Genomic DNA, 111,623 nt, shown 5'->3' on the forward strand with positions numbered 1-111,623 from the left:
GGGGGAAACCAGCTGACAAGGGAGCCTGGGCAATGCAGCCAGCAGGGGTGGACAGCCAGAGAGAGCAGAAGAGAGACAAGCACGTAATAGTGCTGAGAGCAAGCACCACGAGGACAAGCACAGTGTGTCTGCCCTGGCTTTTAAAAATGTATTTTAAAAATCGGGGTGGGGATGACCGGTGACTTCAATGCACAACTTAAAAAACTGTTTTGCTACAGAAACAGACTCAGACATAGAAAACAAACTTCCGTTTATCACAGGGGAAGGAGGTGGGGATAATTTAGGAGTATGGGATCTACAGATCCACACTACTGTATATAAAATAGATAAACAACAAGGCTTTACTGTACAGCACAGGGAACTATATTCAATATCTTGTAATAACATAATGGAAAAAAATCTCAAAAGTTGTACGTATATGTATATATATGAAACTGAACCACCGTACTGTATGCCTGAAACTGACAAATATTGTAAGTCAAGTATACTTCACTCTTTAAAACTATATATTTTTTTAAAAAATACTGTTTTAGGGACTTCCCTGGGGGCCCAGTGGTTAAAAATCCGCATTCCAATGCAGGGGACTCAGGTTTAATCCCTGGTTGGGGAACTAAGATCCCACATGCCAAGGGGGCAACTCAGCCCATGTCACAGCTAGAGAGAAGCCAGAGTGTCGTGATGAAGATCCTGTGTGTCACAACCAAGCCCTGATACAGCCAAATAAATAAATACTTTTTTTAAAAAAAGAAAAACTGTTTTGCTAGATGCAACAGTGTATAGTGAAGTGGCTCCTGGATCACAAGAAGGACATTAGTAGGAAAACCTATGATAGCCAAATAAACTTAATACTTTAGTTCCTAGCATTGTATAATTTTAATTTCTTAGTTTTGACAAACCATGGTTATGTAAGATATTAACATCTGGGGGAGCTGAATGAAGGTTACAGGGGAATTCTCTGTATTATCTTTGCTATTTTTCTGTAAATCTATAATTACTACAAAATTAAAAGTTTAAAAGACTTTCAGGAAAAAAAAAAACCCTATGATGGCATTCAGAAATCGGTCATCAGTGTTGCCTATATGGCCGGATGGCTAAGAGTACTAAGCTTTGCAGCAACCCCATATGAGTTTCAGATCCTCGCTGCAGGACCCTGGGCTGGCTATTTAATCCCACTAAGCCAGGAAGGAATGATGCTAAAGCTGAAACTCCAGTACTTTGGCCACCTCATGTGAAGAGTTGACTCATTGGAAAAGACTCTGATGCTGGGAGGGATTGGGGGCAGGAGGAGAAGGGGACGACAGAGGATGAGATGGCTGGATGGCATTACCGAGTCGATGGACGTGAGTTTGAGTGAACTCTGGGAGTTGGTGATGGACAGGGAGGCCTGGCGTGCTGCGATTCATGGGGTCCCAAAGAGTCGGACACGACTGAGTGACTGAACTGAACTGAACTGAAGCCTGGGCTACCTCAGTCATTAGACAGGGATCATCACAGGGGAAGTTTCTGGCACAGATCCTGGACATTGTGAGTGCTCGATAAATAACGAGTATTATTATCTGGGGGAAAACGAAGTCCCAAGTTCAGGACTTCACTGGTTTCCCAGTCTTCATCTCCCACCAGCCCGCCCCTCCCCGGAGATCCAGATGGCCGGGATCGGCTGGACCTCCCAACATACCGTGTCGAAGATGGACCCCACCAGGTCTCCACTCCTCGCCCTGTCCATCTAGTACCCCTTGTCTGGATGGTCAACAACTCTGCCATCCGAATTGCTCAAGCCAGACACTGAGTGCCACCCGAACTCTGCCTCCTCTCCCATATCCAACGCACCACCCAGTTATCTGTGTTCCCCCTTGAGAGCTCCCAGTCTGTTTCCTCCTCAGCAGCCTCTCTGCCACTGAGCAGAGCCCTTGATGGTGCTCGCTTCGTGATTAAAGAGTTCTTTAACTGGTCTGCTTACATCTGCTGCTGCTCCCGGTAAGAAAGAGCGTCCGAGTAGTCACCCATTTGGGTATTTATTGAGCCCCCAGGGATATTAAAAAAGATGCAAGGTATTTCTTGTCCTCCCAGAGTTTATCACCTAGTTTGGGATGTGGAACAGGCACACGTGAAAGTTCAGCAACTATGGACGGAGGGGATGAAGTTGTGTTGGCAGTTGCTTAGCACCTGATCTGGCTGCCTTTCTTCCTATTCTCTGGCCCTTTAGGTGTTTCTTGTTTCTTGGATTCCCTCCGCTTCTTTCTGTTTACTCTGCTTTGCTGAAAAGGAGGTATCTAGATGTTCAATCCTCTCTCTCTCACACTGGTTTTTTTTTTTTTTTCTTTTTTTTTCGGCTGCATGCCATGCAGCATGTGGGATCCAACCCGATTTTGAACCCATGTCCCCTGCACTGGGAGTCGGAGTCTTAACCACTAGACCGAGAGGGAGGTGCTCTGTCTTGCCTGTCTTTGATTCCCACCTGCTTCCTGCACCTTAATAAATCTTGTGAGTTGCTTCAGGCTTCTCCTGAAAATAACATTTTAGGGATGGCCGTGGAGGGTCCTCAGCCTCTCTGGGGATGAAGGAAATCTGCGCCGCCCGCTCCAGCCACAGGATGGATGTGAACAAAGTGTTTCATGAAGGCACGTCTCCCCATTGTCCACCCAAGCTCTCAAGCATAAATCAGAATGCCCGAAGTTTTTAGGGCATTGAATGCAGTGTTGAAGAAAATGTTCCCATTTTCAGCCAAATTACCTCTTTTGCTTTAAAGGGCAAGCTTGTTTTCTTTGATTATGATGATGCCCGTCAGTTCCTGACAGCTCATTTGGGTGAACAAGAAAAAGCCAGTGGCACTGGGACTGGGGGAAATGTGTCTGACTCCTGATGACAAAAATCACTGGAGAATCTCTTTTCCTTGAATTCTAATGTGATCACTTCATGTCCTTTTTAATGCCACCAACCTTAATATTTAAATCGCTTCCAACGCAAGCCTCTCCTTGTAAGATTCCTGCCCTGAGAGTGAAGCACTGGTGTTAATGGAGGGGGCACGTTAATTGGATCATCCCTTTATTTGTCATTAATTCTGCTGCTGAACTTTATAAATGGAAATATATCTTTATCATGCAAATTATATACCTCGTTTTCATTCAAATGGGCTTGTTGGATGTTGTATTACATTCCCTTTCAGAACATTTTTGAGTTTGAAAAAAAAAAAAGATTTGAGGTAAATTATGTATGTTTCCCCCTGGGGAGAAAAAGGAGAAGAAAACCCAGCACCTACAAGTACCCTCAAATCCAGCGCTAGTCCATAGAGAAGTCAAAGGATGTGAAAAAACAAGCTTGAGAGAGAGAGACAGAGTGTTTGTGTGTGTCTGGGTGTGGGTGTGGGTGTGGGTGGGTATGAGGGGCATCTCACTTTAAGGAATGCCATTTAAATACTAAGTAACTCTTAGGAACTCCTTGGCAGTCCAGTGTTGAGGACTCAGTGCTCACACAGCCAGGGCACTGGGTTTGATAAGTGGTCAGGGAACTAAGATCCCACAAGCTGAGTGCCGAAAAAAAAAACAAACAAGCAGGTGAGGGAGACAGACTAAATCATCTCAGGGTAAGCTTTGAATCACCTCTCATTGGGTTTTATATTTTGGAGTCAAGCAATCACATACTTTGGAAATTTTTGTTGTTGCTGCTGTTATTCAGTTGCCAAGTCATGTTCGACTGTTCGAGACCCCCATGGGCTGCACTATGCCAGGCTTCCCTGTCCCTCACCATCTCCGGGAGGTTGCCAAAGTTCATGTCCATTGAATCAGTGAAGCCATCCAACTATCTCATCCTCTGTCATCCCCTTCTCCTGCCCTCAGTCATACTCAGCATCAGGGTCTTTTCCAGTGAGTCAACTCTTCACATCAGGTGGTCAAAGTATTGGAGCTTCAGTTTCAGCATCAGTCCTTTCAATGAATATTCAGAGTTGATTTCCTTTAGGATTGACTGGTTTGATCTCCATGTAGTTCAAGGGACTCTCAAGGGTTTTCTCCAGCACTACAATTCAAAAACATCAGTTCTTTTTTTTTTTTTTTTACTTTATTTTACTTTACAATACTGTATTGGTTTTGCCATACATTGACATGAATCCACCACGGGTGTACATGTGTTCCCAAACTTGAACCCCCCTCCCACCTCCCTCCCCATTAACATCTCTCTGGGTCATCACTGTGCACCAGCCCCAAGCATGCTGTATCCTGCGTCGGACATAGACTGGCGATTCGATTCTTACATGATAGTATACCTGTTACAATGCCATTCTCCCAAATCATCCCACCCTCTCCCTCTCCCTCTGAGTCCAAAAGTCCGTTATACACATCTGTGTCTCCTTTGCTGTCCTGCATACAGGGTCGTCATTGCCATCTTTCTAAATTCCATATATATGTGTTAGTATACTGTATTGGTGTTTTTCTTTCTGGCTTACTTCACTCTGTATAATCGGCTCCAGTTTCATCCATCTCATCAGAACTGATTCAAATGAATTCTTTTTAACGGCTGAGTAATAGTCCATTGTGTATATGTACCACAGCTTTCTTATCCAAAAACCATCAGTTCTTTGGTGCTCTGCCTTCTTTATTGTCTAGCTCTCATATCCATACATGACTGCTGGAAAAACCATAGCCTTGACTATACAGACTTCTGTTGGCAAAGTGACATCTTTGCTTTTTAACACATTATCTAGATTTGTCAAAGCTTTCCTGCCAAGAAGCAATGGTCTTCTAATTTCATGGATGGAGTACCATCTGCAGTGGTTTTAGAGCCCAAGAAGAGGAAACCTGTCACTGCTTCCACCTTTTCCCCTTCTATCTGCTGTGAAGTGATGGGCCCAGATGCCATGATCTTAGTTTTTTTAATATTGAGTTTTAAGCTGGTTTTTTCACTCTCCTCCTTCGCCTGCATCAAGAGGCACTTTAGTTCCTCTTCATTTTATTTTTTTTAAGTTTTTAAAAATTAATTTATTTTTTAATTGAAGGATAAATGCTTTACAGAATTTTGTTGTTTTCTGCCAGATATCAACACTTTCTGCCATTAGAATGGTATCATCTGTATATCTGAGGTTATTGATATTTTTCCTGGCAGTCTTGATTGTAGCTTGTGATTCATCCAGCCTTGCATTTTGCATGATGTGCTCTGCGTATAAGTTAAATAAACAGGGTGACAACAGCTTTGTGGTACTCCTTTCTCAATTCTGAACCAGTCAGTTGTTCCCTAGAGGGTTCTGACTGTTGCTTCCTGACCCGCATATAGGTTTCTCAGGAGACAGGCATTATGGGCAAATTACAAAGACACACCATGTAACTGATGATGACATGGGGCCCACAGGTCAGCATGATGCCACAGTGATGGGTAACAAGAGATATCCTCATGACCGCTGGTTCCAACTCAGTGTCGCCCAAATCCCTCTCACTGGAATGTCAGCTTTGTGATTTCTACCAGATCTCTAGACCAGGTTGTGCTATTATCCACTCAGTTATTTTCTTTAAGTACACTTTCATTCTTAAGTACTTCTCATTAAAAAAGGAAACTTTATATCTCTGCTGTAACTGGAAAATCTGTTTCAACTCATTAAACAGAAGATGACAATGCCTACCTCCTGATGTTATTTCATTCCAGCTAGTTACTGGGACCCAGGCAAGATGAGTCTGAGACTGGAATGCTATCCTTAAAATGCAAGATTAGCAAGCAGTTGTTGTTGTTGAGTCACTCAGTCGTGGCCGACTCTTTTGGAAGGGAAGATCCCCTTATGGCCACTTTTGAAGGATTACTCAGTCCTCTCTTGTCCTTTTTGAGCACCTGTGTTCCCTGGATGGCTTCTGGCTTGCGGAAGATTCCTGGGCTGGAGGTGGAGCCGTGAACACTGGCGGTAGTAACAGACTGAATCTCATCGGCGGAGATGGCTCTGTGACCGCAGGCTCCAGTGTTACCCTGGGCCTTGGAGACAGAGGGCTCTGAATAGTGTCTGAGGTTGGGACGGAATGCGCTCCACGGGACAGATTTCCAAGCTGCTGGTTAGGCTTATAATGAATAACTCTCTATGGCTGCTGGCCACAGCTATAGCCCTGGGCAAATTCACTTAACCTTCTGGGCCCTTATCTCTGAATCTGGATAGGAAAACATGAGCCCACTGCATGGTGATTAAGTTTGGGGGTTCCCATGATAGACGAATTTGAAGTTCAGTCCTAGGGGATCACCACTTCCTTGCTCTGTGGCTTTAGGTAAGTCTATTAATGTCTCTGAGCATCTTCAGCTTCCTCAGCTGTGACATTCCCTGGTGGCTCAGATGGTAAAGAGTCCACCTGCAATGTAGGAGATCTGGGTTCAATTCCTGGGTTGGGAAGATCCCCTGGAGAAGGAAATGGCAACCTACTCCAGTATTCTTGCCTGGAGAATTCCATGGACAGAGGAGCCTGGCAGGTTTATGGTCCATGGGGTCACAAAGAGTCAAACATGACTGAGCTAGAGTTTCACTTTCACCTGTGACATGGGGATAATAACAGACGCCATGCTTGATAAAACTGTTGTGAGCATGACATGAAGTCCGGACTCAATCATGTTGGGCTTTTAGGTGGACTTCCAAAATGATATGATTTAATATTGACATTTGAATACTTCTTAAAACAGAATGTGTGTTTTTCCTCAAAATAATATATATTTGTTTTTGCGCAGAAAGGTTTATAAACAGCCAACATGGATTCATTTTTCTACTCCTTTTTACTATTTCTGTTTTTAATTATGCAGGCTTCTGCATTATTCACGACTTTCTGTAAGTAATGGAGGAAGACAGAGACCGCTTAAACCACTCATCATTTTCCAGGCTCTTCCCTCTTACAAATTAATTCATCACAATTTTTAATTCCTCTTTTGGCAATGTAGCTGTCAAAGTGTTTATTTCTGGTTCTCTGCAACTGTGGGTAGTATCACTTTGGTGGTTTCAGACAGAAGGAAGAATTTCTTAGCAGTGAATTTGGATTTTTCTAAAATAGACTTCCCCACTTAAATATATGTATACATTTAAATCATAACCTTATCAGATGCAAAACACTGGCTTTTCCTGACTGACAGATGTTGCAGAAGAGTCTTTTAAAAACTGTGACCCTTTAGTGAATGGTGGAATCCGTTTGGCTGTTGAGACTAGCATCAAAAATAAATGAAATAAAAAATATCAGAGCACACTGCATGTAGTAAGTATCCTTTTGTATTTAAACAGGCTTGTGCTGTGTGCCAGGTTGAGGAGGAAAATGTATTTCTTTGCCTGGCTTGTGGTTAAAAAAAAAGACCCGCATCCAAAAGATTTTATGTTAAAGGCATTTGATTGGCCATAGGATATAACCTGCTGCTAGGGTCTTCCCAGGTGGCTCAGTGGTAAAGAATCTGCCTGCAAATGCAGGAGACGCCAGAGATGCAGGTTCAGTTCCTGGGTTGGAAATATTTCTTGGAAGAAATGGCAACCTACTCCAGTATTCTTGCCTGGAAAGTTCCATAGACAGATGAGCCTGGTGGGCTACAGTCCAGGGGATCAAAAAAGAGTCAGACGGAACAAATAATGTGTGCCATTGTTTGGAAGCTAAGGTCAAAGAGATAATTTCCTCTCATGTTCTGTATTTCAAATGATCTTGATTTTTAATCCCTTTTGCTTTCAGTTCCACTAACTAGGGCTTGAAGGGGAAAGGTTGGGGGGGGGCTGTATATGTGTGTAGCACTTGTGTGAAAATACCAGTATAGAACAGAGTTGTTCAGTCTCCACACTATTGTCATTTGGGGTCAGATAATTGTTGTGGAGGCTGTCCTGTGTGTTGTAGGATGTTTAGCATCATTCCTGGCCTCTACCCACTTGATGCCAGTAGCATCCTTCTCTTGCCATTAGCTCCAATCAGTTGGAAATGCAATATCTCCAGACATTGCCCAATGGTCCTGTGGGGTGGGTGTGCGGTGCTCCTCATTGAGAACCACTGGTTTGGACCACAGTGGCCTGGCTCCCAAAAAAAACTCTTGCCCGCCCATATGCTAAGTCCAGTGCTCTATCCAGATTCAAAGGAAGGCTTGCTCATGCCTTGCCCACTCTGTCTGATGAGCGCCATCTCAAACCACCATCAGTTACAAAATCAAGATCAGATTCACCAGCTGGGTCTTAGGAGCCCTGGGTGCAGGATCCTCCCCTGCCAGGGGCTCTTGGAATAAGTCTGGGCAAGTCCCTTATCTCTTTTGCACATGGGAACACACACCTGTCATAGCCATCAAATGGGAACTGGGTTGAGGAAGGATGGTTTAACAGATGGGAAGGCCCTTTGGAGGGTTAAAAGCTCTGTCTCAAGTGGAGTGATTATGATTATGATTATATGTTGAGGGATAAATCAGGTTATACATTGGCCTCACTGCCCAGAGCTGTTTTCTCTCAGGGAGAAAGGGAAGTATGTAGAGGCAGGGAATTTAGCAATTGAGTAGGGAGAAAAGGTTCAGTTCTTAATTCTTTTTTTTTGTGGCTGCACCGTCTAGCTGGTGGGATCTTAGTTCCCCAACCAAGGATCAAACCTGAGCCCACAGCAGTGAAAGTGCCAAGTCTTAACCACTGGACTGCCAGGTAATTCTGGAAGACTATTTATAATTCAATCTGTTTACTCGTTATAGGTTTATTCAAATTTTCTCTTTCTTCTTGGGTCGATTTTAATAATTTGTCTTTCTAGCCCTGAGTGTACATTGGAAGGACTGATGTTGAAGTTGAAACTCCAATACTTTGGCCAACTGATTCGAAGAGCTGACTCATTTGAAAAGACCCTGATGCTGGGAAAGATTGAAGGTGGGAGGAGAAGGGGACGACAGAGGATGAGATGGTTGGATGGCATCACCAACCCAATGGAGATGAGTTTGGGTAAACTCTGGGAGTTGGTGATGGACAGGGAGGCCTGGCGTGCTGCAGTCCATGGGGTTGAAAAGAGTCAGACACAGCTGAGCGACTGAAGTGAACTGAGGAATTCATTCATTTTATCTAAGTTGTCTTATTTTTTTGGCATGAAGTTTTTCATCATATTCCTTATAATTCTCTAAGTTTCTGTAGTTCTGATTTTGGCAATTTGTGCCTTTTATTTTCTTGGTCAGTCCAGCTATATCTTCCTGGTATATTAGCCTTCCTATCAATATCAAATGGTCCCTCTTTGTTCTAGTAATATTTTCTTTTTGTCTTAAAGTCAATTTTGTCTGATAGCAGTTTAGCCTTTCCAGCTTTATTATGGTTACTGTTTGCATGGAGTCCAATTTTTTTTTTATTATCTGTGTCTTTTAATCTAAGATGAATTTCTTGTAGGCAGAATATATTTCAGTCTCACTTATGTATTTATTTATTTTGAAGCATTTCTTTCTTTCTTTTTTTTTTTTTGACTGTGCCGCACAGCTTAGCTCCCTGACCGGGGATTGAAGCTGCACCTTTGGCAGTGAAAGCACTGAGTCTTAACCACAGGACTGCCAAGGAATTCCTCAGTCTCATTTTTTAAATTTAGTCTGGCAACCTCTGTTTTGATTGGAGTGTTTTTTTCCATTTAATAATTTACATTAAATTATTCATATAGTTGGATTTACATCTGCTGATTTACTAATTTTTATTTATTTCATTGTCAGGGTCCAGCCCCGGTGGATCCAGGGAATTGGAAGCGTGGACAGCGTTGGCATGAGAAAAACTTATTTATTGATTGATATAAGATTAGATTAGGAAGAAATATTGTAGTAGGAAAATTAAGTGGAGAAAGAGGGCTGAATAACTTGGGTTACGTGGAAGACCAATAAAATTCCAGACAAGGAACTTGCACCATCTACGTTGGGCCACTGGCGCTCGCTTGAATATCTAAGGGTGCCTCGCCTTAGGCTCCCTTTCACACGGGTCTTAACAGCCAGGGCAAGTAAGTAGACCTGGCGAGCCTCTGCGACCCAGATGGGAATTCAGCCTGAAATTAAAGTAAAGAGGAAAAGGAAAAAGAGAGAGAGAGAGACACGGGGGAAACCAGTCCAGCGACTGGCTCCGGCCCCTATTGTCTAGAAAGGCCTTTTATACCTTTTTTGATTGTGCATAGAGATCAATGGGTAATACAAAATTATGCAGTGTTAGCAGTCCAGACTCTTATCAAAACCAGGCTTTTCTCTTTGCATACCTAATTGTATACACAAGTCTTAGGTGATTTACATCATCTTCTGGCCAAAAAGGGCCAATTAACATTTTACAGCCTTTTTTCTGATAAGGGTTTGTCAACCAGAAGACTTATTTGTGTTGATCTTCCCAAGGTTTGGTGCCACTCTCAGAAAGCACTAAATAAAGTTACATTCTTACATAGCAAGGACACAAGAGGAGTGCAGTGATATATAACAAAGAGAAGTAATTAACTCAAAAGTCTAGTGTTGCTAACATCAGAACTACTATATATCTTTACATCCCGTTTACATTGATTAATATCCTCCCAGGTGCCTAAAAGATAAAGATAAAGAATATGGAGGCCTGGCAGCAGTCATTGAGTCAACAGTGAAAACCCTCTACCAATATAATTTTTAACTCTTTAGAAAAGGCTCTGTATCTTTAAGATGCTTTTAAGCTTTGTGCCTCTCACGGTTGGGGGGCTGTAAGCAATTCACAAGCTGTAAGAGGTCCAGGGAACCTGTTAGGCAAGCTAGAGAGAAATCAGAGGGGGTTTAACTGAAATATTCCTTTCAAATGCAGAAGACTAAAGCCCTGAATTGACTTTTTTCCAGAGAATATCAGAAAAGTAGAAAAGCAGAGTACAAAGGCCGGCAGATTTTTGGTTTTTGGGGGTACATGCTCAGGAAATGCCAGGGGGAACTCTGAAGTCTGATCACGACCTTGCGTATGTCAGCTTCCTTCCTCATGACCTTGTCATGGGCAGGATTCCTCACACTGGCTTCCGGCATTTCACCTCATGCCTTTTCTTTTTGTCCCCATGCTATTTACCGAATGCTTTTTATTGTGTTAAATGTTTTTAGTCCATTCTTTTAATTATTCCATTGATTTTTAAAATATTTTTTGAGTGGTTTTTTTTTTTTAGTGGTCGATTTAGGGATTATAATGTACACCTTAATTTATCATAATCTATTCTGGGATACTAAATATTTTCTATTTGATGAGTCATTGTTATCTTGTCTTCTTTCAGTTATTTAAACATGGTTTCCTTTAGTTCTTTGATCGTATTTATAATAGCTTTTTCGAAGTCTTTGTCTGCTGAAACCAACATCTGGGGACACATAGAGACTGTTTCTGTTGACTGCGTTTTTCCCCTGAGTATGTTTACACACATCTCACAATTTTTATTGAACACTGGAAATCTTAGAGGGAAAATTTTTTTTGGTAGCAACACAGTATTTTTTTTTCCTAATGATTGGTGTTTTTGTTTTGCTTGGGCATTTGGTAATTTACTTCCTGGACTAAATCTGTCAAGTCAGTCTCCTCCATGGTGTGCAGCTACTGATATCTCTGCTTAATTTTTTTTGCATATTTTTATTTTAAAACTTGGCTTCCTAAGGGTCACCTATGTATCCACATAGTTTAATATTCAGCCAAAAATCAGTCAGGGGTTGTGCTCAAACTTTGAACCAGTAAGTCTCCTATTCTTGGATGGCAGGTACCCTATGCACTCAGTACACCTGTCTACAACAGGCTCCAAAAGCCAAGCATTTCTAAGTCGCTTGGGCCCGAGCAGGTCTCTGCTGCACATGCGCATAACCTCTAGTCAATCAAGGTAAGACAGAGCTCATCAGGTTCCGCATGGATGCCCCATTCCCCAGAACTCCAAGTTTTCAGTGCACTGTTGGCGCCGAATAGAACTACAACCTTGGACTGCCACACCCGCTGGCGTTCCCTGTTCTCGTCCCACCAAGATTGCTACTTTAGCCAAGAGTCCTCCAAATCAAGTGAGCCCCATCAGACAGCGACAGTGAAGCTCTTGGTTTTCAGGGGGCTACCCGCCCTGGTTGAACTATTATGCCAGATAGAACTGAGTATGGGGAAATCAGAGAAGTCCCAGGTAAGTACAGAGCAAACTTGAAGTTCGGTGGTTTTATGAATAAAAGCTCTCAGTTTGTTGTATGACTTTGGCTGATTTTCAGAGTGCTAATTTAGCAATAGATGGTTTTGTCTAGCTTTATAGTTGCTTTGAAAAATTATTACTGTGTTAAAATATACATAAGTTCAGGGGTAAAGAATCCACCTTCAGTGCAGAAGACCGGGTTGGAGTCCTGGGTTGGGAAGATTCCCTAGAGGAGGGAATGCCAGTCCACTCAGGTATTCTTGCCCGGAAAATCTTACGGACAGAGGAGCCTTGGCGGGCTACCGTCCAAGGGTTTGCAGAGTCAAGACACAACTGAAGCGACCGACTTCGATTGAAGCAACTGAGCACTCATGCAGGCAACATAAAGTTTACCACTGTAACCATTTAAAATTCAGTGGCATTAAATTGTTACATTCATATCTATATGCAACCATCACCACCATCTGCCTTCCAGAACTTTTTCATCATCCCAAATTGAAACTCTGTACCTATTAAGTAATAACTGCCCGTTTCCCACTCCCCCAGCCCCTGGCGACAACTATTTTACTTTGTTTTAGTTAATCCTTGCAACAAACCCTTTCTCTTGAGTATGTAAATGAAATTATATTTTAAGGACAGTGATGGAAGTTAAGGTCTAAAGTTATTATAGCACAAAAGGCCAACATTGGTACAAAGGTACATAATTTAAACACTCACTCTCATTGCATGCTCACCTTGGGATTTATAAGCTGTTGACAGAATGGTAGGGGACTTATAAAACTACTCTCTCACCCCCAACACCTATGTGTAACTTGAAAGTAGTTTAACTTTGGTGTGAGTCCACTTGACTAGTATCATCCACGTTTTATGGATGAGGAAGTGGAACCATGAAGTGGACAAGAGGAGGGGCAGAGTAGAGGCAGAGACACCAAAGAGGACGCCCAGTCGTCTTTGCAGAAGGTCGAGAGGGAGGTCCAGACTGACCCAGGGGCTGGAGATCAGGGTCCTGAGCTGGGGACGGGCTAGCGGTGGTGGGAGGGGGGACGGGATGCTGATTCCTCAGAGTGTCAAAAAGATAAGAGGACTAGATCCCATTCAACATCTCCCCATCATCTCCAGCCCTTCCCCACATGATCACTCACCTGCTCGGTGGTCTTTAAGTTTTTCTGTCCTTGGTTACCACAGCTGTTCCTGCGTTGCTAGGTTACCCATCAATCTCAGAAGGCGGGACTCGGTGTCTGATTAACTTTCCTTTTCGCCATTCGATTCCTTATTCCCCTCGGTTTGGTCCACCTCCTGAGGACTGACCAATCAGAAACAAGGTGTGTCTAACTCTCCACCAATTGGAAGAGCCGGGCGTCCCTCAGGGTTAAGCTGAACGAGTAAGGCGGGGAGAATGGGCGTGAAAGGGGCGGAGCTTCTTTGTCCCGCCTCTCTTCCCCAAGGAGGCGGGCAAGGAGGCTTGTATTAACTGGGGAAGGACGTAAGGGCTGGCCAATCAGAGATCATCATGACGCCCGAGTTAGCCAGTAGGGCGCGGCGAAGGGGGGACTGGGGCGGTGCCGGCCAGGCGAAGGGGACAGTAGGCGGCGGATGGGAGAGCTGGCGCAGCTGCCGTGGTGGCAGCGGCTGAGGTGGCGGTTTCTGCGGCGGCTGCTGCAGCTGCAACAGCTCCGGGCTCGGGGCTTTGGCGGCTGCGCCGGCGGGCTGTGCTGTGCTGTGCGGACCCCGGCGGTCGGTCCGGGTTGCTGGGGCGGCGCGTGTAAGAATTCAAGGCATGTGAGGGATGGTCAGAGGAGAGGGCAGAGGTCAGGGGCAGGGGGCTCGGAGTGAAAGGTTGCGGCTGGGTATTTGGGTGTGGGAGGCGGGCAGGCCGGGCCAAGAGGGGTTGCGGGGAAGTTCATTGCGGCGCTTCTCTCCCTCCAGTCCTGATCTGGGGAGGGGGCCCAGCGTGGGGACCGCCCGAGGAAGCCCGGGGCGGGAGAGGGGGCTCAAAGTCGAACACGTGGAGTAGGATCCCGCACGCCTCTTCGCTCCCCTTTCTCTCTCAAATGCTCATCTCCCTGGAGCCCTCAGTCCACCCACCCTGCAAGAGACTCTTGCCCGGTCCGTCTGCCCGAGTGGAGCGCGGGACGGCCTGCCGGCTTTCCCTGGGACCTTTCCCTAAGGGGTGACCCTTCCATTCTGGGTCCTCTCTAGAGGGAGAAGCACTGTGACTTTAAGTACGTCCCTTCTCTTCCCTGAGCCTCAGTTTTCCCTCTCTAAAATTATGGGTTTGAATTCAGATGAGGGGACTGGTCTGGGAAGAGAGGAAGGGTAATGGTTAAGCAGGGAGGGTCAGACTGCCTGGGTTGAAATCTGGGCTCTATTACTTCCCTGTGGTCTACTTACAAGAGGTCGGTTAATTTAACCCCTCTAAACCTCACTTTCCTCATTGTGAAGTGGGGACATCAGCTCAGTAAAATTTCCTAACAGAAACACTATTCACATTTTGAGGCACATATGTCTCTGTTGTGATAACCCCCTCTGAGAGCCACAAAACTAATGCATTCATTACAAGCAAACAGTCATATATTATACAGTTAAAATAAAAGCCAGTAGCTACTATAATAACAACGATACAATTAGGAAAGCTCTTCTTGATGAGTTGAAAAGGTTAATAGCCTCTCCAGCCTTCAAAATAAATACTGGCCAGGACAAGATGTTAATAATTGTCAGAGCTGAGTGATCAATACAGGAAGTTCATTTACATATTCTCTCTACATTTGAGTATATTTGAAAGTATATGTGGTGAAAAGTTTAAGCCAAAAAGAAAAAAAGACATAAAATGCTTTAAGACAGCCAAATGGTAGCATCTCATTTGGAATTTCCTTTTCTGTTTTCCCACTACTGAGATTTAAAAGTAAAATGAATCCCCAGATCTGGAGGAAACTTAAAAAAAAAATCTCACAGGAAGTTTGCTGGGTAGAGCGCTACAGTCTTAGCAGCAAAGAATAGTGCTCATTTTTAAACTGCCTACTTTTTAAGAAGCCATTGATGCACAGGGGCCTGCCTCAAATGGTCGTGGAGGTTTCTGAAGGAGGTAAATTGCTGGGTTGCCATTCAGTGGGTTGATTTGGAGGCAAACTTGATTGAGACCAGAACACTGCAGTTTGAGGAAGGAACCTGCTGCTGTTTTCAAGTTCAAAGGTCTGCTGTTAGATCTGCTGAGTGCTTGCATTTCTTTGCTTGCATTTCTTTTGGTCCTCAATGGAAACAGGAATGTGTATAAATAGGAACTGTAAAAGGCTAGTTCTGACTGTTTTGAATTGAAAGTTCCAAATAAGCATTTCATCTAAAAAAATATTCTAGTCTCTTCCCTTTTCTTCCCAAATACCTAAATCTAGGAGAATAGTGCCTTTGTAAGAATGATATGGGTAAGTTTAGATGACCTGGCACACTATTTATAGGTCATTGGAGCTAGTGCTGCCTAAATACCAGGACTGGACTTGGAAGGATTGTAGCATGGTGGCTGGGAGCACAGGTCTGGAGTCAGATTGTGCTTTCCCACTTTCCTGCTGTGGGATCTTGGACAAGTCACTTAACCTCTCTGAGCCTTAAGTCTCCCCTTCTGTAAAGTGGGACAATAATCCTACTTACTATTATTGACTTTCAGTCAACTTTACTTAAAACTTGCTAGAAGAGCCCCAGTACATAGTAAACCCTCACTGAGTACTAATTACTATTATATGAACGGTCATATATATATATATATATAAAGTATATACATTTATATACATTTATATGGCTCAGAGGTTAAAGTGTCTGCCTGGAATGCAGGAGACCCGGGTTTGATCCCTGGGTTGGGAAAATCCCCTGGAGAAGGAAATGGCAACCCACCCCAGTACTCTTGCCTGGAGAATCTCATGGAGAGAGGAGCCTGGTAGGCTACAGTCCATGAGGTCGCAAAGAGTTGGGCACAACTGAGCGACTTCACACACTTCACAAAGTATTTTAAATCTTTACGAAACACACAAACAAGGGTTAAGAGGGGTGGAGATGGAACATACTAGCCATAATATCAATCTCCAGACATAATTACGCTTAGCTTTTTAGTATTTATTCTTGTAGAGTTCCTGTCCCATCCCCCATATTTCAGTGATATTATTGGCTCAGACAGTAAAGAACCTGCCTGCAGTGAGAGAGACCTGGGTTTGATTCCTGGGTTGGGACAATCCCCTGGAGGAGGGCATGGCAACCCACTCCAATATTCTTGCCTAGAGAATCCCCATGAACAGAGGAGCCTGGCAGACTACAGTCTACGGGGTCGCAAAGAGTTGGACATGACTGAGCGACTAAGCACAGCACAGTGGCACATCCTGTGATGTGCACATCTTTTTTTTTTTTTTAATTAAGATACAATTCACATTACTGTAAGATCCACCATCTTAAAGGGTACCATTTTTAGTATACTTGTGAAGTTATACAACCATCACCACTGTCTGATTCCAGAACATTTTCATCAATGGTTGTATTATGATCAATTGTCTTTTTCTTTTTTTTTTTAATCCCCCAAACTCTAGAAGATGCCACTGATGGAGGAGTTTCTGAGAAGCACCTCGGGGCCAGTGGCTTTGACTGGGAGCTCAAAGCAGAGACTATTTAAAGCCTTGGATATCACCTCCTGAGGGCTGCAGGAGTGAAGAACATGGCTGTGAGTTTAGATGATGACGTTCCCCTCATCCTGACCTTGGATGAGAGTGGCAGCGCCCCACTGGCTCCCTCCAACGGCCTGGGCCCAGATGATCTGCCCAGCAGAAGTAAGATGGTAGGGTGTGCTGGGGGCGGGGGAGAGTGCAGCTTTTGTTTTGTTGTGGGCTTGGTGGTCTGATGGTAGATTCATGTACCCGAATGCCTGACTCCACGTTTGACCCCCAAGTTCTGACACATATGCTAGTAGGAGACTAATTCTGTGGAGTCCTAATCCTGCAGCCCCAATTTAGGGATGTTCCCTGGGACTAGCCTGCCCGGCTTCCCACAGCCCCACCCCTCCCTTGCACCTGCAGTACCCTGGTTCTGTTCGTGGATGCTTCGTGGAGACCTCAGGCAAACCTGCTCCTTGGCTAGCATCCCTGTCCCATTCCTTGTTAAAATAAGAAACAGATTTCAACATCAGCCTCCGTCTGCCCGATCTTTGGCAGGAAAGTGGCGTTGACTGCTTCTCCCCGCTGGCGTTCAGTCCCTGCACCGCCCAGAACAGGATGGAGTGGAAGAGGGCAAGCATTTGTCATAATCCATTGATCAGAGGGTTTGGGGTTTGTTTCACTTTGTCTTCCTCTAAACCAAAGCCCAGAAGCACAAAGTGAACCCAAGAGAGGTGATGAGCTTTAAATTTTTTAGATTTTAAGTGTGTTTCTGGCAGAATGAAAGGTCTTAAAAAAACCTTTTTTGTTCCAAAGCCATTTGTTCCATTTGCTCAGGCCTCGGGTCCAGGAGAGCTTAAAATAACTTGCCTTCTGGAAGGTCCTAAGATGTCAGGGGCTAGTGCTTTAGGGTCTCCTTAGCAGATGGGAGTTCTACCCACCAGGCATGCTCCTGAGCTAGGAAAGAGGGGTACTGCTTGGGTCCAGGGAAAGGCAGGCCTGGCTCTCTCATCTCCTTTGTCCAGAGAGAATACAGTTGGCTCACAGGGAGCTTAACAGCCTGCATTTGAAAGTGGTAAAGGACAGCATTGTTCCCACGGATGGGAGTGCAGTGGGAGGCCTGGCTCCTCTAAACTGGCCTCTCTCCGCTTTAGCCAGTTCACCCATCTAGAGTGGCAGAGCTGGGTGATCCAGGAAGCATAGAATAGAGACCAGATTTTTCCCTAAGTGCCATTCAGGACCAAAAATATCAGTGGCTGTGATTTCAGGCCCACTTCTTAAATACCCCAGAGTCAGCAAGCTAAGTGTTAGGCTCCTTCTTACCTGTTATCTTAACTAAGATCCTTTTGGCAAAGTAGGCAGTATTATCCCTAGTTTACAGAGGAGAAAACTGTGAGTCAGAGAGGTTAAGGAACTTACCTAACATTGCATAGCCAAGTAGCAGTTTTGCAGAGATTTGAACATAAGACTGTTTGACCCCAAAGTTCTTCCCTTCCTCTTTTCCCTTTTTTCCTTCTCCTCCCCTCTTCCCTCTTCTTTTCCTCCTCCTTTTTTCTTCACAAGGCCGTAATAAATGTAAGTGCTGGCCCTCAACATTTACATATATTATTTCATCATATAACCTCAGAATGGAGTTATTGTTATCATCCATATTTGCTGGGGAAGAAAAGCTTCAGAGAGGTTAGGTAACTTGTCCAGGGTCACATAGCTAGCAAGCAGCAATGCCTCGCTGATCTTTCCCCATCACCCTGTGTAAGGTGCTTTGGGGAATGGGATGTAAATGAATGTGACATAGTCTCAGCTTCAGAGTAGGCTGCCCACTAGAGAGGGAAGTGGTTCCATCCATGGCCAGTGAGGGACTGGGCTGGAGGGAAGGTGGTTGACATCCGAGAGTATGGATCATTCTGGAAATAGCCAGGCTCAGGGTTCTGAATTGGACTCTTGATCATTGTCGCGGGTGCCACTTTTAAGTCCTCCCAAGTGTCAGAGCTGATGGCAGGGTGTCTGGCTCTCCTGCAGAATCAAAGTGGGCAGAGAGGCATAGCTCTACGTCAAGATCAGGTTTTGAAGCGACGGCGGTGCTTGATGACTAGGAAATAGGCCAAGTAGACAATAAAGCTAACGTTGGATCGGCCGCTAGTGAGGCTGTCCCTTTCTTGGCAAAGTTGATGGCTTGTTTTAGTTTGTTTAAGAAAAACAATATAAACTGACAGGGTCCAGGGAAATTATGTGCTCTGGGAAGTGCGTTGGCGCATCAGTTTACTCTCTCACCCCCTTCCTGAGATATTTGCTAAAACCTCTAAAAACTAATGGGTGTAACCCACCCAGCTTGGCTGAGAAAAATAACAGCACCTGTTGGAGAAAAGGGAAGATTTCAGAGGAGGCCTGCATGCTCCACCTCCTCTGTGTGGGCTTTGCTTTCTCTCTCTCTCTCTTTTTTTTAACCTTGTTAAACATCAATTCCTCTTAATCTTTTAACTTTTTTTTTTCTCCAACTTTAAACTTTTTATTTTGTATTGGGGTATCTTTCTTTTTAAAAAAAAATATTCTATTTTTGGCTGAACTGGGCTGTGGCATGCAGGATCTTTCACTATGACACTAGGCTTCTCTCTAGCTGTGTCACACAGGCTCAGTAATCAAGGTGCATGGGCTTTGTTGCTCCATGGCTTGCGGGATCCCAGCTTCCTGACCGAGGATCGAACCTGTGTCCTCTGCAGCAGAAGGTGAATTCTCAACCACTGGACCACCAGGGAAGTCCCCATCTGGGCCTTTCTTGTTTCATTCTTGGATCTTGGCACTGACTTTCTTCACAAGGTCCGCCTCCCACTTGTCTGAGTGGTCCATCTAAAACACAAATCTTGTTTTACTGTACTTTGTGCATACTTTTTTCCCCCGACAAATTGAAAGTTTTTGGCAACCTTGCATCGAACAAGTCTCTCAGCACTGTTTTCCCAACAGCATTTGCTCACTTCCTGTCTCTGTGTCACATTTTGGTAATTATTGCATTATTTCAAATCCTCCACCAGCAAAAAAAATTGGCGGTTCACTGAAGGCTCAGATGATGGTTACTCACGTGCTTGCTAAATTAATTAAGGTGTGTGCATTGTTTTTTAAGCATAATGCTATATAATGCTTTATAGCATACATATATACACATACACACACATTTTTCAAATTGATTTATTTGGCTGTGTCAGGTCTTAATTGCAGCATGTGAACTCTTAGTTGCGGCATGTGGGATCTAGTTCCCTGACCAGGGATCGAACCTGGCCCCCCTGCCCTGGGAACATGGAGTCTCAGCCACTGGACCACCAGGGAAGTCTGTAGAAATAAGTTTTTTATACACTAGGAAACCAAAAAAGTCACATGACTCGCTTTAATTGCAGTCTTCACTTGATCATAGTGGTCTGGAATTGGCCCCGCAATATTTCTGAGGTCTGCCTATGATTTCCCCAGCTTGCTCAGGTTCTCAAGACCTTCCTGTGCCCGGCAGGATGCAGCTCCTTAGCCAGCATATGCATGTTCTAGCGTCTTCTTGCCTGACCAGTTCCATTTCCTGCCTTACCCCACACTTCTAGTTCTCTGAATCCCCGGTACATTCTCAGACCTCTCTGCCTTGCTGGTAACTGCCTGGCATGTTTTCCCTGGGCGCTTGTTTACTCAGGAGCTTCAGTTCTGTCTTGATAATCCTGCTGATAATCCCATCACTTTGAAGCCTTCACTGAACCACTATTTCCTGATGGGCTGACTACTTACCGCCCTTTTCTGCTGTGGTATCTGATCTAGGCTTCCATTATTATTACACCAGCTTACTGTGCGGAAGCAACCGTTTAACCATCTGATCACCTCCTAGGCCCCAAGTATTCATTCATCCACATATCACATAGCTCAATGCCTACTGTAGGTGAGCATTCAACAAGCATGGTCCATGGAGTAGGAAATGGCAACCCACTCCAGTATTCTTGCCTGGAAAATTCTATGGACAGAGGAGCCTGGCAGGCTACAGTCCATGGAGTTACAGAGTCAGATATGACTAAGCACAAACAAACAAAGGCCCACCATAAATCCAGGGTGATCTCAGCTCAAAATCCGTGATCACATGTGCAAAGATCATTTCTCCAAACAAGGTCACCTTTGCAGGTTCTGGCAGTAACAACTTGGGCATACCTATGGGGGCCACTATTAAGCCTGATGTAATTTGGTAAGAAGAAAAAAAAAGTCATGGTCCAGATAAACCTAGCTGGGTTTCTGGAACCTCAGAGCTCATGGGAGGGGCTTCCCAGGTGACTCAGAGGTAAAGAATCTGCTTGCCAGGGCAGGAGCCACAGGAGATGTGGGTTCAGTCACTGAGTCAGGAAGATCCCCAGGAGGAGGAAATAGCAACCCACTCCAGTATTCTTGCTGGGATAATGCCACAGACAGAGGAGCCTGGTGGGTTACATTCCATGGGGCCACAAAGAATCGGACCTGACTGAGCAACTAAACACAATAGCTGTCTCAGGTCGCAGGAGCGGAGGGGCTGTCTGAGGGTCCCATCAGAGATGAGTGGCATCCCCTCCTGCCTCTGCTCACCAGTGGTTGGGGTCTCATCACTCCCAGCACAGCTGATTGCCCTGGGGAGGCTGCCATCCTTGCTCCCCGAGTCTGTGGCCAATCTAAACCCTTGAGGGGTTAAGGAGTTTTCTGCAGCCTGACGCCTTCAGCAAAGTTGGCAGCTGTGTGGGCACAACAGCCGCTGAGAGCTAAGCCAGCTCTCTGAGGGCAGGAGCCTTGGCTGAGCCTGGGCCTCCACCCCGCCCCTGCAGCCGTGCCGTGTCCCACACCCTCCTGTCTCCGTGTGCTCGGGCTGCCATGACAGAGCTCCAAGCGGCGGAAGTGCATGGTCTCAGAGTTCTGCAGGCTGCAAGCCCAAGAGCACGGTGTCAATAGGATTGGTGTGTTTGAGGCCTCTTTCGGACAGCTGCTGCTCACCGTGTCTGCAGTGTGTGTCCTGATCTCTTCGTATCAGGCTACCCCTCCTGTTGGATTAGGGCCCACCCCTATGACCTCATTTTGCTTCAATTACCACTTTAGAGGCTCTGCTCTTTGAATACCATCACATTCTGAGGCCCTGGGGGTGAGACTTTCAACACAGAAATTTTAGGGAGACAGTAATTCAGTCCGTAGCACTCCTGCCCTTTCCTTAGATGAGGTCCCCAGGAATCTGGCTGTGCTGCTTGTGACCTTTGACTCTATGCTAGGGATGCTGGAAGCTGGGGAATTGTCCCTATAGGAAACCAGAGGGCTTGGATCTTTTTTTTCCCCCTTATTTGGGCAAGGATGGATTGTATCCAAGACTTAAAACATCTCTGGGCTATAAATGTGGCAGCTGAAATGCTAATGAATGACTCACAGGCGGGAGATGTCAGGTTGATAAAGGAGGAAGGTATGAGCAGAGGTATTTAAAGCCTAGAAATTAGGAGTAACCTTGAAAATAGTCAGTGGGTTTGGCGTCCGACAGCGTGGTTTAGAGATAGCCTGCTGTCTGCACTGCGCAGCAGTCAGTGATCTGGACTGTTCCTGGACTGTAGAGTGTGGTGGGCCATACAAAGTATCTTCTTGGGGAATTCTGCTCACTCTCAGCTTTCACCTTCTTATTGCCTTTAAGCCCAGTCGCTGCCTAAGATGGGCCTATGCTATTGGGTGAGGAAGGGATTGTGGCAAGGCCGGGGCTGAGGCTGGAGCAGGGCACTTTTTCTCACGAGATACCTTGGCGCTGGTGGTTCATGGTTCCCTGGTGACAAGTCCTGTGGGGATAAGACCTAAGGTGATAGAGTAACAGGACCCTTTTGCCTCTTTCACCCTGATTCCTAAGACTTCATTGGCACTTACCTGGGACCCAGTACAAGGTGGAGAACCACTGCTCCCTTGCAGGGGCCGATATACAGCGGGCGCCCTGGCTCCTTTTCCAGAGTTTTCATGCAGCCAGAACCAGCTGGCACCCATCTCTGTCATGGTGGGCCATCTCCATCCAGGTGGGCCACTGCTCCCTTGCAGGGGCTGATATACAGCGGGCACCCTGGCTCCCTTTCCAGAGTTTTCATGGCAGCTAGAACTAGCTGGCACCCATCTCCATCATGTTGGCCCCAGGGCAGACATGGCCAACCTGAGCTGGGAGAGAGTGGTGGGGCTAAATACCCGGGGGAGACCTAACCCCGAGGCAGGCTCTCCATCACAGAAATCAGTGTCTGCGCTTTTTTCTCTGACCGAGCTTCCCCAGCACACTCGCCAGAGAGAAAGTAAAGCCCAAGGACCCAGGTAGCTTTTGTCACCCGTGATACATTGGGCAGTGGAGTGGTTAAGCATTCGGGCTCTGGAGTCAAACTGCAGGCTTCCTGACCTAGGCGAGTACGGGACTTAGTGTCTCCAAGCCTCAGCCTCCTCATCTGTAGGGTGGGATCATGATAGCATCTTCCAGGAGAGTTGTTGTGGGGGTTTAGTGAGGTCACACGTGTGGTGCCCGTGGTGGGTGCTCAGCCAGTTGTAGACGTTATTGTCATGCCTAGAGACAGGGCTTCTTGGGGTGCTGAACCCAGGCCAAGAACTGAGGCAAAGGTGCCTCACTGCTGGCCCAGCAGGTGGCCACCACCAAGTGGGGAAGGGGAGGCAGCATGGCAGCTGGAGGCTGAACAGCATTCAGGCTTTCCCAGCCTCCCAGGGAGCTTGGGCATTTGGCTCCACTAGAGTCGGCCCCCGGGCTTTCCCAGGGCCTCGCCAGGGACACGACAGGATGGTCGTGTCGCCAGGCTGGCAGAGACACCAATTAAAACGCACACGCACCCGGCACCCTGGGTTCCAGCCTCATAAGCGACACTTGAAGCTTTTCACTTCCTCCCCACTCCGAGTCTTCGTGGGGGATCCTGTCTGTTTCCTCGGGCCCCCCTGCCATGAAGTGCCACGCAGAGAAGCTGCTGCATCGGAATGGCAGCAATGGCAGCTGGGCGTGAGCTGGAGCCCTGGCTCCATTGCTCTTTCCCGTCCCCTTAGGGGGTCTCTCTACGTTCACATTTGCTCCAAGAGCATTTCGTGAGGCACAACAGCCAACTTCTCAGCTTCTGAGTCAGGGAGGGAGCGGGGGAGGTGGGGCTCTGATGGCTCCTGGCCGCAGTGTCCTGCCCGGGGCTGCCTCGCAGATCACAGCACGGTGGACCTGGAAGGAAACCCAGACGAGGCACCAAGGGATCACCGCCTGCCCCCACCACCCCATATCCCTCAGGCCCCTGGAGAAAAATTGGTCCTCAGACCGCCCCATCCCACCTATGAAGGGAGCCCTCTGGACTCCCTTTCCTGGGTGACTTCTCTGATTGTTTCCTGACTCTCCCTTCTCTCCCTCTCAGTCCAAGCTGTGCAAGGTGATTCACAATAAAAATAACGGCTCATGGGTACTGAGCCCCTATCAACTGCCGGGCAGCGTCTGAAAGCACTTCGTGCTGCCTCTGTAACTGGATCCTCCCAGCAGAGCTGTGCTGTTGGTTCAGCATCTGTCTCTGACAGCAGAGGAAACGGACACCCTGAGAGGGTGAAACTTACCCAGGGCCACGCAGCTCTGGAAACCCCGCGCTCTTCTGATCGGGGAAACTCAGGTTCTGGGTGCCGAGAGATTCAGAACTGGCTGGGGGCACTTGTCCCTGCCTCTTCGGGCTTCACAGAAAGAAAGATCAGATTTCATTCAGCTTTGCAATCAAGCCAGATTGGGCATTTTTTTCTCTTTCTGTGTCTGTCTTCCTGCATTGACAGGCGAATACCTAACCACTGGACTGCCAGGTTATTATTTTTTTAAGGCAAGATTTAGGGGCTTTGTTCTTCCCTGGAAGAATCAGTAATGCCTGGGGAGTCTCCCAGGTGAACGTATGGTGGCTCAGCCTGCATTTGGAGCCACAGATGCAAGTTTCTCCCTTTAGTGCTCCGTGGGCACCACCCCTGCATCCTGGCTCAAAGATGAATCCAGAAGCTGCAAATCAGGGCATCCATTATACCACCTCGAAGTAGAAGTCTTCCCCAGAGCCAGTCTTGTTTCTCTCTTGTTGGAGGCAGCAACACTGTAAACCTATTACAGTTTTTAAAAAACATTTTTATTTATTCATTTGACTGTGCCAGGTCTTAGTTGCCGCATGCCAGCTCGTAGTTGCTGCATGTGGGATCTAGTTCCCTGACCAGGGACCAAACCCAGGCCCCCTGTATTGGGAGCGTGGAGTCTTAGCCGCTGGATCAACAGGGAAGTCCTAAGCCCTATTACAGTTGATTGCAATTGGTGACTGTGTGTGCAGTAATGTTTACATAGGTGGTGGCTCCTAAGAGCCCTTGCGAAGTAAGAGTATCCCTGTTTTTCAGATGTGTAATTGGAGGGGTGGGGCAGGAAGTGACCTGCAGGGGCGGATAGTGGGGCAGTGGGCCTCATTCATCATCAGTGTTGCTGGGCTGCTGCATGCCCAGCGCATGTCCATACAGGCAGGCCTGTGCTGCCCTCTTGGTCTCGGATTACAGACCTGCCGTTTCTGTTTTCAGGCCTTGCCCAGAGGGAATGTGTCTCCCTCCAAGCTCTCAGTTCAGTCGCTCAGTTGTGTCCAACTCTTTGCGACCCCATGGACTGCAGCATGCCAGGCTTCCCTGTCCATCACCAACTCCCAGAGCTTGCTCAAACTCATGTCTGTTGAGTCGGTGATGCCATCCAACCATCTCATCCTCTGTCGTCCCCTTCTCCTCCTGCCTTCAATCTTCCCCAGCATCAGGGTCTTTTCCAATGAGTCAGTTCTTTGCATCAGGTAGCCAAAGTATTGGAGTTTCAGCTTTAGCATCAGTCCTTCCAATGAATATTCAGGACTGATTTCCTTTAGGATTGACTGGTTGGATCTCCTTGCAGTCCATGGGACTCTCAAGAGTCTGCTCCAGCATCACAGTTCTAAAGCATCAATTCTTTGGCGCTCAGCTTTCTTTATAGTCCAACTCTCACATCCATACATGACTACTGGAAAAACCATAGCCTTGACTAGATGGACCTTTGTTGACAAAGTAATGTCTCTGCTTTTTAATATGCTGTCTAGGTTGGTCATAGCTTTTCTTTCAAGGAGCAAGCGTCCTTTAATATGGCTGCAGTCACCATCTGCAGTGATTTTGGAGCCCCCAAAATAGTCTGTCACTGTTTCCATTGTTTCCTCATCTATTTGCCATGAAGTGATGGGACCGGATGCCACGATCTGAGTTTTCTGAATGTTGAGTTTTAAGCCAACCTTTTCACTCTCCTCTTTCACTTTCATCACTTGGTAAGAGTTAGGCCCAATTCTTGGATCAAATGAAAATGAAGCCCTTGAAGGCCAAGCCCTCTGATCCACCTTCCCAGCCTCACCCCACCCACCTGGCAGTGACCCCACCCAGCCGGCAGTGGCCCCAGCACTTTCCAGGCCAGGAGAACATCTCCCTCAGTTACACCCCTGCCTGACTGGCCTCTGTTCCTTCACTCCACCCCCTCAGCAATCAGAACAAACAAGCAAAAGTCTTAACTGTGGGGCTGCTCACGCCATCTCATTTATTTGTCTACTTTTTGGCCAAACCACACATCAGGCAAGATGTTACTTGCCTGACTAGGGATTGAACCCATGCCCCCAGCACTGGCAGCATGGAGTATTAACCCCTGGACTGCCAAGTAAGTTCCACTGTCATCTCATTTGTTTAACAATCACACAATCTCACTTTTTAAAATTTTACTTGAACCACTTTCACTACCAAAACTTCCCATCGGCTGCTGTCTCTTACTCCTGATCCATCCCGCTTCAGCTTTCTTCAGCTGAAGATCAGGTTCTCTGTTTCCATGGTGCCTTCCCGAAGCGACCAGGGTCACGACTGCACTTCTGCACCTTTGAATCCTCTGAATAGATGCGCGGAGGCCCACTCCCTCCCCAGCACCTGCACGTGATAGATTTGATTAATGTCTCATGTACTGAATCAGTTTGCTTTGTGCCATGATGGATTCCTAAAGGTTATGAGAAAATGAAATTTTGGTGAAGTAGACGATTTAAAATATGAGCAGGAGGGTTGAGTTTGGCAAAGCATCCTTTCATAGTATGATTAATACCCCTTGGTTCATCCAGTATCGAGCTGGGTTTTGTAAACCATGTTCCTTTTTTTTTTTTAATGTATTTGGCTACTCCGTGTCTCAGTTGCAACATGTGAGGTCTAGTTCCCTGACCAGGGAGTGAACCCAGCCCCTCTGTATTAGGAGTCTTAGCCACTGGACCACCAGGGAAGTCCCCAACCATGTTCCTTTTAATCAGGGTTTAACCCATTGGTGGATTTCTTTCTCATGTCTCCATGATGCCCATTTGGGGTGGGCTGGTTGGACAAGACAGGAACATTTAAGTAGGTGCTCTTGTTTTGGGTCCTGATGTGTTGTGCCTCTTTCCAGGAGCACATGTTTGGGCAAAAGCACAGACCACATCTTTCCTGCACACACCCCGGACACCTAATAAACAGACACATGTGAAGTAAGGGATCTGGGAGTGAGTCACCAGGTTCTCCCAACACCCAGGAGAGTCTGTTACATCTTAACCAGCCTGTGGAAACCACTGGGTTGACCAGAAGACTCATCCCCACATGATCAGGTCAGAAATAGCCCAGGTGGACCCTGGCCTCTGCTTCCCCTAGGAGCAGCCGGCCTGGGGCACGTCTTTGGTCTCTGCTTTCGAAATTCTCAAGGAGCCTCACATGGCCCATAATTTCTATATCAGCCCAGGTCCCACCTTCACCCACCTCTGAACTCACCCACCACCACTCCGCCACTCGTAGGCTGCCTTTCCCTCCTGCTAATCTCTCCTTTTGTTAGACTGGGTTTTTATTTATTTATTTTTCTTATCCTTTTAGCTCTTGCTGGAAACCAGCTCTGGGAGAGCCATTGTGCTCAGCACTGGCTAATGGCCTGGAGCTGCGCCAAGCTGCCGGATGCGTTGGCTCTCACTCGTTGGGTGGTCGTTGACAAGCGTGATGCCTTCTCTCTGTGACACCCCAGGGTCCCCTCTTGCCAGCTCTGCTGTTTGCTCTTGGCTGGCCTGCCTTGCTGCGAATGGCAGCTTGTACTGAGCACCCTGGAGCCCGTGTGGTTGCCTCCACGGGGCTCAGACTTTCTCAGTCACAGAGCTCGCTCAGCCTTGAGGCCAGTTGACCTGTTTGCTTTTGCTGCCTGTTTCCTTTTGGGAGCTCAGACACTGCCCTGGGGTGGCCAGGAGCTCCCCAGTCTGGAGACGGGAAAAGGGCTTGGGAGAATCCTCAGGTGGTTAGAAATGTGTATGCATTGGTGGAGTGATAATACGGGCTGATAATCTAGTTCATTCTAACGTTTCTTCAGAGTCTCTTGGTCTACAGCAAAGGATGGGGTTGAATTTCCAGTGCCCTGTCTTAGCAAGTGTGCAGCCTTGAATGAGGAGCTAAGCTTCGACTTCCCTCTGAGTTTCAGTTTCTTCGTCAGTAAAATGGGGATAAAAATGTCCCCATTCAGGGTTAACATAGGAAATTTCAGGTAACATTCCAGGTACCAACTCAGTAAGTGGAAAAACTCTTAACTCAACAGTAAGGTGTCCGGGTTTCATTTTCAACAAAGTAGCAAATTTTCAACAAAGTAGCAATGACACCCCTCCTTGAGCCTCAGTTCAGTTCAGTTCAGTGGCTCAGTGGTGTCCGACTCTGCAACGCCATGAATTGCAGCACGCCAGGCCTCCCTGTCCATCACCAACTCCCGGAGTTCACTCAGACTCACGTCCATCGAGTCAGTGATGCCATCCAGCCATCTCATCCTCGGTCGTCCCCTTCTCTTCCTGCCCCCAGTCCCTCCCAGCATCAGAGTCTTTTCCAATGAGTCAATTCTTCGCATGAGGTGGCCAAAGTACTGGAGTTTCAGCTTTAGCATCATTCCTTCCCACTTCAGTGTTCTTGCCTGGAGAATCCCAGGGACAGAGGAGTCTAGTGGGCTGCCGTCTATGGGGTTGCACAGAGTCGGACACAACTGAAGCGACTTAGCAGCAGCTTCCAAAGAAATCCCAGAGCTGATCTCCTTCAGAATGGACTGGTTGGATCTCCTGGCAGTCCAAGGGACTCTCAAGAGTCTTCTCCAACACCACAGTTCAAAAGCATCAATTTTTCGGCGCTCAGCCTTCTTCACAGTCCAACTCTCACATCCATACATGACCACTGGAAAAACCATAGCCTTGACTAGACGGACCTTAGTCGGCAAAGTAATGTCTCTGCTTTTCAATATACTATCTAGGTTGGTCATAACTTTTCTTCCAAGGAGTAAGCGTCTTTTAATTTCATGGCTGCAGTCACCAGCTGCAGTGATTTTGGAGCCCAAAAAAAGTCTGACACTGTTTCCACTGTTTCCCCATGTATTTCCCATGAAGTGATGGGACTGGATGCCATGATCTTCGTTTTCTGAATGTTGAGCTTTAAGCCAACTTTTTCACTCTCCTCTTTCACTTTCATCAAGAGGCTTTTTAGTTCCTCTTCATTTTCTGCCATACGGGTGGTGTCATCTGCATATCTGAGGTTATTGATATTTCTCCTGGCAATCTTGATTCTAGCTTGTGTTTCTTCCAGTCCAAGGTTTCTCCTTGAGCCTATGAGTAGATAATTTCAGGTCTCTCCAAGTGGATGACTTGAGCTCACTTTTATTACATTCCTCTTGGCACCCCACTCCAGTACTCTTGCCTGGAAAATCCCATGGATGGAGGAGCCTGGTAGGCTGTAGTCCATGGGGTCACTGAGTCGGACATGACTGAGCGACTTCACTTTCACTTTTCACTTTCCTGCATTGGAGAAGGAAATGGCAACCCACTCCTGTGTTCTTGCCTGGAGAGTCCCAGGGACAGGGGAGCCTGGTGGGCTACCGTCTATGGGGTTGCACAGAGTCGGACACGACTGAAGCAACTTAGCAAGGATTGGTATTTGTGGTTTGGATTTTCTTAGGGGTTCCATTGTGGCAAATGGGGAACTGTATGTTAATTTCCTCGACCATCCAGGTGCACTGCAGGACAATTTACCTCAAGTAACTCCATCTCCTGCCTGCTCTTTAGGATGGATTTTTGGCCTTTATTGTATTTTTCTTTATTCATGCTGCCACTTAAAAAAAAAATTAGTTATTTATTTACTTGTCTAGCTGGGTCTCAGTTATGGCACACGGCGTCTTCCTTGCATCTTGCAGGATCTTTCTTTGAGGCACACGGACTCTCTAGTTGTGGTTCATGGGTTCAATAGTTGCAGCCACAGGCTTAGTTGCTCCTGCAGGATCCTAGTTCACCAGCCAGGGATCAAACCCACGTCCCCTGCTTTGCAAGGTGGAGTCTTAACCACCAGGGAAGTCCCCACAACGCCTCTTTTGAGCTGTTTCCCCCACTCAGTGGAAAGGGAAACTGAAGAACAGGAAGAGAAGGCTGAGCCCAGGACTTGACCACTGACCACTCAGACTCTGAGGCCCTGCCGGCTTCCCTGGGAGCACGCCAGCCAGCCCAACCCAGGTCCCTGGAGAAGTGGCCATCAAACTCTGCAGGACGTAGACTTCCTCCCAGCTGTCATTCTGCCAAGGAGCTCTGGGTCTCCCGGCTGGCCACTTTGCCCCTTGTTGCTGCTCTTCTGAGCATAGCCTCCTGCTCATAGCAGATCCAGATGCTGGGGTGTGGCCAGTGGTCATGGGATCCAGGTCTAGCCAGTCCCCCAAGTGTTCCCAGGCAGAGGCTAGAGCAGACCTCTGATCAGTACCCCAAGTAGAAAAGGAGTCTCACAGCCAGGCTTGTTCCTCTGAGCATTGCTCATCTGCTGATCCCCTGCAGAGGCCCAGGGAGCCCCAGCTTGCAGTGGACAATGCCTTTGTCTCTATTTTTTAAAAATAATTTTCTGTGGGGCTTCCCAGGTAACTCAGTGGTAAGGAATCCACCTGCCAATGCAGGAGATGCAGGTTTGACCCCTGGGTTGGGAAGATCTCCTGGAGAAGAAAATGGCAACCCAGTCTGGTATTCTTTCCTGGAAAATTGCATGGACAGAGGAGCCTGGCAGGCTACAGTCCATGGGCTCGCAAAAGGTTGTTGAACATGACTGAGCAACTAAACGGCAACCACAGATTATAATTTCATAGCTGTCTGTCAGAGCTTCTTCCAACCTAGTAATTTGAGATCAGTGAAAACAAAAAGTTACCAAAGTAAAAAATTTTTCAGTGGGTAAGCACACACTTTTTAAAAAATAGAAGCCTCATTTTATTTTACTTTTATTTATTGTAAATATTTTTTGGCCACGCCACGCAGCATGTGGGATTTTAGTTCCTTGACCAGGGATCCAACCTGCACCCGCTGCATTGGAAGTGCGGAGTTGAACCTCTGGACTGCCAGGGAAGTATGCCTTGTCCCCTTTGCTCTTGCACTGCTCCTGGCCCCACCCCTGTGCATTTCAAATTAGTGTTTCCAGTGCTTCCAAGTGAATGCAGGACAGATGTTCACACAGGTGCTATACTCTTCCTTGGATAAACACAGTGGAGTTTGCATGTTTTTCTGTGTGTGTATGTGTGTAAGTGAGTGTATGTGTGTGTGAGAGAGAGAGAAGCATAGGTCTTTGAGATGGAGGGAGCCTTTACAGATGTTTTCTCAAAGCATCCCATACACTTTGCACGTGGTAGGTGCTCAATAAATGCTTTGTGATGAGTTTTCAGTGGGAGTCAAAGCCTTCTGTTTCATGATAAACCCAGCGGCGCAGGCGTAGGAAGTACAGTTCCTGTTGAAGTACAGCTGTATTTGGAAATACAGTTTCAAGTCGAGCCTTGAAATGCACAGATTCAAGGAGATGGAAATCATTTCCAGCCCCACCAAGAGACTATCTGCTGGCATCTGGTAAACGCCTCCCTCTGTCTCTGCCTCAGCAGAGGGTGGTGGTGGGTTGTGTAGCAGTGGCCAGAGGAAGTCTTCTCCCCCGGCAGGTGGTGAGGACCATCAGACAATGGAAGCGACCCAGGGGGCTCCTGGCGAGTTAACTGCTCTGTAAATGTGAGCTCACCATGGCTCCCCGGGGGAAAGGACCCTGCCTTTTTTGCCTGTGCAGAATGTAGACGGAGTTACTGTGAAACCAAGACAGCCTGACTATCCTGCATATCTCTGCTCGTCACAACTGGTCCAGCTGCTCTCTGTTAAAACCCAGCGGCTCAAGTCCAGTCTCCTTATCATGGCGTACAGCCTGCCCGCTGCTCCTGATTTACAAAGGCCAGGCCGCCGGGCTCGAACCCAGCCTGGCCGCTTCTTGCTCTGTGACCTTGGGAAAATCACTTAGCCTCTCTGGGCCTTAGTTTCCTCCCTTCTGGAAACTGGAGATAGTAATAGTCTCTGGTTCAGGGGGCTTTTTCATACTTAGGGGAATTAACAAGGGTAAAGCACTGAGTGTGAGCTGTTATTCTTGCCCTCATTTGCACATATCAGCCTTATACCTCTGGTCCTTTAAGCTTCAGAATTACTGAAACCTGTGCAGTTTCCCACGAACGGAAGAGCCTGGTGGGCTACAACCCATGGTGTCGCAAGAGAGGACACAGTTTGGCGACTCAGCCGCCACCACACTGCCCGAGCATGTCCTGCTATTTGCTTTTCTGTGCTTTCTGCATGACCTCCTGTTTCTGGAAGGTAGCCCTCACCCCATTCCCAGCCCCTTTTAGAACACTTTTTCATCCTTCATCCTTTAAAACCAGCACTGATAAGGCCCCTGAATCTCTCTCTCTCTGCCTCTTCCCTCCAGCCCTCATGGACAGTAGTTGCATTCACATCATTTTCTAGGCTGCTGTAACAAATGCCTTTAATGCCCCAGAATCATTCCTTCTTTTGCCTCCTGACTGTGAGCTGCTTGAAGACAAAGCCCACGGTTTTACTTTTTCAAATCCAACACCTAACCTAGGGCCTGGTATACAGTAGGTGAGGAATAAATGTCTCCTCACATGGAACCACATTTATCTCCATTTAGAAGGTCAGCCTTTTAAAAACATTTTCTCCCCTCCCTTTTTCTCTCCCAAATAACTGCATGATTTATTAAGACTAGAGACTTGCTCTCAAGGTTTCGTTTGCAGCTTCAGTCTGCGAGTGCCCTTTGTGGCCAGTTTGGGGGTGGGCCCCTGGGACTGCCATTGCTACCCTGAATTACCAACGGGTGCTTATTTTCCTGGCCCCTGCCAAGAGTCTGCCATTTCTAATCTTCACCCCTCTTGCCTTTTCACCTCCTCTGTTTACAGCCGCTGCTCTCAACTCTCTCACCAGCTCCACGCCCTTCCATGGCAGGTCTTGTGTATCTACAGGGAATCCCCCTGGATTTGGCCACTTAGGTCCCTGTGAGCTGGCTGGAAATAGGTTGGAGGTGGCACAGGGCGTAATCCTGGCTGCTTCCAAACCAGGGCTTCCTCCTTCTAGAACAGTGCCTGACCGAGTACCAGCCTGGGTGAGCCTTTCATCTTTCCTTTCCTCTGGATAAAGCCTTTGGCAGGACAAGGTTTGGGCCGGAGGCCAGCAATTCAACTGGAAGGGCCGTGCGCCAGCTCTTGCCTTTCTGGAGGTCGGTCTATTAGCCCAGGGTTCTGCCAAGGTTCACAGCCTTTCCTAACATGCCTGGATGACACAGGTCTACCTCCCACACCATTGTGCAGTCAGTCACCAGCAGAGAAAGCCTGAGCAGAAGGAAATACATGCTCTGCTGTCTTTTGGCACGGTGTCTTTTGCCCAATTTTTATCCAGGGGTCTTTTAAAGAGCCCACACGGAAGCGGGGTGGCAACGGCGTGCCTGGAAAATTCATCAGTGCCACTCGGGTTGATTTTCCTCTCCTCTTCAAGCTTGCCTCCCACCACCCCATGGAGTGGGGCTCTCAGCGACCACTGGCAGATGGTTGGGCGATGGCTCGTTGTCATTCTGGTGGGCGCCAGTGTTCGGAGGGCTCCGGGCACTTTGTGGGTTTTTGCATTTGTCTCTGAGATGCTGAGAGCACAGTTGGCACCTGTCCCAGTTAATGGATGAAGAAGCTGATCCTCTGGCGATTAAGATCGTGAACCAGGGGAGGGGACGGGCACAGATGGGAGAGAACTTGGGTGTTCAGGGCTACAGAATTTTTTTTTATTTTAATTTGGCTATGCTGGGTCTTAGAGTTGTGCCACGCAGGATATTTAGTCGAGGCATGTGGGATCTAGTTCCCTGACCAGGGGTTGAATCCAGACCCCCTGCTTTGGGAGCAGAGTCTTAACCCCTGAACCACCAAGGAAGTCTCGGGGCTGCGGTCTGTCTGGAAGGGGATGTGCACGGTATATGCGTGCCTATGTGTGTGTGTGTGTGTGTGAGAAGGGTGCGGGGTGGGCGGAAATGCATGAAGTTGTGTACATGTAAGAGAAGGAGAATAAAAGGACAGGATTGAAAGGAGAGAGGGACCTCAGTGTAAACCTGCAAAAGAACTGTCACCGCCTCACATCCTTTCTGCTCAGAGCTGCCTCCCACAAGGAGCTCATATGCCTTTTATCCAAAGCACCCTCTTGCCCAGGCCCCCAAGGAGGGTCCCAGTGACCTACCCAGCCCTAGCGGACCCTGTGCTTGCTGGATGTTGGGTGGGTCACAAAAGCCCTCTGTTCCCGCCCGTCCTTCCCCGTCCTCCCTGGCGCTGCTTTATAGCCGGCATATGGAAACTGCTTCTGTTTACCCAGAGCTACCTCGATGCTGCTGTGCGCTGTGCTCCAGTGAACGGAAACTTTGGATTCCCCGCTGGGTCATTTGCGAGGCTGCATGCAAAGCCGCCAGCTGTTTTGCAGGGAGTATCTGGGCCCTATTACATCAGCGCAGAGGAAGCGTTACCATCTGTGCAAACAGGTCATCCTGGTTTATCTGCCTGTCCTCTGTGTGGGGAACGCCTCTCCTACTTGGAGGCAGCTTTTGTTGTTGTGGTTGTCGTTACGCTGTTTTGTATTCCACCGCCTGCCAGTTCAGCCGTTTTCTTTCTGTTCCTTATTCTCCACATTCAGCTCCCTGGGCTGATTGCCAGGATGTAGGGAGGGGAGTTTAGGAGTAGGTGTTGCATAAATGTTTAGTGGCGAAGGTCAGCAGGGCCTGAAAAGGCTGCAGACCGGCTTTACAGGAGAGCTCTTTGCCCAGGACACCCGGAGTTCGGAACAAAGTGTTTTTCTCTTCGGGGACTGGGCAGGGGGTGACTTTTCCCAGAGGCGCAGAGTGGGAACTTCCAGGTTGCCAAGAGCGTTCAGCTTTCTCTGGCCCTTTTCAAACCTCCCGGGATCGGAGAAGCTGGCTGCTTCTAGGAGCCCAGGAGCTGCCAAGAAGACGGCCGCTCCCACCCTCCTGTGCTGCTGTGTATCTTGTTCCCCCACTTCTTTCCTCCCGTTTCCAGCTGCCTCCCAGGAGAGGCGGAAATGCAGAGGCGAGGGCCAGCCATCATCTTCCTGGAGGAGGCAGCAGAGGGCCAGCTGCCCGACAGCCCCGTGGAGAGGTCATCCTGTCTCCTCCAGCTGGGCCCTTGTGGTATGCCTTGACCTGGCCATGGGTGAGTGTGGCACCAAAGGTGGTACCAGGATCAGAGATCAGACATGTTGATTCTTACAGGGTCTCTAATGTAATCACCGGCGTGAGGGCGGGTCCCTGATTGCAGGCCGGGGTGGACCCGGGGTGCTGTATGAGAGCCCTCCAGATGGCCTTGTCCGGTCTCTCCCTGTGCAGGAGATGCCCTGAAAGTTGCATCACCCACTTTTTACGTGGAGACCTGGCAGGGGTCGGGGGGCAGCGCTGTTTCTCCCAGGAAGTGCAGATTCACCCCAGGTGGTTAGGAATAGGCCAGGGCTGGGCTCCAGGTCGCCAGGGCAGGTGGGTGCTCACAGTCAGCAGAGTCTGAGGCTCCCCAGGTGTGACCTGGAGCAGATTCAGTGGGTGTAATGGAGGGACCTCCACAGCGACACGGGGACAGACCATCCCCTGGGACATCATGCTCAGTAGTGATCAGTCAGAGGACCCTGGAATTCCCATACAGCCTCACCTTCTGCTTCAGTGGAGTTCACTCTGAGGAAGCTCACTGGATACATGCCCCCTGTCTGAACTACAGGCGCACGGTCTGACCTCTGACCTGCCCCCTTGCACCAGCCCCCTCCCCTCTTCTCTCTTTTACCCTAGCCATGTTTCTTTATGGGAGGCCACCGACCCTCTGAGCATTCCTCATCAACCAGAAAGCACTTGGGGGCTGGAGGGTTTCCATTGCTTCTTTGGCCACTTCTCCAGCCTGGGAAGTGGGAGAACGGGGCCGGGAATCTGGAGTTAACCCCCCTTCCCTCCTCCAAAAAAGGTGACTTCCCTGGTGGTCCAGTGGCTCTGGACTCCCATTGCAGGAGCCCCGGCTTCCATCCCTGGTCAGGGAACTAGATCCCACATGCTGCAAACTAAGACCCCATGCAGCCAAATAAATATATTAAAAAAAAAAAAATTAGACCCTGCAGCCCCTAAACCCCTCCTCATGGCAGCGCAGGGAAAACGCTTCCGGTCTTGGCCGCTGGGGTGCCCACCGCCTCTGAATGAAGACTGCGTGTGCAAGGAGCAGGCTGGACCATGGCTCCTGCCTTCCATGTCACCCTTTCCGTGATCCCTAAATGTGGCTCCCCAGCTGCTCCTGCTTGGAACATGGGGTGGGGGGGACGCTCTTGGAAGTCACCTGTGGCCTTCTTGAAACTCCCTGCTGTGGCCCTTGTCACCGAGGGCCTTTCAACCCTGTCCTCGAATCACAGTCACCAACAGGCACTCAGGCTTTGCATTTGGAAAGCCAGCCAAGTTCTGTGTTCTGAGCAAGGGGAAGGTTGACCGATCAGAAGCAATGAACAAAGTCCTCCCCGCTGGAGGGGAGGACTCTCTGTTCTGTGTCCTCAGCTGTTTGAGTCCTGTTTCCCTTTTTCAAGGTTCTGCCTGGATTACTCTTGTGTAAAATTGTCCCTCTTGCACAAATCCTCCTAAGAAGGATCTTTGGAAAAGGCAGAGAGGTCATGTCACACCCCTTCTTACCACCCGAGGGCGCTCCCCACTGTGCTCTGGATGAAGCCTGCCCAGCACGGTGGGTGTGCTTCTGTCATCTGTGGGGCATCTTGCATTTCATTTCTGTTGAGATATGTGTGTGGAGCTTTTGCACATCGTGCCTGGCCCTGTTCTGGGCTCTGGGGACACCACAGTGACCAAGATGAAACCCCTGAGTTCACGGAGCTGATACTCCAGGCAGGGAAGCAGGCACCAGGCAGGCCCACCAGTTAAGTCCATGACCCCCTCCCAGGTGGCGATAGAAGCCCAGGAGGAAGCCGGGGGCTGTGTGAGGAGGCCAGGGCATGGCGGTGTGCCCCGGGAAGCCAGAGGCAGCCTCTGTAAGATGACCTTCGGGTGGACACCTGGGAGACGTGACCAGGCCAGCCATTCAGAGGTCCGGGGGCAGGGCTGAGGGCACAGCAAGTGCAGAGGCCTTCAGCGGAACATCCTAGGCCTGTCCCAGGGGGAAAAGGAGGCTGGCATGGCCAGCGTGAGGGGTGACTGGGATGAGACCCCAGACCGGGTTTCACAGGACCTGCTCCCCCCAGAGGAGGACTTCCGAGTTTTCTCAGGAGCTGGAGGCGGTGGCATGTTTGGGGCAGAGGAGTGCTACCACCTGACTTAGGTTTTTAAAGGATTACTGTTATACTGAGCTAAAAAGTTTACTTAAAGCACATGCATACACACACCGAAGGATTTCTCTGACCAGCGTAGAGAAGAGAAGGGCAGAGAGGGGCAGGATGGGGAGCCAGACCAGCAGCAGGGGCAGTGCCCGGTGGGGTGAGGGGCTGGGAAAGTGCAGACAGTATCTGGGGAGGGTCACTCCACATGATGGATGAGGAGTGATGTGAGGGGATGAGCCTCCTGAATCCCTGGGGCCTCTCCTGCCCTGGGGTTCTCTGCCTGTACTGTGCTCAGTCGGGTCTGACTCTTTGTGACCCCCATGGACTGTAGCCTGCCAGGTTCCTCTGCCCATGGGATTTCCCAGGCAGGCATAATAGACTGGGTTGCCCTTTCCTCCTCCAAGGGATCTTCCTCACCCAGAGACTGAACCTGCATCTCTTGAATTTCCTGCATTGGAAGGTGGGTTCTTTACTAGCACCGCGTGGGAAGCCAAGGTACAGCCTTTCTGTTCAGCACTTGTAGGTCAAGAAAAATATTCCCCAGCTGACCAAGACCTTCCGCCTGTCCACTGATCACTCATGGCCCTCACTGGCACATCCCAAGAGCTCTGGCCAATGGGAATGATGATCTGTGGAGGCCCAGTCACTTGTTCGCTTTGGTTTGTCTCACTCCGGGCTGCACACGGCAGTGGTTACCCTGTGGCAGACCACCATCCACATTACTTGAGTGAGGGGTGAGTGACCAGAGTTTGTGGTGGAGAGGCCTCTAGACAGGCGGCCCAGAGGCCCGGGTGCTAGAGCTGGGTCTCTGACGGATCAGCCCAAGTAACAGGTACGCTCTCTGCCGTGACCTCCGCCTCCCATCTCTAAGAGATGAGCATTCAATTAAATGGTCTCGCCAACCCGTTCCAGACCTAAGCGTCATCCTTTCTAAGACCCTGGACCCGACACTCATCCTTTCTATGATGGACAGCAGAAAGTCCTCCAGAGTCCATGGAGGGAAGCCCCATAGTCCATTTGTTCCATCGCTAAGCCATGTCCGACTCTTTGCGACCTGGTGGACTATAGCATTGCAGGCTTCCCTGTCCTCTACTATGTCCCGGAGTTTGCTCAGATTCACATCCAGTGAGTCTGTGTTGCTCTCTCTCCAACCATCTCATCCTCTGTCATCCCCTCCTCCTCCTGCCTTCAATCTTTCCCAGCATCAGGGTCTTTTTCAATGAGTGTTCTTAACATCAGGTGACCAGAGTATTGGAGCTTCAGCTTCAGCATCTGTCCTTCCAGTGAACACTCAGGGTTGATTTCCTTTAGGATAGACTGGTTTGGTCTCTTTGCAGTTCCTGCACTTTGGTTAAGCATGGGGATTCTCAGCATAGACCCTGCTGACCTTCTAAGTGTGTGAAGCCTGGGTGAGTTCATAGGACTCTCTGGGCTTCCTGTACCTCATCTGTAAAATGGACACAGTAATGGTGCTATTGTGAGGATGAGATTTACAATGATACCTATATCATGCTGAGAGTAGCCTGGCACACAGAGTATGCCCTGGAAGTGTGTTTGTTGTTTCAGCAGAAGCCGAATTGATGAGGTTTGGGCTACATAGATTTGTAGGGCTGAGGTTCGTTAGGGTGGGGGTGAGACACGTGTGCTAAGAAAGACCCTTGTCACCCTCTCCTTGCACCACGGCAGCTGGGTGGAAGGCTTCTGGTAGTCAGCAGGATCCAGGCGGCTGGGGTCTGCACCAGTTGTGGCAGGGCTGGCCCACGGGCAGCTCAATTTGCTTTGATAACCACCGCCACCCCCCCACCCCCCCCCCCCCCCGCACACACACACATGAGAGGAAGGGCTGGGAAGGCTCACACCGGGGGATCTCCAAGGCAGGGGCTCACGCAGATGCTTATGTCTAGCTCTGGCTGGGAAAGTGGCACTAATGTCCCCTGCCATCTGTGCCAGCCATCGCCACCCACCCTGCAACAGCACCACTCTTTACCTAGGACTACTGTGTCCTGGGCACCGGCTCCTGCCGTGTGGAGGGCATGGAGGATTCAGCACAGGCACCCAAGATCCCAGCGCCAGCTGCCTGCGAGCGGGTGGAAGAAGGTGGTTTTGACCTTCCCCTGGCTCCACCTAGGGCTCAGTTCTTTCAGAAATGGGCACGGGGGAAATGGGCACGGGGATCAGAGTTAGGAGATCCTGGCGTTGGGAGAGCAGGACCAGAATGAGAAGGGCTGGCTGCAGTCAGATGTGATGGCATAGCTGCTGTATTTTTAATCCTTTCAGCTATGCCTTGTCCTCCTTTCTGGGCTTCCAATTCTTGAGAGGCATGCTTGCATGCCTGCAAAGGCATTTCAGTCATGTCTGATTCTTGGTGACCCTATGGACCGTAGCCTGCTAGGCTCCTCTGACAGTGGGGTTTCTCCAGGCAAGAACACTGGAGTGGGTTGCTGTGCCCTCCTCCAGGGGATCTTCCCAACCCAGGGATTCAACCCGCATCCTTTACATCTCCTGCATTGGCAGGTGGATTTTTTACTGCTAGCGCCACCTGGGAAGCCCCTTGAGAGGCATGCAACCTACCAATTAGGAGCTAACCAGCCTAATTTGGCATCCAAGCCCTGCTTCTCACCGACTGCATGACCTCAGGAAGGCACTTAATTGAAGTGTCTTGGAGGAGAAAGGCAGGAGAACAAAGGACAGGTGGGATAAATATGCAGCAAATTGCAAGATGATAATATTTAAGCCTAACCATATTAGTAATTACATTAAATGTAAATACTCTAAATACTCCATTTAAAAGGCAGAGTTTTTCAAACTAGAGGAAAGAAGCAAGACCAAACTACATGCTGCCTGTAGGAAACAAAGTTTAAATAAAAAGACACAAAGAGATGAAAAGAATGGAAAAAGCTACAATAATCACTAATCCAAAGAAATAATCAAAACTGGAGTAGATATTATAATCAGAGACAAAGATTTGCATATTTATAGACTACATTATATATATATGCATATATGTGACTCAAAATTTTAAAAGAGAAGAAAATAATGTAATAAACAGGTAAGAGTTGGAGACACTTCAGTTAAGTTGTACAAATGGCAACTAAGCATATGGAAAGATGCTCAACCTTATTAGTCTCTGAGGAAATCCAAATTAAAAGCATCGGATTTAAAACAATGCAGTAACATCACAATATTTTAGGGTAGTTAAGACTTCAAGCAGTGAGCATATCAATTGGTGGTGCAGAAGTGGAAGACCCAGAACTCTCATTTACTGCGAGTGGGAGTGTGGAATGGTACAGTCACTTCGGAAAACAGTTTGGTAGTTTCGTAAAAAGTTAAATGGGTGATCTAGCTATTTCACCCCTTGGTATTTACCCCCAAGAAATGAACACTTACATCCATACCAAGTCCTGTACATGAATGTTCATAACAGCTTCATTTGAAGTAGCCGAACATTGGCAATGGTCTAAATGTCCATCCATGGGACTTCCCCGGTGGTCCAGTGGCTAAGACTCCTCACTCCCAATGCAGGGGGCCCAGGTTCCATCCCTGGGTGGGGAACTAGACCCCACGTGGCACAGCTAAAAATCCCAAGTGCCACAACTAAGACCCATTGCAGCCAAATAAATAAACAGTAAAAAAAATTTTTTTTTAATTAAAAGCTGAGACTTGTTTCTCGGTGCCATGGCATATATCAGTGGACATACTTAAGTGCTGTGACAAGCCCAGCTCAAAGAGGCTTAGGTATAAAAGGATCTTTGTGGGCTCAGATTTTGGAAATGCTCTGAGGTAAGTTTCAGGCACAGCTCGATCCCTGGGGTGTAACTCAGGCAGGTCTTCCCCACTTGGTGGCAGAGGCAGCCTCTAGCAGCAATAGGGAAAGAGCTCCCCAATCCCTCCACACACACACCTTTCTAAACTGGTCCTGGAGAAGGTCTGGGTTCACCCTCGTTGGCTAGACTTCGGTCAGCACCATTGGCTGAACCAATACCTGTCTGGGGTGAGACGGGGGCAGGGTGGGGCGGGTGTTGAGGGGATCTCATTGCACTGGATCGGCTGCCAGGGGTGGAGTTGGCCAGAGCCAAAGAATAAGGACAAAAAGTAGGGGGCGGACACTCTTCAAAGGCAGACAGGACTGAGTTACCAGAAGGAAAGGGCATGGGTCTCAGCAGGGAAGAGCCACGGATGACCCTGCATCAGGGAACAAATCCAGTTATTTTTATTTTTCTGACAAGGTAGCATATTAACATGCTTCCACAAGTCAAAAGTCATCAAAAAGATCACTCCCTCTTAGGACTTCCACCCTGTTCTCTCCATCCATTGTAGGTAATCAATTTCATCAAGTTCTAATTTATTCTTCCTATTTCTTCCATTAAGATAAGTAGATATCTCTGTGCTTTCTTGTTTTTTCCCTTATTTAGACAAACGATAGCATTGGGTGTGTGCTTTTTTTATACTTGCTTGCTTCACTTAACAGGAGAAAGAAAAATTTAATTGAGGTGTGGTTGATATACAGCATTATATGTGTGTAATATAGTGATTCACAATTTCTAAAGGTTATGCTCCTTTTGTAGTTATAAAATATTCCTTTGCTGCACAATATATCCTTGTAGTTTATTTTATCCATAGTAGTTTGTACCTCTTAGTCCCCTCCCCCTATCTTGCCCCTCCCCTTTCCCTCTCCCCATAGAAACCACTGGTTTGTTCTCTGTATCTATGAGTCTGCTTTTGTTGTTGCATTCTCTAGTTTCTTTTAGTTTTAAGATTCCACACATAAGTGGTCTCATAACAGTATTTGTCTTTCTGATTTATTTCACTCAGCATAATACCCTCCAGGTCCATCCATGTCGGGAAAACATTTTTGCTAGACATACTATTCTTGCTGTCATTAGTATTGGGTTAGCCAAAAAGGTCATTTGGTTTTTGCCAAAATATGTTACCCGAACGACCTTTTCAGCCAGCCTAATACACGGGATCATGTGTAGACTTAAGTGTGCTTAGTCGCTCCGTCGTGTCTGACTCTTTGGGATCCCATCTGTAGCCTGCCAGGCTCCTCTGACCATGGGGATTCTCCAGGCAAGAATATTGGAGTGGGTTGCCACACCCATCTCCAGGGATCTTCACAACCCAGGGATCGACCCCAGGTCTCTTGCAGTGCAGGCGGATTTTTTACCGCCTGAGCCACCAGGAAGCCCAAGTATATACAAGGGAGTGTTGACTTATATAATAGGATATGGGCGAGAGCATGTGAATGACTGCCAACCTTCTCTCTGGTGAATGGTGTCTTTTTATTCTCCCAAACCTGGGTTGTAAGTGAATCTCCTCTTGCAGATGGAGGCAAATATACCGTCCACGACTCCCAGGCCCCCAGTCTGAGCTTAGAGGGCGAGAACTCCCCCTCCAGCCCCACCGGACATGACTGGGAAATGAATTATCAAGAGGCAGCAATCTACCTCCAGGTGAGTATCTCCCGGGCAGCACCTGGCCCTTCTTGCCACGTGTTGGTGGAGACAGGGAGCCAGGCTGTGTTGGATGCATGCCCAGAAATCCAGTTCTGGCTTTAGTGCTCCGTGTGTGAGCTTCTCGTTTCATAAGATCACACCGGGAGAGCCAAGCTGGCTGTGCCCGTGGGCTTGTTCCCAGGACCCCAGTGTGTGGCCCTGCCTGCCCCCAGGTTCCCCTAGTCTGTCCATTTGGCCTCCCCCTGCCCTGCCCCCTCTTCTGGAGAGGCTGGTTCTTCTTTTATCTACTGAGTCCAGCTGACTTAGTGTGAGGAGTCTCAAGATGTTTATTCCTTCCTGTTTATCCTGCTGCTGCTTTCATATTTGCTATTCCATGCTTGGTTTTTGTTTTTAAACAAATTTTAAAGTCTTTATAATTCTGTCTAAGTGTATCTTAATTTATTTAACTATCCTGATAAGGTTGGATATTTTCTCTGTTTATATTTCCCTTACTGTATATTATGCATTTCCCTGTTATAAATTATAATAGGAGGATAATCTATGTCTTCAGCTATTTCTCTCTTTTTCTCTTTAATATCAAGGATTATTTTATTAGGAAACACTCCAAGAAATAGAATCGGTGGGTTGAAGGAATCGACATTTTTTAGGGCCCTTGGTATATTGTATTGAATACTCTCCAGAGGGAATATTGCCTGTTAACTGCTAATCTCACTGTCTGTGGCATTTTCACCTTAATCTTGTCATTTTTGTCATTATAAGATTTCAGCTTCTGCTGAAATTTCAGCATTGAGTAAGGGTTTGGGTGAGGAAATGAGATTTTTCTTAAGTTCATTTGAATGATCACTTTCCCTTAATCTTTCTTTTTCTTTGAAGCAGCTCTCCCTTTTAAGTATTTGCTTTGCTATTTTCAAAGAAAATTTAATGGAATTCAGATACTTATTTGATAGCTGTTTGGGTGTCTGTGTGTTTCTCACGTTTTATGGCTGTACTCCTCAAGGAATGCGTTTTGATTCAGGTTAAGGCAGAAATGATTCAGGTTAAGTAGAAATGTTTTCGGGAGATTTTAGCAAGCTTGGGCATGCCTGTTGATGTGGCAGGATCACCCTATACACTGTCACCCTCTCTAAGGTTGAACAGGTGCTAGATAAGAGGCCAGAATGGATCAGAATATGGAATTAGAATCGCTGCTTGGTAATTCCTTCTTTCCTTAAGCAGGTGAGAACATTAGTAATAAAAATGGCTATCATCAAATAATAAATGTTGGAGAGGGTGTGGAGGAAAGGGAACTCTCCTACACTGTTGGTGGGAATGTAAATTGGTACAGACATTAAGGAAAACAGTATGTAAGTGTCTTAAACAACTAAACACAGAGCTACTATATGATCCAGCAACCCCACTCCAGGATAATATTTGGGGAAAAAAAACCCTCTAATTCAAAAAGGTACATGCACCTCAGTGTCTATAGTAGCACTGTTTACAATAGCCAAGGCATGGAAACAACCCAGGAACCCAAGTGCCCCTCAACAGACAATTGATTTAAGAAGATGTGGTATGTAATACACACACACACACACACACATGAGCGGTGAAAGATTACTCAGCCATAATGAAGAATGAAATATTGCCATGTGCCATAGTGTGGCTAGACCTAGAGAATATTACTAAGTGAAGTAAGTCAGCTAAAGAGAAATATAACTTCTAAGTGGAATCTAAAAAATAATACAAATGAATCTATATACCACAAAAAGACTAAGTTAAGTATGTCCTTGCTGATCTTTCTAACAACCTTACCAAGCAGTTTGGTCATGTCCCAGTTCGTACACCTGAGACTCCCAGGGGCTAGTGAGTCCAAAGCCAGCCAGCTAGTAAACTGCCAAGCTTGGATTTGAACCGTGTCCATCTAGCCTCCAAATGATGTTCTTTCTTCTCTACGTGGTGGCCACATTTCTGTACCTGACCCCATGTAGTCACTCAAAAATGGGTCATGTCTTTGGGGAAGAAGAGGTTACAGAACAGAAGGTAGCATATGGTGACTTTTAATATATGTTATGTATAATTTTACATAATATGTGTCTATGTATGCACAGGTACCCATTCACATCTGGAAACTTATTTGTCAGAATATTAAAGGTGATTATTTTTGGCTGATGGAATTTTTACTACCTTATAATTCTGTGTATTACTTGAATTTTTTTTTTTTTTCAAAAAGCTGCATCCTCTTGTGAAATTAAAACTAAAAGCAGAACTTGGATCCCCGTGGACAGTGGTTTCTGGCTTGGAGGACGGTGTTAGCGGGTGTCCGATAGCTGTTTTCGCGCTTGCGGATGCGCTGCAGCACAGCCCCCGAGCCAGGTTGCTGGTGCGCTTGGGTGACTGGCCCCTCGCTGCTTTGAGTCTATCTGGTGCCTGCGGTTTCCTCTCTTCCTAAATTTACCTGTTAACTCACTCACCCACAGGAGCCGTGTGCTTGGAGCTCCTGTTGCCACCAAGATGGTCTGAGTTTTCTTTATGGACTTCTGCCCCAGGGAGCAGAGATTAAAGGCCTGGAAGTCACGTACAACCGGCCTGCCTTATTTTTCCTAATCATAAATTTCCTAGTTCATGGTCAGCAGCTAGGAAATACGGCCAGTGTTCTCCTTAGTGCATGCATGCCCAGTCATGTCCGACTCTTTGCGACCCCATGGACTGTAGCCCACTAGACTCCTCTGTCCTTGGGGCTTTTCAGGCAGGAATACTGGAGTGGGTTGCCATTTCCTCCTCCAGGGGACCTTCCCAACCCAGGGATAGAACCCAGGTTTCTGCGTCTCCAACATTGGCAGGTGGATTCTTTACCACTGCGCCACCTGGGAGGCCTTAGCATCTGGGTCAGGATAGAGACTCAGATCCTAATTCACTTGGTCCTTGCTGGGGAAGGCCTCATCTTCCATCTGCCCTGAGGCAATTCCAAGTCCCTGAGGTCAGATTTGAGAGCCCCATGTCAGTGGTTTCCTCTTGCCAGACCTTCATCCCTGGCTACCGGTTGGAAGAAATTACCCGAGAATTGCATTTTCTAGAAGTCCAAGCCAGAAGCTCCTCAGGCAACCATGTGTGACCCCTGTGGCCAGGGCGGTGGTGGTGAAAACCACAGCCCGGCACAGATCACAGGACAGGGAGCGAGGCTTGCCCAGCTCACCCTCCGTGTGACTCCAGGATGTTTGTTCCCTGCCCTGTCAAGTCTGTGGTTTGTCTTTTATTTTTTTTTATCACGAGGATAGTGATGTATCCAGCTTCAGGGAAGTGACTCGCTTGAAGTTCCGCTGCAAACCACAGCCAAGGTCAGAGCTCCCAGCCGCCTCCCAGCTACTGGATAGTCCTTGGGCTGGGCAGGCGCCTGGAGAATGATCTCTTGCAGAAATGCTTCATCTTACCAAACATCTATTAAACGCCCACTGTGTGCATCAGGCACTGTGCCAACTGAGGTCTTGACTATATCTCTTGCTCTCCCAGTTCTCTGTAACAAGCTTGGCGAGCTGAAGCCACTTCTGGCTAGCACGGGAGCCCACTGGCCAGAGCTCCTTCCATGGCACCATGTGCCACCTGGCCCAGAGACACTTCTTCCTGTTAGCCTGGCTTTGTAACTTCTGCAGGAATCACGGGACATGCGTGGGTTAGTTTCACTTTTGTCAGAATAAGGGTTTATGAGGATGGTTGCATGTGGCCTCATCCCAGAAGAGCCAAATATTGGAATAGCTGAAGGTCTGCCTGCATTCTAGAACACCCGGAATGCTTTTGGAAAGGCTCTGGATATCCCTTCTGGGGGTCTGACCCTTTTCTCCTTTAGAGACTGGAGCCAAGGGCAAGAGCCTTTGTTCTGAGTGTTTGCGCTGAGAGTGATCGAGATAGGTTCTCCTGACTCAGCATCATTGGTGTTGAGGACCGGATAATTCTTTGTTGTGAGGGGCTGCCCTGTGCATTTTAGCAGGTTTAGCAGCATCCCTGGAACTGACCCTCTGGATGCCAGCAACACCCCCCAGGTGTGACAACTACACGTGTCTCCAGCCCTGGGGTGGGGTCAGGGGAGGGCAGGTCGTAAACACTGCCCCCATTTGAGAAGCACTGAAGCAAGGCAATGCATGAAAAGTAAATGCTGTCTATGTGTACACTGCTGGATGGGATACTGAGGTGATGAAGTTGATGAGGTGGGACCTCTCTTACTTAGGCCTGTGCCCACCAACCCCAGGGAGGCAGTGAAGATCCCCTACCTCCCCCAGAAGACCGACCCTAACGGGGAGGGTCATCAGCTTGTATTCTCAAGTGGACCATTCCCCGGGCTCCATCATTTGTTTTCCGCATCATCAGCAGGAGGCCGAGACTAGACAGAACAGGGCTGCTGGAGTCAGGCTGCCCGGCTCTATGGGCTTGGGTGGTACAGAGGTTCCCTGTCATTGCTGTCAAATGAGAAGAAATAGAAGCACTTGCCTGGAAGGCAAGTTGTCAGGACTGAAAGGAATGTCGGGGCTCAGTGGAGGGCACTCAGTGGGGGTCAGCTGCTGTCTCATTGCTGTTGGGGTGAAAGCATCAAAGGGTTAGGAAATTAGGTGGAAATAGAGTCAGTTAAGAAGTGGGGAGACTTCCCTGTTGGTCCAGTAATTGAGAAGACTTTGCCTTCCAATGCAGGGGGTGCAGGTTCCATCCCTAGCTGGGGAGCCAAGATCCCATATGCCTCATGGTCAAAAAGCAAAACAAAAACAAAAACACCCCCACATAAAACAGAAGCAATATTGTTACAAATTCAACAAAAACTTTAAAAATGGTCCCACATCCAAAAACTTTTTAAAAAGATAAATAGGGGGTGGGGGGTGGGGGGAGGTGGGAGGAGGGTTCAGGATTGGGAACACGTGTACACCCGTGGTGGATTCATGTTGATGTGTGGCAAAATCAATACAATATTGTAAAGTTAAAAAAAAAAAAGATAAATGGGATGGAGAAAGATGAGTAAAGCAGGATTCTGAAAAAGGGACCCTCAAGCTTTCCCCTCCATGTTACTGCTAAGTCACTTCAGTCGTGTCCGACTCCTAGTGACCCCATAGACGGCAGCCTACCAGGCTCCTCCGTCCATGGGATTTTCCAGGCAAGAGTACTGGAGTGGGTTGCCATTGTCTTCTCCGGGAGTAAGTACGGTCGATCGTTAACCCATGGATAGTTGTAAAGGTGAAAGAACAGTTTCCATGTTACCCAGGGAGAAGGGGGCGAAGCCAGGACACAGTCATGACTAGCTTACCCCAGACCCGAGCACTTAACATCCCACACCTGAGTGAGACTTCGGTCTCAGAAGGGACCAGATGCGCCCGCTTCCCTTTGATCTCTTGGGCGTAATATCCTTTGATTCCTCTGAGTAGTTTTGGAAAGAAGCAAGTCTTTGAAGCCCCATCAGCGGCAAGGGCGAGACCTGAGGGGTGTGCTAAGCTGTGAAGATAATACCTAATTTTCCGTCCTCTCTGGTCTGAAGCTCCACCCACCTGCCAAGAGCCCGCCCCTTTCCCCGCCCACCACATCCCACGTGCCTAGCCGCTTTCGCATGCCAGGCGCCCTGCTTCGTGCAGGCTCACGCACCACCGCGACTCTCGCTCTTTCAGGAAGGCGAGAATAACGACAAGTTCTTCACCCACCCCAAGAACGCCAAAGCGCTGGCGGCCTACCTCTTCGCACACAACCACCTCTTCTACCTGATGGAGCTGTCCGCGGCCTTGCTCCTGCTGCTGCTGTCCCTGTGCGAGGCTCCCGCCGTCCCCGCGCTCCGGCTGGGCATTTACGTGAGTGTCCCGGTGGCCGCGGGCTGCGGCTCTCTGGGGGTGTCGGGGGTGGGAAGGCGGGCAGAGTAACTCAAGCCTGAAAGGGAGCATTCTGGAAGGGGAGACACCCCACGGATTTCAAACGGGGAGGCCCTGGGAGTAGCTGGCTCACCAGTCTTGCCTGGAGTCCCCGCCCAACGCAATGCACCACCCTGAGTCTCTCTGGGATTCAGTTCCCTTGTAACTTCCAAGGAGGGGCGGGGGTCGCCGTGGCCATGCTTTGGCTCCAGGTGAACAGCATACTGATCAGCAGTCCCGCCCGCTATCGCTAAAGAAAAGCCAGCAGGTGCGCTCACTTCTACTGGGGAGTGGCCAGTGACGCTGCGTCTCCTTCACGCCCTGTGGCTGCAGGTCCATGCAACCCTGGAGCTGTTCGCCCTGGTGGTGGTCGTGTTTGAACTCTGCATGAAGTTGCGGTGGCTGGGCCTTCACACCTTCATCCGGCACAAAAGGACCATGGTCAAGGTGATGTGTCCATCTCTTTCCAGCATTTCCTTGTCAACTTCAAGCCTGTATCGTCAATTCAACTGCAAATCCCCCGTGTGCTGCAAAGCGTGACTCTGGGTCCCGGACCTCACCATGCTTCCAGCTTTGCTCTGGGTGTCACAGTGGTGCTGACAGTAGCTAACATGATCCGGTATTTAGTTCAGGCCAAGCACCAGCATGGTGACCTTTGTGGGAAATGTGTTACTATTCCTAGTTTACATCCAGCCAGTCGCAAGAGAATGGGATCTGGATCCCGGAGAGCTGGGATTCCAAATCAGCCTGGTGTGGCCTCCACACCGTGCCAGTCAGTGCGTTATTGTCCACTTTCTCTGTGGCAGAGAGAGACATAAGTTGGGATATGTCAGAGCGGTATTTCGCAGTGTCAGAAGTGCACACACTTAATGGGCAGGATGTGCCCAAGGAATTAGAGATCAGGACATGCCGAAGACCCCAGGGGCCCTCAGGAGGTAGCTAGAACCAGGGGGTGGGTGGCTGCGGCCTGCAGAGTGGTGGTTTTGTTCAGCGGGTACCCTCTAATGAGCTGCTGGGAGCATCAATCAAGCTTGTTCTCCTGGGCCAGCAGCGGTGGACTTCTCCCTGGGGCCTGCCTGATGTTGGGGGAGGTGACAGAGGGCGAGGGAAGGGCTTCTCTGGACTCCCCTCGGGGATGGGGAGGGCTGGGGGGGCCAGTATCTAGCAGGCCCTCTATCTGGGACTGGGGCGCAGGGGCTGACAGTGCACCGTGCCCGGCCTCCCCCAGACCTCCGTGCTGGTGGTGCAGTTCGTGGAGGCCATCGTGGTGTTGGTACGGCAGACGTCGCACGTGCGGGTGACCCGGGCGCTGCGCTGCATCTTCCTGGTGGACTGTCGGTACTGCGGCGGCGTCCGGCGGTAAGGCCTGGGGAGGAGCTGCGCACTCAGGCGCTCTCACGGCCCGGCCCGGCCCCCTGGGTCCGTGGTGGCGCAGGAGCCAGTGAGTGAGCTAGCGATTAGGTCCCTCCTGCGCTTGGCTAGGTCACAGTCCTGATCGCTTCCCTCTGCCATTCGACCCCCACAGAGGGGAGCGTGGGCCTCCCACTGCAGTTCAGGTCTCCTTCCTCCGGGTCCAGGGCGCTCTCCCGTCATTACCTGTGCTTCTCTGGGGCTCCCGGCACAGTATCTGCCCAGACACAGCCTGCAGCAGGAACTCAGTGAAGTCCACGCGACTCAGCAGGCGGTCCTGACACCTCCCCTGGGACTGGGGGACTGAACTCAAAACAGGCCATTAACCTAAGTTCAAGCTGAGTTTTTGTTGTTTTTTTTAATGATAGTGTGTGTTTATTTTTTGTCGGTGCTGGGTCTTTGCTGCACGGGCTTTTCTCTAGTTACAGAGCGAGGGCTTCTCATAGTGGTGGCTTCTCTTGCTGCAGAGCGTGGGCTCCAGGCACTCAGGCTTCGGTAGCTGTGGCTCTCCAGCTCTAGAGCACAGGCTCAGCAGTTGTGGTGCACGGGCTTAGTTGCTCTGAGGCATATGGGATCTTCCCAGACCAGGGATCGAACCCATGTCCCCTGCATTGGCAGGTGGATTCTTCACCAGTGAGCCACCAGGGGAGCCCTGGACTGAGTTTTGAAAATCCATCTAGAAAACCTCTTGGCTGGGGTCCTGTGAATGAGAGCGGGCTAGCCATTCACTCTTGGTGAAGTTGCTCAGTCGTGTCTGACTCTTTGAGACCCCATGGACTATGGTCTACCAGGCTCTTCCATCCATGGAATTTTCCAGGCAAGAGTCCTAGAGTGGGTTGCCATTTCCTTCTCCAGGGGATCTTCCAGACCCAGGGATCGAATCCAGGTGCGCCTCATTGCAGGCAGACGCTTCACCATCTGAGCCACTGGGGAAGCCCATGGGGTCACTCTTGGTTGCCCGTCCACAAAACCGGGGCACATGTCCTCGGACTGAGTGGCCCTGAGATGTCTTCCTGCATCCCATGCAGACTGACCTTGGCACCCGAGGCCATGCACCCGGCCTGGGCCTGCCTGCTCCATCCCTTGCAGGCACTTGCCTGCTTGGGCTCAGTAAGCGCCACGCCTGCCCTGGTTCTTTCCCCATCACCCCCAGAGTGGAAGTCCTAGGAGATCACTGAGCGTGGCATCACAAGCCAGGGTGCGGTGGGATTTAGTGTTCCAGGGGTTGGGAGCACCAGGCCCCCATCCCAACAGGGCATCCTGCACTGAGGAGTCCCAGACCGTGCCCCTGGGCCCCAGCCCTCCACCCACCGCCCCTCACCCCTTCTGGCCCTGTCTCCCCCCAGCAACCTGCGTCAGATGTTTCAGTCCCTGCCACCCTTCATGGACATCCTCCTGCTTCTCCTCTTCTTCATGATCATTTTCGCCATCCTTGGTGAGTTTTTTCCCAAGCCCCAGTACGCAGGCACTCTCCAAAAGCAAACTCATCGTTGAGAAAAAAGGCACTTTGACAGTTTTAGAGATTCGGGAAGGTTTTCAGAACGATAGAAACACTTGTAGACTCCAGCTTAGGAAATGCGGTATTGGGGGCAAAAAAAATAGAAGCCACCTTTGCAACCTTTCTTGATCTCAGTTCCCTTTTGCTCCCAGGGGGTGCCCCCGGCCTTTATTCACGCTGATGCGTGGAGATGTAGGCCATTCATTTTCACTACAGTGTCATGATCCAGTATGTGAATATACCCACGTTTATTTATCACTTCCTCCAATGGTGGGCATTTTCCTCTGTTGCAGATCACATTGCTGCGAACATTCTCCTGCCTTTCCCGGCGCGCACACAGGGGAGTTTCTCTACAGCATATGCCTGGGACCTTAGGGTCGACATAGTTCAGCTTCACTAGGTGTTAAAGCAAGGTCACGCCCTTTCTAACACCGGGGAGGCCTTGCCTCTTCAGATAAGATCAAGTATTGATGACTCCCACATTCAGACATGGGCTTTAGATAGTGGCAGTCTCAGAACACGGCAGGGAAGACCAAGGTCCCTTCCCTGGTGCTCAGATGGCAGAGACAGTGGAACCAGAGGGCCGTGACTCTAAGGCCGCCCCCAGTGCTGAAATCCCCAGGCCCTCATGACACTCTGTTCCCTGAGCCATTGACTCCCACCTACCCTACCTCACTCTGGATAGAATTTCCTTGGTGTTCCGAGGGGCTGACTTCCCTTAGGGGCAGAGTTTCAGGATTTCAAGGACTCAGGGGAATAGCCCATTCCAAGAGGGAGGACATTAATGGTGCCCCCACCTTGGACCCTCAGCTGCAGGAGAACAGTGGGGTTCCTTTGAAGTTGTTACTCAGTTGTCATGTTCTCAAAACCAAAGATTGCAAACCAGCAGTCTGGGTTCCAGACCCAGCCTACAGATGAGTTTTGTTTGGTCTGAAACTGTTGAGCCAGCATCTTATGTTTTATCTTATTATTTTAAGATTTTTTTTTTTAATGTGGACCATTTTTTAAAGTCTTAACTGAATTTGTTACAGCATTGCTTCTGTTTATGTTTTTTTGGTATTTTGGGCACGAGATATGTGGGATCTTAGCTGCCTGACGGGATTGAACCTGCACCCCTTCCAACTGGCAATTGAAGTGTTAAAAAAAAGTTAATTAATTTTAATTTTTATTTAATATTTACTTTAAAATATTTGTTTGTTTATTTGGCTGCTCCAAAGTCTTAGTTGTAGCATTTGTGATCTAGTTCCCTGACCAGGGATCCAACCTGGTCCCCTGCATTGGAAGCTGAGTCTTAGCCTCTGGACCACCAGGGAAGTCCCTTGAGCCGGCATTTTTAAAACTAGATTTTTTTAACATGAAAATACAGATTTCCAGCCTTAAAATCTTAACTTTTTTTAAACTTCCATTTTTTTAAAAAAATTGACATGTAATCGACATAACACTATTCGTTTTAGGTGTACAGCATAATGCTTTATTATGTACATACTGCAGAATGATCCAGTTAACAACATCATCTTTATACATATTTATAGTTTTTTTTTTCCCTTCTGATGAGAACTATTAAGATCTACTCTCCTAACAACTTTCAAACACACAATAATGGTATCACTAACTAGAGTCACTGTGTGGCACATCCAGCCTTTGTGTTTTTTGGCTGCAGTATACAGCACATAGGATCTTAGTTCCCTGACCAGGGGTCCCAGCCCCCTGCAGTGGAAGCACAGAGTCCTAACTGCTGGACCACCAGGAAGGTCCCCAACGAGCCTTTTTTAGTAATAGCTTCAGTGGTGCTTGGATCACGTTCCCGAGTGGCAGCAGTGACCTGGTGCCTTCAGACAGAGCATGCGTAGTGCCCTGCCGCGGTCCCCGCCACTCCTTGTGCTTTGCCTCTGCCCACTGCACTCATTTGCATTTATTAGTATTGACATCTGGGTTTGGGACTTCTGCTCTAACCTATGTTTCCCACCACCTTCTTCTAGGTTTCTACTTATTCTCCCCTAATCCTTCAGACCCCGTAAGTAATCAACACGTTTGTCTGTGTCTTCCTGTATGTGGGGCCTTTTCACTTCAGGCCCGGTGGCTGGACTGACCTCCCCGCCACCAGCCGTAGTAGGAAGGGATGCCCGGCTTGGCTTCTCATCATCGTTCATGGCACCTGAACGTTCATTTCCTTCTTCGAGCGCCAAGGGGATCCCCTGTCCTGTCGTTGAGAGGGATGTTTCCAGGATCAGATCTGGAACATGGAAACATTTTGGCAGAGGAGTGGTGGAGGAGAGCCCAGCTCATTGTGCAAAACATGTGATTCTCTGGGAGACAAGTCTCAAGGCCAGGGGTCTGCTTCTGCCAGAAGCATTGAGCTCAGGAAGGAGGAGGCCTTGGACTCGGAGTTTGCTTTTTCCTCTGCCATCCTTAAGGGATCCCGCGGGTGGAGGAAGGGGCTCTGGATGTGACCCACTGCACACAGCCTGTTCCCAGTGATGTGTGCCCTCGGCCTGGCACCCACGTGTCCTCTGGTCCTCCTGTCCCCACAGTACTTCAGCACCCTGGAGAACAGCATCGTCAGTCTGTTTGTCCTTCTGACCACCGCCAAGTAAGTTTGGGCTCTGCTTTGGCTTCTGCCTGCCCTCTGGTAGTGCCCAGGGTTGACTCCTCTTTTCAGCCAAGGGCATTCCACGTCTTGGCTCAGACAGGCGCTCAGAGCCACCATGAGGGATGAGAGTGGCCTGGTGAGCTGAGAGTAGGGGAGGTATGGGGGGTACGGGAGGCAGAGAGAGAAATGTCCTTAGAGAAAGCAGAGACTGGCAGACATGGGCCTTGCGGGTGACGCTCTGCAAATACAGCTTCCCAGATGTGATGATGCCCTCCTACTCCCGGAACCCCTGGTCCTGCGTCTTCTTCATCGTGTACCTCTCCATCGAGCTGTACTTTATCATGAACCTGGTGAGTGGCCTTGGCTTGTGTTCTGTGGACCAGCCCCAGCCATCGCCGTGCTGGGCATTGTGGGGATAAAGTAGGGATGGCCATCCACCTCCGAGGGCAGAACGTAGGGGAAGGAAGTCCTAGACCCTAGTCAGGTGTGGCGTGACTAGGAATTCCCTGTCAGGACTTGAGTTCAGCCAGTTACCAGCAGTAACTAGCCTCTCTGGGTTAGTGCTGCTGCTGCTGACGATGCTAGAGCTTGTCATTCGTTCATTTACTTTTTCATTTATTTGACTGCATTGGATGGGTCTTCATTTCGGCATGTGGGTTCTTTAGTTGTCATGCGGGATCTAGTTTCCTGACCAAGGGATCGAACCCGGGCCCCCCGCGTTAGGAGCACAGAGTCTTAACCACTGGACCACCACAGAAGTCCCAGAGCTAGAGTTTAAACCAAAACTACCCTGGAACCTTCTCCTCCTCACGGCAAACATATAATAACTGGAAAAGCTGACACTTAGGAAGCCTTAGTCAGGTACTCTGCCAAGTGCTTTATGGATAGGGGTTAAATAATTTAACACTCAAACCCTAGATGTCTTCTTATGATTCTCAATTTATAGTTGAGGAAACTGAGGATCAGACTGATTGGGTGAGTCACCCTTGCCTGCACAGCCCGGGTGGCCAGGTGAGCTGGTCTGGTTCCAGAGCCCTGCTGTTAACCACCCCATCCCACTGCACGCACATGCCAGTAATGTCCTGTGTATTTTTACCCCGTTTATTATGAACCACTGGGAAACCCAATACAGAACACGTTCCTTTAAGGACAATGTGCAGTCCCCATGCACACTGGGAACTTCGGAGGTGTTTCTGGAGGCTTGACTGGCCACCAGGAGTGTTCCTGCCATCAGCAGGTCACCTTCTCCCAGACCAGGCCATCAGGCTGGTGCTGAGACCATGTGAATGCCAGAATTATAAGGAAGAGGACTTACCAAGTCTTGCATTTATTTTTATACTTCTGATGAGCATCCCCACACCAGTCACCACAGTCAGGCCCGTATAGAAATGGAAAACACTTTCTCTGGGGGTAGACTTGTGTTGCTGCTGCTAAGTCATGTCAGTCGTGTCCACCTCTGTGCGACCCCATAGATGTCAGCCCACCAGGCTCTCGTCCCTGACTTAAAATGTGATGTCTTAAGCAGGAAAATATTTTCTTTTTTTAATTTCTCAAGACCCAAAATAAGTATGTTGGATATCTGTTTGTACATCTTAGAGTTCTTTTGTACCATTGTTAGTTTAGAATCCTAAAAATAGCATTATGTGTAATTATTTGCTTTAACAGGTATTTTGAACTGTGAAAATACAGGGTATGAGTCAGCCATTGGGGGCCCAAATCTGGCCTACCACCTGTTTTTCTCAATAAAGTTTTATTGGCACATGGCCACACCCATTCATTTGCATATAGCCTATGACTGCTTTCATGCCGCACCTGCAAGGTTGAGTGATTTCTACAGAGACCGTCTTGCCTGCAGAGCCTAACATATTTGCTCTCTGGCCCTTTACAGAAAAAGGCTGCTAACTCCCTTGATCTAAAGGGAAATGTAGGGGGCCAGTTTGAAGGGATGGAAAGGCAAAGAGAGTTCCCCTCAAAATATTTTTGAAAGAAAGTGTTCTCAAAAAGGCTTCTTTCAAATTCTGCTCCCACCCTCCCATCACCCTCTGATAATGCAGGCTGTGTTGTCCACATGCTGACTTTGGAACTGGGCAATTCCAGAACCTTGTGCCCTTGGGTGCAGGCCGCCTCTCACCCCTCATTTCTAGGGCCCCACAGACTGAGCAGGAGAAGGGACATGGGGACAGGGGAGGAAGGGACAGTGATGTCCCTCCCTGCTCTGAGGTTGGGAGGGCACAGGATGGACACACAGCCTCCCCGGCCATCACACAGAGCTAAACGGGGCAAAAGCCCCAGCGTGTTCCCCTCACAGCTTCTCTCCCCTTATAAAAACTGCCCAGGCAGGGATGAGCTACAGGCAGAGAAGAAAAACCGGGGCAAAATGTAATAGTGTTTTCATGAATCTGTAGAGGGGAAATTTACAAGCGGCAATGAATGACCTTCCTCTCCTAAGACTTGGAGATGAACTTCCTACACCATGTGGCCAGGGGAGAGGCTCTTCTCAACCCGCCTTTCTGGGCTGGCTGGAGGAGCGCCCTCTGGAGGCTGGGGAACTGTTCCCTAGCTCCCTGAGGCCCAGTCGGCATGGGTACCAGGTCTCTGCTCTTCGCTCTCAGCTCCTGGCCGTGGTATTTGACACCTTCAATGACATTGAGAAACGCAAGTTCAAGTCTTTGCTGCTACACAAGCGAACCGCCATCCAGCACGCCTACCGCCTGCTCGTTAGCCAGCGGGTAGGGGGGGCCAGGGGCTTAGCCAGGGAGGGGGGTTGGTCCTTGTTCTCCTGCCCTTCCAACCCCTACCTCCACCCCACCTCCCAATATCTCCTAAGCATAGAAGGGCCAGCAGCTTCAGAAACCAGGGGTCCTACCCTTGGGAGAACAGAGAGAACAGGGTGCCCTGGGATCCCACATGATGCGGGACATCGGACATGGGTCCCCTAAAGGGAAGGGGCAGCTGGACTCTGCGTTTTCCCGTGTTCCACGTGGCCATCTTCCCTCTCTCCCCAGAGGCCCGCCGGCATCTCCTACAGGCACTTTGAAGGCCTGATGCGCTTCTACAAGCCCCGGATGAGTGCAGGGGAGCGCTATCTCACGTTCAAGGCCCTGAATCAGAGCAACACACCACTGCTCAGGTGAGAGGGATCCCAAGTGGGTGCAGTATAGCCGAAGGAGGCGTTGACAAGAGGCCTTGAGGTGACTGGGTGGGCAAAGAGGCTCTTAGAGACTTAGTTTTCTTTGCAGAGCTTTTTATGCACCTAGACCCTATTGCTCAGGATTCTTTTTACAAATGACAGAGTCCAACCCACGTCCAGTTTAAATTCACAACAAGAAAGGAAAGTATTGGCTTGTGGAATGGACTGGCCCATCTGCTCACCCTCGAGCCATGAGCAAGCTGGGGTAGTTGCATGTGAACAGAGCCACAGAGCAACGTGAACAACACAAACACACAGCCCTGGCACAGCCTCAGAACGGGCCCCGAGCTGTCCATGGTCAGTCTTGGTCTGACTGCTGATGACCAAAACCCTTTTCTTTTCGAGTTGAGAAGCAGCAGGCCTGCTGTAGAGACGAGGGCGAGAGAGCTCGGTCTGGGCTGACCTCTCAGCCCCCGTCGTTCTAGTTAGTCCCCTACTAAAGGATGCTCCATCCTGGTCTGTCTGACAGTGGTGGTCATTCGGGGGCTGGCTCTCTGGGGGACACAAGCCAGTGGTAGTCAGTGTAGACTGAGTGGATGAAGTATCAATAGTCTGGGGGAAGGAGGAGATGAAAAGCCAGGAGGTACCCGTCCCCTGGGCCCCAACGCGCTGGGGCTCCCAGATGTCACCCTCTCCACCTCTCAAAGGTGACCATAGGCAGGCGGGTATGAGAACCACTGAAGCTCTGTGGGAACGTGCCCTGATTTTTTTTCTTTTGCCCTTGTTGCTTATGACAGCCTGAAGGACTTTCATGATATTTATGAAGTTGCCGCCTTAAAGTGGAAGGTGGGTGCTTTCCGGGGAGGGACTAGGCCGACGGTTCCAGGGGAGGGGGGTGAGGCCAGTCCAGCTCTCGGCTGGGTGCCGTGCACTGTAGAGAGAACAGGTGGCCACCTGCCCATCCCCCTGCAATGTGCCGTCCTAGTTCAGAGCCCTGCGTCTCAGACCCCATTAGTCGCCGTGTGGCGTCCGGCAGGTTATGGAACCTTTCCAAGGCTTGTCTCGCCTGGGAAGTGGGGCCGTGAGAGTCCTACCCCGCTGCGTTAGTTTCAGGCTCATATAAAATAATGCCAGTGCACAGCACAGTGAAAAGGCCAGCAGGCCTCGGCTGTCCTGTAGATCCCTGAGTATCTTCATGGTTTCCCCAGTTAGTCAGAGAGCAGGAAAGGAAAGCAGCACCCTGGCCCCCAGGGCTGGGTTCCAGTCCCTGGTCCTAACTCTCTCCCCCCACGGCCCTGTTCCTTGATCAGGCAAAGAAAAATCGAGAACACTGGTTTGATGAGCTTCCCAGAACAGCATTCCTCATCTTCAAAGGTAAGGCTGACCTGAACATTGCGTCCTGACTGCTGGGGACGAATGGAGGTTTCCAGAGTCCACTGATGAGCGTTTAAAGAACATGACCAGAGTGGCTGGGTGTGTGTGTACACGCGCACATGCGTATGAACTGTCTGTGTAAAAGAGAGTGTGATGACCCCAGCAGAGAATCAGTATTGGACTAGGGAGGGAAATCAGTAACGTAAAAACCAAACAGAAAAGAACTGTGGATTATTTTTTCAACTATTATTGAATAGTTTAATCAATATTGAACTATTATTCATTGAAGGAAATGTATACAAAGTTAGATAATTAGAAGAAAAATTAAAACTTTTAACATTTGAGTCCACTGTGTCATTTATCTAGTAGGTTTCTCTGAATTTCCTGCCAGTTTTGAAGTTCCACACAGGATATGCTTAGCTCACAGGGGTTACAGTTCAGCCGTTTTGAACAAGAGTTAAAATGGCCAGACTCCCCTGGTGGTCGAGTGGTTAAGATGCCATGCTTCCAATGCAGGGGGTTCAGGTTGTGTTCCTGGTTGGGGAAGTTCCCCATGCTGCTCAGTGTGGCCCAGAAAAAAAAAAAAAGTTAAAATGGTATATCCTATTTTGGGATTTCTCCCAAGATAGAGTAGAACTTTGAGCACAGCTGTTACTATTCCATGTTCTTTAGCGAGTTTTCCATTCCATTGGGAAGATATGTTATTCAAGTGGATGAGTAAACAGTGCTGGGTCTAGGCCAGGAGCAAACTTGAAGTTTCAGGAGCGGCCAGCAAAACCTTGTTCTGTTTTGTCACAGCTCCAGGTTGCCCAGGCTCTTCCCAGAGCAGTTGTTGCCAATGCATTGTTGTCTGGGCGCATAAGAATGGGTGTTCCTCTGAGAGCAGGCCCTTCCTTTTTTGTCCCCTGGACATAAACACCCCATTTGCTTACATGCATGGCATATGTGGTTGGTGATTATGTACTTATACGTGAAAATTTCACTGTTACCATTTCTTCTCTTCAAACAGGAATTAATATCCTTGTGAAGTCCAAGGCCTTCCAGTATTTCATGTGTAAGTATGAAGTGCCACAGCTCTAGGTCTCTCTCCTGAGTCTTACTGCTCCAGAAGGTGGAGGGGCAAGGGATAAGTCATGCCATTGGCGTTTTATCAGAGAAAATTCCAAGCACGTGTGAAAGTGGAGGGACTGTCATGAGCATCCACGCACCCATCCCCCAGCTTCAACAATGATCGTCTCCTGGCCAGTCTTTCTTGTCCATCTAATCCCCTCAGTCCAGTTTATCGCCCCTTCTCCAGACCTGGGGTTTTGGGAATCAAATTCCAGAACCACAGATTGTGGTTGGTTGACGTGTCACTTTGACCTGTTTTAATCTGTAGGTTTCTCCCCCATCCATTTTTTCCCTCTTGCAGTATTTAGTTGAAGAAACAGGATTGTTTGTCCTTCAGCCTTGTTTTTGTGCATTCCTCTGTTGCTTATCTATCAGATCTAGGCCCTTAAATCTATTTCTCACTTCCACTGTATAATCATAAGGGATTTGATTTAGGTCATACCTGAATGGTCTAGCGGTTTTCCCTACTTTCTTCAATTTAAGTCTGAATTTGGTAATAAGGAGTTCATGATCTGAGCCACAGTCAGCTCCTGGTCTTATTTTTGTTGACTGTATAGAGCTTCTCCATCTTTGGCTGCATAGAATATAATCAATCTGATTTCGGTGTTGACCATCCGGTGATGTCCATGTGTAGAGGCTTCTCTTGTGTTGTTGGAAGAGGGTGTTTGCTATGACCAGTGCATTTTCTTGGCAAAACTCTATTAGTCTTTGCCCTGCTTCATTCCGCATTCCAAGGCCAAATCTGCCTGTTACTCCAGGTGTTTCTTGACTTCCTACTTTTGCATTCCAGTCCCCTATAATGAAAAGGACATCTTTTTTGGGTGTTAGTTCTAAAAGGTCTTGTAGGTCTTCATAGAACCGTTCAGCTTCAGCTTCTTCAGCGTTACTGGTTGGGGCATAGACTTGGATAACTGTGATATTGAATGGTTTGCCTTGGAGACGAACAGTGATCATTCTGTCGTTTTTGAGATTGCATCCAAGTACTGCATTTCGGACTCTTTTGTTGACCATGATGGCTACTCCATTTCTTCTGAGGGATTCCTGCCCACAGTAGTAGATATAATGGTCATCTGAGTTAAACATCCGCTGGCTCATGGAAAAAGCAAGAGAGTTCCAGAAAAACATCTATTTCTGCTTTATTGACTATGCCAAAGCCTTTAACTGTGTGGATCACAATAAACTGTGGAAAATTCTGAAACAGATGGGAATCCCAGACCACTTAACCTGCCTCTTGAGAAATCTGTATGCAGGTCAGGAAGCAACAGTTAGAACTGGACATGGAACGACAGACTGGTTCCAAATAGGAAAAGGAGTACGTCAAGGCTGTATATTGTCACCCTGCTTATTTAACTTCTATGCAGAGTACATCATGAGAAACGCTGGACTGGAAGAAACACAAGCTGGAATCAAGATTGCTGGGAGAAATATCAATAACCTCAGATATGCAGATGACACCACCCTTATGGCAGAAAGTGAAGAGGAACTAAAAAGCCTCTTGATGAAAGTGAAAGAGGAGAGTGAAAAAGTTGGCTTAAAGCTCAACATTCAGAAAACGAAGATCATGGCGTCTGGTCCCATCACTTCATGGGAAATAGATGGGGAAACAGTAGAAACAGTGTCAGACTTTATTTTTGGGGGCTCCAAAATCACTGCAGATGGTGACTGCAACCATGAAATTAAAAGATGCTTACTCCTTGGAAGAAAAGTTATGACCAACCTAGATAGTAAATTGAAAAGCAGAGACATTACTTTGCCGACTAAGGTCCGTCTAGTCAAGGCTAGGGTTTTTCCTGTGGTCATGTATGGATGTGAGAGTTGGACTGTGAAGAAGGCTGAGCGCCGAAAAATTGATGCTTTTGAACTGTGGTGTTGGAGAAGACTTGAAAGTCCCTTGGACTGCAAGGAGATCCAACCAGTCCATTCTGAAGGAGATCAACCCTGGGATTTCTTTGGAAGGAATGATGCTGAAGCTGAAACTCCAGTACTTTGGCCACCTCATGTGAAGAGTTGACTCATTGGAAAAGACTCTGATGCTGGGAGGGATTGGGGGCAGGAGGAGAAGCGGATGACAGAGGATGAGATGGCTGGATGGCATCATGGACTCGATGGACGTGAGTCTGAGTGAACTCCGGGAGATGGTGATGGACAGGGAGGCCTGGCGTGCTGCGATTCATGGGGTTGCAAAGAGTCGGACACGACTGAGCGACTGAACTGAGCTGAACTGTTGCTTATGCCCTGTAGTTTGGTAGTTAGAGCTAGAGCTGTGTTGTCTCACATGGCAGCCATTAGCCACACATGGCTATTTGAATTTAAGCCAACTAAAATTATAAATTCAGTTCCCATCACAGTAGCCGATGTTTGAGCACTCAGTAACCACATCTGGCTAATGATGACCAATGGGACTGCACAGATGCAGACCGTTCTACTCATCCAGAGCTTTGGTGGGGTTCACCTTTCTCAGGAGCTCTGGTTCCATGTAATGGGAAATGGTGTTTAGAGATCACAGTCAGAGATGCTAACAGTACATGTTGCTTGGAGTTGGTTATTGTTTCCAGGACTTTCCATGGGCAGAGGTAGGATTTTGGTTTTTTCTTTTTTCTTGTAAAGAAACTAGCTTGTGAATTTTTCTTGATATTCTTAATTGAAATTTCGGACTATTGGGTTTTTACCTAACTCCATCATTCTTTCATATCTAAATTCCCAGGCTTAAAATTCTAGTTCCCAGCAATACTGACACAACCACTCACTTGCTGTATCTCACAGTCCACACTGTGTCTCCACACACAGTCCACACACAGTCTTCAAAGAACAACACCAGCACAACCTTAACCATTAAAATTGTTAGAAACACCACTGTAGGGATATACATTTAGATGACTATGTCTTAAGGTCACCCGGAATAGTTTTTCTCCATGTGGGTATGTCACCATCTAGATGCATATTTAGATTTATTTCATTTTTTTTATTTAAAAAAAAATTTGTTTTTTAATGTTTCCAATGTTGTGTTGGTTTCTGCCTTACAATAACACGAATCAGCCATAATTATACATATATCCCCTCCCACTTGAACTTCCCTCTCCTCCCATACCACCCCTTTAGGTCAGCATAGAGCACCAGACTGGGCTCTCTGTGTTAACAGCAGCTTCTCACCAGGGTCCGCTTTACACGATAACGTGTCTGTGCTGTTGTTTTCTCCATTGGTCCCTCCCCCACTGTGTGCACAAGTCCATTCTCTACATGTGCATCTCCATTCCTTCCCGCAGATAGGTTCATCACTGCCGTTTATTTCATTAAAAAAAAAAAAAATGTTTAGGGGACTTCCCTGGCGGCCCAGGAGCTAAGACTCTGTGCTCCCACTGCAGGGGCGCGGGTTTGATCCATGGTTGGGGGAGCTGGGATCCCACATGCCGTGTGGCACGGCCAAAATAAAATGGAATGATGGAGCATTTAAACATTATTTTAGAGATTGCTTTTTACATTTAATTTTGCTTTATAATTATGTGTGTATATATATATATATGTGATTACAAGTCAGATCTACCAGACAAAATATACTCAAGGAAGTCTCACTTAATCCTGTCACCTCCCCCAGTGGGTAACTTTTATGATGCTTTATCCTTCCATTTGTAAAACTGTAAGTAGATGCATATATGCACATTTTCCTGTCTTACATAAACTAGCACAGTTTATAGACTTTTTCCAACTTTGCTTTTTTTCAGTTAACAATATGTCCTAGAGACCACACCACATTAATACATAGAAATGTTAATTTTTTTAAATATTTAACTGTTTAATTCCTGATGATAGTTTTTTTCTTTCTTTTCTATGGGTATTATACATTTACTTCATGAGTGGTTTTTTTTTTTAACTTCTGTTTTATTTTTTTAAATTGTGAAAGTGTGATAACACATTTACAGGAGACTTGGAAAATACACAACAAAGTTACGTATGGTTCCATTATATATTACAACTGTAGATTACATTATATATTATATATTACAATTAAGTAGATACATATATATATCAAATACATATTATATATTACAATTAAGTAGATACATATATATCAAATACATATTATATATTACATATAAATAGATACATATATATATCAAATACATATTATATATTACAATTAAGTAGATACATATATATCAAATATATATTATATATTATAATTAAGTAGATACAGTAAGATTTTTAGTTGGAGTTTCAATATCAAACTGTTCAAAAATTTAGTGATATAGATAGAGAAGTAGAAGGATATAGTAGACCTGGAAAGCCCTATGAACCAGTTCAACATAATTAAGATTTATGGTTGACAGTATACCATTTCATGGATGTACCATGGTTTACTCATCCAGCCTCCTATCCATCATTTAGGCTGTTTTTCCAGTTTCTCTGCAACCACAAATAGCTCTTCTAAATAGCTTGCAGCATATGTCATTCTGTTTTTGCCAGTGTCTCATTGGGGTGGGTCCCATAAGCAGGATTGCTAGACGAAAGGCCAAGTGCATGTGCAAGTTTACTAATTAGTTCCTGGAGTCATTGAACAAGCAGATGTCTCTAGGGAGAAACAGATGTTGTCAGTACTCAAACCCAATGTATGTGGTCCATCTTATACATCAGCTTGGAATAAGCTGCAGGTTTTATGGAAACAGGTTTTTAAATTTGTATCAATTAAAATAGTCCAGTTGCTTTGCAGTGTTGTTAGCTTCTACTGTGCTGAAGCGTCTTAAGTGGCATCCCTACAGTGACCTAGAGCGTGTCTTTGGAAACCTGTAGCTGTTTTCTAAGTGAAACCACTGGTCGATGTAGCTCATGGTAAAAGCACTAAGCAGGAAGTCACCTGTTATCTGGGTGTGGGGAGCCGCCCTGCGTTCGCTCAGAGTTCCCTATAAACTAACCAGGGGCTGCAGCAGTGACCTGTGGATTTCCGCACCCACCTGTGCTCTCTCTCTCATGAGCCTGTCTGTTGCAGATTTGGTGGTGGCGGTCAACGGGGTCTGGATCCTCGTGGAGACCTTCATGCTGAAAGGTGAGCCCGGCAAGGGGACCAGCCTGTCCTGTGGGCACACCTGGCCCACCTGTTTTTTTTTTTTTAAGATCTATATTTATTTATTTGCAGCTGTGCTGGGTCTCTGTTGCTGGGTGTGGGTTTTCTCTAGCTGTGGAGAGTAGGGGCTTGTCTCCGTCCTGGTGCACAGGCTTCTCATTGCCGTGGCTTCTCTTGCTGCGAAGCACGGGCTTTAGGCACAGGGGCTTCAGTAGCTGTGGCTCCCAGGCTCTTCAAGCACAGGCTTAGTTGCTCCCTTGCATATGGGGTCTCTCCCGAGCAGGGATCGAACCCATGTCCCCGGCACTGGCAGGCAGATTCTTAACCACTGGACCAGGGAAGCCCCTCGCCCACCTCTTCAGCTGCTGCCCCTCTTCTCACAGGTGGGAACTTCGTCTCCAGGCACGTGCCATGGAGTTACCTCGTCTTCCTGACTAGTAAGTCTCTGACATGGCCTTGCTTGTGTCCTCGCCACTGGCTGGAACCTCCTGGGTTAGGGTCTCGTGGCTCTTCTCTAAAGCAGGGAAGCATCAGCAGCGGGAAGCAAAAATCGAGTCTGATTCTCCCCCGTCCCTGTTCTAACCAAGTCCCTGTGCTGGGCGTGACTCACAGGGCCATGTGGGGCCCCTTCAGCCTTCATCTGAGGCCTCGTCTCTCACTAGCACTGCCCCCCCCCCACCTTGTCCCCCAGAACACATCCTGCTCCCCAGGACCCCCTGCCCTCTCTTAGCCCTGGGCCTCTGCCTGGGTGTCTCCTCTACCAGTGCACTCATCCCCTCACCACACCCCTCTGCCTGATACCCCTCTCCCCCCATCACGTCTAAACATTAGACATGACTAGTAACACCACGTCCTAAATTGTTTTCATTCTTCTTAAAAAGTGGGACTTCGACTGCCTTGATCAGTGCCCTCTGGCATCCTATGCGGAGTTCAGAGTAGCATAGGGACTCAGCGCACACACTCGGTTCAGAGGGCCCTGGGGGTCCATTCCCGGCTGTGCCTCTCGTGTGACCCGAAGTACCCCCCCGCAGCTCCCCCTTCACTTCCTCCTTTCATCATGTTCCAGGGACTCCCACCTTCCTTCCGCCTCTCACGCAGGCCAAGATCACATCCAAGCTGGCCCCTGATTGTTTCAAATGTAACACCTCCCCCAGTGTAACATACTCATTCCCTGTCTTCCTCTAAACTCTAAGCATCCAGTGCAATGCCTGGCACGGAAGTTGTGCTCAGGAAGTATCCGTCGGATGGACAGACAATGCCTGGCAACCCCCCAGGCAGCAGGAGCGCATGCTGGTCTTGTTAGCAGGCAGCCCTGGTTGGCCAGCATCTGGGCCTGGCCCTGCTCCAGAGCCCACACTTCCACTGGGGGTGCAGGTGGGATGTGGGTGTCCGCAGGGCGTGCGACCAGACCTCAGGAGAGTCCTGAGAAAGGAGACAGGCCAGGTGTGGGGGAGGCTGCAGCAGGGCCCCCGCTCACTGCCTCCCCCTGCTCACAGTCTACGCGGTGGAGCTGTTCCTGAAAGTTGCCGGCCTGGGCCCTGTCGAGTACCTGTCCTCTGGATGGAACCTGTGAGTACAGAGCATGTGCCGCTCCTTTTTTTTTTTATTTGATTACTTATTTGACCGTGGAGGGTCTTAGATGTGCCACCCGCATCTTCAGTCTTTGCAGCATGTGGGATCTCTAGTTGCAGCATGTGAAGTCTTTAGTTGCGGCATGTGGGATCTTATTCCCGGGCCCCCTGCCTCAGGAGTGAGGAGTCCTAGCCCCTGGACCACCAAGGAAGTCCCCAGAGCATGTTTCTCAACCATGTCAGAGAGACTGATGAAAGCCACGGGCCCTCTCCCTCCTCACCCACCACCAGAAGGTCCGAGGCCAGCTTGGGTCTCTGTGCCCTGGAGGGGTTCTGCCTGTGGCTCCGGGCACCGCCAGGGTCAGGCCCTCATCTTCCTCCCTGGGACCACCCCACTAGTCCCTCCTGGATGAGGCCTCTTGGGAGTCCTTAGGCTGCCTGGCTCTTTCTGAGTCACTGAACCCCACACCCCTCCCTGACAACTAAGCTCTCTTATCCTCCATGAAAACCACAACACTCACAGAGGTGGTGGCACGCAGCCTGATGCATGGTCAGCATCGAGCTGGAGGCCCCCCTCCCTGTTCCAGAGACCCCAAGAAGTCGCTCACTGCCCACGAAAGTTAACTCACCTGCAAAGTCAGGCCTCGCTCACGTGGTCTTGGGTCATGAGCGTGAAATAGGTTAGTAAGTAGAGAGGAGCTGGGCAGAGCAGCAGGGCGTGCGCTCGCAGTTGGCAGGTGCAGGGTTTTAATATGTATCTGGGGAGGGTCCTCTGTCCTGCGTTGGGGGAGCTGGCCTCCAGGAGGGCCTCCGCTGTGGTCCTGCCCCACCCCGCAGTCCCTTCACCAAGGTCACTGGTGTATCCCGTGTCTGCCGTGAGACCTTCAGGAAGGGGTTTCTGACCCCTGAGGGATGGGCTGTTGACTGAGAGGCCCAGCGACGGCAGCCTCAAGGGCACCCGACGGTGGCAGGAAGCTGGCCAGCTGCAGGGCCTGCGGATGCCTTTGCGGTGGTTTGGTGTGTGGGCTCAGAGTCATAAACCAGAGCACCACAACCTCTGAGGGTCCATGGGGACCTTCCAAGCCCCTACTGCACCTCAGCCCTGATTTTTTGTCTCTTGTCAAGAAAAACCCTCCCTTGCTCTCAGCTTTCCCCAGGCCACCACCGTAGGAAATGGTACACGTTTGTAGAAGCCTGGGGACATTGTCCCTTACCAGCTGGGGGGTCTCCCTGCAGTGGGGGAGGCTGGGGGGGTGGGCTGAGCAGACCTCAGCTTCTCTTCCTCCTTCCCTCCCCATCCCCAGGTTCGACTTCTCCGTCACAGCCTTTGCCTTCCTGGGACTGCTGGCTCTGGCCTTCAACATGGAGCCCTTCTACTTCATAGTGGTCCTGCGTCCCCTCCAGCTGCTGAGGTGGTGGCAGGGCTGGGTCTGGTGGGTGGGCAGTGACTAGATGGAGCCTGAAGGCTCACCGGCTGGGCGTCAGAGGTGGCCCGCCCCTGCAGGAGCACCCAGGATTGGTGCCTGGGGGGTGCTGGGGGCCTTGTCCTGTGCAGCCTGCTGCCTCTGACAGTGGAAGAGAACCATAGCTCAGGGCTCCAGTGAACTTGGCCTGTGCTGGTATCAGCTGCAGCCACAGAAACCCATGTGCTCAGTCACAGACCAGGGAGCCACCGCCCCCTGAGGGTCCAAAGAGACCCTTTGAGACCCTACCGCGCCCCAGTCATGATTTTCTGGCACAGTCTCTCTTGTCATGAAAAACCATCACTTGGTCTCACCTTTCCCCCCAGGCACCAGTGTAGGAATCCAGCACAGATCTGTAGAAATCTATAGACGTTGTCCTTTGCCAGTTAAGAGGTCTCCTTGTGTCCTCTGAAGCCTCGTTTTCCTCTAAAATATCCAGCTGCAAGCCCATTCACAGCCATCGCCCCCTCCCATCCTTCCCGGGAGGGAGGCATGGAGGTGAGGGACGGGGTGACCCTGTCTTATCTGGAGGAGCCTCCTTGGGCAGGGCCTTCTCCCCTCTTCCCGGGGTCATTACAGTGTCTCGGCCAAGGCCTCGCCCTGCGCTGAGCCTCGAGCTTCATTTGTAAGCGGAGGCAAATAACCACTGCAGCTGTGCCATCAGAGTCTTGCCCTGAACCCTTTCAGGGAGGGGCCCGTCCCGTCCTGCCCCCAACGTCCTGGCACTGCCACCGCCCTTCCCAGGGTGCCAGTCACCTAAGCCAAGTGCCCAGCTGGTGACTCTGGGGGAGAGGAGGCACTCAGGGGACAGAGAGGCCCCGGGCCTGCCCTGACCCCACCCCCCCGGTGCAGTGTATTGGCCAGGCTGTGGCCACGCCCGGTGTCTGCAAGTGACCCGGCTGGCCTCCCTCTTCCCTCACTCAGGTTGTTTAAGCTGAAGAAACGTTACCGCAACGTGCTGGACACCATGTTTGAGCTGCTGCCCCGGATGGCCAGGTAGCACCCTGACTCTGGGCCCCCAGGGCCAGGCGCCACGAGGCTTGTGCCCTCTCGGGGCGGGCAGCTGGGTGGGTGGTCGTGGGGGGCGGGGAAGGGGCGAGGAGGAGTCCCGGAAAGGACGGACATCGAGGGTCTTCAGGGAGCCCGAGGTCTTGACCACCACCGGTCTCCCTGGCCCCACTGTCTTCACTGAGCCGTCAGTCAGGGAGGGCGGGGATCTGTCAGCTTCACTTACCACCTGTGTCTGCCCTCACAGGTAAGGGGTGACTTGCTGGTCGAGGGGCGTCTGGTGCGAGTCCTCACCCGGGCCGTTCTTCCACCCCCCGACCCGAATCCGAGGCCCGCCCCCTGCAGGCGCTCTCCAGCTGGCGCACCTGGCTAGGGGCGCACATCTCCCTTCTGTCAGCTCGGGGGTCTGCGGTGCCAGGGCCGCCGGGCAAGCTGGGCTCTCCCGCCGGGCCCTCGATCACGCTCTGCCCCTCCTCCCCAGCCTGGGCCTCACCCTGCTCATCTTCTACTATTCCTTCGCCATCGTGGGCATGGAATTCTTCTGTGGAATCCTCTACGCCAACTGCTGCAAGTGAGTTTGCAGCCGGGGCCCCCCGGGGGCAGCCTGCGTTCCTGGAGGGCCCCGGACGGGACTGGCACAGCCGCCTTTCCCCAGGGACCCGACCCCCGAAGCCACCACGCCCGTTATAGCCCTGGGATCGCTGTGCCGAGCTTCCAGGGCTTGTCAGCACAGTGCAGCAGCTAGGAGAGGGGCCTCTCTGAAGCGAGGACATTGAGCCACTCACCCTGTCCCCCAGGCTGGCTCTGGGAGCCTCTCTCCCAAAGGCCTCTGTCAGCTTTCCCTTCACGCTGAACACTGGAGGCTGCTCCACTGCTGGAGTGTGGGCCAGGGGCCCGTGGCTTCCACCTACTTGTCCCCGGGTTGGCCGGGGCCACGGGCAGACAGGTCAGCTAAGGGTGGACTGACAGGATGAGACAGACACACGTGGGAAGGACAGAGAGCGGGGAACACAACCTCCTGTGATCCCTTCCTTCCTCCCAGGCCCCCATGACGCATCCAGTATTCTCTTTAGAATCCATCCTTGTAGCTTCAGGCACTAATGGATAAAGGTCCCAGAGCCACCGGCAGCATGTTGGGCTCAGAACCAGAGCCCATAGTGGTGGGTCACAGATCTTAGGGCACACCAGAACCCCCAGGGCAGCTGCTTTAAAGTTTAAACTCTAGACCCCACCCTGTCAGGTGCTGCCCTCTGAACAAACTCCTCGGGGGCCCAAGGACCAAACGTGTCAAACCATCAGCGTGATTTACAGCAGACGAGTCATAAAAAGGCTGGGAGGGAAGTAGCAAGTAAGCTCTCAGAACAGGGGTGACTGATTACAACAGAAGAGAATATACAGTGCTCGGCCAGGTGCTGGGGGAGCCCCGTGAGGAGTGGGCCTCTCTCCAGGCTCTGCTGGCACCCGGCCTCCAGAGCACCCTGCAGACTGGCGGGGTGGGGGAGCTGCCTAGAGGAGGCACTGTCTTTCTCTCCCCTCCTCCAGCTGCTGAGAGGGAGAAGGTCTTAGCAGCAGAGAAATGCCAAGTGGAGGAGGATGTGGGGGGCGAGTCCGGGGGTTCCCACCAGCACCCTGGGGACTCCCCTTGAGACAGGAAGACGGGCAAGAGAGCTGAGGGTTGGCAGGGGCGGTGCTGGGCAGGAAACCAGGCTGGTCCAGGCCAGATGCTCCTCGGTCAGACCTTGGTTTGTTTAAATTTTCTGTCCTCTGTCAAGGTGACCAATTGTCTTGTAACCTTCCCCCCACCCCTCTGTCTCCCCGGCCAGTACAAGCACAGTGGCAGATGCCTACCGCTGGCTGAACCACACCGTGGGCAACAGGACCATCGTGGAGGAGGGCTACTACTATCTCAATAATTTTGACAACATCCTGAACAGCTTTGGTGAGTGCAGGAAGCCCAGGTGGGCCGTGGTACCCACAGGTCCCAGGTGTCGGGGAGTGCAGCTGGCTGAGGCCTCCCCCTCCCCAGGGCGTTTGCCACACTTGCTCGAGTCCTCTTTGGCCCCCATGGAGCCTCTGGTTTGCCCAGCTTGGGGTGCAGCCCAGGCCAGACCCCAGGGCCCACTCGGGCGCCAGGTTTTCCTGCATCTGCTGTCCCTTTCCCAGCATCGGGGAGCAGCAGAGCTTCACGCTTGGCTGGGACGGGTACAGCCTGATGCTGGGGAGCCACCCCCCTTGTCACAACCCCAGTGTCACAGGGGGGCCCAGCCACAGTGCCCTGTGCACCCAGGCCAGGCCCACACAGCTCTGCTCCTGGCGTCCACGGAGAAGCTGGAAGGGCAGTGGGCCACGGATGGTAGGGGCCTTGCCAGACGCAGCTTTCTCAGAGCACCCCCTCATGACATCCCTAGACCGAGGAAGGTCTGGGGGGCTCTTCCTCAGGATCCCCACCCCAGCATCTCGAGCTTCTGAGGCAAAAGACGCATGCTTTGGGGGCCAGGCCGAGACGGGACCACTTCCTATGGGGCAGGAGCTCTGGAAGGGTCTTGGCCGCTCTCTCTGGAGCTCACAGCCCAGGCTGTCAGACAGGTGCCTGGTACCCAGGATAGGTGGACAGAGGCCACTGACCCCTCTTTGCAAAAGCGGGTCTGATTAAGACACTTCTGTTTCTCCCTTCTGTTTGGCAGTGACCTTGTTCGAGCTCACGGTTGTCAACAACTGGTACATCATCATGGTAAGGACTTCCCCGTCAGCTCCTGGGGGTGTCTGCCCTCACCCAGCCCAGCATGGGGTGCATTGCTCTCCTGTCCCCCACAGGGGGCCGGGGTTCTGTGGGGGAGACCAGGATATGGGCTGAATCCCGGGGCCACCGCACCATTAGCTGAATGTGGCCTTGCTCCCCACCCTCTCTGCTTATCCCTCACCAGCCAGGAGAGGCCAGGCAGCCAGCCTCTGGTCTCTGTCCTGCTCCCACTGCTGTGGGGGGAACTTGCCAATCAAGGAACAGTGTGGCCAAGGTGCTTGGTTGGTTTCTCCCATCCTTTAAAGTCTTCCAAAGGCTGCCTGCCTTAGTCCTGCGCCATTAGCGCTGAACGGGGAGGCGTCCAGGCCTAAGGCGCACAGAGGAGTTTTTGCACCCAAGGAGCCAGGTCGGCCTCCTTTGTCTCCACAACTGAAGGCAAATCAGGAAGGGTCTGTAAAGAGCGGGGGCCACAGAGAAGGCTGGGTAGACAGCGCATCCCCGCCCCCGGCGCTCGCTCACCGCCTGCTTCCCTCTGTCTGCAGGAAGGTGTCACCTCCCAGACCTCGCACTGGAGCCGCCTCTACTTCATGACCTTCTACATCGTGACCATGGTAGGTCGGGGGCCGCAGAGTGCCCGGGCTCTGGGGCCCCATCGCAATTCACACCCCCCATTCCTCTCTCCTCCCCTCCCTGTGCCTGGCCAGGTGGTGATGACCATCATTGTGGCCTTCATCCTCGAAGCCTTTGTCTTCCGAATGAACTACAGCCGCAAGAACCAGGACTCGGAAGGTCAGTGCGGGTGTCTGCCGCTTGTCTGCCTCTCTGTTCAGCTGTTAGCTTTTCAGCTGTCTGGATGTCCAGTCTTCTGGCAGTTCAGCTTATCAGTCTGGCTTATCTTTCTTGATCTCTTATTTGCATTATTTTCAAATAGTTAATGACCAAAAACGCTCAGGATCTCATCTTAAAAACCAGAACAATACAGATCAGAGATCAAGAAAAGCCACAGGCCGACTGTGACCCCAGCAGCCCTCTGTCCCACCTTTCTTATCTCCCAGACTGCTCACCCCTTAGCTGTTCCTTTTAGTTACCGTCCCTGTGCTCCAAACAACGTGTGTCCTCTGGTTCTTGATTTAAACGGTGTAAGTACTGTGGGCCGCAGAGCCCATAGCAGCTTGACAGGCCCGGCTTCAGTGACAGCCTCCCTTTTCCCAGCTTGCATGGCTTTCTGTGTGCTGGTCCTCTGTTCTTTCCAGATTCTCCATCAGAACCGCCACATCCCTGTGGCGACTTGTTTCCAAATCTCTGTCCTCTCAGGCTACGTGATTGTTTCCTTCTGGCTCGGGGATGGCCTCCTGCAACCCTGTCCCCTGTACGCTGCTGGCCTGAGCAGCGCTCCTCACAGCAACTGTGAAGGGCAGGAAACGGGAGGGATGGGAGTGCTAGATGGTAGGGGCGACATGGGGGGGTTGTATCCTGCAGATCCAGGGAACCTTAAGCCCCCTATAGGGGCAGCAGGGAGGCTGGCTAAACCAGACCAAGCCAGGCGCCTTCCCACTGCCCTCCCCTCCCGCAGTGGACGGCGGCATCACCCTGGAGAAGGAGCTCTCCAAAGACGAGCTGGTCGCAGTTCTGAAGCTCTACCGGGAGGCAGGGGGAGCCAACTCAGACATTGCCCAGCTGCTCAAGATCCTCTCCCAGATGGAGAGATACGAGGTGGGGAGCCCCAGGGCCTTGTCCGAAGGAGCTTAGTGCAAACCCTCCCCCACTGTCCATCCCCTCAAGTTGTGTTTGTGGGTGTGTCACTGTGCTGGGCCTTAGTTGTGGCACACAGACTTAGTTGCCCCGAGCCATGTGAGATCTCAGTTCCCCAACCAAGGATCGAACCCACAGCCCCTGCATTGGAAGATGGATTCTTAGCCACTGGTTGGTGTTGAGTTGCTTAGTTGTGTCCAACTCTTTGCAGCCCCATGGACTATAGTCCGCCAGGCTCCTCTGTCCATGGGATTCTCCCAGAAAGAATACTGGAGTGGGTTGCCATTTCCTTCTCCGGCTTAATCACTGGACCACCAGGGAAGTCCCCTGTCCCCACAAGTTTTAGTGACTTTTTTTGGGGGAGGGGGGCACCTTTGCAGAAGCCAGAGGAGCATGTGAGGCCTGCAGAAGCCAGGCACCAGGGCCCAGACTCGGGCGGGTCCCTGTAACCTCCCCATTCTTCCCTAGCAAAATACCTTGGTGTTTCTGGGACGGAGATCAAGGACCAAAAGCGACCTGAGCCTAAAGATGTACCAAGAGGAGATTCAGGTAGGAGCACCCCCCCGACCGCGCTGCCAGTTCCTCCTGCGTGGGAGTGGTCCTCCCCACTGCCGGGCGGGGGCCCATCTCCAGTCCCCGTCTTGAGCTGTGGGGCATGCTCGGTGGGGAGCTATGGGATTATCTGTTGGAACCACCACCAGTGGTCCTTCAGGGCTCAGCCTTGAACCCCTGAAGCATTAGTTCCCCAACACAGGTAGCCCCCGTCTGTTCTTCCGCATGTCACTGACCTCATCTCCTTCTCATCCTCTGAGCCAGAACTGAGAAGGAAACACGCGCAGCAGGAGACACACAGGGCAGAGGGAGCATGGCGGGGTGGTTCCTGGCCGGCTTGCCAGGACCAGCCTCTTCAAAGAGGGGAGTTAGGAGGTGCATGAAACTGCACGGAACTTTATACAACTTGTGAGCTCCAGGTTTTTCAAGTGTAAGATAAGGACACCCGGCTCAAAGGGGATATACCATGGAGGGTTCGGGGCGGGGGGGGGGGGGGGTGCCACATCTCTTTGTGAACCACACAGATTATGTTCACAGGCAAAGGGTGATTATTACCTGGGCCTCATTTACAAAGAGGTTTGTGCAAAGCACATTGAACAAGGAGGTTTGCATACCTCTAATTAGAAAGGGAAAGACTGCACAGTAATTTTTCCACTTAGGGGCACAGTCAGCCTTCCCAGCAGGTCTGGGGGTGGTGTTCGGTCCCAGTTGGGTGGCCCTAGCAGCAGCCTCTCTGCTGCCGCCCACAGCAGGTGGAGGCCCCAGTGCTGCCCGGCCTGGGTGACCCCCATTAGGCTGGGGTTAGCTGGTGGGACCCACTCAGCACCCTGTCTGCTCTCTTGCTTTAGGAGTGGTATGAGGAACACGCCCGCAAGCAGGAGGAACATCAGCGACAGCTCAGCAGCTGCGTGGTCCCTGCCACCCAGCAGCCTCCAGGCAGCCGCCAGCGCTCCCAGACCATCACCTAAGCCCAGCCTGCAAAAGCCATCTCTTCTATGCAATAACACAATAGTATTATTTTACTACAATGTATCAAAGTAATGTATGTGTATATATGTATATGTTATATATATATACACATCCATATATATATGCACATATTTATATACAGAAAGGAGAACAAGGCCGACAAGATGGGGTTTGGTTTATAACCGCCTTACCCTATTTAACCCTGGAAGTCGGCTGCTTCTTGGGGGCGGTCAGGCCACCAAGAGCGGCTCTTAACATGGAAGGCTCCTGAAGGCCCCTTCACAAGAGCACGTGAATGGACCTGCTGATCTCTGCAGGGCTGGCCTTCACAGTGGGCCCGCGTGCCTGTCACACCGTCTTCCTGACGCTGTTCTCAGAATCCTTCCCCACCCAGCAGCCTCCCCACTGACCTGCCCTACAGACCAGGGCTCCTGTGTCCTGCTTTGGGGACAAAACCACTTAGGAAGGAAAGAGCCCACATCCTCGGGTTGGTATGTCTCCAGATGTGATAATGGAATGGGTGTTCCCTTGGGAAACCAGTACCCAGCAAGCACCTACCGGAACCAGTGATCCGGGTCTGTGGGTACTCCACGTGGTCAGATCTGAGCCAGCACCGGGCGGCCAGAGATGCTGTATCCTGGCTCCATGAGCCTTCTCACCTACCGTAAGTTTCAACCCTTGTTGCTGAAAATGCTCCTAAGATGGCCCATAGGAGGAGAACAGGCCAGTGGCTACCACCCCAGAACAAGTCCTAAAGTGAATGGGCTTTCTCCTTAAATCCCTTTGCCTTGGGATTGTCTTGTTCAAGCAAAAAGATATTTTGGTTAATTCAGGATTCTGCCAAAGACCGTAGCAGGTCCTTCACAAGTGTGCGTGCTGAGGAAAAGGGAACAAAAAGCAGAGGCTCACCTCAGGCCGTCCACGGCCGCCCACGTTGGTCCCCTTGGCCGGCTCTGCCCTCACCTTGAGCGAGTCACTCCCCGTGGACTTGACTGAGGTGGGAGTGGGGACTCGGCTCGCTCCAAGGTTTCCCCATCCCGCGAGGAGGTTCTGATGGCCCCTCAGTTTCCCGGGGACCTTGGGCGAGTCCTGAGATTGGAGTGCCGTCGGGGCGTGAATGCACGACAGGGTGGGGTTAGCAGTGGTGGCTCCTGGGCTGCACACCGGTGCAGGAGGCAGCATGCAGGGAGGACAGGGCGGGGGGGAGCCCCCGCTGGGCGTCCTGCTCCAACCGCAGCTCTCCAGGTGCCTCCGTGAGCTAGGAAGGCGGGGGCCAGAGCCTCTGCCCTCCCCGCATTCTCCTTCCAGCAGGGCAGGATCTGGCTCCCCACCCCACCTCCATGGCCAAGTCTTGACTGTGGCCTCGGAGGGCTGATCGCCAGAGCCAGCATCCCATAGCTCTGCCCCTCATCAGGGGAGGAGTGGTGGTGGTTTTTTTTCTTTTTTTTTTTTAAGCACAGCCCTTTAGGGAAACAAACCAATCACTGAGAACCACTGAGGTTCCCACCAGGAATCAGGAGAAGGACATTGTCCTCCTCATCTCTGGGGAGCGACAGGCTGCTGTGGGCAGCTTGGCACCAGGCCCAGGCCTGGACCCCTTCCCCGCTCCAGAGAAGGAACTCTATTTGCACAACCGGGTGCCTTTTAGCTTTTGTGTACTGAAATGGGCATTCTGGAAGCAGGAGGCAAGGGGCAGCCTTGAAAGGAAGGCATGAGTCCTCCGATCTCAGCATCTACCCTCAGAAGAGGGGTGCCAGGGAGGCTGAGCACACTCCCCCACCCCCAGGGTGACGGCTGCTACCAGGAAGAGTGGGGTTGAGTCCAGGCTTCCCACCCCTGTCCTGCGAAAGGCCCTGTTTTAAGTCAGGGACAGGACGGAGGCCAAGTGGCAACAGTGCTGACGGCCCAGACTCCAGCCCCTGGTGGGCGCCCTCATCACTGAGGCCAAGGACAGCTGCCCCATGTGGTCACTGGGGGCCTCCTAGGGTGGACCCTCCAGCTCGCACACAGGCCATCAAGCAGGGAGCGGGTGTCACCCAGGGCTGTGAGCTCACCCAGCTCGGACACCCTCTCACCTCAGCTCGGTGACGCCGACGTGAGGCGTGCCGGCCTGCTCTGGGCCCCTTACCACCTATCAGTCAGCGTCTGATGGCCCTGTGCCCTGACCCAGCTTTGGTGGGGGACGCCATCCGGCCCCTCCTCCTCGCTTCCCTCCCTTAACCCAGCCTTACTCCACACCATGTGACAATCATTTTGTATCGGTAGCGGGAACGATGCTGTAAGGTTTTGTACGTCGGCGATTTGTTACCTAGAAAACCCACCATGTCTGCGGATTTCTGGCATATTAATAAAGAGCCTCCGCTTTGTACCTGTGGCTGCTGCCTCGTGACTTCCAGCAGGCACCACGCAGTGGCCTCCACGATCATGGGGAGCATGGACAGGACCCAGCCGTGCTGGTCCATGACACCACCTCAGCCCCACCCCTTGACGCGCCACAAAGTCCAGATCCATCAGGCCCAAGAACCTTCAGCCCTGGATCCAACTGCCTGTCACCCTGGCCCGGGTTAAGAAGAACTAGTAACAGCTGTGTGTATGTTATTTTCTGTATCCTTGAAATATTTAATAATTATGTTCATTGGAAGAAAAGACAGTCAAATCCCTTTACTGCTAGCCTAAGGCATCGAGCAAATGGAAAAAGACTTATTAAAAAGGGGGTCACTGGCTGCCAGCAGGAAGGCACCCGGGAGTGCTCACCACCCTCCCAGAGCTTGCAGGCAGGGGAACCCCAGCCCAGGGCTCCCCCTGAGGTAGGCACCAGGTACCGACAGACTGACTCCTGTTTTGCAGCTAGGGAAACCTCTAAAGCCAGCAGACAGTTCTAGAGGCTGAGCCTGGAGCTGCACCGCCTAATTTGGAGCCGCTGATGGGCCATTGCCACTGGCTGCCATTGAGGAGCAATACATATTGTGATTAATTTCACCATTTTCTTTTGGCTTTATTAGCATGGCGACTCAGAAATTCACAGTTAGGGTCATGTCTCCTATGTTTCTGCTGGACGGTGCAGCTCCAAAACTCAGAACACTTTGTATGCTGACCCGACACAGGCTATCTGCCAGGTCCAAGTCACCCTGATTCCCTAAACCCTGGTTTGGCAGCCCTCTAGGCCCTGAGAAACATTGCAGGAAGGCAGCAAGGGGTGACTAACCACCTCCAGCCCTGAATTCTTTGGGGTCTTCCCGAACCAGCCTGGAAGACACCCAGGCTTCCCCCTTCGACCCAGACCCCAACCTTCAAAAGAGGCTCTGAAGGTAATGCAAGGAAGTCTTCCGCCTGCCGCTGGGACTCTGTCCACAGGGAAGCCCCGTCGCCACAGTCCCAGAAACAAGGTTTGACTGTCCTCACTGCGCACGGCAGTGACCTAGAATCCACGAACCCACACCCTGTTCACGGTTGGGGCCACGCGGGTTCTGCAGAAGGCACTTCATCCTCCATCTCATCGCCTGCAGTGACACCTCCCGACCACCAGGCGGACTCTGACGCAGCTTCACTCACACAGTTTTCAAGTGAATCACTCCAAATTCAGTGAGCAAGGCCACCACGAGGAAGGTCAGGTAGAGGAGCAGCAGGCAGCAGCCGTAAACTCGGCTCAGCTGGAAGCACTGCAGCGGGACCAAGACCAGGGAACAGACGAGGCTGAGGCCCAGGGTGCCGGCCAAGATCCACACCAACAGTCCGTCCGGCTCCAGCTGCGGGGGGCGGGGAACAGGGGAGAGAGGCTGGGTTACGGCAGCTGACAGTCAAACCGAGGTTTGCGGGCCTCTCCTTAGGGACCAGGGAGGACTTTTGGCCTCCCTGTGAGATAGCTCCCCCAACTTGAATTTCAGTGTTTTTAAACCACTTGAACGTGAACGTGTGCATGCTCGGTTGTGTCCGACTCTTTTGCAACCCCCAGGGACTGTAGCCCCCCAGCTCCACTGTCCATGGCAAATAGTCCCCTTCCCACTTCTTTCCCCTCCAGACTTAGCACCTATCTAACACATATGGAAGGCTTAACCCTAGGCACTACACTAGGTATTTCGCACCCACCATGCCCTCTCATCCCCTCATTGTGTAAAATCACCAATCTGCAGTCGAGGAAAGTGAGTATGGCTGGCCCTTGAACGGCACTGGTTTGAACTGCCTGAGTCCACGCGTGTGGGTTTCTTTCAACCACAGCATCCGTATTCTCATTTCACAATCTTTAAGCCAGGGGGGGAAAGTCCACGGTGGATTAGAGATCACAATATGTGGAATCCAAAGAGCTAGGGTCTGAGACTTCCTGCTGGTCCAGTGGCTAAGACTCAGTGCTTTCAATGCAGGGGGCCCAGGTTTGATCCCTGGTCAGGGAACTAAATCCCATATACTGCAGTGAAGAGCTGGTACAGACAAATAAATATTGAAAAACAGCTAGGGTTTGAGTCCTGATTCCATCCTAACTCTTTCAGTATCCTGCCCCTGGGCCATTCATTTATCAACTCCTTTGCTTTTAAGGCTGGAAAAGGAAATGGCAACCCACTCCAGTATTCTTGCCGGGGAAATCCCATGGACAGAGGAGCCTGGCGGGCTGCAGTCCATGGGGTCGAAAAGAGTTGGACACTCACTATCACTCACTCACTTGCTTTTGAGGCAGAGACAGCACTATGCAGATTTGTGACATGTGGGACGGTCAGTACCCCTAATTCCTGCATCCCTACTTCCTGTCAAGGATTGACTGTAGTACGTGACAGCCCAAATCCGAAGTCCAAGCTCTTACCCTCCCCTGCCTTCCCATACAGCAACATATGACCACACAGATGTGTGGGTACACGTGTGCACCAAAAGCCCCGTGTATTCTGCAACCAGACATGGGACCAGACAGTAGGTACATGTTTAAGAGCAACCTGCTTTTCAGCCAACAGTACGGCTCGGACTTCCTTCTGTGATGACCTCTTGTGATGCCCTGTGTCTTAACGCAATTAACTGCAGGAGCATTTCCTAAACTCAGCACAAAGGCAGAGGAAATGCAGACACACACTCCACAAGGAGCCAAAGGAAAGAAACAGGGCCCCCGGGGGGCCAACCCTGAAGCCTCATTATCTGGAGCTGTCTGAGAATCAGGAATGAAAGGAACCTATTAAACCCATGAGAAGTATAAACAAAATCTGCAGACAGAGGGTGTTTACCCCTTAGAAAAGTGAACTTTTCCAGCAGAAGCTATTTGGCTTATGGGTGTGGCCACTGTGAAAGGCTGGCCCACAGCCAGTTCATTACACATCGTCCGTGCGGCTATTCAAGAACTAGCTGCCTCCCAGAGAAAGAGCTGGGCGACTTTGTTCCCATGAATGACTCCATCATTCAGCTGCACGTTCCAAGTGCTTCCACAAGATTCACCTTAAAACTGTCCCCTGGGCCACATGCCCCACCCCATCTTCATCATTTTCTGGTTTGGCCTCAGAATTCGAGTGCCTGGGAATGTAAACTCTGGGCAAATCTGGGTCACATCTGCCTTGCATCTGCCTATGCAATATTTCCAAAGAGAAAAGCTCACCTAGGAATCCCAATTTCTTCTTGGAAAAAGCTGGAAGATCTGGCCATAGGGAGGCCCATCCAGGTCACCTACACAATTGGGTTACCTGCCCCCAAGTAGTGTTTTCTTGCTGGTGACCTGTCCTTCAAGGGTCCTAACCTTCATATGTCTCCAAGGAGTATATTTTAAAATGCGGGGTCAAGAGGTCTCATGTGGCCCCAGGGAATTTGCAGAGCCCCTTGAATCCACAGAGCCTCTTTTGCTCTGTGCATTTCAAATCTGGAGGTTCCTCCCTTCTGGGGCTGTCGTCAACACTCTCTCATCCCGGCCTGTCCTCTCCCAACAGGGGTGGGATAAGGTGTTCAGCCTGGCCCTTAACTCGTGTGTGCTTATCCAGGAAGTTGGGGGGTGGGATCAACCCATTTCACAGGTGAAGAAGCTGAGGCTTAGAGACCCTCAGAGTTCTACTTCAGTCAAAGTCCTATAACAAGACACTTCAGTGATGAGACCAAGTCAGGAGTCCAGAGCCTTCCTGCCCCCTTCCCTCAAAGCCACGTCTTATTTATAATCACTCCATGACCTTGCAAGGAAGACTTTTAACCCTATATGCAAAATATTTTAAAGATATGCTACAAATCAGACATCACACATTTAGACAAGTCCTCTCCCCAGTAAGTGTAACCTGCCGAGATGTGAATGGCCTCTGGTCCAGCGGGGAGGGGAGGAGGAGGCCCTTATGAAGCGGCTCCTTGTTGAATCATGCAGCACTTACCTTCACCTCCATGTGGGCCCTGGAGATCTGGAGCAGGCAGCCCAGCCCCACTCCCACCAGCACATCTGCAGTCCAGTTCAGGAAGTCTGTTGGAACATAACACCCATAACCCCGACACGCAGCCCACTGACGCTCTTTCTGATCTCTGGCTGCCACCTGCTCCCTTCCCTCAAAAGCCCTCTCTGAGGAAGCCTTATCCTTAGCACCTCTAAGAGTGTCCAGTGTACATTTTGCCTCAATCTGTAAGGATCACAGGAAGTGACAAACACTTGGGGCCTGGTGAGATGGAGAAACAGAGGTCATGTGAAGTGACTGGGAGGACTGGTGATGGAGCATGGCACGGGGGACACTGCTCCAGCCAAGGCTCAATCCTTCCCACCCCAACCTGAGAGGTCAGGACAGGCCACAGCCCTACAGCCAGGAGCAGGTCACGGCGGCAACAGGCCGTGACAAATGGTAGGAGGCATCTGCACACAGGTCGCACAGCTGGCACGTGGCAGTGCTGGAACCGGGACCCAAGACTGCTTGGATTCCAAGCCCTGCCTTTTTCACAGCCCCAGGCTGCCTGACCCTCTCTTTTCTATATAGACCAGGCAAATGAAAGCCTACAGGACAATCCGGCCCACTGTCTGCTGTTATTAATAAAGTTTTACTGGGACAGTCAGGCCCATTCGTTCATGTATTGCCCATGACTGTTTTCACACTTCAGTAGAAGAGTTGAGGAGTGGCAAGAGTCCTATGGCCCACAAAATCTAAAATATGTACTCTCTGACCCTTTAAGAAAAAATTTGGCAGAATTTGCTGGTGGTTTAACAGTTTAGAGTCTGCTTGCTAATGCAGAGGACGTGGGTTCGATCTCTGGTCCAGGAAGATTCCACATGCTGCAGGGCAACTAACCCAGGGTGCCACAGCTACCAAGCCTGCATGCTGCAACTACTGAAGCCCATGCACCCTAGAGGCCATGCTCTGCAACACGAGCAGCCACTGCAAGAAGAAGCCCGTGTACCGTAGCTAGAGAGTAGCTCTCACTTGCTGCAACTAGAGAAAGCCTGGGCAGCAACAAAGACCCAGCACAGTCAAGAACAATAATTAGGGGGAAAAAGAAAAAATGTGCCACCCCTGACATCTACAGACCATGACATCTGTAAGAGGGAGAGAGGTCTTCCACGAGCTCAGTATGTGGGTGCCTGCTGACAATACCTCTGCCCTAAGAAGATGAATATCTGCCGTCACTGCTGTTTACCAAGCACTTCTGTCACTTCATTCGATCTTTACAACCTATGAGGTCAGTCCTCTCAATATCCCCATCTTATAGATGAAAAAGCTGAGGCTCAAGCAGCTGAGTCACCTGCCGCAGGGGTTCCAGTGAAAGCCCGTCCCAAGGGGGCGGAATAGAGCCCACCCTTGGCTCCCAGCACTGAGGGAAGGGCAACCGCAGAAAGGATACTGAAGATGATGCCACCGAAGCAGGCCGAGAACGCCATCCTCGGGTAGCCCTGGCGGGCCAGCGTGAAATCTGAGAAGACATCTGTGTGGAAACGAGAGAAGGCCTTGAGCGGTGCGAGACTTCCCTGGGCCTTGTCGGTCACTACTCCTTCATTCTCACCCAGTCATTCAGTCAACACACACTGATGAATGTCTGCCTGACTCTGGCACTAGCTCGTCCGGGTGCTGTGGGAAGCCACACTGTCCCATAAGACACAATTCCCTCCTTAATGCACCTGCTTCCTTCCCACCAGGGGCAACCTTGTGGGTGTGACAAGACAGCGCCTGTCTTTCACCCAGGTCCTGACCCTGCCAGCACAGCGCACGTAGGCTACGTCACTTCAGTCGTGTCCGACTCTGCAACCCCGTGGACTGTATGTAGCCCACCAGGCTCCTCTGTCCACGGAATTCTCCAGGCAAGAATACTGGAGTGCGCTGCCATTCCCTCCTCCAGGGCATCTTCCCGACTCAGGAAGCAAATCTGTACCTCTTGCGTCTCCTGCATTGGCAGATGTGTTCTCTACCACTAGTACCACCTGGGAAGCCCCAGCATACACAGTGCCTCTGTGCAAATTAGGAAAAGGGGCCCAAAAAGGTGAGTGGAAGGGGAGCTAGTTTTGGGGCCTTTGACCCCCTTGTCAGCATGCCCTTGGGCCATGTACAACCTGATTAACCGTACTTGGCTGCTCTAACCAAAGAAGGACATACGTATTGGATTGGCCAAAAAGTTCATTCCGCCTTTTCTTTCCTGTCGAATGGAAAACTCCAAATGAATTCTTTGGCTAACTCAATATGTATGCATGAATGCCTACCCATGCCACACCTATGAGCATGGGTAGGTGTTGCTCAGCCGGATATATTCTGCTGGTTGACTGCAATGAGCTCCATGTCCTGCCTGAACTCTGGGGAGCCATCAAGTATCTGTGCATCAGCAAGGAGAGATGAGACTGGAGCTTCTACAGTCTCAGGTACAGTCCAGACCATCCCACTTGAAGCCCAGTGATGGTCACTCCAAACACACTCAGTAGGCACTGAGCGCTGCTGAGGGTGGATGTCCTGGGAAGCCCTGCCCACATGCCATTCTGGTGGGGGAGCAAAGAGCAGTGAGGTAGCCGTGCTCATTCCCGAAGCCCACCCGGCCCCGAGTCACCTCCAATGCTGTTCCCCCAGGCCAGCAGCGTGAGCCCCAGGACGGTGTTGCTCAGCCGGAATACCACGCCCAGGGACCGGAGGATGTTCACCACCTCTGTGGCAGCTGCATTGATCCACAGGGCGCTGGTCAGGAAGCCCAGGAAAGCAAAGAGCTGGGGGAGGGAACAGGAACAAGGCCTCAGTTCCTCACCTATAAAATGGGATGATCATAGTACCTACCTTGTGAGGTAGTCACGAGCATGAGTTAGTTGACGCAAAGCAGTTAGGGCCTGGCATACAGTAAGTGCTCAATAAAATGCTAGCTCAGCATTAACATTTTGTCAAAAAGGGGTACATCACAGCTCTCATCAGGCTTCTAGTCGATGGACCAAATGCCACCCCATCACCACAAAAAGAAACTCCATACTCATGAGCAGGTGCTCCCCAGCCCACCCAACCTTCCTCCCAGCCCCTGGAAACCACTCTGCTTTCTGGCTCTGGATTGGTTTATTCTAGACACATGATAAAAACGGGGCATACAGTATGTGGGCCCTTGTGACTGGCCTGTTTCACTCAGCATCGTGTTTTCAAGATGCATTCATCTTGGAGCATGTGTGAGTACCTCAAAGACTAGTAAGAAACACTGGCTAATGTTTCTCTGGGCTTCCCTGGTGGCTCAGTGGTAAAGAATCTGCCTGCCAACACAGGAGACACAGATTCAATCCCTGGGATGGGAAGATCCCCTGGAGAAGGAAATGGCAACCCACTCCAGTATTCTTGCCTGGAGAAACCCATGACAGGAGGAACCTGGTGGGCTACTCTGTCCATGGGGTCACCAAGAGTTGGACATGACTGACTAAAAAACAGCAACATTTCTCTAAATAATCGATTTGCTGAAAATTCAAATTCCGTTGGGTTCAAATTCATTCAGAGTTTCTAAAAATAAAGACTAGAATTTTTAAAAGCAATAATCAGTTTAAGTAAACTTTAGAAAAAAATTCTCTGGACAAACTGCCTATAAAATTATTTTGCATCCTGCAGAATGGAGAGAATGGTGGTGGGGGAAACACCCCCAAAGACAAAACAATTCCACCATTGGGATGTGATCATTAGGAACTCAGGTGCTTTCTGGTTACAGTGGTGGAAAAGGCTGGTAGGTCTTCAAAAAAGTGAACAAATAGTTCACATTTGACCCACCAGTTTCACTCCTAGGATGACAGTTAAGAGAAATGAAACATATCTACACAAAAAATTCTAAACCAATGGTCATAGCAGCATTATTCATAACAGCTAAAAAGTGGGGGGAAAAAAAACCGCAGGGTTCATTCATGGGTGAATGGAGAAGCAACATATGCTATGCCTGTACAATGGAATAGTAGTCCATGAAAAGGAATGAAGTCCTGACACAGGCTACAACATGGATACACTTGAAAACATTTTGCTGAGTGAAAGAGGGCAGGCAACAAAAGCTACATATTGTGTGATGCCATGTATGTGAAATATTCAGAAAAGAAAAATCTGGAGGGACTGAAAGACTGTGCTGGCCAGAGGATGATGGGGGAGGATGGAGAGGGACTGTCAGGGGGTACAGGGCTTCTTTTTGGGGTGATGAATCCCAAATGGTGGTGATGGTTGTACAACTCCATGAATATAATGGAGTTGCCACTTCCTTCTCCAGGAGATCTTCCCAGCCCAGAGAGTGAACCCAGGTCTCCTGCATTGCAGGCAGACTCTTTACCATCTGAGCCATCGGGGAAGTCCTATGAATATAATAAATACAGTTAAATTGTACGTCTCAGATGGGTGACTTGTATGTGTGTATGAATTGCAATTCAATAAAATGAAGTTGTTACCAAAAAAAAAAAGAGGAACTTGAACAGGCACAAAATCTCTTAAAAGTGGCCTTTAAGACTTGTTATCATGGAAAGTGATTAGTGGCCTAACAATCCCAGGATATCTGCCTGGGAGACCCCAGCGTTCCCCCCTCCTAGTTTGGAGAGCCGAGGTTTCTTACCCAGTGAAACCTGGGGGGCTCGCTGTTGGACGTGGCAAAAAAGGTCACTGCAGCCAAGGCTGTGCCCGCAATCATCACCACGGCCCAGACAGGAAAGAGGCCACCTATCTCATAGACGCCATCTGCAGAGGGATGAGAAAGGGAGCTGGTCCTCTCCACGGCTTCAACTTGGCACCTCCTCCTGAAAGCCCCTTGGCATGATGGAGAGGGTGTGGAGGGGATAAAACCCGCAGATAAAACTCAAACAACTGTTTGGATATAAGGTAGAGACTTCCTGTGAGCCCAGCCCCGTCCTAGGCACTTCAGAGAGACAGAGAAATTGAAGACATAGCATATCCCTGCACTTGAGCTACTCACACTGGAAAGACAGACATGAAAAACAGACTCTCCAGCCTGGAACTAAGATAGGAATGGCTAAGACCACTCACTCCTGCTATCCTTTCTTATGCCCAAGGCAGACATCACTAATCAACCATGATGCTTTGGTCCACTTGAGCTTAAAGGGAGCACCCTCCAGCCAGGCATTACCAATGGATAGGCATGGCTCCATGAGATGACCTGTACAGTCGAACTCAACCTTACTAATTCTGGCTCTCTTGAGAAGTCTACTCTATGAACGAATCCACTACAAAGTTACAAAGGTTTTAGAGGTTTCATGTTAAAACACCTAAGGGAGGAAACCCTGCAGGCTGGCAGAACGCTCTAAAAATTTCCATATACCATCCTTTCATCACCAGTCTTAAAGGCAATGGATGATTCAATTGCCCAGACACATGTAACAAGACTTTTTTTCTTTCTTTAGTCCAGCTCATGGGCTCATAAACATCAGTGCACTAAGGATAACATAAGGGGCTGAATATATAAAATTATGCACATAATACATGGCGGGAGATTTTGGGGGGGCAATTTTGACGGATGTGACTCTCACTTGCAGAGCTGGCTTTGGACCTTGACACCTGGGTGAGAGGTCCTTTCTCTGTATTTCTCAGTCCTGTGCTGGAGGCATTTCAGGAGGAGAGAGGGGCATGGGGTGGTTAGGAGGGTCTTCTTGGAGGCTGAGGATGTGAGTTGAGCTGTAAACAGAGTGGGGCACAAGGGTTCCACGGGCAGAGGGAAGAGATGGAAGGGAAGGAGTTGAGCAGATTTGTGTCACCAAAAGTAGATAAAGGGCCGGGGAAGGTGGCTGGCTCGGGATCTCAGAGATCTCGGATGATGGCTGGGGGACGTGGCCTTTTTCCAAGAGGCACTGGGGAGCCATGGAGGTCTTAGAGTGGGGGAGTGATCACATGTGACAAATGGCACTTTAGAAAGATGGCTTTGGGGACTTCCCCAGTGGTCCAGTGGTGAGACTGTGCTTCCACCGCTAGGGGCATGGGTTTGATCCCTGATCGGGGAACTAAGATCCTGCATGCTGGGTTGTGTGAAAAAAAAGAAGAAAGAGGGCTCTGAGGGTGGCCTTGAGAAGGAAGATGGAAGTTGGCAGTGAGATTGGGAGGTCTAACTGGCGGACACGTCACCTCCTTGGGCAGGTGACCCCCTGCTGGGCTGACCCCTGGATGGAGAGAACCCCCAGACCTTGGGCAAGGTGCCAAGTCTGGGGGTTCGTTCTATGCAGGGATCAACCTGGAAGGGGTCACAAATGCGTTAGCCTGAACCAGTCTTTCCCCAGCATGGACCTGCTACCACTAGACGGTGCTGGGGCAGGTGGACAAGACACTAAATATCACAGAATCACATCTCAGTAAACGGATTCCCTCTTCAGTACTCTCACTGTAACAGAATTAAATATCTTAAGTGTACTGGAAACAAGGCTGGTTTCCTATTGATGCCGGTGAAACAGATTCCTTTCCAGTACACTGAAGTTAAAAAAAAGAACTGATTAAAGAAAAATATCAAATAAAACAGTTTAGAATGGGAGAAAAACCAAGATGTTCTTGAATGTTGAATGCTTGGGAACCCTTCTCTTAAGAAGCCACAAGAATGATGAACCAAGTCCCCGGGGGACTGGAGAGGCAGGGCTGTCATGAACCAGCCCGCTGGCACCACTAGGGGGAGCCCTTCCCATCTCTGGGTTCACACTGACTCCTTCCTCAGCGACCATGTCTTCCCGTAAATTGGAGGAGAAACAGAATTTGGCAGCCTTTTCATCCTGACGCTCATTAGCAAAAAAAAAAAAAAAGCCACACTCAGCCCTGTATTTGCTACCAAAACCCTACCGCCACCTCCAGGAGATGCCCCTGGGTTGAGGGACAGGAGTTCAGATGACAGAGAGAGGACTGGGCAGCATGAGATACTCAAGTCGGACAACAGGAAGAACCTGAGCAGGAGGAGTTAGAAGACACCTGACAAGACTGGGCAGTGCTCTAACCAAAACAGGTCAGAAAAGGAAAGCCTGGGGCAGACGGGGGAAGGCTCAAGGCCAGCAGGGACCACTCAGGTCACTCAATAGGCAGCGGAGGGGTTTGTGAGGAGCTAGTCAGTGGGCACCAGCACCGGGGAGGGGGGCGGGGTGCCTCTTCTCAGCTTCTGCCAGTTTTGCTGTTAGGAACGTGGCTCAGATTATCTTGAGAAATCATCAACTCTGTAAATTTGGTAACGCAAGCAAATGTGCCAGAGGGCTGGATTTGGTCCAAGGGCCACCAGTGTGTCGCTCCCCTCTGAAACCAGTGTGACCGATGGACCACCGGAGGCTCGAGGCACAAGCACATATTAAGCGTCTGCTGTATGTTCAGGACTGCCCCGCTGGTCCAGGGTCCCCTGGGGTGGCTGAGCAGAAAACTTCGGGACTGTGGGGAGGAGGGGGGTTGGGCCCCCCCAGGGGCAGGGATACTCACAGGCCCCCGACTGCAGGGTCAGGGTCAGGAACAGGGGGCTGATGACCAGGTGCAGGCAGTTGAGGGGCCGCTTCCAGTTCCTGTCCTCCTTGTCGGGGTCCATGACGGGGACGGTGAGGAGCAGCAGGAACTCCACGGGCAGCTGTGAAGTGCGGGAAGGCAGGAGGGTGAAGGCAGGGAGGCCTGTGCTTGGCCTCCGCCCTGAGCTCAGTCGTTCAAGAACCAGGCTGGACTTCCCTGGTGGCTAAGAATCCGCCTGCCAATGCAGGGGACATGGGTTCGATCCTGGGTCAGAGAAGATCCCACATGCCACAGGGCAACTAAGCCCGTGCGCCCTGAAGTCCACGCTCCGCAACAAGAGAAGCCACTGCATGAGAAGCCCACAGACTGTGACTAGAGTAGACCCCACTCGCCGAAACCAGAGAAGAGCCCGCGCAGCAACAAAGACCCAGTGCAACGATGAATCAACCAATCAACAAAAGAACAAGGCGCTACTGCTGAAGCGCCCGCCTGGCGCAGGCCCCCAAGCGCTCCTGACGGCTGCTGTTAACAGGCCACCAACAACCTAGTGCAGGCCACTGCCAACACTGAACAGGAACTCTTAATTTTCCTCCCTTTTGGATAAAGAAACTGAGGCTCAGAGAGGCTAAAACTTCTCCAAAGCCACACAGACTTTGAAATCAGGCTACAGGGCCAGCTCTGACGGACTCGATACCTTGTGTTTTGCTTTCACTTGTGTTCTTAGCCAGCAACTAAACTAATAACACGTATGGCGTGCTTACCATATGCTAAGCACCAGAGTCAGTCCTTCACATAGATTCGTTCATCAAATTGTCACAGCCACTGTGGTAGGCTGGATACGGTTCCCAACTCTTCAATTCTCCACCCATAACAGAACTGATCACCCCCACACTTTTGTCAAATGACTAGAGTCTGCAGAATATATTTCCCTGTCCCACTGATGTTGAACTTGGCCATGCTGCTTGCTTTGGCCAATGGGCTATTGGTGAATGTGATGTGAACGAGGCGTAAATTGTGCTTGGGGAGTCTGCCTTGGTCTCTTCTGCTAAGAAAAGAGCATACTCCCACTGGCCCCAGAAGGAGGTACGGGGCAGACCTGAACCACCAACCAGAGTCATCTCAGATGACTGGATGAGGATAAATATTGTCGTCACATGTCAGTGAGATGCTGGGGGCTGTTTTTTACATAGCACTGCTGGCAATGGCACCCCACTCCAGTATTCTTGCCTGGAAAATCCCATGGATGGAGGAGGCTGGTAGGCTGCAGTCCATGGGGTCGCCAAGAGTCGGACACGACTGAGCGACTTCACTTTTGACTTTTCACTTTCTTGCATTGGAGAAGGAAATGGCAACCCACTCCAGTGTTGTTGCCTGGAGAATCCCAGGGACGGGGGAGCCTGGTGGGCTGCCATCTATGGGGTCGCACAGAGTCGGACACAACTGAAGCGACGCAGTAGCAGCAGCAGCTGCAGCACTAACTCACTGATACAAGGATTCCAGAAGAAAGGCGCTATCACTACCCCCATTTTACAGTGGAGGAAGCTGAAGCTCAGAGCGATGAAGGGACTTGCCTGAGATCATGATATAGCCAGAGCTGTCATGGGGTATAAATATTTGTTGTTCATTACCTGCCCCCTGGGTCTGAGGAAGCCTGAAAGGTATCCATGCTGGGGGGCTATGAGGTGAGGCCTCTGACTTGTGTGGTGGAAACCACTGCAGTCCTGCCTCATGGAAACCAGCCTGCTCACATCCAGACCTCAGGAGACAGGTAGCCCAGGGAAGCAGTGAGCGGTCAGAAAAGTGCTATTTTGATCTCATTTAGACTCACTGTGACCCACTCTCACCTGGCCCAGTTCCTGGCTCTCAGCGGGTCCGGAGGAGTCGCCAGCCTCCTCTCTGTTCTTGGGAAGATGCTCCCCTTCCTTCCTTGCGGGGAGGAGTCTGAGCCACGCTGCATGACTCCATTCCCCATGGAGTCCCAGTCTCATCTATTTCCCCATCAGGTCCTCAGCAGAGCCCCCATTCCGCCCCCCAACCTCACTGCTCTGGAGAAGGTGGAGGGGCCAGTGCCCTGTGCCATCACCAAGTCAGAAGCCTGGCCCCAGGGGGCCCCCTCACCTTGAACACCTTGAGGACCCTCCAGTACATGGGCTTGGTCCTCCACTTCCTGTAATCCAGGGGGTTGAGGGCCTGCACCAGGATCTGGGCCGTGGTCTCCGGGTACAGGAGCAGCGGCCGGTACTCCTCACCTGGGGGCGCAAGCGGGGAGAGGCAGGTGTCTGTGGCTGGCTCAGCCTCTGGGAAACCCTCTCCCTTTCCTCCCACCAGTGCCCCCAACCCCTGGGAAGAAGGAAAAAGCCCAGAGCCTGGTAGGGGGTGGGAAAGGCAAACCCAGCTCAGCCTGCAGTGAGAGCTGTTCACTGCCTCCTCCCTGGGCTGGGGGTGGGGTGGGGGGGTTGCTGGATGGTCCCATCGCCCACCTCTCCAGCCCAGTCCAGCTGGCACCCCCACCCCAGCTGGACACAGAGCCCCTGGACTCACCATAGTCATAGCTGTTGGTGTTAGAAGACACCCGTTCCTCCTCAGAATCTGACAGTATCTCTGTAGGACAGAGGGGAGTTTCCCATGAGCCAGGTGGGGCACCCAGCCCCTCCCACCATTATTCTACCGTAGGGCACCTCTGGGACGGCTCGGTATTCAGGGTGCAAGTGTCCAGGCCCCCTCTGTATCGTGGACTTCTCAGCAATCACCCTGTATGCTCAGGAATTCTTACAGACTCAAGAAGTCTAACTCACAAAACATTTTCAGATATAGTGATGCGGCAGTAAGGTCAAATTTAATACGGCCGTCTGAAGACAACACTCAAACATTTACTGACTTCCACATTGCACCTTCCAGAACTTGGAACCCGACATATTTTTCTTTTCCAGTCTGAAACTTTTCTCAGGAGTCCTTGGGATTAGAGGACTGAGCCCTGCAAAGAAAGGCTTCCCAAAAGGAAAACGGCTGTTCTCAAGTGAAGAGTGCTAGCCCTGATTCTGCCTCTGTGTGACTCTCTAGGCCTCATTTTCCCCTTCAGTTCCAGCCCAGTGAGCTAGGATGGGTTTAGAAGAGAACACAGGGTACTACGTGCTGAATTCTGAAGGCCTAGCGGATAAAGAGAAGAGGGCAAAAATCACGGTAGACCTCCTGTAGGAGTCACCAACACCTGTGCCAGGACCTCAGGAAATGATACAGTCTGGCCCTCTGGAAGCTCACAGTCCAATAGACAGAAACATAAGCAAATTAATAACAGAATGGAGAGATAAAGGTTGTGCTGGAGTGAGTCTGAAAGCTGTGCAAGCCCAGATGAGACACCTGGGGGTCTCTGCAGAGCTCCCTCCAGGCTGAGTCCTTAAGTCTTTTCAGAACAAGGACACACCAGGGAAAAAGGACAGCACAGGCAAAGCCTAGAGACAGCCAGAGGGAGCGTGGCATGTTCAGGGAGGTGGGGGTGGCCCTGCACAGTTGGGGAGTGGAGTTTGGGGTGTGAATGAGTTTGGAGAAGAAAGCTGAGGCCCAGCACAAATGGCAACAGATCAAGGGCAAGGTTCTCAGGCTCACATGCCAAAGAGGGCCAAGCACATCATGGGACCAAGTGAAAGAGGCTTGGGGGAAGAATTCCGGTTTCCCAACATAATCAGGCCTGTGCACGTCGGGGTTGACGACAGAGAGCACTGGGGACTGGGGTAAATGGGGGAACCATGCCTTTTCCTAAGGCAGAAGTCCCATTCAGCTTGAGACATGTATCTATATATGTGTGTGGGGTGTGTGTGTTTGTGTGCGCGCTCATCTGTGTCCGACTCTTTGCAATCCCATGGACTGTAGTCCGCCAGGCTCATTCGTCTGTCTTTGGGATTTCCCAGGCAAGAATACTGCAGTGGGTAGCCATTTCCCTCTCCAGGGGATCTTCCTGACCCAAGGATCAAATCCACGTGTCTAGGGTCTCCCACGTCGGCAGGTGGATTCTTCACTTCTGCGCCACCTGGGAAGCCTGCGGGTTGTATATGTGTATGTATTTGTGAATGTGTATTTGTACGTGTTGTGTATGTGTTATGTACGCTCATGCTGTTTATGCATTTGTGAATGGATGTGTGTATTGCATATTTCTGGATGTGTGTGTGCATGTATTTGTGTATGTGGAAGCACCTGGCAGGGGGCACGTTCTGGGATGCAGGAGGTGACGGCTCTTAGGAAGATTTGCCCCAGCAACAGGCAGGAGCACGAAGAACTAATGAACTTGGACAAGCAGGTAATGATGAGGCTTTAGCAGCACAAGCGAAGGCACAGAGGGGGGACCTTGGTAGAACAAGTAGAAAAAGTAGGAAGAGGAGATGGGCACTGGCACAGGCCTCCAGAAGCAGAGGCAGCAGTTTCTGGGCACAGGGGGCTCCAGACCCGGGGTCCTCCCTCGGGGGCTCCACTCAGACCTCACCTGGGGTAGCCGGCATGGTGCAGACCAAGGATCTCCTCCGCTGCCACTGGTAGATCCAGGTGCAGAGAACCACAGTGACCACGTAGAACATGTAGAAGCCCAGGTAACCTGCGGACAAGGGCACGCCGTCACCAAGTGGCGTCCTGGCCGCAGGGCCCAGAGAGCAAGCGCGCCCAGTCTGGCACTGGCGCCCAGCCCAGCCCAGCCGGCAAAGGGCCATTTCCTGGAGCCCCACTGCCTCCCCTCCCCTCCTTGGCCCATATTTTCTCCCTACCAAAGCCACCCTGCCTTCCCCCCACCCAACCAATCCATCCATCAACAGTGGGTGGCACAGACAGTGGCCTCCAGGACACAGTTCAAGTGCAAAGGGCTAGTGTGCGGCTCTGTGCCCTGAGAGGCTGAGCCCCTGCAGACTGTATCCCCCAGTCTCTGGCTGCCCTGGGCCTGCGCGTGGAGCCCCAAGAGTAATCAGAAGGGGAGGGTCTGGGGCACCCCCACCCTGCTGTGGGGCCCTGTCTCTGGCAGGACCCGTGACCTTCCGCAACTCTCGCTCAGGCTGGGTGACCCCGGGTCTGGGCCTGGAGCCCTCAGCAGGCTCCAGCCACCCCATTCTCTGCCCACTTCAGGGGCTCCCACTGTTGCTGACCCCTAGCATCTCTGCATCGCAGCCACCCTCCCTGGTTTTTCTCAACCCTCTGTAAGTCGCCCCTCCATCATGTCGTTGGAACCATCTGGATGGAGTGACCCTGTGGGTCACAGTCAGCATTGCGGCTGTACCACTAGTGAAAACTGGAGATTGTGAAAACCCAAATGTCACCCCGACTTCGCCCTGCCCTCTTTGGTGATCGGAACCACAAGTCCCCTTTCACGCCCAGGCCACCAGGGTCCCAAGCAGTGGTTCCATCACTCAGAACCAAAAGTGACTCTGTGCCCTGCAGACCACCCGCTCCCTTCACCCCCCAATCCCGTGCCTCCCAGCCATCAGCCCTGGGGGGATCCCGCCCTGGTCCCGCAGCGGCTCACCCAGGGCCCACGCCAGCGTGACCCTGCCGCGGTAGAGCGCGGTGAAGATCAGCAGCACGGCCGCCATGTAGAAGACGATGTCTCTGAGGAAGGGCCTGGAGGCCGCCGTGAAGGGACGCAGGATGGCGATCCCGCCGGCTACCACGGTGGTGACCAGCACGCCCGCGCCTGCGGGAGAGGAGGCCAGGCTCGGTCCGCCCCGCGCCCACCTCCGGCTGCCCTCCCAGCCCCCTCACCCGCAGCCGGGGCCACTCACTCATACCAAACAGGGCCCCGAAGGCCAGGCCGGCTGTGCGCGGGTCCGAGAAGGCCACCAGGGCGCTGAAGATATCCGGGGCCCCGTTCCCAAACGCCAGGAAGGTGACGCCATGGAGGGACATGTCAAGGGGCCTCAGTGCAGGCGCTCCAGGCTGCCCAGGCCACGAGCCATCCCCCATCTCCCAGGCCCTCACACCCTCCGGCCCTCCCTCCAGGGTACCAAAACTGGACCAAAAGGATACTGCCACATTGTGGGAAAGCTTGAGTGTGGTGGAAATGGCCGACAGGTTAGGGCAGAAGCTATGGAGGAAAGCGGTGAGTGTCTCCACGGCGAGTGGCTCCTGCCCCCGGTCCTTCCCCCCAAGCCCAGGGTGGGTCCTCCCCAAGTCAACCTCCCACCCCGGGACCCCCACTCTCCCGTCTACAAGCTGGACATCAGGCCAGGGCCAAACTTACAACTTTGCTGCGGTGACTCCCAGAATCAGAAACAGATAAACCAGCCAGAAAGCCTGGGCGAGGGTAGAGGGGGAGGCCAGAGATGGGAAAAAGCATTAAATCCTGCTGGGGCCACGGGCCCCTCTCATCAGCCCCCCACCCAGAGCAGAGCCTCACGTAGAGGGTGATGGCCAGAGGGAGGAGGCGGGCTGGGAAGTGGCAGAAGATGCCCTCGAGGTAGTCCAGGTAGCCCCCGTCACTGCGGCAGTCGGGGTTGGTGCGGACAAAGGCACAGCGGTCAGAGGCGTTCAGGCCACACACTTCTCGACACTGGAAAGGGAGGCGGGGGGTAGACATCAGAACCCACCACCCCATGATCCACTGGACCAGCCCCACCTAAGCAATGAAGACAACCTCCTTCAGCCTGGTCCCTAAATCTCCCAGGCTCCAGCTGTACACTTTCATTTTTAAAAATAAACCTGTACTTGAACACAAGTAAGTCATGAATTTGTTATTTAGTTGCTAAGTTGCATCTGACTCTTTGCAACCCCAAGGACTGTAGCTCACCAGGCTCATCTGTCCATGTGATTTTCCAGGCAAGAATACTGGAGTGGGTTGCCATTTCCTTCTCCAGGGGATCTTCCTGACCCAGGGATCGAACCCAGGTCTCCTGCATTGGCAGGCAGATTCTTTACCACTGAGCCACCTGGGAAGCCCATTACACAGATAAGGAGATTTAAAAGACAGTATTTCAGGGCCCACTCAGTGGTAGAGAAAGCGCTGGAATCCAGGCAATTTGAGGTTCTTCTAAATTTCCTGTCCTTGACCATTACTGCCCCATTCCTGGCTCACGGTACTCTCAGGAGTTCATGCCATGGATGACTTGCAATAGAGGGAACATTTCCCTAATGACAAGCAGTTGAGTGTGTCTACTTTTCCATTAGCACCAACAGTCAACGTCCTTGCACGTGACTCTCTGGGCACATGTGAGAACGTTTGGTCAGAGAGATTTCCAGAAGTGAAAGTGCTGAGTCAGACAGTCTCACAGCCTGAGTTCCTCCAGAAGCGCCCTAGAGACAAGGATTTCTAAGCAAGCAGCACAGTGGGGAGGTGTGGAGAGCACAAGCACCAAGACAGGGAAGTGAGCCAGGGACGGGAGAAGCAACCAGCGCAGGCTGGGCTGAGATGGTGCCCGCCATGGGCTGGCAGCCCCAGGGGCAAGGGAGCTGGGGTATTATACACCAACTCCCATCAGTCATCAGGTGAGCAGAGCCGGGGAGGGAGCTGCTAGGTCCCCAGCACTTCTGGCCTGCCATGCTTGCAGGTGCTTCTGGAAGAAGATGCTGGTGACCTGAAGTCAACAGAAGCCCACCAAAATGGCAGGGTCAGAAACTGCCTGATGGTCCAGTGGTCGGGACTCTGCGCTTTCACTGCCGAGAGCCTGGGTTCAAACCCTAGTCAGAAAACTAACATCCCATAAACTATACAGCACGGCGGGAAGAAAAAAAAAAGGAGGTCCAAAGGATATGGGCAGAGCCCTAAGAGTGTCTGTCGCAGAAGGAGAAATATCTTAAACCTCTGAGGGATTTTGCTAAAATACCCTCCCCAAAGCTCTACCTGGGGCTTCCCAGATGGCACTAATGGTAAAGAACCTGCCTGACAATGCAGGAGACACAAAGAGACGCAGGTTCAATTCCTGGGTCAGGTCTGTCTAGTCGAAGTTATGGTTTTTCCAATAGTCACATACGGATGTGAGAGTTGGACCATAAAGAAGGCGGAGCGCCGAAGAATTGACGCTTTTGAATTGTGGTGCTGGAGAAGCCTCGAGAGCCCCTTGGACGGCAAAGAGATCAAGCCAGTCAGTTCTAAAGGAAATCAACCTTGAATATTCATTAGAAAGATTCATGCTGACAAGTGTGAGAGAGGCTGGGGAGAAATGGAACCCCTGTGCAACTCCTGTTGGGGACGTAAAAATGGTACAGATGTTGTGAAAAAGAGCATGGCGGGTCCCCCCTCCCCAAATTAAAAAGACAATAACCAGTTCTAACGTACAAAGTGATGACTATAGTTAATACTGCTGGATGGTATATATGAAAGATGTTAAGGCAGTAGATCCCAAGAGTTCTCATCACAAAGAAAAAAATTTTTCTTTTGTATCTGTAGAAGATGATGGATGTTCTCTCAACTTATTGTGGTCATCATTTCATAATATAAGTAAGTCAAAGCATTGCGCTATACATCTTAAACTTACATGGTACTGTAGGTCAATTGTATCTTAACAAAAACTGGAAAAAAAAAAATAGAGTTACCATACAATCCAGCAAATCCACTTCTGGGTATACATGAGAAAGAACTGAAAGTCAGGTCTCAAAGAGACATTAGCACACCCATATTCATAGTAGCCTGATTCGCAACAGCCAAAAGGTTTAGGAACAACCCAAGTGTCCATCAGTGGATGAATAGGCTGAGCAAAACGTGGCCTATCCATATGATGAAATGCTATTCAGCCTTAAAAGGGGGGAGAAAATTCTGACACAAGCTACTACATGGATGGACCCTGAAGACATCATGTGAAGTGAAACAGGAAAGTATTTAATGCTCAGTTGTGTCCGACTCTGGGACCCCATGAACTGTAGTCCGCCCGGCTCCTCTGTCCATGGGATTCTCCAGGCAAAAATACTGGAGTGGGTAGCCATTCCCTTCTCCATCATTATTTATACGAGGTACTTGGGAGCAGTGAGACTTACAGAAACAGAAAGCTGAATGGTGACTGCCAGCTGGGGGAAGGGGAAGTGGAGTTATTTAATGAGAACAGCTTCAGTTTTGCAAGATGAGAAAGTCCTGGAGTTAGATGGTGGTGATGGTTGCACAATGAGAATGTCTTGAACGCCACTGAACTGTTCGCTTAATGGCTCTAACCCTTCCACAAGCCCTCTCTGAACTTCTACCAATGCAATGCTGGAGGTGCAATTTCTGGTAACCTCTATCCCCTGCTTACTGGCTCTCTCTAGACGCCACACTGAGCCCGCCACACCTATTTCATGCACTGTTCCTTCTGCCTGGGGCATTTCCTCAAGAAAACACCACTGGTTCATCCTCCAATCCTCAGATGCTTCTTCCAGGAAGTCTTCCTTGACCACCCTACCCAAAACATGGCAGATCCTCCAGTTACAAACTCTCTTCACCCCTGGTCTTCCTTTTCAAAGCACTTCTCGTGTTTTGAAATCCCCCGTTATTTGTAGGATGACAGACTGACTTAATGTCCGTCTTCACCATCAAAGTCTCGCACACAGTCGGGACTCATAATTTTTTGCCACACACTGTGAAAGTGAAGTCGCTCAGTCATGCCCAACTCTTTGCGACCCCGTGGACTATAGCCTACCAGGTTCCTCCATCCATGGGATTTTCCAGGCAAGAGTACTGGAGTGGGTTGCCATTGCCACACACTGTGCTGGACCCCAACTCACCCAGTCTTCAAAACAGACCTAGGAGGTTGGTACAATTGTTCCCACTTCACAGATGAGAAAACTGAGGCACAGAGAGGCAAAGGGACTCACCCAGGGCACACAGCCTGTCTAAAACCACCGGGGCTGCTGGCAAGGGTGGTGATGAGCTGGAGGCGGTGTGCCCTGCTGGAAGGCATCCAAGTTACAAAACGAAAGGCTGCAAGGAGATCAAACCAGTCAATCCTAAAGGAAATCAACCCTCAATATTCAATGCAAGGTGTGAGGCTGAAGCTGCAATACTTTGGCCACCTGAGGTGAAGAGCCAGCTCATTGGAAAAGACTGATGCTGGGAAACACTGAAGGCCACAGGAGAAGGGGGCGACAGAGGACGAGATGGTTGGATGGCATCACCGACTCAATGGACGTGAGTTTGAGCAAACTGCAGGAGACAGTGCAGGGCAGGGAAGCCCGGTGTGCTGCAGTCCATGGGGTCATGGAGTCGGACACGACTTAGCAACTGAACCACCACCACCCCACACTACCAAAAACCAAACAAAGCCAAAACCAAAACCACGGCAGCTAGACTAGCCCATGGGCTGTCAGTTTTCCATCCTACACCAGTAAGACTGGTGTGGAAGACCAGGTAGCTGAGAGGAGAGGCAGCCTTGAGTCTGCGCCCCAGTTTTGCTACCAGCTCACTGGGTGACCCTTGCTGCGCTGTGTGCTCAGCTGTGTCCAACTCTTTGCGACCCCATGGACTACAGCCGGCCAGGCTCCTCTGTCCATGGGGATTCTCCAGGCAAGAATGCTGGAGATTATCCCCTTCTCCAGGGGATCTTCCCAAGCCAGGGAGCAAACCCCGGTCTCCCACTTTGCAGGCAGATTCTTTACCATCTGAGCACCAGGGAAACAGCCCCTTTAAGGTGTCTGGACCTTGCCTTCCTCACCTACAGGGCAGTCTTCATCAAACCCAGCCTGGCCATCAGATCTTGGTGCCACATGTTTTGTTAAGTGCTTCTGCACACACCCTTTATAATTGACTATCAAAACTGTAGATGGGGGCTTCCTAGGTGACTCAGTGGTAAAGAATCCACCTGCCAAAGCAAGAAATGCAGGAGACCTGGGTCGGGAAGATCCCCTGGAGGAGGAAATGGTAACCCACTCCAGTATTCTTGCCTGGAGAATCCCATAGACAGAGAAGCCTGGTGGGCTACAGTCCAGGGGGTCGCAGAGTCGGACCCAACTGAGCATGCACGTGTGCACGCAGAATGTAGACTATCAAAGTCCACGCTGCCTCCATTAAGAAGCCAAACAATTCCACAACTCCAGTACCTAGAGGACAATTCTAAATTGTTTCCATTTTTTGGTTGGGGCCCATCAAGAAAGGCTCGGATTTTCATTACCTCAATGCTCTCTCCAAATGTTGTTACCTGCAGCCAAAGGCACTTCCTTGTGCATGAGGAGGACAGGGGGTGGCTTAGGAGGGCTGAGGGGCTGGGAGGGACAGCGTGGAATCACAAGCTCCTGGTTCATCCTCCCTGGCTGAGGAGTGATCCCAAAAAATGTCCAGTCCTAATCCCTAGAGCCTGTGAAGTGTGACCTCACATGGCAAAAGGGGCTTTGCAGAGGTGATTAAATTGAGGCTCTTGGGACGGGGGGATTGTCCAGAATTACCTGGAGGGCTTTAGATGTCATCACAGGATTTTTATGAGAGAGAGGTACAAGGGTCAAAGTGATAGAGATGCGAAGGAAGCAGAGGTCCAGAAAGCGAGAGAGACAGTGAGTGAGAAGGGGAGAGGTGGGGAGAGGGGCAGAGGGAGGAAGTGGGGGTAGAGAAAGAGAAAGATGCTAGGCTGGTGACTTTGAAGATGGAGGAAGAGGCCAAAAGCCAAGGAGGTAATGCAGGAAGCTTCTAGAAGCTGGAAAAGGCAAGGGAATGGACCTTCCCCTGGAACCTCTGAAAGGAACACGGTACTGACACCTTGATTTTAATCCAGTGAAACCCATTTTGGGCTTCTGACCCCCCAGATAACAAACGTGTGCTCATTTTAAGCCACTAAGTCTGTAGCAATTTGTTACAGCAGCAACTGGAAGTGACAGCACTCATCTAGAGTCAGTTATCTGCCAACATTAAAACACTCTCAAAGACATCTCACGTTCTGAACCTCGCTGACCAGCTCCCGCAAGAGGAGTGATGGATGTGACCTGGGGTGGAAACTCCCCTCTGCCAGCTCCTGTCAGCACATGTCCTTCTATCCTCCCAACCCCACGGCTGGACCCCAACAGGGCAAGTCCTCCAAGGAGTGGAAAATCACAGGTCTCCCACCAGGACCCCAAGCCAGGAGTAGAAAACACTGCTATTTTCCAGAGGCCCCTCGGCCTTGTGACAACCGCTCAGCAAGGCCAGGCGGCACCCTGCTTCTGAGGACAGGGCTCTGGAGCCACGCAGCCTGGCTTCACATCCTGCTTCCCCACTCAGAGCTGTGCGACTCTGGGCAACTCAGCTTCTCTGTGCCTCGGTTCCCGCCTTTATAAAACGAGGCAGGGGTCGGCAAACTGTGAAGGGCTAAATGCTTCCTCCTCTGAGGGCCCAAAGTTCTCTACTGAAACCATTCAACTCTGGCTGATCGTGTGAAAGCATCAGCCATAATAATAAACAGGCATGACTGCATACCAATAAAGGTGTACTTAACAGACACTGAGGTGTGAATTGAGTTTTCATGCATCATGAAATACCATTATTTTAAAAATTTTTTCGATCATTTGAAAATATAAAAACAATTCTCAAGACCTTCTCTGGTGGCCCAGTGGTTAAGAACCTGCCTGCTAACGCAGGGGGCACGGGTTCAATCCCTGGTCCGGGAAGATTACACATGGGGCAACTAAGCCCATGAGCCGCACTACTGAGCTCGCGAGCTCTAGATCTGTGCTCTGCGACAGGAGCAGCCACCGCAGTGAGAAGCCCGCGCACCACAAGCAGAGAGTAGCCCTCCCTCAGCATAATGAGAGAAGCCTGTGTACGGCAACAAAGACCCAGCTCAGCCAAAAATTAATTATTTCATTAAAACAAGTGAAAACCATCCCCAGCTCCTGGGCTGTACAAAACCCAGCAGTGGACCTGATCTGACCTGCGGGCTGAACTTTGCCAGATCCTAAAATGAGGGGCTAAACGAGCTCACCCATGTGCTTCAAACAGTGCCTGGTTCATACTCAGTGTTCAGTACAACAAGCGTTGATTACTACTTTTTCCAGAGGTGAAAATTGAGAGTAGAGATAAAGAGCTCTCTGTACCTGTTAGCTTGTTCCCCTCGGGACCACAAGGGTCAGCCCTAAATGTCCAGTCTGTCAGATCTGTAGAGATTTTTTTTTTTTTTTTTTCAGATTTCCTTCTTCCCAAAAGGAGTGTCCTGGAATTACTGGGCCCTGGTAGTCTGATGCCAAACAAATCTCTGGCCCTCGGAGGTCACACTTGGAAGGATGAAGGCACTGGGTGGCCCAGTACTATTCCCCACCCCCCGACAAAAAAATCTTAATTTGGTCCCCTTCCCAAAGCTACTACCACCATCTCCCCCAGGGGCTTCGCCAGCCTGCTCCTTGCCTCTGCCCATTCCAGCTGATTCTCCCACTGCAGCAAGTGGGATCCTTGTAAAAACTGAAATCAGATCATGTCCCTCCTGGGGACTTCCCTGGCAGTCCAGTGACAACAAAAACCCAGATCATGTCCCTCCCGTGTTCTAAAAGCTAGCATGGCTCCCATCTTATGCCTAGGAATGGACCCACTTTGCACAGTGGTCCACAAAGTGAAAGTGAAGTCACTCAGTTGTGTCCAACTCCTTGTGACCCCGTGGACTATAGCCTACCAGGCTCCTCTGTCCATGGGATTTTCCAGGCAAGAATATTGGAGTGGGTTGCCATTGCTTTCTCCAGTGGTCCACAAAGCCCCAGGCAATCTGGCTTCCCTCTCCTGTCTCCTCCCTCATCCTTCACCCCCTTGCTCACTGTTCTAGCCACTCCGGCCTCCCAAAGTTTGCGACATGACAAGGCCTTCCGCTCCTGCCTTGGGGCCTTTGCACGTGCTGTTCCGCTATATCTTTGCAAAGCTTCAGGCCTCTGTACACAGAGAGGCCTGTCCTGACATCCCAAGGAAAAAGTGGTCACCTCTTTCCATCTCACACCATCACATTCCTACCCTGTTTTGTGATCCTTGTCGCTCAGTGAAATCCTGTGGATTTACCTGACCTGTGAGCCTGTTGCTCATGTGTGTCCCCAACTAGAAACATAAGCTCCATGAGGGCAGGAACTGAGTGATTTACTCCTCACATGTAGCACAGTTCCTGGCACATAATAGGTGCTCAATAAATATTTGTTGAATGAGTGACTACATAAAGGACCTAGGTGAGGAGTGGGTGGCCTTTCCCAGCCTGCAGGCTCCCTGGCCCGAGGCTGGCAGGACTTTCAAAAGGGCAGCTACCTGTGCAGTCCTGGGAGACGGTAAGCCAGAGAGGAAGGATCTGGATTCAGCAGAAGGCAGCAATGAGTTCACGTCCTGGCTCTGCAACTTCCCTAATGGCCAACTTCCCCTCCCTAAACCTCAGCCTCCTCATGGGCAACACAGAAATCATCAGACTCATCTTAGGGGGTTGAGGGCAGGATTTGGTGAGTTCTGCACAGCGCTGGCTCAATAACTCAGAGAGATTATCTGACCCAAGCCACAGAGAAACCCCCATTTTCCTGCCTCCAAGAGGCAGCAGTCAATTTTATAACCTAGAGTAACCACAAATCACTTTCCCATCTATAAAATGGGCATAATTACCTGTTTGCCTGGTTCAAACAAAGGGCATGAAGGTATTCTGCGGCCCCATAAAGTTGCCGTGGGCGCTAAACACTCTCTCAGCTGTCCATTCAGGTGGGGGGGAGTTTGTTACTGTTTGTCCTCCCACCGAAGAAAATATGAAGCGAGAATCCAGCCCCCTGCCTTCAGATTTTCACTCTGGATCCACTGTGACCTCCCCTCCCCTTACAGACATCAGAACAGAATGATGCAAGTTCCCTGCAGCCTGTCTCCACCGCCTGCATACCTCCCTGCCTCAGGAGGAAGCCTCCGTGCTCTCATCACTGTTTCTCCTTTGGTGCATCCAAATCAAAGGCACTACCATCCCCCACCCACCAAGACACTAAGGCCAGAAATCTGGAGCCATCTTTGACTCCTTTCTTCCACCACTTTGCCCCTCCATCCAAACCATCAGTGCCTCCTGCTTGTTGTGCTTCCGACACTTACTCCAAGTCCCGCCACTTCTTTCCTCTGTTGCACAACCATCACCTGGGAAGCTGCCAGAGCTTTCCCACTGGTCTCCCTGCTGCTACCCTCAATCCTCTCAGTCCATTTTCTCCAGAGAAGCCAGAGACATTCTTGGAAGAAATAAATCAGATTTATGATAATTCCCTGCTGAAAACCTTCCATGGGTCCCCCACTGTCATAAAACAAATCTCACCTCCTAGCTTTAGCTCCTAAGGCCTTTGGTAATCTGACCACCACTACATCTCCATCTTCATTCTTAACATTCTCCACACTGACTCACCCTGTTCCAGCCATTCTGGCCTCCTCACAGTTCTAGAAATCCACTAAGCTTGTTCCTGCCTAAGGGCCTTTGCACATGTTTTTCTTTCCACCTGGAATGTTCTTCCTTCTGGTGTCTGTTACAAGTGGCTTCCTTTCTCCACTCAGGGCTTGGCTTAAAGTCACTTCCTCCCAGAAGCCATGTGTGACCACCCAATCTGAAACAGTTGTAAATACTCCCTGTACCTCACAGCCTCCACTCCACAATACCACTTCATCCTCTTCATCTGCAGAGAACTTAGCATCTTACTGCCTGAAATCTGCATGTTTATTTAGCCATCCTCCTAGGAGATTGTTCACTCCATCAGGGCAGGGATTTTTGTCTATAGTATATGTTCCCTGGCATATTCCAGGGTTCAGCTCAGTGCCTGGTACAGAGTAGGTGCTCAATAAATACCAAATCATCTGAATACGTCCCCACCAGATACCAGTTCCCTGCGTGGATACTCACGTCTACCACGCTGGTCTGGCTCACACCTGAGGCTGGAAACTGGGAGCTAATGTGGGACCCTGAAGATGCGGCCCTGGCCCCGGACACTGTCTCCACCATTTGCAGCACACAGAGCAAACTCAGGACCCAGGACACATTCAGCAGTCCTCCGGCCATCAAGCCCCCAAGGGGCCCGGCCCTCACCCGATGCTTCCCCTTCTGTAGTGTTTCAGTTCCAAACAGCTGGCACCTCCAGTGGCCTGCTGGGTAGGAGTGAGAAAGGGACAGTGTCACAGAAGACCAGACCACAGGACCCAACAGGAGGGGCCTGAAGAATGCCCCTCTCCCATCCCCCTCCAAAAGAAAGCTGATGTAGAAGCCACATTCTGGATGGGCCTGACTCATCTAGCAGGCAGAGTACATAGCCCTTCCTCCTGAGCCCACAGTAGTGTTTCCATGGAAACCCAGGGCAACAACTGCCTCTGATGGGGAAATCAAGGCCCAGGGGGAAATGAATTGCTCAAAGTTACACAGCCCGTTAGCAGCAGAGCTGGGCTGGACTGTAGCATGTCTTTTCCCTCAACACTAGGGAAAAACTAGCTTAATTTTTCTTCCAAAGAAATTAAACTGGAATGGGGAAAAAGAGAAAAAAAAGTCCCTGGCACGCTAGTTTTCTTCTTTTGGCTCTTCCACGTGTTGCTAATGAGACTGTTTTGCCTTCAAGAAAAACAAAACCCAGAAAACAACGCTTTTTTTTTTTTTGTAAATCTTTGCTCAAAGTTCTGGCGGGGGAGGGGGTGCCTGGGGGAAGGAAAGGGGAGCAGAAGGGCCTGTCTCAGCACTCTTTACTCACCTGTTGACAGGCTCTTCCCTTCCGCAGTTCTCTGTAACCGCACTTGGCACTGACTTGGAGCCGACACTCCAGGTCTGCAATACAGGCTTAGCCACTGGGGCGCTATGCGGCCTTAGGGAGGTCACTCCACGTCTCTGAGCCTCTGATTCTTCATCCGTAAAATGAAGACAAACGCTGGCGCGTCAGAGCAAACGATAAGGGTTCATTTAACATTTAACAAGGGCTCACGCCCTCAGGTGTTCCCAACTTAAGGATCAACACGAGTCTCCTCTCTATTGGCAGCCGATTTCTCGTGCTCGCTCACAAGGGAGCATTTATTGAGCGCGGCTGTGCGCTTCTCCGAGGCTAGACTTTCAGATGATCGGAAGTTCTGCAGACCTGATAGGGAGGAGCAGAGGCAGGAAACTGGGGTTACGATCACTTCTGCGGCTGCACTTTCTAGGTGCGAGACCCCGGGAACGTCCAAGTGCTCCGTTTCCCAATCCTGGCGGATGTTGAGCAGATGAACTCCGGATGCGTGATCCTACCGCCGCGCCCAGGCGGGCGGGGAGCCTCCTCTTACCTCCTGCCGGGCCTCGACCCCGCTGGGCTTCACAGCCTTTCCAGCCTCAGCCCGCCGGCCCGCGCCGCCTGACCTTCTGCCCCAGACGGCTCGGACTCGCGCTCCCCTCCGGCAGTCGCATCCGGGTCTAGTCCGCGGGATTGCCCCAGGCACAGCCCCGGCTCTCCCCGCGCCGGCCACGCCCCTCATACAACCCCGCCCAGCGGACTCGCCCCCAAGGGATCGTCCCTTGTATTAAAGGCGCAGGCACCCTGCGCGGTCCCGAGGGTCTTCCCCACTCTCCTTCCTGTTCTCAGTCACCTGCAGGTCGGTTCTGCTTTCGCTGCTAAAGCAGAAGCTGAGATGAAACCTCATGCATATAAACCATAGGAGGCCGGAGAGGAACTTTTATACGGTGAAACTAGGGGGTTCTCTTCCCAAGGGAGGGGTGGTCGAGTCGGCGTCAAAAGTCTTGTAATCAACGGTGATAAGTATCTGAGAAAGTACCAGGTTGGTAAGATACCCTGGAGAAAGGAATGGCAACCCACTCCAGTATTCTTGCCTGGAGACTCCCATGGACAAAGGACCCTAGTTTAGGGCTAGAGTCCATGGGATCGCAGAGTCGGACACAACTGAGCAACTGACACTTTCACTTAGTGAACGCTCTGCCTTGCACACACAAACTCAGGCTGCCCTGCCTGTAATGCCTGTTTGTGAGATCTCCTAATTGGATTCAGCGTTTCCATCTAGTAGGCTGGTCTTTAAAAGAAGAACATGGCAGGGAATCCCCCTGTGGTCCAGCGGTTAAGACTTTGCCCTTCCACTTCAGGGGTCACCGGTTCCATTCCTGGGTGGTAAACGAAGATCCTCGCAGTGGAGCCAAAAAAGAAGAAGACGACGAATATGGCAAATAGGTCAAAACAGGTGACTGGCCTACTCACCCTGAAGGATCTAGTTCCCCCTCCCATTTCCCAGCCTCCTTTCCTTCTGTTGGGGTAGGGTAATTAAGTGTTAGTTGCTCAGTCGTGTCCAACTCTTTGCGACCCCCATGGACTAGAGCCTGCCAGGCTCCTCTGTCCAGGGAATTCTCCAGGCAAGAATACTGGACTGGTTGTCATTCCCTTCTCCAGGGGATCCTCCTGATCCAGGGATCCAACCCTCTTCTCCTGCATTGCAGACAGATTCTTTACCATCTGGGCCACCAGGGAAGCCCCTGGAGTGGGATAGGGCACCGAAAGAGGGGTCTGGGGATTTCCTCCTCCAACAGCCTCCACTACCACAGGCTGCACACATCTCATCTCCCCACCTCCCTCTCTCCAAGTCTGTCCTGCCTCCTCATCACCTTGAGAACCGAGGCCCCACACTGAGCCCAGCGATTGATCGAAGCCCTTTACCGTCTAGCCCAAGCTCCCCTTGCTGATTTCATTTTTTATCCCCACCTCCACCCTCTCCTGCTTTAGCCAGGGAAGTAGGGGACTTAACAGTTGGCCACACCTCTGCTCCTCCAGAGCCACCTGCCTGGGTTGCCAGCCCTTCCCTTGTCTCCCTGACAGACTCTTAGGTGCTAGACCCTGCCCAAGGGCCACCACCTCTGGGTGGTCTTTCATTCTCCTACCTGCCCACCCCTCCCACCACCCTCGCGTTCCTTGCCTTTGGAGTACTCTAGCTCCCCACCCTAGAGAGGATGACATTGTGGTCTAGAGCATATAATAGTGATTTACAGAGTACAGTTGCATAGGTGACAGTGTCCTTCTGCTTGTCCCATTTAATAGCCCTGTGGATAGGGACAGAGTAAAGGGGCAAAGTAGGTGATTAAATAGTTACTCCACTAGGGGACTGTAAGTAAAGAAAAAAGAATGGGAGATCCCTGGAAGTTAACAATCACTCAAGAATGCAGGCTTGCTTAGCCACAAAACCAAGCAGGTTTGTTTAGCAACAGAACCATAAGTCATGGCCCCAAACAATAAAACAATGGTGGCCTGAGCCCCACATCCTGCCCAGTGAGCTCAGAAAGTTAATGACCCCTAGAACATGCTCTCTGCACACGTAAAAAAAACAGTGATTTATGGAAAGGTGACATTTCAAAGTGAAAGACCATCATTGTATTGAGACCTAAAATAATTTTTCCATAGTGCTGTAAGAGTCCTCCAGGTAGGGCAAGAAAACTCTCCTGCCCAACCTGGAGGAGGAGCTGATGATGGAAACATGACGTCTACTCAAGAATGAAGAAGGTGGTGGTCTTTTTCCCCATCCCCACTTTTGATTATAAAACTGTAGCCCTAAGTTCTTGGGGTGCAGCACCCTCTCAGCTGCCTGAAAAAAATCACCTATCACTTTGCCTCTCACTGAATTCTTTCTACACTGAGACATAAAGGAGCTCCCCTGAAATTCCACCTAGTGGTTTCACTGTGGGGTGAGGGCTACAGAGATCCCCATTTCGCAGACGAGGGAAATGTCCTCAAGGCACCCAAAGCTTTGCACCTAGGTCTGAGTGACCCCAGGTGAGTCCCCTTCACCGCTATGGACTAAATGTCCTGCATCACTCCACAGGAAGGCTAGATCTATCCGACACTCAGCAGCTGTATTCAGAAGGCCCAGGGCCTGTGTGGTGTCAACTGAAGAAAAACACAACCTTGGCATCTCGGTTTTATTGGGACCTTACTGAGGACGATAGCCAGACAGATAGCCTCTCACATAGCTCTGAGGAATTGCTCCAAAGAGGTGGGGGAGAAGCCAGTATATATATAATTTTTTTGGCCTGGAAAATACATGTAGTCAAGCATACATCTTGGTGAAAGTTTATTGTTAATGACAGAAATATAGACATCTCAAGTTAATGATTTTAGTGCTTTTCTATGGATGGGAAGATGCAAAAATCTGGGGTCATTGAAATCTTCCCTTAGTTATGCATCTTAGCTTTCTGGGGGCCATATATCCAAAACCCAGAATGCTCTTTTAACCCTAAATGCTCCGTAGGGTGCACTGCAGTGGGTCATGATTGAACCCTTTGCAGAACTGGAAGATGAGCCAGAGTCTGTTCTTTTTATCGACAGTGGCAGCTTCAGGAACAAAGCAAATGTTTGAGGAAAGCGTGAGCCCAAGTCATAGACTTAAAAGAGGAAAAAGGGAGAGAATTAGAGCTTCCAGTCTTTACTAAAGAGGCCCAAAGACTTGGAAGGTGCCTTAAGCATACCTGAGTCTCATCTGCAACCAATGCAAGTTCCCTCTCGATCCTAGCAGCCCTGGGCAAAGCGTCGTACCACACCTACTTGAACTCCCCTGGGGACGGGGTGCTCATTACCTCCCATGACAGCCCAGTAACCAGCAAACAGTACCAACTTCGAGGAAGTGTTTTCATTGCCATTGCCAGGAGTTTGCATGGGAATAATCCTTCTAGAAGGGGACTTGCCCATTGATAAATGTCAATCTTGAGAGCCTTGAAAACATAGGTGCTTCTTGTGCCTCAGGACTTCCCTGGTGGTTCAGATGGTAAAGCGTCTGTCGACAATGCAGGAGACCCGGGTTTGATCCCTGGGTCAGCAAGATCCGCTGAAGAAGGAAATGGCAATCCACTCCAGTATTATTGCCTAGAAAATCCCATTGACAGAGGAGCCTGGTAGGCTACAGTCCATGGGGTCGCAAAGAGTCGGACACGACTGAGTGACTTCACTTCTCTTCACTTCTTGTGCCTCAGTCGCTCCCGGAGCTTTTCTGAAGAGGAGACCATTTGGACGACACTCTAAGCCTGGGAGTGTTTACTGTGTCATCTTCTTGTTTGTGCAAACACTGAAAATATCCTAAATCTCCATCCGTGGTGGACCAAGGAAATAGTTGATGTATCTCCTGTGAAATACTGTTGTGCGGCCATTTAATACCCTGTTGTTCCTTCTTTTTTTAAAGAACAGAGGGATTTTATTTATTTTTATTCATTTATTTAGGTCTCGCCGAGTCTTCACGCTGCACGAAGCATTCCTCTAGCTGCAGCACACAGACTTCTCGCTGGGGTGGCTTCTCTTGTTTCGGAGCACGGGCTCCAGGCACGTGGGCTTCTGCAGTTGCAGCACAGGGGCTCATTAGCTGTGGCTTGAGGGGCCTGCAACCCACTGGCTCAGGGGTTGTGGTGCACAGGCTTACCTGCTCTGAGGCATATGGAATCTTCCTGGACAAGGGATGGAACCCATGTTCCCTGCATTGGCAGGTGGATTCTTATCCGCTGTACCCCGCAGGGAAGTCCCTGTGGTGATTCTTCTCCCTTTCCTCCTCTGCCTCCTTTTAGATCATGCATATCTTAGAAGCTTTTCTTCTAAGGAGCAAGTGTCTTTTAAACTCATGGAAGCAGTTTAGATTGCTATGTGGTATCCGGAAGTCAGAAGAACTCTGAACTAACTGAGGGGAGAAGGGATGAGGCCAGAGATCAGGCCACCCCCAGCTCCTTGATTTCTCCTTGGCTCCTCCCCAGCGTCATACTACAGAACTCCCTCCTGTTCCTGGAGAACACCCAGTTAATCGCCACCAAGATATTCCAGATATGTTCTGCTTCATCTCTCTGTGGAGGCTTATAACTTATTTTTGCTTGTTTGCTTAGTTTTTAAAAATGTTTTCTTGTGGACCGTGTTATACTTGCAAAAAGAGGCAAAACTTGTTTACAGTTTGTTGACTGAAATAAAAATGCGCAACATAAGAGCTGTGTTAGGTTTTATAGGGTTAAGTCCTCACTGAGGACTGTAGCCAGAGAGACAGCCTCTCAAATAGCTCTGAGGAACTGCTCCAAAGAGTTGGGAGGACTCAGAATATATATAAACTCAAAAAAAAAAAAAAAAAGAATATATATAAACTCTGTTGTTGTTCAGTTGGTAAGTCGTGTCTGACTTTTTGCGACCTCATGGACTGCAGCAGGCCAGGCTTCCCTGTCCTTCACTATCTCCTGGGGTTTGCTCAAACTCATGTCCGAGTCAGTGATGCCATCCAACCATCTTATCCCTCTGCCACCCCCTTCTCCTCCTGCCCATAATCTTTCCTAGCATCAGGATCTTTTCCAGTGAGTCGGCTCTTCACACCAAGTGGCCAAAGTATTGGAGCTTCAGCATCAGTCCTTCCAAAGAATATTCAGGGTTAATTTCCTTTAGGATTGACTGGTTTGATCTCTTTGCTGTCCAAGGGACTCTCAAGAGTCTTCTCCAATACCACAGTTTGAAAGAATCAATTCTTCAGCACTCAGCTTTCTTTATGGTCCAGCTCTCACATCCATACATGACTACTGGAGAAACCATAGCTTCGACCAAATGGATCTTTGCTGACCAAGTGATACCTCTGCTTTTTAATATGCTGTTTAGGTTTGTCATAGCTTTTCTTCTAAGGAGCAAGTGTCTTTTAATTTCATGACAACAATCACCATCCTCAGAGATGATGATTGTTGGAGCCCAAGAAAGTAAAAATCTGTCACTGTTTCCACTTTTTTCCCATCTATTCACCACGAAGTGATAGGACCAGATGCCATGATCTTAGTTTTTTGAACGTTGAGTTTTAAGCCAGTTTTTTTTTTTTTCACTCTCACCCCCATCAACAAGCTCTTTAGTTCCTCTTCACTTTCTGCCATTAGAGTGGTATCATTGGCCTATTTGAGGTTGTTGATATTTCTCCCAGCAGTCTTGATTCCAACTTGTGATTCATCCAACGTGGCATTTCATAGGATGCATTCTTCATATTAGCTAAATAAGCAGAGTGACAATATAAGCCTTGACATACTCATTTCCTAATTTTGAACCAGGCTATTGTTCCTCGTTGGGTTCTAAATGTTGCTTCTTGACCGGCATACACGTTTCTCAGGAGACAAGTAAGGTGGGGGCTGAGAAATACAAGTAGTCGAACA

General features: G+C 50.3%; 2 protein-coding genes across 2 annotated transcripts; one reads left to right on the forward strand and one right to left on the reverse strand.

The window, feature by feature from the left end:
• The first annotated feature begins 16,704 nt into the window (after positions 1 to 16,704).
• TPCN1 (two pore segment channel 1) lies at positions 16,705 to 77,160 on the forward strand. Its single transcript, XM_068989566.1, has 27 exons — positions 16,705 to 16,831; positions 42,673 to 42,800; positions 48,419 to 48,595; positions 48,986 to 49,099; positions 49,881 to 50,011; positions 51,409 to 51,497; positions 53,540 to 53,574; positions 54,092 to 54,150; positions 54,401 to 54,500; positions 56,763 to 56,879; positions 57,156 to 57,280; positions 58,078 to 58,126; positions 58,591 to 58,654; positions 59,664 to 59,708; positions 64,746 to 64,802; positions 65,204 to 65,257; positions 66,317 to 66,389; positions 67,696 to 67,803; positions 68,779 to 68,850; positions 69,344 to 69,433; positions 70,686 to 70,801; positions 71,547 to 71,593; positions 72,145 to 72,213; positions 72,307 to 72,391; positions 73,176 to 73,315; positions 73,823 to 73,903; positions 74,755 to 77,160. Exons 1-27 carry the CDS (start codon positions 16,720 to 16,722, stop codon positions 74,872 to 74,874), a joined length of 2,457 nt encoding a protein of 818 aa, XP_068845667.1. The 5' UTR covers positions 16,705 to 16,719; the 3' UTR covers positions 74,875 to 77,160.
• Positions 77,161 to 77,573: 413 nt separating this feature from the next.
• SLC8B1 (solute carrier family 8 member B1) lies at positions 77,574 to 105,892 on the reverse strand. The gene is made up of 17 exons (XM_068989851.1): positions 105,776 to 105,892; positions 105,214 to 105,591; positions 104,382 to 104,623; positions 95,045 to 95,197; positions 94,889 to 94,941; positions 94,676 to 94,732; positions 94,437 to 94,543; positions 94,175 to 94,342; positions 93,152 to 93,259; positions 91,219 to 91,278; positions 90,796 to 90,926; positions 88,657 to 88,798; positions 85,823 to 85,944; positions 83,828 to 83,981; positions 82,640 to 82,720; positions 81,193 to 81,257; positions 77,574 to 78,621 (listed from the first exon to the last, which is right to left on the reverse strand). The coding sequence occupies exons 3-17, from the start codon at positions 104,535 to 104,537 to the stop codon at positions 78,424 to 78,426; spliced, it is 1,755 nt and encodes a 584-aa protein (XP_068845952.1). The 5' UTR covers positions 104,538 to 104,623; positions 105,214 to 105,591; positions 105,776 to 105,892; the 3' UTR covers positions 77,574 to 78,423.
• Between the last annotated feature and the right edge of the window lie 5,731 nt (positions 105,893 to 111,623).

The sequence above is a fragment of the Capricornis sumatraensis genome, chromosome 17 (genome assembly GCF_032405125.1).
Source record: "Capricornis sumatraensis isolate serow.1 chromosome 17, serow.2, whole genome shotgun sequence".
NCBI lineage: Eukaryota > Metazoa > Chordata > Mammalia > Artiodactyla > Bovidae > Capricornis > Capricornis sumatraensis.

Bases quoted from the DNA above. Each gene is read 5' to 3' on its own strand.
- TPCN1 (XM_068989566.1), top strand. From the start codon at position 16,720: ATGGCTGTGAGTTTAGATGATGACGTTCCCCTCATCCTGACCTTGGAT. The intron at 72,392-73,175 runs GTCAGTGCGGGT...CCCCTCCCGCAG, and splicing joins CAAGAACCAGGACTCGGAAG to TGGACGGCGGCATCACCCTG. The intron at 73,904-74,754 runs GTAGGAGCACCC...CTCTTGCTTTAG, and splicing joins TGTACCAAGAGGAGATTCAG to GAGTGGTATGAGGAACACGC.
- SLC8B1 (XM_068989851.1), bottom strand. From the start codon at position 104,537: ATGGCCGGAGGACTGCTGAATGTGTCCTGGGTCCTGAGTTTGCTCTGT. The intron at 93,260-94,174 runs GTGAGCCGCTGC...CCTTGTCCGCAG, and splicing joins CACGCTGGCGTGGGCCCTGG to GTTACCTGGGCTTCTACATG. The intron at 83,982-85,822 runs GTAAGAAACCTC...TCCCTCCCCCAG, and splicing joins AGCCCCCCAGGTTTCACTGG to CTCTTTGCTTTCCTGGGCTT.